Source organism: Artemia sp. Qi Xiang Cuo, chromosome 8 (assembly GCF_049724085.1).
Source record: "Artemia sp. Qi Xiang Cuo chromosome 8, ASM4972408v1, whole genome shotgun sequence".
NCBI classification, from domain to species: Eukaryota; Metazoa; Arthropoda; class Branchiopoda; order Anostraca; family Artemiidae; genus Artemia; species Artemia sp. Qi Xiang Cuo.
In genome coordinates, this window is record NC_142801.1 from 59,362,625 (window position 1) to 59,506,803 (window position 144,179).

At 33.6% G+C, this 144,179-nt stretch overlaps 1 protein-coding gene and 14 non-coding genes across 15 annotated transcripts in view; all 15 read right to left on the minus strand.

Moving 5' to 3' along the window:
- Positions 1–31,888: 31,888 nt before the first annotated feature.
- LOC148949629 (Nuclear RNase P) lies at positions 31,889–32,198 on the minus strand. The gene has a single exon (XR_016142174.1).
- Positions 32,199–34,902: 2,704 nt separating this feature from the next.
- Positions 34,903–35,212, minus strand: LOC148949630 (Nuclear RNase P). Its single transcript, XR_016142163.1, has one exon.
- Positions 35,213–39,332: 4,120 nt separating this feature from the next.
- LOC148949631 (Nuclear RNase P) lies at positions 39,333–39,642 on the minus strand. Its single transcript, XR_016142167.1, has one exon.
- Positions 39,643–48,848: 9,206 nt separating this feature from the next.
- Positions 48,849–49,158, minus strand: LOC148949632 (Nuclear RNase P). Its single transcript, XR_016142176.1, has one exon.
- Positions 49,159–58,690: 9,532 nt separating this feature from the next.
- LOC148949633 (Nuclear RNase P) lies at positions 58,691–59,000 on the minus strand. Its single transcript, XR_016142168.1, has one exon.
- Positions 59,001–62,624: 3,624 nt separating this feature from the next.
- On the minus strand, positions 62,625–62,934 carry LOC148949634 (Nuclear RNase P). The gene has a single exon (XR_016142171.1).
- Positions 62,935–67,170: 4,236 nt separating this feature from the next.
- LOC148949635 (Nuclear RNase P) lies at positions 67,171–67,480 on the minus strand. Its single transcript, XR_016142169.1, has one exon.
- Positions 67,481–71,068: 3,588 nt separating this feature from the next.
- On the minus strand, positions 71,069–71,378 carry LOC148949636 (Nuclear RNase P). Its single transcript, XR_016142172.1, has one exon.
- An 8,033-nt stretch (positions 71,379–79,411) lies between these two features.
- LOC148949637 (Nuclear RNase P) lies at positions 79,412–79,721 on the minus strand. The gene has a single exon (XR_016142165.1).
- Positions 79,722–82,120: 2,399 nt separating this feature from the next.
- Positions 82,121–82,430, minus strand: LOC148949638 (Nuclear RNase P). The gene has a single exon (XR_016142164.1).
- A 3,906-nt stretch (positions 82,431–86,336) lies between these two features.
- On the minus strand, positions 86,337–86,646 carry LOC148949639 (Nuclear RNase P). Its single transcript, XR_016142175.1, has one exon.
- A 14,652-nt stretch (positions 86,647–101,298) lies between these two features.
- LOC148949640 (Nuclear RNase P) lies at positions 101,299–101,608 on the minus strand. The gene has a single exon (XR_016142170.1).
- A 3,786-nt stretch (positions 101,609–105,394) lies between these two features.
- LOC148949641 (Nuclear RNase P) lies at positions 105,395–105,702 on the minus strand. Its single transcript, XR_016142173.1, has one exon.
- A 7,162-nt stretch (positions 105,703–112,864) lies between these two features.
- Positions 112,865–113,174, minus strand: LOC148949642 (Nuclear RNase P). Its single transcript, XR_016142178.1, has one exon.
- A 24,445-nt stretch (positions 113,175–137,619) lies between these two features.
- The window catches only part of LOC148949643 (transmembrane protein 135-like), a 112,614-nt gene continuing 106,054 nt past the window's right edge, over positions 137,620–144,179 (minus strand). The window contains exon 9 of the mRNA XM_089093637.1: positions 137,620–139,302. Within this exon, the coding sequence (XP_088949763.1) occupies positions 139,152–139,302 (151 nt within the window). The 3' untranslated portion in view covers positions 137,620–139,151. The remainder of the gene's footprint in view (positions 139,303–144,179) is intronic.

The following is a 144,179-nucleotide window of genomic DNA, read 5'->3' on the forward strand; positions in this document are numbered from 1 at the left end:
GATAAATAGTACATACCAGCTATTTGCGATCCCTTTTCTGGAATTTCTGGACTTGGGACCTCTCTTGATGGTCCTGGCCCTTCTTTCTGCGATAATTTGGACGGGGGGCCTCGTTCTGCCATCGGCGATATCGGTAGGCCCCCCTTGCACGTTTTTTGGTTTTCCAAAAGATTTTTTCAAATCCGCCACGGATTTAGCTTTAGATGTTGTTTTGGCAATATCTTTGCCAAAAAGATACTCCGTGACTTTGACTTCAGGGGCACATAAAGCTGATGCTACAGTGGGATCTGGGCTCAATTCAAATTTCATTGCATGACGTCTTTTTAAACTTAGATCGTAATTGGTGAGGCCAAGCATGTGAACTGCATATGTAAGGTTTTTGACAACTTTTTCTTTAATATGCTCATTTTCTATCTCAAGAATCGCATTTGCTGCCTCTAAAACACAATAAATGTTGAGTGGGCAATTGTCCGCTGCACTTGAAGGGCCTTAGCATCCCTCTGTTTAGCCTGTGATGAGAGAATAGCCCAGATTTCACTAGTCACCTTTGGTGGAACAATTTTTTCGGTATTCCCAGGTCTAGGGTTGTGCTCAAATAACTCTTTAGTTTCACTATTTCCAAAGGCTCAGAAAAAGCTCTATTTGCAAATTTGGCAAGTTTCTTATGGATCTTAGGACCCTGTTTGGTACCAGAACGTTCTTCAGAAATCTTTTTGAATAGAGCGTTATTTGACGTGTCTTCTTTTAATCTTTTACCTTTGTATTTTTCAGGAGAAGCCTTCCGCTTTGTGTCATGGATTTTTGTGGGGCTCCGAGAGCAAGATTTTTCGTTCCTAGAACTAATTTCAGGGCTCCGAGAGCCATACCGAGCACGAGTTTGAAACTCTGGGCTCCGACAGCCATTTGTTTGATCGCTATCACTCTCACTTGAGAGTACTCTGCGACGCGAATGAGCTTTATATTGCATGCCATGTCTCTCATGATCATAGTATTCATCGACTAAATTGTCCAACAATCCAATCACTAACTCACTATCACTCATTATTTAATTTGGTCTGAATCAAAGCGAATGCTAACATCAACTGGGTTTGTTTTGGTCAATCGAGGCGAGTGCGAACGTCTTTCTCAGTTGAACTCGAAGGCGGAGCTAAGGCGCTCCTTTTGGAGTAGAATCAAAATTAAATTGCATTTACTACTTTTCATTTAAACTTAAAATACGCTAAAAGATGGTCCCCATGAAACTTTTGCAGTTTCTATAAGAATGAACGAATTTCAAAATCAATTTAATTTTTTTCATTAAATACTTTTCATTTAAGCTTAAAATACGCTAAAAGATGGTTCCCGTGAAACTATTGCAGTTGAGATCAATTTGATCAACTACTTGGTGCCCATTAAAAACGAAATTTTTGTGTTAAATAAGTAGTTTTTGTATCTTTTAAAAGAGCTTTAAGGAGTTTGAGAAACTCCGTACGCTAAAAGACAGTTCCCGTGAAACTATTGCAATTTCTGTAAAAATGAACGATTTTCAAAATCAAATTTAATTTTCATTGAATACTATTCATTTAAACTTAAAATACGCTAAAAGATGGTTCCCGTGAAACTATTGCAGTTGAGATCAATTTGATCAACTACTTGGTGCCCATTAAAAACGAAATTTTTGTGTTAAATAAGTAGTTTTTGTATCTTTTAAAAGAGCTTTAAGGAGTTTGAGAGACTCAGTTGGCTGATTCCATGTGGTTTTTCATACGCATTTACATTTATAATTTTCATGTTTTTGATTTTATGTTGATGAAGAATCTAAACACATCTTCAACTAGTTATTTTTTTTGTTCGGCATAGATGAAAGGTCCAATACCTCAGTCAAACTAAGAGGTTACATTTTTACATCGTTTGACAATTTACTGAATTTTAAGGTTTTCTTATGCAAGAGTCGGAAAACACACACAAACACACACAGACATACACACACAAACATACACACATGTTACCAAATTCCACATTATTGCATAGAAATACCAAAATCATAGGTTAGGCTAGCCTATGTAAACCGAAAAGAAATTATAATAAATAATCGAGTCAACCTCAACACGGGGGGGGCTCTGGATTTCCCAGCATTATTTAAAAAGCTACTCAACGAGTTTAGCGAAATAAAATCGTCTATTTGCATTCCACTTCATGCTTCAAATTGTAAGAAGGAACTGAATATACATCATCCCATTTTTAAGGTATTTTATACATTATATCTTGGAAATTAAGTCTCTTCATATCAGTATACATTACATCTTGGAAATTAAGCCTCCTCTTATCATTATTCTGAAATTCAATCACTTAATACCACAAGCATATGCGAGTCAAATTTCACTTTAAAGTGCTGACGTATCTGATGAAATAATTTCAGTCGTATAATCAATTTGGTTTTGTTGAATGGTATGGAAAAATGGTATGTGTTAAATATTCGGGGAACATACGAGTAGAAACAATCCTGCACTACAGATAAGGCTATTGTATTTTTTTTTCTGAACTTTCTGAGGGAGGAGGGCGGGGGTAACTAGGACAACAGTCCAACCGTTGACGTTTTTAGGTATCCATGAATAAAGTCTCAGGCAAGTGACCCTAAACTTGAAAAAGTGGAAATTGGCTCAGATTGCTAAACCGAGCTGAGACAATGAATAGATACTATTGGAAAAGTGATTGGAGACGCCAGGCATCCGTGAACAAGTGCTAAATTGAGAGAGGATTTCTTTCAAAAATCTTTTCCAATGTAACTAAAAGGCATCTGTCTTTTTAATTAGAGAATGCTCTTTAGCGTATTTAAAGTTTAAATGAATAGTATTCAATGAAAATTAAATTTGATTTTGAAAATAGTTCATTTTTATAGAAACTGCAATAGTTTCAGGGGAATCATCTTTTAGCGTATTTTAAGCTTAAATGAAAAGTATTCAATTAAAATTAAATTTGATTTTGAAAATCATTCGTTTTTACAGAAACTGCAATAGTTTCACGGGAACTGTCTTTTAGCGTACTGAGTATCTCAAACTCCTTAAAGCTCTTTTAAAAGATACAAAAACTACTTATTTAACACAAAAATTTCGTTTTTAATGGGCACCAAGTAGTTGAGCAAATTGATCTCAACTGCAATAGTTTCACGGGAACCATCTTTTAGCGTATTTTAAGCTTAAATGAAAAGTATTCAATGAAAAAATTAAATTGATTTTGAAATTCGTTCATTCTTATAGAAACTGCAAAAGTTTCATGGGGACCATCTTTTAGCGTATTTTAAGTTTAAATGAAAAGTAGTAAATGCAATTTAATTTTGATTTTGTAATTCAGTCATTTTTATAGAAATTGCAATAGTTTCATGAGAACCTTCTTTTAGCGTATTTTAAGTTCAAACGAAAAGTATTAAATGCAAATTCATTTCGTTCATTCTGATAGAAACTGCAAAAGTTTCATGGGGACCATCTTTTAGCGTATTTTAAGTTTAAATGAAAAGTAGTAAATGCAATTTAATTTTCATTTTGTAATTCAGTCATTTTTATAGAAATTGCAATAGTTTCATGAGAACCTTCTTTTAGCGTATTTTAAGTTTAAACGAAAAGTATTAAATGCAAATTCGGGCATCGCGCTTGAGTTGCACGGGGTTTCAGTTAAAGGGGATACAGTTACACGGGGGATTTAGTTAAATGGGGTCCAATTGTAGCCTAGGGATTCAGTTGTACTGGGTTTCGGTTATACAAGGGTTCAGCTACATGGGAGGGTTCAGTTAAGGGGGTATAGTTCAGTTGCACGGGGGTTCAGTTACATGCGGGGTTCAGTTACACGGGTTTAATTCAAGAAATTATGAAAAAAACGGGCATCGCGCTTGAGTTGCACGGGGGGTTCAGTTAAAGGGGATACAGTTACACGGGGGTTTAGTTAAATGGGTTAGAATTGCATGAGGGTTCAGTAGCACGAGAGTTCAGTAGCAGAGGGGATTCAGTTGTATGGGGTTTCGGTTATGCAAGGGTTCAGCTAACTTTATTTCATTTTTAAGGTTAATTTACATGAGGTAACCTCATGTAAATTAACCTTAAAAATGAAATAAAGTTAGCTGAACCCTTGTATAACCGAAACCCCGTACAACTGAATCCCCTATGCTACTGAACTCTCGTGCTACTGAACCCTCGTGCAATTAAACCCTATTTAACTAAACCCCCGTGTAACTGTATCCCCTTTAACTGAACCCCCGTGCAACTCAAGCGCGATGCCCGTTTTTTTCATAATTTCTTGAATTAAACCCGTGTAACTGAACCCCGCATGTAAATGAACCCCCGTGCAACTGAGCTATACCCCCTTTAAATGAACCCTCCCATGTAGCTGAACCCTTGTATAACCGAAACCCCGTACAACTGAATCCCTATGCTACAATTCGACCCCATTTAACTAAACCCCCTGTGTAACTGTATCCCCTTTAACTGAACCCCCGTGCAACTCAAGCGCGATGCCCGAATTTGCATTTAATACTTTTCGTTTAAACTTAAAATACGCTAAAAGAAGGTTCTCATGAAACTATTGCAATTTCTATAAGAAATTACTCAATTACAAAATCAAAATTAAATTGCATTTACTACTTTTCATTTAAACTTAAAATACGCTGAAAGATGGTCACAATGAAAATTTTGCAGTTACTATAAGAATGAACGAAATGAATTTGCATTTAATAATTTTCGTTTAAAATTAAAATACGCTAAAAGAAGGTTCTCATGAAACTATTGCAATTTCTATAAAAATTACTGAATTAAAAAATCAAAATTAAATTGCATTTACTACTTTTCATTTAAATTTAAAATACGCTAAAAGATGGTCCCCATGAAACTTTTGCAGTTTCTATAAGAATGAACGAATTTCAAAATCAATTTAATTTTTTTCAATGAATACTTTTCATTTAAGCTTAAAATACGCTAAAAGATGGTTCCCGTGAAACTATTGCAGTTGAGATCAATTTGATCAGCTACTTGGTGCCCATTAAAAACGAAATTTTTGTGTTAAATAAGTAGTTTTTGTATCTTTTAAAAGAGCTTTAAGGAGTTTGAGAGACTCAGTACGCTAAAAGACAGTTCCCGTGAAACTATTGCAGTTTCTGTAAAAATGAATGATTTTCAAAATCAAATTTAATTTTCATTGAATACTTTTCATTTAAGCTTAAAATACGCTAAAAGATGATTCCCCTGAAACTATTGCAGTTTCTATAAAAATGAACTATTTTCAAAATCAAATTTAATTTTCATTGAATACTATTCATTTAAACTTAAAATACTCTAAAGAGCATTTCTCTAATTACAAAGACAGATGCCTTTTAGTTACATTTGAAAAGATTTTTGAAAGAAATCCTCTCTCAATTTAGCACTTGCTCACGGATGCCTGGCGTCTCCAATCACTTTTCCAATAGTATCTATTCATTGTCTCAGCTCGGTTTAGCAATCTGAGCCAATTTCCACTTTTTCAAGTTTAGGTTCACTTGCCTGAGACTTTATTCATGGATACCTAAAACCGTCAACGGTTGGACTATTGCCCTAGTTACCCCCGCCCTCCTCCCTCAGAAAGTTCAGAATAAAAAAACACAATAGCCTTATCTGTAGTGCAGGATTTTTTCTACTCGTATGTTCCCCGAATATTTAACACATACCATTTTTCCATACCATTCAACAAAACCAAATTGATTATGCGACTTAAATTATTTCATCAGATACTTCAGCACTTTAAAGTGAAATTTGACTCGCATATGCTTGGGGTATTAAGCGATTGAATTGCAGAATAATGATAAGAGGAGGTTTAATTTCCAAGATGTAATGTATACTGATATGAAGAGACTTAATTTCCAAGATATAATGTATAAAATACCATAAAAATGGGATGATGTATATTCAGTTCCTTCTTACAATTTGAAGCATGAAGTGGAATGCAAATAGACGATTTTATTTCGCTAAACTTGTTGAGTAGCTTTTTAAATAATGCTGGGAAATTCAGAGCCCCCCCCCCCGTTTTGAGTTTGACTTGATTATTTATTCTAATTTCTTTTCGGTTTACATAGGCTAGCCTAACCTATGATTTTGGTATTTCTATGCAATAATGTGGAATTTGGTAACATGTGTGTATGTTTGTGTGTGTGTGTCTGTGTGTGTTTGTGTGTGTGTTCCGACTCTTGCATAAGAAAACCTTAAAATTTAGTAAATTGTCATACGATGTAAAAATGTAACCTCTTAGTTTAACTGAGGTATTGGACCTTTCATCTATGCCGAACAAAAAAAAAAAACTAGTTGAAGATGTGTTTAAATTCTTCATCAACATAAAATCAAAAACATGAAAATTAAAAATGTAAATGCGTATGAAAAACCACATGGAATCAGGCAACTGAGTCTCTCAAACTCCTTAAAGCTCTTTTAAAAGATACAAAAACTACTTATTTAACACAAAAATTTCGTTTTTAATGGGTACCAAGTACTAGATCAAATTGATCTCAACTGCAATAGTTTCACGGGAACCATCTTTTAGCGTATTTTAAGTTTAAATGAAAAGTAGTAAATGCAATTTAATTTTGATTTTGTAATTCAGTCATTTTTATAGAAATTGCAATAGTTTCATGAGAACCTTCTTTTAGCGTATTTTAAGTTTAAACGAAAAGTATTAAATGCAAATTCATTTTGATTTTGAAATTCAGTCATTTTTAAAGAAACTGCAATAGTTTCACGAGAACCATCTCTTAGCGTATTTTAAGTTTAAATGAATAGTATTCAATGAAAATTTAAATTTGATTTTGAAAATCGGTCATTTATACAGAAATTGCAATAGTTTCACGGGAACTGTCTTTTAGCGTACTGCGTCTCTCAAACTCCTTAAAGCTCTTTTAAAAGATACAAAAACTACTTATTTAACACATAAATTTCGTTTTTAATGGGCACCAAGTAGTTGATCAAATTGATCTCAACTGCAATAGTTTCACGGGAACCATCTTTTAGCGTATTTTAAGCTTAAATAAAAAATATTCAATGAAAATTAAATTGATTTTGAAATTCGTTCATTCTTATAGAAACTGCAAAAGTTTCATGGGGACCATCTTTTAGCGTATTTTAAATTTAAATGAAAAGTAGTAAATGCAATTTAATTTTGATTTTGTAATTCAGTAATTTTTTATAGAAATTGCAATAGTTTCATGAGAACCTTCTTTTAGCGTATTTTAAGTTTAAACGAAAAGTATTAAATGCAAATTCATTTCGTTCATTCTTATAGAAACTGCAAAAGTTTCATGGGGACCATCTTTTAGCGTATTTTAAGTTTAAATAAAAGTAGTAAATGCAATTTAATTTTGATTTTGTAATTCAGTCATTTTTATAGAAACTGCAATAGTTTCACGAGAACCTTCTTTTAGCGTATTTTAAGTTTAAACGAAAAGTATTAAATGCAAATTCATTTTGATTTTGAAATTCAGTCATTTTTAAAGAAACTGCAATAGTTTCACGAGAACCATCTTTTAGCGTATTTTAAGTTTAAATGAATAGTATTCAATGAAAATTAAATTTGATTTTGAAAATAGTTCATTTTTATAGAAACTGCAATAGTTTCAGGGGAATCATCTTTTAGCGTGTTTTAAGCTTAAATGAAAAGTCTTCAATGAAAATTAAATTTGATTTTGAAAATCGTTCATTTTTACAGAAACTGCAATAGTTTCACGGTAACTGTCTTTTAGCGTACTGAGTCTCTCAAACTCCTTAAAGCTCTTTTAAAAGATACAAAAACTACTTATTTAACACAAAAATTTCGTTTTTAATGGGCACCAAGTAGTTGATCAAATTGATCTCAACTGCAATAGTTTCACGGGAACCATCTTTTAGCGTATTTTCAGCTTAAATGAAAAGTATTTAAAGAAAAAAATTAAATTGCTTTTGAAATTTATTCAATCTTATAGAAACTGCAAAAGTTTCATGGGGACCATCTCTTAGCGTATTTTAAGTTTAAATGAAAAGTAGTAAATGCAATTTAATATTGATTTTGTAATTCAGCCATTTTTATAATAACTGCAATAGTTTCATGAGAACCTTCTTTTAGCGTATTTTAAGTTTAAATGAAAAGTATTAAATGCAAATTCATTTTGATTTTGAAATTCAGTCATTTTTAAAGAAACTGCAATAGTTTCTTTCACGGGAACTGTCTTTTAGCGTACTGAGTCTCTCAAACTCCTTAAAGCTCTTTTAAAAGATACAAAAACTACTTATTTAACACAAAAATTTCGTTTTTAATGGGCACCAAGTAGTTGATCAAATTGATCTCAACTGCAATAGTTTCACGGGAACCATCTTTTAGCTTATTTTAAGCTTAAATGAAAAGTATTCAATGAAACAAATTAGATTGATTTTGAAATTCGTTCATTCTTATAGAAACTGCAAAGGTTTCATGGGGACCATCTTTTAGCGTATTTTAAGTTTAAATGCAAAGTAGTAAATGCAATTTAATTTTGATTTTGTAATTCAGTCATTTTTATAGAAAATGCAATAGTTTCATGAGAACCTTCTTTTAGCGTATTTTAAGTTTAAACGAAAAGTATTAAATGCAAATTCATTTCGTTCATTCTTATAGAAACTGCAAAAGTTTCATGGGGACCATCTTTTAGCGTATTTTAAGTTTAAATGAAAAGTAGTAAATGAAATTTAATTTTGATTTTGTAATTCAGTCATTTTTATAGAAATTGCAATAGTTTCATGAGAACCTTCCTTTAGCGTATTTTAAGTTTAAAAGAAAAGTATTAAATGCAAGTTCATTTTGATTTTGAAATTCAGTCATTTTTAAAGAAACTGCAGTTCATTTTGATTTTGAAATTCAGTCATTTTTAAAGAAACTGCAATAGTTTCACGAGAACCATCTTTTAGCGTATTTTAAGTTTAAATGAATAGTATTCAATGAAAATTAAATTTGTTCATTCTTATAGAAACTGCAAAAGTTTCAGGGGAATCATCTTTTAGCGTATTTTAAGCTTAAATGAAAAGTATTCAATGAAAATTAAATTTGATTTTGAAAATCGTTCATTTTTACAGAAACTGCAATAGTTTCACGGGAACTGTTTTTTAGCGTACTGAGTCTCTCAAACTCCTTAAAGCTCTTTTAAAAGATACAAAAACTACTTTTTTAACACAAAAATTTCGTTTTTAATGGGCACCAAGTAGTTGATCAAATTGATCTAAACTGCAATAGTTTCACGGGAACCATCTTTAACCATATTTTCAGATTAAATGAAAAGTATACAATGAAAATTAAATTGGTTTTGAAATTCGTTAATTCTTATAGAAACTGCAATAGTTTCATGGGAACCATCTTTTAGCGTATTTTATGTTTAAATCAAAAGTATTCAATGCAATTTAATTTTGATTTTGTAATTCAGTTATTTTTATAAAAATTGCAATAGTTTCATGAGAACCTTCTTTTAGCGTATTTTAAGTTTAAACGAAAAGTATTAAACACAAATTCAATTCGTTCATTCTTATAGAAACTGCAAAAGTTTCATGGGGACCATCTTTTATCGTATTTTAAGTTTAAATGAAAAGTAGTAAATGCGAATTAATTTTGATTTTGTAATTCCGCTATTTTTATAAAAATTGCAATAGTTTCAAGAGAAACTTCTTTTAGCGTATTTTAAGTTTAAACGAAAAGTATTAAATGCAAATTCATTTTGATTTTGAAATTCATTCATTTTTAAAGAAACTTCAATAGTTTCACGAGAACCATCTTTTAGCGTATTTTAAGTTTAAATGAATAGTATTCAATGAAAATTAAATTTGATTTTGAAAATAGTTCATTTTTATAGAAACTGCAATAGTTTTACGGGAACCAACTGACAAAAAATATCCAAAACTTTTGTTTAATTAGCATAGGAAGCTTTTTAAATAATGCTGGGAAATCCAGAGCCCTCTCCATGGAAAGATCCTCCCACCTATACAAGTTCTATATATTTTAAGCTTTTTAATTTTCATTTTTTTTTTTATCGGGAACCTAAATTGGATGATCATCACTACAAAACGCATGATGGCTATTACGAAATATGGAGATCGCGTAACCATAATTTCTACCGTATATAAAGAAGGAAACTGGGTGAAAGCGAGATAGAGGCGTTAGCACCTGGTCATGGAGTTCCCTCCAATGAGGAAAAATAATAGTCTTTTTTTTGTGCACTATTATACATTGAATAAAGCTGATTTACTTGTTTGAATGAAGTCCTATTCCTACAAGTTAAGTTAAAAGAAAATCAAGAATTTATGCGCAGTTTTAACTAGCTAAGGCTATATTTGTTAAAGATGGGCCATTTTCTTTGATTTTGAAAATCGTTCATTTCTTATAGAAAACTGCAATAGTTTCACGGGAATCATCTTTTAGCGTATTTTTAAACTTAAATGAAAAGTATTCAATGAAAATTAAATTTGATTTTGAAAATCGTTCAGTTTTACAGAAACTGCAATAGTTTCACGGGAACCGTCTGCTAGCGTATTTTAAGTTTAAACGAAAAGTATTCAATGAAAATTAAATTTGATTTTTGAAAATCGTTCATTTTTATAGAAATTGCAATAGCCTCAAACCCCGTAAAGCTATTTTAAAAGGTATAAGAATTATTTATTTAACAGAAATCCACGCTTTTTGAATGACCAATCAATTTGATCAACTTAGAGAAAGTTCAAATAGAATCGTTACAAATATTGATATTAGTGTCTGAGTGTTTTTGGTTTCTCTGAGCCTCTGAGCCTTGACCTTGAGGCAGATCCCATTTATTTTCGATTCTGAGCATTTTTGGTTTTCCCTCCAAAATTGACACATCGGAGAGGTAAAGCTAGGTCAACTCACAATGTCATTCTATCGCCGTTAGCTATTTTCATAGACTGATGTTGTTTCAAATTTATAATAAATTACCTGAGTTAACAACCCCTTCGGGGTTACCTTAACTGTTAATCAGTTTAATCCTTTTTTTTCATCCACCGTCATACAATCCAATCACTAATTAGAATCATTCACACTCCTATTATTCAAAACATTAATCAATATCGTTCATAGTGTCCAATTTGCGAATCCCTTTTTGCAAAAATGTCAAATACTCACTCTCTTTGAAAAACTAATCCAGACTATACCCACCAAACCAGATTATACCCACCAAACCAGTCTTGCTATAGCAGGAAGGAACATAAAGGCCCCAAATCCATAGGTACATGCTCTGGAAAGGTGCCATGGAACGTAAAGGCCCAGAAACTTATAGTTGACCCAGAAACTTGTCTGCTTGGCCCAGAAACATGTCTGGTTGGCCCGGAAACTTGTCTGGTAGGTTTTGTATAATTCCATATTCAATTGACAACAATAGCAATAATCAGTCTGCTAATCTGTCTTGGAAAGCTGCCAGGGAACGTAAAGTGGGAAAATTCAATAGATACTTACTACTTGTATCACATGCACAATTTTCTTTAGAAGTAGCAATTTTGTTTATTATGATAACAACTTTTCTGTCAGAAGTAGCAAGTTTTGCTTAATACTAACAAATCTTCTCTTCAAAGTAAGAACATTCTTCCTTAATACTACCAAAGTTTTACTTAACACACTCAAATTTTTCAGAAATAACATTTCTCGTCAGTGATAACACGTTTTCTGTTATAACTAGCAAGTTTTCCGTCAAAGATACCAAATTTTCCTTAGAAGTAACAATTTTTTGATTGTAATAACAACTTTTCTGTAAGAAGTAGCAAGTTTTGCTTAACACTAACAAATCTTCTCTTCAAAGTAAGAACATTCTTCCATAATACTAACAAACTTTTACTTAACACTAACAGACTTTCTCTTCGAAGCATCAAGTTTTTTCCTTAATACTAACATACTTTTACTTAACACACTCAAAGTTCTCTTAAAAATAACACTTTTTGTCACTGATAACATGTTTTCTGCTTGAACTAGCAAATTTTCTGTCAAAGATACTAATTTTTTTTCTTAGGAGTAACAATTTTGTCGTTATGATAACAACTTATCCGCTAGAAGTAACAAACCATACCAAACATACCCAATTTTTCTTAGAATTAACAATTTTTCATTATGATAACAGATTTTCTGTCAGAAATAGCAAGTTTTGCTTAACAATAAAAAATTTTCCCTTCAAAGAATCAACTTTTTTCCTTAAAACTAACACGCTTTTAGTTAACACACTCAAATTTTTCTTAGAAATAATGTTTTTCGTCAGTGATAACACGTTTTCTGTTCGAACTAGCAAGTTTTCTGTAAAAGATACCAAATTTTTCTTAGAAGAAACAATTTTTCGTTATGATAACAAGTTCTCTGCCAGAAGTAGCAAGTTTTCCTTAACACTTACATATTTTTCCCTTCGAAGTATCAACTTTTTTCTTAAGACTAACACACTTTTACTTAACACTCTCAAATTTCTCTTAGAAATAAGATTTTTCGTCAGTGATAACACGGTCAATATGGAAGAAAATATCTTTAGTTTCACATAAGTAAGTTAATAATTTATTTCAAATAGATTGGTCTTAAGCATATGACTAATAATTGACATTTTTCTTTTTCAGGTTCCCTCTGAGTCAATATGGAAGAAAAGAACTTTAGTTTCAGATAAGTAAGTTATAAAGAGACCTTAAGCCAAAATGGTTTTCCCTCTTTTCTTAAAAAAAAAATCTCTGTTTTTTTTTAGATAGACATAGGCAGCGCAATAGCGCTGCCTAAGTAAAGAACGATGTAGGAACAATGTATTATTTTTTTTTGTGGTCTTAGATCAGGGCACTTCTTATCGAAGGAGTTGCAATAGAAACATCGAAAAGGTCTCATTCAATTGGAAATTGGAGTGGTTAGTGCCCTTTTAAATAGTCGAAAGTGATTGGAGTGCAATTAACCCCCCCCTGCTCATCATTCCCCCAAACACATCCAATCAAAATTTTGATATAGCCATTTTGTTCAGCGTAGTTGATTTCCAGATAGAAAATATGTTTTTGAGGAGAACACTCCCCCACAACCCTCAGGGCAAGGATTTTAAGTTATGCCCTGGGGACATATAAGAAGTATGTTGGCAAAATGTATTATTTATTTATTTTTTCTTTAGAGCAGGGCACTTCCTATCGAAGAAGTTGTCGTAAAAACTTCAAAAAGGACTCATTCAATTGGAAATTGGAGTGGCTTTTGCCCTTTTTAATAGTGGAAAGTGATTGGAAGGCAACTACCACCTCTTCTACACCCACCATTTCCCGAAACACAAGCAGTAAAAATTTTAAAATACACATTTTGTTCAGCGTAGTTGATTTCCAGATAGAAGTTATGTTTTTGAGGAGGACACTCCCCCATAGCCTTCAGGGCAAGGATTGTATGTTAAGCCCTAGGGGTAAATAAGGTTTTTAAAGAAGGCGTTGTCGTAGAAATTTCAAAAAAGGCCCATTCGATTGGAAATTTAGAGGGCTAGTACCCCTTTTAATAGTCGAAAGTGATTGGAGGGCAACTAACCCCCCTCTCACGCCCACTTTTTCCCCAAACATATCCAATCAAAATTTCGAGATAGCCATTTTCTTCAACGCAGTTTGAAGTTCTGGAAATTAGGTCTTTGAGGACGACAACCCCCCACAGCCATCAGGGCAAGGGTTGTAAGCTATGCCCTGGGGCATATAAGGTTTTTATAGAACGTGTTGTCTTTTAATAGTCCAAAGTAACTAGCTAAAATAAAGTAAAGACAATTAACACCCTTTCCACGCCCACTATTTCCTCAAACACATCCAATAAAAAATTTTAGATAGCCATTTTGTTCCACGCAGTTTAAAGTTCAGGAAATTATACCTTTGAGCAGGACACCCCCCCCCCCCAACAGTCTTCAGGGCAAGGGTTATAAGTTTTGCCCTGGGGGCAAATAACCCTTATTGAAATCTTTGTCTTAAAAACTTGGAAAAGGGCTCATTCGATTGGAAATTCAAAGATCTAGTGTCCTTTTTAATAGTCGAAAGAGATTTGAGGGCAACTAACCCCCCTCCCACGTCTACCTTTTCCCCAAACACATCCAATAAAAATTTTGAGATAACCATTTTGTTCAGCGTGGTTGGTTTCCAGATAGAAATTATGTTTTTGAGGAGGACACTCCCCCACAGCCCTCGGGGTAAGGGTTGTTTTTATAGAACGCGTTGTCGTAGAAACTACAAAAAAGGGCTCATTCGATTGGAAATTAAAATGGCTAGTGCTCTTTTTAATAGTCGAAAGTGATTGGAAGGCAACTAACACCCCTTTCACGCCACTATTTCCCCAAACACATCCAATCAAAATTTTGAGATAGAAATTCAGGAAATTAAAGCTTTGAGCAGGACACTCTCTCCACAGTCTTCAGGGCAAGGGTTATAAGTTATGCCCTGGGGTCATATAAGGTTTTTATTGAAATCTTTGTCGTAGAAACTTAAAAAGGGTTCATTTGATTGGAAATTCAAAGGGCTATTGCCCTTTTTAATAGTCGAAAGTGATTTGAGGGCAACTAATCCCCCTCTCACGCCCACATTTTCCCCAAAGACATCCAATCAAAATTTTGAGATAGCCATTTTGTTTCAAGCAGTTAAAAGTTCAGGAAATTATGGCTTTGAGCAGGACACTCCCCCCACAGTCTTCAGGGCAAGGGTTGTAACTTATTCCCTGAGGGCATACAAGTTTTTATTGAAATCTGTGTCGTAGAAACTTGAAAAATAGCTCTTTCGATGGGAAATTCAAATGGCTAGTGCCCTTTTTAATAGCCAAAAGGGATTTGAGGGCAACTAACCCCCTCTCACACCCACCTTTTCACCAAACACATACAATCAAACTTTTTAGATAGCCATTTTATTCAACGTAGTTGAAAGGTTTGGAAATTAGGTCTTTAAGGATGACAACCCCGCCCCCCCCCACCACCCGCAGGGCCCTCAGGATCACAACAACCTCAGGACCACAACCCTCAGGTTGTAAGTTATGCCCTGGGGGCATGTAAGATTTTTATAGAAAGCGATGTTGCAAAAACATCAAAAAGGGCTCATTCAGTTGGAAATTGAAAGGGCTAGTGCCCTTTTAATAGTCGAAAGTGATTGAAGGGCAACTAACCCCCCTCTCACGCCCACTATTTCCCCAAACACATCCAATCAAAATTTAGAGATATCCATTTTGTTCAACGTAGTCGAAAGTTCTGGAAATTGGGTCTTTTAGGATGATAACCCCCTCAGAGTCCTCAGAGCAAAGGTGTCCTGGGGGCATATAAGGTTTATATTAAAAGTTGTTGTAGAAATTTCAAAAAGGGCTCAGTTTGTTGGGAAATTGAAATTGCCCTTTTTAATAGTCAAAATTGACAATGAGAGTGAGAATAGTCGAAAGTGAGTTGAGAGTAATTAACCCCCTTCTCACGCCCACCATTTCCCTAAACACATTCAATCAAACTTTAGAGATAGCCATTTTTTTCAACGTAGTTGAAAGTTCTAGAAATTATGTATTTAAGGATGACAAACCCCCCAGAGCCCCCAGGGCAAAGGTTGTAAGTTATGCCCTGGGGGCATATAAGGCTTTTACAGATAGAATTGTCGTAAAAACTTCAAAAGTGGCTCATTCAGTTGGAAATTGAGAGGGCTAGTGCCCTTTTTAGTAGGCGAAAGTGATTGGATGGTTACTAACCACCCTCTCACGCTCACCATTCCCCCAAACACATCCAATCAAAATTTTCAGATAGTCATTTTGTCCAACGTAGCAGAAAGTTCTGGAAATTAGGGCTTTGAAGATGATAACCCGGCCACCTCTCAGCCCTCAGGGCAAGGGTTGTAGGTTATGCTCTGGGGTCATATAAGGTTTTTATAGAAAGCATTGTCATAGAATTTTCAAAAGGGCTCATTTGATTAGATATTCAAAGGGCTAGTGCCTTTTTTAATACTTGAAAGTGATGGGAGAGGGACATAACTTAAAACGCTTGCCCTGCGACCTGGTAGGGGCGGGGGGGGGGGTGTAATCCTCAAAGCCCTAATTTACAGAACTTTCAACTATGATGGACAAAATGGTTATCTGAAAATTTTGATTGGATGTGTTTGGGGGAATGGTGAGCGTGAGAGGGTGGTTAGTAACCCTCCAATCAATTTCGACTATTAAAAAGGGCACTAGTCCTCTCAATTTCCAACTGAATGAGCCACTTTTGAAGTTTTTACGACAACTCTATTAATAACAACCTTATCTGCCCCCAGGGCATAACTTACAACCTTTGCCATCAGGGCTCTGGGGGGTTTGTCATTCTTAAATACATAATTTCCAGAACTTTCAATTACGTTGAACAAAATGTTTATCTCTAAACTTTGATTGGATGTGTTTGGGGAAACGGTGGGCGTGAGAGGGGGGTCAATTTCTCTCCACTCACTTTCGACTATTCTCACTCTCACTCTCACTTTTGACTATTAAAAAGGGCAATTTTAATAACCAAACAAATTGAGCCCTTTTTGAAATTTCTGCAACAACTTTCTATATAAGCCTTATATACCCTCAGGCATAACTTACAACCCTTGCACTAAGGGCTCTGAGGGTATTATCATCCTAAAAGACCTAATTTCCAGAACTTGCAACTAGGTTGAACATAATGGATATCTCAAAATTTTGATTGGATGTGTCTGGAGAAATGGTGGGCGTGAGAGGGGGGTTAGTTGCCCTTCAATCACTTTTGACTATTAAAAAGGGCACTAGGCCTTTGAATTTCCAATCGAAAGGGCTATTTTTGAGTTTCTACGACAAAGATTTCAATAAAAAACTTGCCCTAAATTCTGTGGGAGGAATGTCCTGCTCAAAAGTATAATTTCCTGAACTTTAAACTGCTTGAAACAAAATGGCTATCTCAAAATTTTGATTGGATGTGTTTGGGGAGAATGTGGGCGTGAGAGGGGGGTTAGTTGCCCTCAAAGGGCACTAGCCCTTTGAATTTCCAATCGAAAGAGCCCTTTTTTGAAGTTTCTACGACAACGAGTTCTATAAAAACAACCCTTGCTCTGAGGGCTTTGGGGGAGTGTCCACCTCAAAAATATAATTTCTATCTGAAAAACAACTACGCTGAACAAAATGGCTGTCTCAAAATTTTGATTGGATGTGTTTGGGGAAAACGTAGACGTGAGATGGGGGGGGGGGGGTTAGTTGCCCTCAAATCGCTTTCGACTATTAAAAAGGACACTAGACCTTTGAATTTCCAATCGAATGAGCCCTTTTTCAGGTTTCTAAGATTTCAATAAAACCTTATATGCCCCCAGGGCATAACTTATAACCCTTGCCCTGAAGACTGTGGGGGAGCGTCCTACTCAAAGGTATAATTTCCTGAACTTTAAACTGCGTGGAACAAACTGGCTATCTCAAAATTTTGATTGGATGTGTTTGAGGAAATGGTGGGCATGGAAGGGGTGTTAGTTGCCTTTAATTTAGTTTAGCTAGTTACTTTCGACTATTAAAGGACAATATGTTCTATAAAAACCTTATATGCCCCCAGGGCACAGCTTAAAACCCTTGCCCTGACGGCTGTGGGGGGGGGGTTGTCATCCTCAAAGACCTAATTTCCAGAACTTAAAACTACGTTGAATAAAAGGGCTATCTCAAAATTTTTATTGGATATGTTTGGGGAAAAGGTGGGTGTGTGAAGGGGGTTAGTTGCCCCCCCCCCCAAATCACTTTCGACTATTAAATAGGGCACTAGCCCTTTGAATTTCCAATCGAATGGACCTCTTTTGAAATTTGTACGATCACGGCTTCTATAAAAACCTTATATTCCCCTAGGGCTTAACTTACAACCCTTGCCCTGAAGGCTTTGGGGGAGTGTCCTCCTCAAAAAAATAACTTCTATCTGGAAATCAACTACGCTGAACAAAATGCCTATTGCAATATTTTGATTGGTTGTGTTTCAGGAAATGGTGGGCGTGGAAGGGGTTTTAGTTGCCTTCCAATCACTTTTAACTATTAAAAAGGGCTAAAGCCACTCCAATTTCCAATTGAATGAGTCTTTTTCGAAGTTTCTACGACAACTTCTTCGATAGGAAGTGCCCTGCTCTAAAGGAAAAACAAAAAAAAAATAACACATTGTGCTAACATAGTTCTTATATGTCCCCAGGGCATAACTTAAAATCCTTGCCCTAAGGGTTGTGGGGGAGTATTTTCCTCAGAAATATATTTTTTATCTGGAAATCAACTACACTGAACAAAATGGCTATCTCAAAATTTGATTGGATGTGATTGGGGTAATGATGGGCGTGGGGGTGGGGCTAATTGCCCTCCAATCACTTTTGACTATTAAAAAGGGCACTAGCCACTCCAATTTCCAATCGAATGAGCCCTTTTCGATGTTTCTACGACAACTCCTTCGATAAGAAGTGCCCTGATCTAAGACCACGAAAAAAAAAAATAATGCATTGTGCCCACATCGTTTTTTACTTAGGCAGCGCTATTGCGCTGCCTATGATTATCTTAAAAAAAAACAGAGATTTTTTTTTGAAGAAAAAAAGGAAAACCAATTTGGCTTAAGATCTCTTCATAACTTACTTACTTGAAAGTTAAGTTTTTTTCTTCCATGTTGAATCACAGGGAGCCTTAAAAAGAATAATGTCAACTATTAGTCAAATGCTTAAGAGCAATCTATTTGAATTAAATTATAACTTACTTATGTGAAACTAAAGTTATTTTCTTCCATGTTGACTCAGGAAACCTTAAAAATACTAAACATTAATCATATGCTTAAGAACAATCTTTTCAAATGATTTATAACTTACTTACGTGAAACTAAAGTTTTTTCTTTCCCATTGACTCAGAGGGAACCTGAAAAAGAAAAATGTCAGACATTAGTCATATCTTTAAGAACAATCTTGTTCAAAAAATTTATTACTTACTTATGTGAAACTGAAGTCTTCCATATTGACTCACAGGGAACCTGAAAAAAGAAAAATATCGAATATTGGTCATATCTTAAGTACAATCTAGTTCAAATAATTTTTAACTTACTTACCTGAAACTAAAGTTGTTTTCTTTCATATTGACTCAGAGGGAACATGAAAAAGAAAAATGTCAAATATTAGTCATATGCTTAAGAACAGTCTTTTTGAAATTACTTATTACCTACTTACGTGAAACTAAAGTAGTTTTCTTCCATGTTGACTCAGAAGGAACCTAAAAAAGAAAAATATCAAATATCAGTCATATGCTTAAGAAGAATATATATTTTTAAATAATTTATTACTTATTCACGTGAAATTGGAGTTGTTTTGTCCCATGTTGACTCAAAGGGAACCTGAAAAAGAAAAAATATCAAATATTAGTTATATGCTTAAGACAAATCTTTTTGAAAAAAAATATAACATACTTAGGTGAAACTAAAGTCGTTTTCTCTCATGTTGACTCGGAGGGAACCTTAAAAAGAAAAATATCAAATATTAGTCAAATACTTAATAACAATCTTTTTCAAATAAATTATAACTTAGTCACGTGAAACTAAAGTTAATTTTTTCCATGTTGACTGAAAAAGAAAAAAAAAAGCTAATATTAGTCATATGGTTAAGATCAATCTTCCTGAAATAATTTATTACCTACTTACGTGAAAGTAAAGTTGTTTTCTTCCTTGTTGACTCAAAGGGAACCTGAAAAAGAAAATATCAAATGTTAGTCAATATGCCTAAAAATTTATAACTTACTTAAGTGAAACTAAAGTTGTTTTCTTCCATGTTGACTCAGAGGTAACTTAGAAAGAAAAACATCAAATGTGAATCCTATAATTAAGAACAATCCTTTTGAAATAATTTACAACTTACTTACGTGAAACTAAAGTTGTTTTATTCCACGTTGTCTGAAAGGTAACATGAAAAAAAAAATATCAAATATTAGTCATATGCTTAAGAGCAATCTTTTTTAAATAATTTATAACTTACTGGCGTGAAAAAAAAGTTGTTTCCTTCACTGTTGACTCACGTGACTCATGTTACTAAATTGAAATCGAAGTGTTTTTCAAAGGGAACCTGAAAAAGAAAAATATCAAATATTAGTTATATGCATAAGAATAATTCCAGTTCAAATAATTTTTAACTTACTTACCTGAAACAAAAGTTCTTTTCTTCCATATTGACTCATAGCGAACCAGAAAAAGAAAAATGTCAAGTTTTAGTCTTATGCTTAAGAACAATCTTTTTGAAATAAATTATAACTTACTAATGTGAAACTAAGTTGTTTTCTTCCATATTGACTCGGAGGGCACCTAAAAAAGAAAAATGTCAAATATTAGTCATGTCTTTAAAAAAAAAAAATTTTTCAAATAATTTATAAAGTACTTAGGTAAAACTAAAGTTTTTTCTTCTATGTTGACGCACAGGGAACCTAAAAAGAAAAAATTCAAATATTAGTCATGAACTTAAGAACATATTATCGACATAACACCTTTAAATTAGGTGTTGTTTTCTTAGACCACACTGCCGTTCTAAGACGAACAAACTTTCAAATGGGGTTAAATCCATTTATTTAGACAGTGAAAAAAACAGGTACAAAAGTCCAGATATTGCGATCACATATATAGCGACCGTCTTCAGTAGAAATACTAAAATAATAACATTGAGACTAGCGTATTTATATACAACAAAATAAATAACTTGTCGGGTCATTTACAAGATAATGAAATTGGTTTGCAATTAGAAGACACGGAAGGCTTTGCCACTTTTATTGGAAATCGGTTTTACATTGGGGTAAGATTAAAGAATAAAATTTACACCAAGAACTTTGAATGAACTTTGTCAATGAACTCTCTCTGAAAATAATCTAGTGAATAATCCGGAAGTTCATTATCTTGTGAATGGCCCGTAAAGTTATTAATTTTGTTGTATATAAATACGCTAGTTTCAATGTTATTATTTTAGTATTTCTACTGAAGACGGTCGCTATATATGTGATTGAAGTATCTGGACTTTTGTACCTGTTTTTTCACTGACTAAATAAATAGATTCAACCCAATTTGGAAGTTTATTTGTTCGTCTTAGAACGGCAGTATGGTTTAAGAAAACAATACCTAATTTAAAGGTGATATGTTAAAAAAACGTCGTATATATGGGGAAATGAGACAAACCCAGTAAATATCTATAAACTCAATATTTGGTTTGCAATTGGAAGACGCGAAAGGCTTTGCCACTTCATTGGAAATTTGTTTTACATTGGGGCAAGACTAAATAAGAAAATTTACATCAAGAACTTAGAATGAGCTTTAAAACTCTCTCTAAAAATAATCTAATGAATAATCCGGAAGTTCATTATCTAGCGAATGACCCGAAAAGTTATTTATTTTGTTGTATATAAATACGCTAGTTTCAATTTTATTATCTTAGTATTTCTACTGAAGACGGTCGCTGTATATGTGATCGAAATATCTGGACTTTTGTACCTGCTTTTTCCTGTCTAAATAAATGGATTCAACCCCATTTGGAAGTTTAATTTGTCGTCTTAGAACGGCAGTGTGGTTTAAGAGAACAACACCTAATTTAAAGGTGATATTTCGAAAATACGTCGTATATATGGGAAATGAGACCAACCCAGTAAACATCTATAAACTCAATATTTGGTTTGCAATTGGAAGACACGGAAGGATTTGCCACTTTTATTGGAAATCGGTTTTACATTGGGGCAAGATTAAAGAATAAAATTTACATCAAGAAATTTGAATGAACTTTTTCAATGAACTCTCTCTAAAAATAATCTAATGAATAATCCGGAAGTTCATTATCTTGTGAGTGACCCGTAAAGTTATTAATTTTGTTGTATATAAATACGCTAGTTTCAATGTTATTATTTTAGCATTTCTACTGAAGACGGTCGCTATATATGTGATTGAAGTATCTGGACTTTTGTACCTATTTTTTTTTTTCACTGTCTAAATAAATGGATTCAACCCAATTTGGAAGTTTATTTGTTCGTCTTAGAACGGCAGTGTGGTTTAAGAAAACAATACCTAATTTAAAGATGATATGTGAAAAAACGTCGTATTTTTGGGGAAATGAGACAAACCCAGTAAACATCTATAAACTCAATATTTGGTTTGCAATTGGAAGACGCGAAAGGCTTTGCCACTTTCATAGGAAATATGTTTTACATTGAGGCAAGACTAAAGAAGAAAATTTACATCAAGAACTTTGAATGAACTTTAAAACTCTCAAAAATAATCTAATGAATAATCCGGAAGTTTATTATCTTGTGAATGACCCGAAAAGTTATTTATTTTGTTGTATATAAATACGCTAGTTTCAATTTTATTATTTTAGTATTTCTACTGAAGAAGGTCGCTGTATATGTGATCGAAATATCTGGACTTTTGCACCTGTTTTTTCACTGTCTAAATAAATGGATTTAACCCCATTTGAAAGTTTATTTGTTCAGCTTAAGAACAATTATTTTCGAATAATTAATGACTTACTTACGTGAAAATAAAGTTGTTCTCTTCCATGTTGACTCAAAGGGAACCTGAAAAAATTTCAAATATTAGTCTTATCTTAAGAACAGTCTAGTTCAAATAACTTTTAACTTACTTATCTGAAACTAAAGCTGTTCTCTTCCATATTGACACAGAGAGAGTCTGGAAAAGAAAAATGTTAAATATTAGTCATATGCTTAAGAACAACCTTTTTCAAATAATTTTTTACTTACCGACCTGAAACTAAATTTGTTTTGTTTCATATTGACCCAGAGGGAACCTGAAATAGAAAATGCCAAATATTAGTTATATGCTTAGGAGCAATCTTTTTGAAACAATTTATAGCCTACTTGAAAGAGGCTAATGTTGTTTTCTTCCCTGTTGACTCAAAGGGAATTTTAAAAAGAAGAATATCAAATATTATTCATATGCTTAAGAACAGTCTTTTTCGAATAATTTATACCTTACTTACGTGAAACTGGAGTTATTCTCTTCCATGTTGACTATAGGAATTCTGAAAAAATATAAAAAAATTAGTCATATGCTTAAGAAGAATATTTTTAAAATAATTTATTACTTACTTACGTGAAACTAAAATCTTTGTCTTCTATGTTGTCTCAGAGGGAACCTGAAAAAGAAAATTATCAAATGTTAATCATATGATTAAGAATAATCTTTTTAAATAAGTTATAACTTACTTACGGGAAACTAAAGTTGTTTTGTTCCTTGTTGTCTCAAAGATAATCTGAAAAAAATATCACATATTATTCATATGTTTAATGAAAATTTTCCTGGTATAATGTATAACTATTTTACGTGAAAGTAAAGTTGTTTTTCTTAGTTCTGACTCAGAGACAAACTGAAAAAGAAAAATATAAAATATTAGTCATATGCTTAAAAATAATCTTTTTCAAATCATTTATAACTTAATTACGTGATATTAAAGTTGTTTTCTTCAATATTGACTCATAGGGAAGCTGAAAAAGAAAAATATCAAATATAAGTCATATGCATAAGAAGAATACTTTTGAATTAATTTATTACTTATTAACGTGAAATTGAAGCGTTTTTCTTCCATGTTGACTCAAAGGGAACCTGAAACAACTCAAATATTAATCATATGCTTAAGAACAATCTTTTTCAAACAATTTATACTTACGCGAAATTAAAGTTGTTTTCTTACATCTTGACTTAGAGGGAACCAGAAAAAGAGAAATATAAAATATCAGTCATAGGCTTAAGAAGAATATTTTTCAATTAATCTATTACATACTAAAGCGAAATTAAAGTTGTTTTCTTCCACGTTGACTCAAAGGAAACCTGAAAAGAAAATATGAAATATTAATCATATGCCTAAGAACAATCTTTTTCAAATAATTTATAACTTTGTTTCGTGAAACTAAAAGTGTTTTCTTCCATATTGACTCAGAGGTAACCTGAAAAAGTAAAACGTCATATATTAATCTTATCTTTAAGAACAATCTTTTTCAAATAATTTATAACTTACTTACGTCAATCTAAAGTTGTTTCCTTCCATTTCTACTCACAGAGAACCTAAAAAAGGTCCCCTGTGATATGTTTAATATGTTTAAGAACAATATATTTTAAATAATATATATAACCTACTTATGTGAAACTAAAGTTATTTTCTTCAATATTGACTCAGAGGGAACCTGAGATACAAAATATCATATACTGGTCAAACGCCCAAGAGAAATACTTTTCAAATAATTTTTAACTTTCTTCCGTGAAACTAAAAGTGTTTTCTTCCATATTGACACAGAGGTAACCTGAAAAACTAAAATTTCAATTATTAATCTTATCTTCAAGAACAGTCTTTGTCAAATAATTTTTAACTTACTTCCAAAAAACTAAAGTTGTTTCCTTCCATACTGACTCAGAGGGAAGCTGAAAAAGAAAAATGTCAAATATTAATCATGTTTGAGAAAAATCTGTTTAAAATAATTTATAACTTAATTATTTGAAATTAAAGTTGTTTTCTCCCATATTGACTCAGAGGGAACCTTAAAAAGAAAAATGTTAAATATTAGGCATATGCTTAAGAACAATCTTTTTCAAACTATTTATAATTTATTTACGTGAAATTCGGTTTTTTTATGTTGACTCAGAGGGAACCTAAAAAAGATTAATATCAAATATTATTCGTATACTTGAGAACAATATTTTTCAAATAATTTATAGCTTACTTACGTACAGCTAAAGTTGTTTTCTTTCATGTTGAGTCAGAGGGAACCTGAAAAAGAAAAATGTCAAATAATAGTCATATTCTTAAGAACGATATTTTTCAAATAATTTATAATTTACTTGCGTGAAACTAAAGTTGTTCTCTACCATATTGACTCAGAGGGATTTCATAATTTATTTACGTGAAACTGAAGTTGTTTTCTTCCATGTTAATTCAAAGGGAACCTAAGAAAGTAAATTTCAAATATTATGTTTAAAAATAATCTTTTTGAAATAATTTATAACTTTCTTGAAATTGAAGTCTGTTTTCTCCCATATTGACTCAGAGGGAGCCTAAAAAAGAAAACTTTCGAATATTAGTCATATGCTTAAGAGCAATCTTTTTCAATTAATTTATAACTTGCTTACATGAAATTAAAGTTGTTTTCTTCCATATTTAATCACAGGGATCTGAACAAGAAAAATATCAAATATTAGTCATGTGCTTAAGAATAATCTTTTTTAAATATTTTATAGCTTACTTACGTGAAATTGAAGTTGTAGTTTCCATGTTAACTCAGGAACCTAAAACAGCAAATTTCAAATATTAGTCATATGTTTAACAATAATCTCCATGAAATAATTTATAATTTTCTTGAAATTGAAGTTGGTTTCTCCCATATTGACTCAGAGGGAACTTAAAAGAAAAAGTTTCGAATATTAGTCATATGCTTAAGAACCTTTTTCAAATAATTTATAACATACTTACGTGAAACTGAAGTTGTTTTTTCCATGTTGACTCAAAGGAAACCTGAAAAAGAAAAATGTCAAATATTAGTCATGTGCTTAAGAACAATTTTTTCAAATCATTTATAACTTACTTACGTGAAACTAAAGATGTTTTCTTTCATATTGACTGAAAGGGAACCTGAAAAAAATATCAAATATTAGTCAAATGCTTAAGGATAATCTTTTTGAAATAATTTATAACTTATTTACGTGAAATAAGAGTTGTCTAAGTCCACGTTGACTCGCAGGGAACCTGAAAATAAAAATATCAAATATTAGTGATATGCTTAAGAAAAATTTTTATGAAATAATGTATAACTTACTTACGTGAAACTAAAATTTTTTCTTTACGTGTTGAATCAGAGAGAACCTGAAAAAGAAAAATATCAAACATTAGTCATATGCTTAAGGTCACTCATTTTCAAATAATTTATAACTTATTTTGATTTTGAGATAGCCATTTTGCTCATCATAGTTGAAAATCCCAGTGGCTATGCCTTTGGATATAATTCGAACCTCCCAAAGCCCCAGGGGAAAGGTCTTTAAGTTATAAAATTTACCCATTGTCTACGGATTGTATTTTTATTGAGAAGTATGCATACTTTGTAGGGTGGGGGGGGGGGAATTTCTGCTGGGGATTTTTCAATGGGAGATATTTCCATAAGGTGGGAAGTGTCCTGGGGGTGAACTTGTCAGGGGAAATTATGCACTGGGAGAATTCGGAAGAATTTCTATATAAAGTTCTTTTATGTCTTGCTTTCTCTTTTCCGTCTCAACTTTAGGTGTAGAGTTGTTAAGGGTAATTGTCCTGGGTAAATTGTCACCAGGATTGATTTGCCTAGAGGATATTTCCTCGGTGAAAATATTTCCGCTTGAAGGTTGGCCAGATTTCTTGGGATTCATTAAAAAACGATCAAAAATTAAAAATTTACCTACATTTAAGTTAGATTCATTTAACTTAGGTTAGCATGATCGATAATGCTAACCTAAGTTGAATGAACCTAACTTAAATGTAGTGAACCTTATGTAGTTAACTGAAGATACACATCAGTTCTGAATTTTTCAAAGAATAAAAAGTTCCATTTCTCTTCTAAATTTATGAATGAAGAGAAAAATTAAAAGTTCTATTCAGAATTTTTCTAAAGAGGAGAGAAATCAAATTACAGTTTAGTTCGGAGTTTTCTTAAAGAGGAAGAAGTTCCAGTTATGTTCGGAATTTTCTCAAGGAAGAGAGAAAAAAAGTTCAAGTTCTCTTCCGAATTTTATCAAGGAATAGAAAAAAAAGTTACATTTCGATCACAAATTTTTTCTAAATTATAGAAATAGTTCCAGTTCAATTCTGAATTTTCTCAATGAAGCGAAAAAAGTCTCAATTCACTCCTGAATCTTCGGTAGAAGATAGACAAAGCTATATTTCGATTCTGAATTATTTCCAAAGAAGAGAGAAAGTTTCACTTTAATTCTGAGTTTTCTCAAAGAAGTGAAGAAAAGTTCAAGTTCTCTTCTGAATATTTCCATTGAAGAGAAAAATACCAGTGTTCTCTTGTGAATTTTTCCAAAGAAAAGAAATAGTTCCAGCTCAATTTGGTATTTTCTAAACGATGATAAAAAAATTTCAAACTCTCTTCTGAATTTTCTCAGTGAAGAGAGAGAAGTCTCACTTCTGAATTTTCGGTAGAAGATGGACAAAGTTAATCTTCGATTCTGAATTTTTATTCCCATGATGAGAGAAATTGCCACTTTAATTCCGAGTTTCCTCAAGGAAATAAAGAAAAGTTCAAGTTCTCTTCTGAATTTCCATAGAAGTGAAAATATTAATTTTCAATTGTGAATTCTGTCCACAGAAGAGATAAAATTCCATTTTAATTCTGAGTTTTTTCCAAGAAGTGAAGAAATGTTCAAGTTCTTTTCTAAATTTTTCTATTGAAGAGAAAAAAGTTACACTTCAATTCTGATTTTTTTCAAAGATATACTCCTGTTCTGAGATTCATCAAAGAAGAGAAAAAAGTTCCAGTTCTCTTCAGAATTTTTCAAATGAAGAGAAAGAAAGCTACACATCAGTTCTGAGCTTCACCCGAAGAAAAAAAAAAGTTCCACTCAATTTTTGAATTTTCTCGATGAAGAGACAAATTTCAAGTTTTGTTCTGAATTTTTTCGTTGAAGATAGAAAGAGTTATACCTCGATTCTGGATTTGTTTCCAAGAAATTGTGAAAGTTCCACTTTAATTCTTTGTTTTCTCAAAGAAGTGATGAAAAGTTCAAGTTTTATTCTAAATTTTTCCGTAGAAGAGAAAAAAAAATTACAATTCGATTCTGAATTTTTCCAAAGAAGAGAGAAAGTTACACTTTAATTCTGAGTTTCCCCAAAGAAGAAAAAAGTTCCGCTTAAGTTCTGAATTTTCTACAAAATGAGAAACGTTTCAAAAGATGAAAAATCAATGTACAAGTTTCACGAAGAGAAAATCAAAGTGAAACCAAATCCACGAAACTAAAATTGGCACGCAATTAGTTCCTTGAACAAAACCTGCTTCACGATAAGAACAATCATTGTATAAGTTTTGCAAGGAAAGAAAAAAAGTTCCACGAACATAAAATCTGCCCTCAGCCAGTTCCAAAACCTAAAATCATCATGCAACCAGTTTCATAAGCAAATTCAGTTTCGCGACGAGAAAGAGAAACTATATACAAGTTTAACAATGAGAAAAAAGAACATGCTAAAACGTTTATGAAGAATAATAAGCATGCAATGAGTTCCTACTATTGACAGAGAACTTGCTATTATAAGAAAAATTTGTTATTATTAAGAAAAAACCTGTAACTTCTAAGAAAAATTTTTTTACTTTTAAGAAGAACATGTTACTTCTACCAAAAATTTTGTAAGTATTACGTAAAACTTTTGTTAATATTAAGAAAAACTTGTTACTTCTAAGAAAAAATTGTTAATGTTAAGAAAAACTTACTACTTCTAACAAGTTGCTAACTTGTTACCATTAACAGAAAGCTTGTTACTTCTGAGAAAAATTTGTTACCTTTGACATAAAACTTGATACTACTAGAAAAAATGGCTCGTATAAAGAATATAAGTTTTAGCCTTCCTTTACCTCCACAAAAAACGCGATTATGCTTTATCGTCAATAGACATAGTAAAGCCAAGAAAGGCTGGCGTTCCAGGAGAAATACTAATTCGTGACATTTTAACAAAGCAAGAAGAGACAAAGCCGAGTCATGTACAGAATGTAAATTTTAGTCTTCCTTTACCTTCACAAAAACGTGATTATGCCTTATCGACAAGAAATATTAAAGCAAAGAAAGGCTGGCGTTCCAAGAAAAATCATAAATTTCTGACATTTTTACAAAGCAAGAAGAGAGAAAGGCGACTCGTGTACAAAATATAGGTTTCGTTTTCTTTTAGCACCACAAACGCGATTATTAAAATTAAAACAAGAAAAATTTAAATTGAAAAGGTTTGCGTTTCAAGAGATATCATAATTCGTGAAGTTTGCAAAGCAAGAAGAGATTAAACCGAGTCATGTACAGAATATAAGCTTTAGTCTTTCTTTACCCCCACAAAGCGCCAGTATGCCTTATCACCAAGAAATATTAAAGCATAGGAAGGCAGGCATTTCAAGAAAAATAATAATTCCTGACGTTTTTACAAAGTAAGAAGAGACAAACCCAACTCGTGTACAGAGTATAAGTTTCAGTCTTCCTTTATCTCCACAAAACGCGATTACACCTTATCGCCAAGAAATATTAAAGCAAAGTAAGAATGGCGTTCCAGGAAAAATCATAATTCCTAACGTTTTACAAAGCAAGATGAGACAAAGCCAACTCGTTTACAGAGTATAAGCTATAGTCTTCCTTTACCTCCACAAAAACGCGATTATACCTCATCGCCAAGAATCATTAAGGCGAAGAAAGGCTAGAGTTCTAGAAAAATTATAATCCCTGACGCTTTAGCAAAGCAAGAAGAGACATGCAAAGCATATAAGTTTTAGTCTTGTTTTACTTCCACAAAACGCGATTATGCCTTATCGCCGAAAAATAATAAGGCCATGAAAGGCTGGCCTTCCAAGAAAAATCATAATTCCTGACGTTTCTTACAAAGCAAGATGATAGTAAATCAACTCGTGTACAGAATATAAGTTCTAGTCTTCTTTTACCTCCACAAAATGTGATTTTGCCTTATCGCCAAGAAATATTACAGCCAAGGAAGGCTTGCGTTCCAGGAAAAGTAGTAATTCCTGATGTTTTTACAAAGCAAGAACAGAGACAGCAGAGAAAGCCGACCCGTGTACAGAATATAAGTTTTAGTCTTCCTTTATCTGCACAAAAAGTGATTATGCCTTACTACCTAGAAATATTTAAGCCGAGAAAGGCTGGCGTCCTAAAAAAAGTCATAATCCCTGACGTTTTTACAAAGCAAGAAGAGACAAAGCTGACTCATTTGAAGAATATAAGTCTTGTTTTACCTCCACCAAACGCGATTATGCCTTGTCGCCAAGAAATATTAAACCTAACAAAGGCTGGTGTTCTAGGAAAAATCATAATTCTTTACAAAGCAAGAAGAGACAAAGCCGATCCGTGTACAGAATATAAGTTAAATTGTTCCTTTACCTCCAAAAAATGCGATTATGCATTATCAATTAGATAAAACGTTTTAATCAATATTTTGCTGCAAGAATATACGAAATTGCTTCGAGGGAAAACAATGTCAATTGTAGGGGGAACACCTAAACGTCATCCAGGGAAATCAATCCTTCCCACTTTGGATAGAATTATCCCTCTCGGTAGTCTTAGTTTCACTAAAAAAAAAATATACAAGAGAAACTATAGCCATTCAAAGAACGCCACTCATATCCAAACCAAGAATCATATCCAAACCACTCATAAAAGCCACTCATATCTGAACCAACAATCATATCCAAACCAACAATCAAATTCAAACCAAAAATCATATCCAAACTAATAATCATATCGAAGCCACTCATAAAAAACACTCATATCCAAACCAACAATCATATCCAACCGCTCGTAAAAGCCAGTCATATCCAAACCGACAATCATATCCAAAGCACTCCTAAAAGCCACTCATATCCAAACCAAGAATTATATCCGAACTAAGAATCATATCCAACCACTCATAAAAGCCACTCATATCTAAACCAACAATCATATACAAACCAGCATTCATATCCAAAGCAGCAATCATATCCAAACCACTCATAAAAGACACTCACATCTAAACCAACACTCATATCCAAACCAACAATCCTCTCCCAACCATTCATAAGTACTACTCATATCCAAACCAACAATCATATCCAAACCCTTCGTAAAAGCCACTCCTATCCAAACCAAAAAATTATATCCAAACCAACAATCGTATCCAAACCAATAATCATATCCCAACCCCTCATAATAGCCACTCATATCCAAACCAACAACCATATCCAAACCAACAATCATATCCAAAGTAATCATAATAACCACTCATATCCAAACCAACAATCATATCCAAACCACTCATAAAAGCCACTCATATCCAAACCATCAATCATATCCAAACCTACAATAATATCCAAACCAGCAATCAAGTCCAAACCTATAATCATATCCAAACCATTAATCATATCCAAACCAACAATCATATCCAGACCAATAATCATTTCCATACCACTGATAAAAGCCACTTCCAAAGAAAAATTCATATCAAAACCACCAATCATATACAAACCAACAATCATATCCAAACCACTTATAAACGCGACTCATATCAAACCAAGGATCATGTCCAAACCAATCATAATAGCCACTCATATCCAAACCAACAATCATATCCAAACCACTTATAATAGCCACTCATATCCAAACCAACAATCATGTCCAAACCAACAATACTATCCAAACCACTCATAATAGCCACTCATATCAAAACCAACAATCATATCCAAACCAACAATCATATCCAAACCAACAATCATATCCAAACCATTCATAAAAGCCACTCATATCCAAATCAACAATCATGAGATTAAACTGTTAAAATATATTAATATACAAGAATTAACGAAGATCTCACACACTCAACTTTTAACACTGAATCCCAAATTTTGAATTCCAAAGTTACAATAACACTAATATATGAAAACCTCAGCGTCACGCAAAAACCTTATGACCCGAGAAGTGAAACCTTAAACCCCGAATTCAAGAACTTATAATCAATATAATTTCATATTCTATATAATTTCATATAATTATACATTGATATATATAATCAATTAATTATAATCAATTAACCAATCATTATATTTCGATCCCAATTCATTTACAAGTAATGATAACTATACAAGTAATAATAACTAAAGCAAAATTTAGGCAAAAACTTCTAATTCAAAACAAATACTGTAGATACGCGCTGTAAGGATGAAACATTAATCTTCATTAGCTTTGTCTTTGCTTAGCAGCCCTCAGGTGGGCAACTTATTGATCTGCACAGACTAGTCTGAATCGAGTTACGCCTTTTAAAGGAGCCTCGCAAATTCAACTTACTTTGATAGTCACAGAAGATTCACAAACAATTACTGCCGCGTAGCCTCCCATGGATCCCACGATCGTGGGCAAGCAACAGCAATCATACCTTTCTATTCTTCTGCACCCCTTTTTCAGAGGTCGACCTGATAGGAGCGTAAGACTCTCGGAAGAATATTGGATGACTTTTGACTCAGACCTTCCCGCGGGCATAAGTGAGTAATGAGGAATACTCGTAAGTGGCCGGCTCATGCGAGATTGTACATACCAAAAACTATACCCCTTTTCATCATTGAACATACATTTGTATAAACATAGACTAATGAAATTCATTATTTTTGCCGTAACTGTGGGGACGAAGATATGGGAATATTTGTTTATAGGTGGAACACTTTAGGCTTCGTAGAAAAATTGTGACTGGGACGATTGGGACTGAAAGTAAAAGAAGAAATTTGGAAAGGGCCCCCTCCTAGGTACTCTGCCACCCAAAAAAGCAGCAAGATTTACATCAGAGAGCAATAGAATATTGCAAGAGGAGTGATTTTGATTACTTACAAGTTATGAACAAAAATGAAGCATTTTAGCGTGTAGAAAATAATTAAAATTACGGTATTTTATTCACTGATTTCTATTTAATACAGTTAAATCTAAAAATTTTACTGTTTACATCAAATAAACAATCCCTTCCATTTTCGCTGCAGTGTAAAAAAAACACAAAATTTTTTAAGGTATTAAGCTCGAATTTTCAGGGCTACTTCTATTACTACTTCCGCTCTTAATATTTTACCAAATCAAAAGAGTGTAATTGCATCCAGGCTGTTAAAGAGCATAGATATAATTTTTTGGGAATGGTATTAAACGTTATTTATTAGGTCAACTAGGAATATGACTAAATTAAATACTACTATTTGTGTCATGGTTTTCAAAAGGGATTATGTTGTTAAAAATTACTGAAAAAGTCTCTTCAGCATACGAATAGCCAAACTATAAATCCTTAAAGAAAAACCAGAAATATTCAAACTATTATTTTATTTTTGTCTGAAAAAGACTGTACCATGAGTAAAATGCGATGTATTTAAAAGACCAAAATAAAGTTCCTTCTTTCTAAAGATAATTCCGACTTCCTCCAATTAAGCTAAATCTAGTTTCAAAAAATGAAAAGTCTTTAATCAGCAATGAGAAAAAATTACAGTCAGTCTCAGAACGGCGTTAATCAAGCTTTGGATTTCGCTAAGATAGTGGTAATAAAAAAGGTGCCACGCACAATATTTCTAAGGAAGTTTAAACTATAAGAGCCGTGTGAACGTTTGAATCAGCAGAAATAATTAAAACAATTCATTGGACGAAGGGTACACATCCTTGGTCCACTTGGGCCAATGGTGAGCCAGTTCTTACAGCGCAGGACTGAAGAATTATGTTTGATAGTGGGTTAGAAGTGCTTTTTAAGATTATTCGTAAATCAGAGTCATAACCACTCAGACAAACTTCTTATATTCTTCCATCGTTGTCACCGTTCACCGTTATTGTCATATGAAGTGACCCATTGCTGTGCACCTAAGTATGTAAGTTCAATAAATCTATTGCCCTTTTTTATCTGTGTTTATTTCATTTTATATGTCTGCATCTAGTCTAATAATAGGTAGTTAGTTCGCATGTCTCCAAGGTAAACGCTCCCAGGGAATCGGATCCCCAGATAGCTCGAGAAAAAAGAGGCCACATTTATATGTCTACATATTCAATTTTCTCCCATTAATTGAGGGCGGCGCTAGCCTAGTTGACACAATCTTTAGCGCTATAAGCGGCGCTGTTGGAGTACCTTTAAAGTGTAATTTCACAGTTTAAGGTATAATTTTAGACTTGACGCGATCAATCTTCATTACCGCTATCAGGACGGCCAGAAAGCTTTTTATTGCTACAAGCAAAATTTCTATTGCTACAAGACTATGTCAATGTAAAACGATCAGAAATTAATTAAAAAAAACTTTTTCCGCAAAATAAGTTCTTCAAAAGACAGTAAAGAACTCCATTTAATCAAAAATGAATAAAACAGAATCAAATAGTCTACCAAGCATACAACTACCATATATCAGCATCAATAAATAAATGAAACCCAAAACGAACAGAAATTGCAATAAATAACCGGGTCAAACTCAAAATGAGCAGAAATTAACAAGAGTAGGGTTCAAAACCCCTATGCTTTCTAAGAGCCAGAATATAATTTGTACTTTACTGAAAAAATTCTTTTAATTGTTTTCACTTTTATTACTTTAAGAAATCAAACATAAATTAAGATTTTAAGGAATAAATATCAGCATATGTATATCAAACTGAAAAAGCACATTCACTTCAATTTTTTCAGTAAACTGCAAATATATAATTATATAAGTTTTGTTATGCAAGCGTATTTCCTGCTTTCGTTGTTTTGTATTTTTGTTGTATTTGAACTGTAGGTTTAAATCTTTTTTAAGTATCTTTTCTTTCTTATTAAAAACTGATTCTTGGATTTGAGATTAAACTGTTAATATATATTAATATACAAGAATTAACGAAGATCTCACACAACAACTCTTAACATTGAATCCCAAATCTAACATTTATCAACACTAATATATGAAAAACTCAGCGTCACGCAAAAACCTTAAAACCCGAGAAGTGAAACCTTAAACCCCGAATTCAAGAACTTATACTCAATATAATTTCACATTCTATATAATTTCATATAATTATACATAAAAATATATAATCAATAGATTATAATAAAGTAATCAATCATTATATTTCGATTCCAATTCATTTAAGCAGTCTCAAAAATAGTAATTTTGTAATACTATACAAGTATTAATAACTAAAGCAAAACTTAGGCAAAAACGTCTAATTCCAAACAAATACTGCAGATTCGCGTTGTATAGATAGAACATTAAACTTAACCAGTTTCGTCTTTGCCTAGCAGCTCTCAGGTGGGCAACTTCTTGATCTGCACAGACTAGTCTGAATCGAGTTACGCCTTTTAAAGGAGCCTCGCAAATTCAACTTACTTTGCTAGTCACAGAAGATTCACAAACAATTACTGCCGAGTAGCCTCCCATGGATCCCACGATCGTGGGCAAGCAACAGCAATAATACCTTTCTATTCTTCTGCACCCCTTTTTCAGAGGTCGACCTGATAGGATCGTAAGACTCTCGGAAGAATCTTGGATGACTTTTGACTCAGACCTTCCCGCGGGCATAAATGAGTAATGAGGAATACTCGTAAGTGACCCGCTCATGCGAGATTGTACAGACCAAAACCTATACCCCTTTTCATCATTGAACATACATTTGCCTAAACATAGACTAATGAAATTCATTATTTTTGCCGTAAGTGTGGGAACGAAAATATGGGAATATTTGTTTAAGGGTGGAACACTTTAGGCTTCGTAGAGAAACTGTAACTGGGAAGATTGGGACTGAAAATGAACGAAGAAATTAGGGAAGGAACCCCCTCTCCTGTACTCTGCCACCCAAAAAAGCAGCAAGATTTACACCAGAAAGCAATAGAATATTGGATGGGGAGTGATTTTGATTGCTTCCAAGTTATGAAGAAAAATGAAGCATTTTAGAGTATATAAAATAATTACATTTACTGAGTTTTATTCACTGATTTCTATTTAATACACTAAAATCTAATATTTTACGGTTTACAGCAAAAAAATAATCCCTTCAATTCTCGCTGCAGTGTAAAAATAATTTTTTTTATCACATTTTTTTTTCTATTAGAGCTTTTGTTGGCCCTGACTGGGCCGCAAGAGTTTTTTTTGTTTTGTTTTTGGCATAAATCCAGTAGTTTTTCGATGAAAACTGCAGAAATAACTTGTATTGCTTGAAGAGTGCGGTGGGATTTTTACTTTCTGTTTGAATAAGCCCTCTTCCGATATTTGATAAAAACTACTTCGATTTGATCAACCATGAAAAAATAAAATACTCCCACGATGCAATTCATTATATTCGAGCTAAAAATCTCTGGCCCTTTGCATCACACTTTTGTTTAAACATTTAATAATGGATTTTTTTTTACCTAGCTTACACCTAACTTAGTACATTAAAATCTTAGTGTTTTAAAAAGACTTAAAATCAAACAAAATTTATACCAACGAGATTACAGTTTAAACCCCAAAGTGAAAAATCTTTTACTTAAGACAATAAAAGGCAATCACTATCCATAGAACTCCCAGTTCGAGTTCCATTTCAAAAGCATTATCCTTGACATAGAAAAACCTAACCTTAATACCAAAAACTAAGCCCAATGCAAAAGAAAAACTGAAAGACCTCATAAAATGTTTACTCAACATACTCATGATCAAAGTACAGAAATAACAGCCCCGATAAGAAATTTTGGATAAAAACGAAACTAAAAATCCAAAATCACAATAACCTGAAGCCACGCAAACACAGACAAACTCAGAACATGTGTTTTATGAATGCTACAACTACGGGAGGACATTTCCCCTTGAAGGTGGGCCAGATTTCACGGGACTCTTTAAAAAAAGATCAAAAATTAAATAAAAACAAATTCTTTTCAACTGAAAGTAAGTAGAAACATTAAAACTTAAAGCAAACAAAAATTATTACGCATTAAAAAGGTGGTTGCCTGCTCCTCGACACCTCGCTATTTACGCTAAAGTTGGAATTTTGTCCCAATTCCTTAAAAACGACTCCTGAATCACAAAGGTCATTTAATTAGAACAATAAGATTTTTTTTTTTATTAGCGTAAAGAGTGATTTTGACATCAATATATATATAAAATGAATCGGCTTCTTGCACTGATTTCAAAAAGACAAGTTTCATTAATTTTAGTCTTACCCATCAACGGCAATGAGCCTGAGAAAACTTAACTGATTTTCGCAAAAGGGGAAATTATCCCGTAAGAGTCATAGAATATTAATGAAAATCACACCAGCAGATTCAGTGTATCATAAAACACAGCTGTAGAGTTTTCAAGCTCCTATCTGCAAAAAAGTGGAATTTTGTATTTTTTTTCCAAGAAGAAAGATCACAGACGCGTGTCTATATGTTTTGTTTTTTCCAGAGGTGATCGTATTGTCCAATGTTCCTACAAATTCGTGAGAGGGCTCATTCGAACGGAAATTAAAAGTTATAACGCCGTTTTTAAGCATCAGAAGAAATTGGAGGGCAACTATGCCCCTTCCCCGCCCCTTTCTCACAAAATCGTTCAATAAAAATTTTGAGATAACCATTTTGCTCATTAGAGTTGAAAAACCTAATAACTATGCCTTTGAATATAAATCGAAGCTCCCAAAGTCCCAGGGGAAAGGTTTTTTAAGTTATAAAATTTGCCCATTGTCTATGCATAGTATTTGTTATTTGGAGGTATTCATACTTTTAGGGTGGGGTGGGGGGATTATCTGCTGGGGGGTTTTCTGCGGGGGGTGTTTCCATGCGGTGGGAAATTTCCTGGGATGAACTTGTATGGGGAAACTATATACTGGAGGAATTTGAAAGGATTCATACATAAAATCCTTTTTTATGTCTTGGTTTCTATTTTCCGTCCCAACTTTATTTGTGGAGTTATTAAGGGTAACTGTCCTGAGTAAAGTTTCACCAGAATTGAGTTTTCTAAAGGATTTTTCCACGGGGAGAATATTTTCCCCTGGAGGTTGGCCAGATTTCCTGGGATTATTTAAAAAAAAAAGACCCAAAATTAAATAAAAAAAACAAGTTTTCAACTGAAAGTAAGGAGCAACATTAAAAATTAAAATAAACAGAAACTATTACATATGTGAAGGGGGTTGCCTCCTCCTCAGCACATTGCTGTTTACGTTTAAGTTTGAATTTTGTCCCAATTCTTTAAGAACGACTCCTGAACCACAAAGGTCCTTTAATTAGAACAATAAGAAGCTTTTTTAATATAAAAAAATATTATAAAGAGTGAGGTGTTGAGGAGGAGGAAACCCCCTCCATATACGTAATAATTTCTTTTCGTTTTATGTTTTAATGCTGCTCCTTACTTTCAGTTGGAAAAACTTGTTTTTTAAATTTAATATCAACGAGAGGCAATAACTTTGCCTCTTCAAATTAAGCACATTGCTGTTTACGCGTAAGGCAATAATTTGCAGATCTATAAAAACCACTCATATCCAAACCAACAATCATATCCAAACCAACAATTATGTCCAAACCAGCAATCCTATCCAACCGCTCGTAAAAGCCAATCATATCCTAACCAACAATCATATCCAAACCGAAAATCATATCCAAAGCACTCCTAAAAGCCACTCATATCCAAAACCAAGAATTATATCCGAACCAAGAATCATATCCAAACAACTCATAAAAGCCACTCATATCTAAACCAACAATCATATACAAACCAGCATTCATATCCAAACCAGCAATCATATCCAAACCACTTATAAAAGACACTCATGTCTAAAACAACACTCATATCCAAACCAACAATCCTCTCCAAACCATTCATAAAAAAACACTCATATCCAAACCAACAATCATATCCAAACCCTTCGTAAAAGCCACTCATATCCAAACCAACAATAATATCCAAAACCAACAATCATATCCAAACCAACAATCGTATCCAAACCAACAATCATATCCCAACCAATCATATTACCCAATTATATACAAAACAAAAGCCTTATCCAAATCAACAATCATATCCAAAGTATTCAGAATAGCCACTCATATCCAATCCAAAAATGATACACAAACCACCAATAATAGCCACTCGTGTCGAAACCATCAACCTCATCCAAACCACTCATATTCATACCATTAATCATATCCAAACCAACAATCATATCAAAACCAACAATCATGTCCAAACCAATAATCATATCCAGACCAACAATCATATCCAAACCACTCATAAAAGCCACTCATATCCAAACCAACAATCATATCCAAACCACTTATAAAAGCGACTCATATCAAACCAAGGATTTGATGATTCTAGGATTTGAGATTGAACTGTTCAAATATATTAATATACAAAAATTAACGAAGATCTCACAAACTCAACTTTTAACCTTGGATTCTAAATTTACCATTTATCATTACAATAATATTAATATATGAAAACCTCAGGTTCACGTAAAAAACCTTAATAATTTTATTCTATATACTTTCATATAATGTCACATTGATAAACATATAATCAATAAATTATAATCAATTAATCAATAATTATAATTTCAATTCCAATTCATTTAAACAGACTCAGTAACAGTAATTTTAAAATATTACACAAATAATAATAACTAAAGCAAAATTTAGGCAAAAACGTCTAATTCCAAACAAATACTGCAGATTCGCGTTGTATAGATAGAACATTAAACTTCATCAGTTTTGTCTTTGCCTAGCAGCTCTCAGGTGGGCAACTTCTTGATCTGCACAGACTAGCCTGAATCGAGTTACGCCTTCTAAAGGAGCCTCGCAAATTCAACTTACTTTGCTAGTCACAGAAGATTCACAAAAAATTACCGCCGCGTAGCCTCCCATGGATCCCATGATCGTGGGCAAGCAACAGCAATCATACCTTTCTATTCTTCTGCACCCCTTTTTCAGAGGTCGACCTGATAGGAGCGTAAGACTCTCGGAAGAATCTTGGATGACTTTTGACTCAGACCTTCCCGCGGGCATAAATGAGTAATGAGGAATACTCGTTAGTGGCCCGCTCATGCGAGATTGTACAGACACAAAACTATACCCCTTTTCATCATCGAAAATACATTTGCATAAACATAGACTAATGAAATTCATTATTTTTGCCGTAACTGTGGGAACGAAGATATGGGAATATTTTTTTATAGGTGGAACACTTTAGGCTTCGTAGAAAAATTGTGACTGGGACGATTGGGACTGAAATTAAAAGAAGAAATTAGGAAAGGGCCCCCTCCCAGGTACTCTGCCACCCAAAAAAGCAACAAGATTTTCACTAGAGAGCAATAGAATATTGAAAGGGGAGTGATTTTGATTACTTCCAAGTTATGAACAAAAATGAAGCATTTTAGAGTGTAGAAAATAATTAAATTTACGGTATTTTATTCACTGATATTTTATTCTATTTAATACAGTTAAATCTAAAAATTTTACTGTTTACAGCAAATAAACAATCCCTTCCATTTTCGCTGCAGTGTAAAAAAAACACAAAATTTTTTAAGGTATTAAGCTCAAATTTTCAGGGCTACTTCTATTACTACTTCCGCTTTTAATATTTTACCAAATCAACAGAGTGTAATTGCATCCAGGCTGTTAAAGAGCATAGATATAATTTTTTGGGAATGGTATTAAATGTTATTTATCAGGTCAACTAGGAATATGACTAAATTAAATACTACTATTTGTGTCATGGTTTTCAAAAGGGATTATGTTGTTAAAAATTGCTGAAAAAGTCTCTTCAGCATACAAATAGCCAAACTATAAATCCTTAAAGAAAAACCAGAAATATTCAAACTATTATTTTATTTTTGTCTGAAAAAGACTATGTCAATGTAAAACGATCAGAAATTAATTAAAAAAAACTTTTTCCGCAAAATAAGTTCTTCAAAAGACAGTAAAGAACTCCACTTAATCAAAAATGAATAAAACAGAATCAAATAGTCTACCAAGCATACAACTACCACATATCAGCATCAATAAATAAATGAAACCCAAAATGAACAGAAATTGCAATAAATAACCGGGTCAAACTCAAAATGAGCAGAAATTAACAAGAGTAGGGTTAAAAACCCCTATGCTTTCTAAAAGTCAGAATATAATTTGTACTTTACTGATAAAAATTCTTTTAAATATTTTCACTTTTATAACTTTAAGAAATCAAAAATTAATTAAGATTTTAAGGAATAAATATCAGCATATGTATATTAAGCTGACAAGGCACATTCACTTTAATATTTTCAGTAAACTGCAAATATATAATTATATAAGTTTTGTTATGCAAGGGTATTTCCTGCTTTCGTTGTTTTGTATTTTTGTTGTATTTGAACTGTAGTTTTAAATCTTTTTTAAGTATCATTTCTTTCTTATTAAAAAATGATTCTAGGATTTGAGATTAAACTGTTAATATATTAAGAATTAACGAATATCAGAGGCAACGCTGTAGCGTTGCCTATAGTAAAGGCCATACGGCTCCAATGTTTTATTATTTATTATTATTTTTTTTCCCAGAGGCACTTCATAAGGAAGGGGTTGTCCTAGAAACTTCAAAGGGGGCTCATTCGATTGGAAATCGAGAGTTCTAGTGCCCTTTTTATTAGTCGAAAATGATTGGAGCGAAACTAGCCCCCCCCACGCCCATCATTCCCCCAAACACATCCAATCAAAATTTTGAGATAGCCGTTTTGTTCAGCGTAGTTGATTTCCAGATAGAAAATATGTTTTTGAGGAGGATACCCCCCCCCCACAACCCTCAGGGCAAGGGTTTTAAGATATGCCCTGGGGGCATATAAGGTTTTTATATAAGGCGTTGTCGTAGAAACTTCAAAACAGGCTCATTCAATTGGAAATTAAAGAGCTAGTACCCTTTTTAATAGTCGAAAGTGATTGGAGTGTAACTAGCCCCCCTCCCCCCCCCCACGCCCATCATTTCCCCAAACACATCCAATCAAAATTTTGAGATAGCCATTTTGTTCAGCGTAGTTGATTTCCTGGTAGAAAATATATTTTTGAGGAGGATACCCCCCCCCACAACCCTCAGGGCAAGGGTTTTAAGTTAAGCCCTGGGGGCATATAAGGTCTTTATAGAAGGCGTTGTCGTAGAAACTTCAAAAGAGGCTCATTCAATTGGAAATTGAAGAGCTAGTGCCCTTTTTAATAGTCGAAAGTGTTTGGAGTGTACCTAGCACCCCTCCCCCCCCCCCACGCCCATCATTTCCCCAAACACATCCAATCAAAATTTTCAGATAGCCATTTTGTTCAGCGTAGTTGATTTCCAGATAGAAAATATATTTTTGAGGTGGACACTCCCCCACAACCCTCAGGGCATGGGTTTTAAGTTATGCCCTGGGGGCATATAAGGTTTTATAGAAGAGGTTTTCGTAGAAACTTCAAAACTGGCTCATTCAATTGGAAATTAAAGGGCTATTGCCCTTTTTAATTGTCCAAATTGATTGTAGGGCAACTAGCCCCCCCCCCCAAGCCCATCATTACCCCAAACACATCCAATCAAAATTTTGAGATAGCAATTTTGTTCAGCGTAGTTGATTCCCAGGTAGAAAATATATTTTTAAGGAGGATACTCCCCCAAAACCCTCAAGGCAAGGGTTTTAAGTTATGCCCTGGGGACATATAAGGTTTTTATAGAAGGCGTTGTCGTAGAAACTTCAAAATATGTTCATTCGACTAGAAATTAAAGGGCTAGTGCCCTTTTTAATAGTCAAAAGTGATTGGACTGTAACTAGCCCCCTTCCCCCCCACGCCCATCATTTCCCCAAACACATTCAATAAAAATTTGGAGATAGCCATTTTGTTCAGCCTATTTGATTTCCAGTTAGAAAATATATTTTTTAGGAGGACACTCCGCCAAAACCGTCAGGGCAAGGGTTTTAAGGTATGCCCTGGGGCAAAGAAGGTTTTTATAGAAGGTGTTGTCGTAGAAACTTCAAAACATGCTCATTCAATTAGAAATTAAAAGTCTAGTGCCCTTTTTAATAGTCGAAAGTGATTGGAGTGCAACTAGCCTCCTCCCCACGCCCTTCATTTCCCAAAACACATCCAATCAAAATTCTGAGATAGCCATTTTGTTCAGCGTAGTTGATATCCAGATAGAAAATATGTTTTTGAGGAGGACAGTCCCCCAGAGCCATCAGTGCAAGGGTTTTAAGATATGCCCTGGGGGCATATAAGGTTTTATAGAAGGTGTTGTCGTAGAAACTTCAAAAAGGTTCATTCGATTGGAAATTCAAAGGGATAGTGCCCTTTTTAATAGTCAAAAGTGATTGGAGGGCAATTAGCCCCCTACCCCCCCTTACGACCATCATTCTCCTAAACACATCCAATCAAACTTTTGAGAAAGCCATTTTGTTCAGTGTAGCTGATTTCCAGATAGAAAATATGTTTTTGAGGAAGACACTCCCCCACAACCCTCGGCAAGAGTTTTAAGTTATGCCCTGGAGGAATATAAGGTTTTTATAGAAGGCGTTGTCGTAGAAACTTCAAAACAGGCACATTCAATTGGAAATTCAAAGGGCTAGTGGCCTTTTTAATAGTCGAAAGTGATTTGAGGGCAACTAGCCCCCCCCCATGCCCATCATTCCCCCAAACACATCCAATTAAAATTTTGAGATAGCCATTTTGTTCAGCGTAGTGGATTTCCAGATAGAAAATATATTTTTGAGGAGGACAATCCCCCACCACCGTCAGGGCTAGGGTTTTTATTTATGCCCTAGGGGCATATAAGGTTTTTATAGAAGGCGGTGTCGTAGAAACTTCAAAAAAGGCTCATTCGATTGGAAATTCTGAGGGATAGTGCCCTTTGTAATAGTCGAAAGTGATTTCAGGGCAACTAACCCCCCGCTCACTCCCACCTTTTCCCCAAATACATCCAATCAAAATTTTTAAGACAGCCATTTTATTAAACGTAGTTTTAAACTCTGAAAATTAGGTCTTTGAGGATTACAACTCCCCCAAAGCCCTCAGGGCAAGGGTTGTAATTTAAGGATTCTCCGAATCCTTCATATTATTTCTCATAAAGAAAGAAAAACGAGCAAAAATGGGGTTTTTATAGGCCAAATGAATATTCGCTTTGTTTTTTCAGTATCTTCATTTGGCCTATAAAAACCCCATTTTTGCTCGTTTTTCTTTCTTTATGTGATGTCAGGCCAATGTGGTTTTAAGAAATTATCTTCTTCATATTATTTCTTATGGAAGGATGCTCGTATAAGCTTTAGAGAGGGCTCGTTTGATTGGAAATTGAAAGTTCTTGTTCACTTTTTAAGAGTCAAAAGAGATTGAAGGGCAACTAGCCCCTCTCCCTCCTACACGCCCTCAATGTATCGGATAAAAATTTTGAGATAGACATTTTGTTAAGATAGTTCAAAGTTCTGATAACAAAAACTCCGGTGTCGACACAGCCCACCAGGGCCCAGGGGTAGGCGTTGTAAGTTATGCCCTGGGGTATAACTTATTAAGGGGGGTTTATAACTTATGGGAAGGGGTTTTGTATGGGAAGAACACATAGGAAATCTAATATAATTACTCAATTATAAGGTTAAAATACATACTGTGTGATAGATGTAAAATTGCTTTGGCACACAAAATCCTCTTAAGGTCAATTCCAAACAGTCGTGATCCCTTTGTGTCAGCAAGTGAAATGGTCTAAGCTCTCTTATTGGAGCTATTTTTTCAATACATTCATTGTTGTACATCGCTGTCCACAAGTTATGCAAACTGTCTATTGTTCATTTATAAGGTTTTGATCAAAGAGGTAATCGTATAGACTTTGATAAAAGCCTCATTCAATTTAAATTGAATGTTCATGATCCATTTTTTAAAGTCAAGAATAATCGGACAGTAAGCACCCCCCCATGCCAAAAAAACTCGAAACTTCCTGCAATCAAAAACGAAAAAAAATTAATTAAAAAAACTTTCCGAAAAATAATTTTTTCAAATAAAAGTAAAGACCGTTTTAAAATTAAGCTCAGGAGATACAAATACCTATTAAAATTCAAACTCAAAACGACCAGAAATTACTATTAAAGAATAGATGAAACCCAAAACGAAGAGAATTAGATAAACAATCATAGCAAAAAACATACAACAAGTAATAATATAAATGAATAAATAGATCTTAAAGTGAGGAATGCTTAGATTGAATATGAAAATCAAGATTAAAAAGAAAAAAAATATTTTGCTATTAAATTATAAATGAAACTTAAAACGAACAGAAATTAAATAAACAATCAATCCGAACAAAACATACAATATATATTAATTTAAATGAATAAATAGATCTTAAAACGAGTGAAACTTAAATTGAATATGCAAATCAAGTTTGAATGAAATAAAAACAACTAAAAACAAAAGTTTGGGTATCGTCTCACTGCAAAAGCCTAAAACCTACTGCGACATTGGCACTTTAATGAAAACGAATTATATTACAAATGTTTTCTTTTGTACTTAATATTGAAAATAAATATTAAAATTACAGTAAAATTTTGAACTGATGAGCTTTTAGCAATTAATATCATTATGCATCAAATAGTCAGTTTAATTTATTATTTCTTTTCAAGTTTGGTCAAGACAAATATAGTTTCACTACAAGCAAAATTTAGATACCGCCCCCTACTTTAACTGTAAAAACCTAAAGCCTTCTGCGTCATTGGTGCTCACTGAAAACAAATTACTCGTATATTACAAATTTATTATTTTCCAGTTCTTACAGCATTGAAAATGAAAATAAAAATTAAAGTGAAAAAAAAACTTGAACTGAGATCTTTCAACAATTAATATCATTATATATCTAATATTACATTTGATTTTGTTTATACTTTCCAAGACTGTTCAAGACTCATAAAGTTTTGCCTTTTTTTTTAACAGTGCCATTTTTTTTAACTAATCGTTTTAGTTTGTTATGAAAACATTCTATGGCTTCTAGGCATTTCTATTTGAGCAGAAAACTGCACCACAAACTTTGTGGAACATGTATTTTCTTGCATGAAACACCAAAATATAATAAAATGTCAAATTTCAGAGAGTTCCACCACTCGCAAGCAAGTGCCATTGGTATTTTTGAATCCGTATGGTCAATTTAGGGGGTGAAGGGTAGGCTAATTCTCGTAGCAGCCCCATTCCGTCGTGGTATGGTTCAAATTTTAAACACCTGGCATCCAGACTATGATATAATCTGCCAAGCATACAACTACCCCAAATCAGTATCAATAAATAAATGAAACCCAATACAAACACATACTAAAATAAATATTAGAGTCAAACTCAAAACGAGCATAAATTAATGTGAGTAGGGTTCAAAACCCCTATGCTTTCTAAGAGCCAGAATATAATTTATACTTTACTGAAAAAAAATTCAAATGAGTTTACTGAAATAAAATGTACATTGCCAATTTAATATACATATGCTGATATTTATTCCCTAAAATCTTAATTAATTTTCGATTTCTTAAAGTTACAAAGGTGAAAATATTTCAAAGAATTGTTTTCAGTAAAGCACCAATGACGCAGTAGGTTTTAGGCATCTGCAGTGAGAAGATACCCAAACTCTTGTTCGTAGTTATTTTTATTCGATTCAAACTTGATTTGCATATTCAATTTAAGTTTCACTCGTTTTAAGCTTTATTTATTCATTTACATTAATATATATTGTATGTTTTGTTCGCATTGATTGTTTATTTAATTTCTGTTCGTTTTAAGTTTCATTTATACTTTAATAGCAAATATTTGTTTTCGTTTTAAGCTAGATTTTCAAATTCAATCTAAGCATTACTCGCTTTAAGATCTATTTATTCATTTATATTATTACTTGTTGTATGTTTTTCGCTATGATTGTTTATTTAATTCTGTTCGTTTTGGGTTTTATTTATTCTTTAATAGTAATTTCTGGTCGTTTTGAGTTTGAATTTTAACAGGTATTTCTATCTCCTGAAGTTAAGTTTAAAATGGCCTTTACTTTTCTTTGAAAAACTTATTTTTCAGAAATTTTTTTTTAATTAATCTCACACAACAACTCTTAACATTGAATCCCAAATCTAACATTTATCAACACTAATATATGCAAAACTCAGCGTCACGCAAAAACCTTAAAACCCGAGAATTGAAACCTTAAACCCCGAATTCAAGAACTTATACTCAATATAATTTCATATTCTATATAATTTCATATAATTATACATAGAAATATATAATTAATAGATTATAATCAAGTAATCAATCATTATATTTCGATTCCAATTCATTTAAACAGTCTCAAAAATAGTAATTTTGTAATGCTATACAAGTAATAATAACTAAAGCAACATTTAGGCAAAAACGTCTAATTCCAAACAAATACTGCAGATTCGCGTTGAATAGATAGAACATTAAACTTAATCAGTTTTGTCTTTGCCTAGCAGCTCTCAGGTGAGCAACTTCTTGATCTGCACAGACTAGTCTGAATCGAGTTACGCCTTCTAAAGGAGCCTTCTAAAGGAACATTCTAAGTTACGCCTTCTAAAGGAACATTAAAAATCATATATAATTATATACAATCATGGAAATCATATCCAAACCATTCATAAAATACACTCATATCCAAGCCAAAAATCATATCCAAACCAATTATCATATCGAAGCCACTCATAATAACCACTCATGTCCAAACCAACAATTATATCCAAACCAACAATTATGTCCAGACCAGCAATCATATCCAACCGCTCGTAAAAGCCAGTCATATCGTAACCAACAATCATATCCAAACCGACAATAATATCCAAAGCACTCCTAAAAGCCACTCATATCCAAACCAAGAATTATATCCGAACCAATAATCATATCCAAACCACTCATAAAAGCCACTCATATCTAAACCAACAATCATATACAAACCAGCATTCATATCCAAACCAGCAATCATATCAAAACCACTTATAAAAGACACTCACACCTAAAACAACACTCATATCCAAACCAACAATCCTCTCCAAACCCTTCATAAAAACAACTCATATCCAAACCAATAATCATATCCAAACCCTTCGTAAAAGCCACTCATATCCAAACCAACAATAATATCCAAAACAAACAATCATATCCAAACCAAAAAATCATATCCAACCAAGCATCGTATCCAAACCAACAATCATATCCCATCCACTCATATTAGCCACTCATATCCAAAACAACAGCCATATCCAAACCAATAATCATATCCAAAGTATTCATGATAGCCACTCATATCCAAACCAACAAACATATCCAAACCACTCATAAAAGCCACTCACATGCAAACCATCAATCATATCCAAACCAACAATCATATCCATACCAACAATCGAATCCAAACCTAAAATCATATCCAAACCAACAATCATATCCAAACCAACAATCATATCAAGACCAACAATCATATCCAAACCACTCATAAAAGCCACTCATATCCAAAGCAACATTCATATTCAAACCAACAATCATATCCAAACCATTTATAAAAGCGACTCATATCAAACCAAGGATCATATAAAACCAAGCGACTCATATCAAACCAACAATCATATCCAAACCGCTCATAAAAGCCATTCATATCCAAACCAACAATCATATCCAAACAAACAAAACTATCCAAACCGCTCATAAAAGCCACTCATATTTAAACCGACAATCATATCCAAACCAACAATCATATTCCAATCGCTCAAAAAAGCCAGTCATATCCAAACCAACAATCTTATCCAAACTAACAATCATGTCCAAACCAACAATCATATCCTAACCATTAACAAAAGCCACTCACATCCAAATCAACAATCATGAGATTAAACTGTTAAAATATATTAATATACAAGAATTAACGAAAATCTCACACACTCAACTTTTAACACTGAATCCCAAATTTTGAATTCCAAAGTTACAATAACACTAATATATGAAAACCTCAGCGTCACGAAAAAACTTTAAGACCCGAGAAATGAAACCTTAAACCCCGAATTCAAGAACTTATAATCAATATAATTTCATATTCTATATAATTTCATATAATTATACATTGATATATATAATCAATCAATTATAATCAATTAACCAATCATTATATTTCGATTCCATTTCATTTACAAGTAATAATAACTAAAGCAAAATTTAGGCAAAACTTCTAATTCAAAACAAATACTGTAGATCTGCGGTGTAAGGATGAAACAAAAAACTTCATTAGCTTTGTCTTTGCCTAACAGCCCTCAGGTGGGCAACTTATTGATCTGCACAGACTAGCCTGAATCGAGTTACGCCTCTTAATGGAGCCTTGCAAATTCAACTTACTTTGCTAGTCACAGAAGATTAACAAACAATTACTGCCACGTAGCCTCCCATGGATCCCATGATCGTGGGCAAGCAACAGCAATCATACCTTTCTATTCTTCTGCACCCCTTTTTCAGAGGTCGACCTGATAGGATCGTAAGACTCTCGGAAGAGTCTTGGATGACTTTTGACTCAGACCATCCCGCGGGCATATATGAGTAATGAGGAATACTCGTAAGTGGCCCGCTCATGCAATATTGTACAGACCAAAAACTATACCTCTTTTCATCATTTGATTAAATAAACATAACAAAAAACATATACCCCCAACAGAGAGCAAAGCTCGTAAAATTGGGTTTTAATAAAAAAAAAAAAAAAAAAAAAAAAAAAAAACATTTCCTCATCATAACAAAAGAGAGAAAGAGAAAAAAAAACCTGGTTAAAGAAAAAAAAAACATAACAAACATAAAGAAAAAAAGCGCTGGACAAGTGGGGCATGGAAGGCTATCCCAACATGGGTAACAAATATAAACAAAAAAAAATAATAATAATAATAAAAAAAAATTCTATTCCACCATCACAGGTCAATACATAATTTTAATATTTTCTTCCTTAGAACTGATATTTGCCGAAATGACTCAATTTGAATTCTATCTTTCAGCCTATATTTATTTGAAATAAATGGTATTTGGTATCTAATTGAAAATCTAGATCTTTCACAATTAACAAAGGGAATTCGATATGTTCCAGAACACCTAAGAGCCGAAGGAGGGGGCAGAATCAACAGAGATTTTTCATAAAAATAACTACTAGGATCATGTATTTTAAAATGCCATATTGATATATAAGTTCTCTTATATGTTTCAGATCTAATAAATTCAAGAAAAGAAATAATGTTTCAGTTTCCGATGCATCTCTAAGTTTTGATGGACGATGTAAAAAATTTCCAAGTATTCTCACTGCTTTATTCTGAAGGATCTGTAGGGGTTTTATATGCGTCCAAAAAGTATTTAAATAAATAATTGTGCAATAATTTAAATAAGGAGCAATCAAAGAATGATAAATTATTTTTAAAATTGAAAATGGAAAAACATGTTGCAAACGATACATAGACCCAATATTTTGCGAAAGTTTCACCCTTAAATGATCAATATGAGTTTGAAATGACAAAAGGGGATCAATAAAAACTCCTAAATAACGATATGATTGAACTCTACGTATTTTATGCTCACCAACTTGAAGCTCCTGACATGAAATTTTTTTAGTAGCACGTTTTGAATGACCAAAAACCATAAATTCAGTCTTCTTAAAATTCGGTACTAAATAATTAGAAACAAACCATCGATTAACTGAACTAACAGTGTTAAACAAATTTTGAATTAATGTAGATGAATCCTTCCCTTTAACAGAAACAGCTGTGTCATCTGCAAATAAAATTGCAAGACCATTATTTCCCTGCAAACATCGTGGAAGATCATTAATATACATCAAAAATAAAAGCGGACCTGATACCGATCCTTGTGGGACACCAATATCTTCAAGATCATTTAAACTAGATAAATGACCATCAACATCTACCATGATTTTACGTCCATAAAGGTATGATCTTATTATTTCTAGTCCTTTCCCTCTTATACCGGAATTTTCCATTTTATCAAAAAGAATTTCATGGTTTAAAGTGTCAAATGCTTTTTTAACATCATAAAAAACAGTAGATACATGATAATTACTATCTAAGCAGTCATTTATTTCTAATACAAGAGCTGCAACTGCTTGTTCCGTCGAATGACCTGCCCTAAATCCAAACTGATATTTGGTAAAAAAATTTATTTTATCTAGATAATTAGTAATCCTTCCTTTTAAAATTTTGTCCAATACTTTAGACAATGGTGATAAAATTGCAATAGGACGATAATTATTTGTATCAGATTTATCTCCTTTTTTATGCAATGGTATTACACGAGCAATTTTCCATCTTTTAGGAAATGTACCTGAGAAAATACATAAATTTAAAATATGAAGCAATGGTTCAAAAATTACACCTGCAATATTTTTTAGCAAATTAGTTGAAAGTTCATCATATCCCAATGAATTACCATTTTTTAAATTCTTAATGACCTTTTGAAATTCTGCAAAAGTAACCGGGGCCATAAATATGCTCGTATCTTCAGTGGGCGGTAGATATTTTTTATGCGACCTTGGGGAAGAAAGGTCAACTTCTCCTGAAACAACAGATGATCCAATACTAGCAAAATATTCACTAAACTTCTTAGCAACAGCTTGTGGTCCTCTAAATTCTTTACCATTAATATCAAATAACACTTCAGGGTGTAACAACTTTTTATTTCTTCCAATTTTAGCTTTAATCAAACTCCAAGCTTTTCTAGGGGAATCTGAATTTAGAAAACATTTTTCATAATACAGTTTATCACTTACTCTAAGGATCCTTAGCAGCATATTCTTATAATTGTTAAAACGCGTTATATTTACTTCCGTGGGATATTTTATTCTAATTTTATATAAACGATTTTTCTCATTAATAGATCTCAAAAGTGATTCATTTATCCAAGGTTTTTTTGGGGTAAGTTTTTTTCCTCTCGGGCTCTTATATGGGCAAAAAAGATCAAGCTTTTCATTCATAATATAATAAAATTTATCTAATGATTGGTTCGGATCCTTCTCATCAATTACAGGACTCCAATCAACATCACCAAGCCCTTCTGTTAACCTTAACACATTTTTATGTGAAAAATCTCTACGCTTGGTTTGATTTTTTTTATTATGCGGAAAATTTATAAGAAAATCAGACATAATTATACAGTGGTCAGATGAATCATCAGGAATAACAAATGTATTAACAGCACTATAAGGTGAAAAAATATTATCAATAAGTGAAAATGATGTATCAGCTATTCTAGAGGGCACAAAACATACGGGGTTTAGTCCATAAGATAGTGGGCCCTCCAAAAACTGCAAAATATTTCTATCTATTCTATTCTGATCTGCAGATAGGAGTTTCATTAAATCAATATTAAAATCACCCATAACTAAATAAGGAGTATTAAGACTAGCTAATTTATCCAACATACTTTCAAAATGATTTTTAAATTCCATCTGGCTGGATGACGGAGTACGGTAAATAACTGCAATTAAAAACCTCCGATTATTTTGAAAAGAGCATTCCACTACACAAGATTCAAAAATCATTTCAATATTCATTGGCAAAAAATCAATCCTTATACGTGCTGGTATGCAATTTTTAATCAAAACACCTAGACCCCCTTGTTTTTGTCTTTTCCGACCGATGTGAAAAAATTGGTAATCTTTTACATGTATATTTTCAATTGAAAAATCATCTAAAAAAGTTTCACATAAGCCTAATATATCTGTATCTGAATCCGACAAAAACGTTTCAATCACATCCTGCGCAGTCCTCCAACCCCGGCAATTCCAAAACGACATCCTACTTGTATTTACATTTTTTCTTACCAGCTCATTCATAAATATATATTGATTTTTTGGGATATCAAAATTACTAGAAGTATCATCATCATCACCAGCTACAATAGTTTGAAAAATTGACTGAAATGAAAGAGAATTCCGCTCAAATTCTTTTAACCTTGATGATGTAATTTCACGATTATCTCTATCCATTATCAAATATTAATCCCACGTTAAGAGAAACCACACCATGCCCCAAAAGACCAGCAAAAAAAAAAAAGAAACATAAATATCTTCATAAAAACCAAAAAACACTACTACTGTTTCCAGGCCTAGTATCACTGAAAGCCAAGACCAATCCATAAGAACTCCAATCACAACCCGGTACGCTCCGCACCGCGATATACATTATACACCACTAATACTTTTTCTCATTTTGTTTTTTTTACTTTATTCCATCCACAACATCTTTTTTAAAAAAAGAAGATAAAAAAACACGAGACAACATTACTTCATACCAATATACTATCACAAAAAAAAACAAAGAAGTAAAAAACACAACAAAATAATAACTCAAAACTATATTAAACTAAAATAATTAATATAAATATGACAAACCTCCTAGCATTGCATAGGCCCACCTCGAGGATGTATCGGCACTGATAATTCAGAAATCACGTCATTCACGGAGAAAGAAACACGCAGGCCATTTGGCCGATCAAAACAAAAGAGAGGTGGAACCAATTTTGTTACCCATGCTTGAATACCACAATCAGCAAGCTTTGATCTTTTTTCAATCAGCCGTTTTCTAATATCTCTCACTGCCGTCGGAGCATCATCACTAAGATAAATATCTTTATGACCGCAAACAGTCTTTCCTTTAAGTTTTTTACTCTGTTTCAGAATCGTTATTTTTTATTATTTATACCGAACACTAAATTTAAAATATCTACGCTCTTTTTTTACTTCTGTAACAGCAAATTATGGGGTCTCGTTTAAACATAGTCCTTCTTCACAAACAGTTTTGAAAATCGCTTTAGCTTCCTCTTTATCATCGCAAGGTACATTCCAAACCCCTATATTTTTCTCATTCATTCTATACTCGCAATGCATTAACCGATTTTTCAACTGATTATTTTCTTCACAGAGAAACACTGACTCAGCTGTAACAACACTAATCTGTGATTTTACATTTATTATTTCATTCTCAGTAGCCGCCACATGGGTCTGGATTGTCGAAAATTGCTGCGATTGGCCAGATAGCGCTTCCTCAAGCGATTTGACCCGGGTTTCCAGAGATTTGAACTGGTCCGTGATACCGTCAAGCTTTTTTCCATTGTCTTTCACTATAGTTAGAATTTCAGAAAAGCTCCGAGCCAGCGTCGAAATTGACAAAGTCTCTCCATTCTTAGGTGAAGATGACGAATAATCATTTTGATCCTTTTCGAATGAGACTTCTTTACGGTTTCTTTTATTTCGCCCCATGAATAAGCAGCAATTAAAAAATGGACAAATAGTCTTACCTCAGCCGGCAACGATTGTTTATCCACGATGTTGCTAGCGTGCAGTGCTTTTAGCCGTTTGGCACGGCAAACAACTTTTCCAACGTCGGTAATCAAAGGCTCTGTTTATAATGACTAAAATCCAATCCTCTTTTACTCCATGCAATTCTTCAGTTCAAAGCAATAATCACACACCAAAAAATTTTCTTTCATCAATTCAAAACATTAATCTCACAAGCTATTTCACTCTTCAGCCAAAACTACCGCAGGCACGGAGCGCCTAAGGTGTTACTCGTTCGGGGAATGAATCATGACTGAATCATCGAACATACATTTGCCTAAACATAGATTAATGAAATTCATTATTTTTGTCGTAAGTGTGGGAACGAAAATATGGGAATATTTTTTTAAGGGTGGAACACTTTAGGCTTCGTAGAGAAATTGTGACTGGGACGATTGGGACAGAAAATAAACGAAGATATTAGGGCTGGAACCCCCTCTCCTTTACTCTTCCACCCAAAAAAGCAGCAAGATTTACACCAAAAAGCAATAGAATATTGGAAGGGGAGTAATTTTGATTACTTCCAAGTTATGAAGAAAAATGAAGCATTTTAGAGTATATAAAATAATTAAATTTGCGGAGTTTTATTCACTGATTTCTATTTAATACATTTAAATCTAATATTTTACGGTTTACAGCAAAAAGATAATCCCTTCAATTCTCGCTGCAGTGTAAAAATAATTTTTTTATCACATTTTTTTTTTATTAGAGCTTTTGTTGGCCCTGCCTGGGCCACAAGAGTTTTTTTGTTTTGTTTTTGGCATAAATCCAGTAGTTTTTCGATGAAAACTGCAGAAATAACTTGTATTGCTTGAAGAGTGCGGTGGGATTTTTACTTTCCGTTTGAATAAGCCCTCTTCCGATATTTGATAAAAACCACTTCGATTTCATAAACCATGAAAAAATAAAATACTCCCACGGTGCAATTCATTATATTCGAGCTTAAAAGCTCTGGCCCTTTGCATCACACTTTTGTTTAAACATTAAATAATGGATTTTTTTTTACCTAACTTACACCTAACTTAGTACATTAAAATCTTTGTGTTTTAAAAAGACTTAAAATCAAACAAAATTTATACCAACGAGATTACAGTTTACACCCCAAAGTGAAAAACCTTTTACTTAAGACAATAAAAAGCAAGCACTATCCATAGAACTCCCAGTTCGAGTCCAATTTCAAAAGCATAGCCTTGACATAGAAAAACCTAGCCTTAATACCAAAAACTAAGCCCAATGCAAAAGAAAAACTCAAACACCTCATAAAATGTGTACTCAACATCCTCATGATCTAAGTACAGAAATAACAGCCCCGATAAGAAATTTTGGATAAAAAGGAAACTAAAAATCCAAAAACACAGTAACCTGAAGCCACGCAAACACAGAAAAACTCAGAACATGTTCTTTATGAATGCTACAACTACGGGAGGACATTTCCCCTTGAAGATGGGCCAGATGAAAATCACACCATCAGATTCAATGTATCATAAAACACAACTGTAGAGTTTTCAAGTTCCTATCTGCAAAAAAGTGGAATTTTGTATTTTTTCCCAGAAGAAAGATCACAGACGCGTGTCTATTTGTTTTGTTTTTTCCAGGGGTGATCGTATTGTCCAATGGTCCTACAAATTCGTGAGAGGGCTCATTCAAATGGAAATTAAAAGTTCTAACGCTGTTTTTAAGCATCAGAAGAAATTGGGGGGCAACTAAGCCCCTTCCCTACCCCTTTCTCACAAAATCGTTCAATCAAAATCTTGAGATAACCATTTTGCTCATTAGAGTTGAAAAACCTAATAACTATGCCTTTGAATATAAATCGAAGCTCCCAAAGTCCCAGGGGAAAGGTTTTTTAAGTTATAAAATTTGCCCATTGTCTATGCATAGTATTTGTTATTTGGAAGTATGCATACTTTTAGGATGGGGTGGGGGGGATTATCTGCTGGGGGTTTTTCTGCGGGGGGTGTTTCCATGCGGTGGGAAATTTCCTGGGATGAACTTGTCAGGGGAAACTATATACTGGAGGAATTTGGAAGGATTCATATATAAAATTCTTTTTATATGTCTTGGTTTCTATTTTCCGTCTCAAATTTATTTGTGGAGTTATTAAGGGTAACTGTCCTGAGTGAAGTTTCACAAGAATTGAGTTTTCTAAAGGATTTTTCCTCGGGGAGGATATTTTCCCCTGGAGGTTGGCCAGATTTCCTGGGATTATTTAAAAAAAAGACCCAAAATTAAATAAAAAACAAGTTTTCAACTGAAAGTAAGGAGCAACATTGAAAATTAAAATAAACACAAACTATTACGTATGTGAAGGGGGTTGCCTCCTCCTCAGCACATTGCTGTTTACGCTTAAGTTTGAATTTTGTCCCAATTCTTTAAGAACGACTCCTGAACCACAAAGGTCCTTTAATTAGAACAATAAGAAGCTTTTTTAATAAAAAAAAATTCTAAAGAGTGAGGTGTTGAGGAGGAGGAAACCCCCTCCATATACGTAATAATTCCTTTTAGTTTTATGTTTTAATGCTGCTCCTTACTTTCAGTTGGAAAAACTTTGTTTTTTTTAATTTGATATCAACGAGAGGCAATAAATTTGCCTCTGCAAATTAAGCACATTGCTATTTACGCTTAAGGCAATAATTTGCAGATCTATAAAAACCACTCATATCAAAACCAACAATCATATCCAAACCAACAATTATGTCCAAACCAGCAATCCTATCCAACCGCTCGTAAAAGCCAGTCATATCCTAACCAACAATCATATCAAAACCGACAATCATATCCAAAGCACTCCTAAAAGCCACTCATCCAAACCAAGAATTATATCCGAACCAAGAATCATATCCAAACCACTCATAAAAGCCACTCATATCTAAACCAACGATCATATACAAACCATCATTCATATCCCAACCAGCAATCATATCCAAACCACTTATAAACGACACTCACATCTAAAACAACACTCATATCCAAACCAACAATCCTCTCCAAACCATTCATAAAAACCACTCATATCCAAACCAACAATCATATACAAACCCTTCGTAAAAGACAATCATATCCAAAACACCAATAATATCCAAAACCAACAATCATATCCAAACCAAAAAATCATATCCAAACCAACAATCGTATCCAAACCAACAGTCATATCCCAACCACTCATATTACCCAATTATATACAAAACAAAAGCCATATCCAAATCAACAATCATATCCAAAGTATTCATAATAGCCACTCATATCCAAACCATTAATCATGTCCAAAACAATCATATCCAAACCACTCATAAAAGCCACTCATATCCAAACCAACAATCTTATCCAAACCAACAATCATATCCAAACCAACAATACTATCCAAACCATTCATAAAATCCACTCATATCCAAATCAACAATCATGAGATTAAACTGTTAAAATATATTAATATACAAGAATTAACGAAGATCTCAAACACTCAACTTTTAACACTGAATCCCAAATTTTTAATTCCAAAGTTACAATAACACTAATATATGAAAAACTCAGCGTCATGCAAAAACTTTAAGACCCGAGAAGTGAAACCTTAAACCCCGAATTCAAGAACTTATAATCAATATAATATCATATTCTATATAATTTCATATAATTATACATTGATATATATAATCAATCAATTATAATCAATTAACCAATCATTATATTTCGATTCCATTTCATTTACAAGTAATAATAACTATACAAGTAATAATAACTAAAGCAAAATTTAGGCAAAACTTCTAATTCAAAACAAATACTGTAGATTTGCGGTGTAAGGATGCTTGCCCATGATCATGGGTTCCATGGGAGGCTACGCGGCGGTAATTGTTTGTGAATCTTCTGTGACTAGCTAAGTAAGTTGAATTTGCGAGGCTCCTTTAGAAGGCGTAACTTGATTCAGACTAGTGTGTGCATATCAAGCAGTTGCCCACCTGAGAGCTGCTAGGCAAAGACAACACTGATGAAGTTGGATGTTCTATCTATACAACGCGAATTCTAAGCCATTCTAGAACTAGTGTTAAACCAATTCTTGGTTAAACCGTCCTAGTTAAACACCAAAACATAAACGGCCCGTAGGAAACCGATTGTTTTTGCTGAAGCCCACCTCGTACAGTACAGCCCCTTAAAGCAGCTGGATCAGAAAACTCTTTGCTAGATTTTAGTGTTGTGGAAGCTTGTTTTTCTTTGTATTTGAACTGTATTTGACTTTATTTTTTTTTGTATTTGAACTGTAGTTTTTAATCTTTTTTAAGTATATTTTCTTTCCTGTAAAAAAATGATTCCAGGATTTGAGATTGAACTGTTCAAATATATTAATATACACAAATTAACGAAGATCTCACAAACTCAACTTTTAATCTTGGATCCCAAATTTACCATTTATCATTACAATAATATTAATATATGAAAACCTCAGGGTTACGTAAAAAACCTTAATAATTTTATACTGATTATTGAGATTACACTAATATTTGGGAACCTCAGCGTCAAGTAATTTCATATTCTATATGCTTTCATATAATTTCACATTGATAAACATATAATCAATAAATTATAATCAATTAATCAATCATTATAATTTCAATTCCAATTCATTTAAAGAGACTCAGAAACAGTAACTTTAAAATATTATACAAGTAATAATAAGTAAAGCACAATTTAGGCAAAAACGTCTAATTCCAAACAAATACTGCAGATTCGCGTTGTATAGATAGAATATTAAACTTCATCAGTTTTGTCTTTGCCTAGCAGCTCTCAGGTGGGTAACTTCTTGATCTGCACAGACTAGTCTGAATTGAGTTACGCCTTCTGAAGGAGCCTCGCAAATTCAACTTACTTTGCTAATCACAGAAGATTTACAAACAATTACCGCCGCGTAGCCTCCCATGGATCCCATGATCGTGGGCAAGCAACAGCAATCATACCTTTCTATTCTTCTGCACCCCTTTTTCAGAGGTCGACCTGATAGGAGCGTAAGACTCTCGGAAGAATCTTGGATGACTTTTGATTCAGACCTTCCCGCGGGCATAAATGAGTAATGAGGAATACTCGTAAGTGGCCCGCTAATGCGAGATTGTACAGACCAAAAACTATACCCCTTTTCATCATCGAACATACATTTGCATAAACATAGACTAATGAAATTCATTATTTTTGCCCTAACTGTGGGAACGAAGATATGGGAATATTTTTTTTATAGGTGGAGCACTTTAGGATTCGTAGAAAAATTGTGACTGGGACGATTGGGACTGAAATTAAAAGAAGAAATTAGGAAAGGGCCCCCTCCCAGGTACTCTGCCACCCAAAAAAGCAGCAAGATTTACACTAGAGAGCAATAGAATATTGAAAGAGGAGTAATTTTGATTACTTCCAAGTTATGAACAAAAATTAAAGCATTTTAGAGTGTAGAAAATAATTAAATTTACGGTATTTTATTCACTGATTTCTATTTAATACAGTTAAATCTAAAAATTTTACTGTTTACAGCAAATAAACAATCCCTTCCATTTTCGCTGCAGTGTAAAAAAAACACAAAATTTTTTAAAGTATTAAGCTCGAATTTTCAGGGCTACTTCTATTACTACTTCCGCTCTTAATATTTTACCAAATCAAAAGAGTGTAATTGCGTCCAGGCTGTTAAAGAGCATAGATATAATTTTTTGGGAATGGTATTAAATGTTATTTATCAGGTCCACTAGGAATATGACTAAATTAAATACTACTGTTTGTGTCATGGATTTCAAAAGGGATTATGTTGTTAAAAATTGCTGAAAAAGTCTCTTCAGCATACAAATAGCCAAACTATAAATCCTTAAAGAAAAACCAGAAATATTCAAACTATTATTTTATTTTTGTCTGAAAAAGACTATGTCAATGTAAAACGATCAGGAATTAATTAAAAAAATAAGTTCTTCAAAAGACAGTAAAGAACTCCATTTAATCAGAAATGAATAAAACAGAATCAAATAGTCTACCAAGCATACAACTACCACATATCAGCATCAATAAATAAATGAAACCCAAAACGAACAGAAATTGCAATAAATAATCGGGTCAAACTCAAAATGAGCAGAAATTAATATGAGTAGTGTACTAAACCCATATGCTTTCTAAAAGCCAGAATATAATTTGTACTTTACTGAAAAAATTCTTTGAAATGTTTTCATTTTTGTTACTTTAAGATATCAAACATTAACTAAGGTTATAAGGAATAAGCATCTGCATTTGTACATTAAACTGACAATGCACATTCACTTTAATTTTTTCAGTAAACTGCAAATATATAATTATATAAGTTTTGTTGTGCAAGGGTATTTGCTGCTTTCGTTGTTTTGTATTTTTGTTGTATTTGAACTGTAGTTTTAAATCTTTTTTAAGTATCTTTTCTTTCTTATTAAAAAATGATTCTAGGATTTGAGATGAAACTGTTAATATATATTAATATACAAGAATTAATGAAGATCTCGAACAACAACTCTTAACATTGAATCCCAAATCTAACATTTATCAACACTAATATATGACAAACTCAGCGTCACGCAAAAACCTCAAAACCCGAGAAGTGAAACCTTAGACCCCGAATTCAAGAACTTATACTCAATATAATTTCATATTCTATGTAATTTCATATAATTATACATAGAAATATATAATCAATAGATTATAATCACGTAATCAATCATTATATTTCGATTCCAATTCATTTAAACAGTCTCAAAAATAGTAATTTTGTAATACTATACGAGTAGTAATAACTAAAGCAAAATTTAGGCAAAAACGTCTAATTCCAAACAAATACTGCAGATTCGCGTTGTATAGATAGAACATTAAACTTAATCAGTTTTGTCTTTGCCTAGCAGCTCTCAGGTGGGCAACTTCTTGATCTGCACAGACTAGTCTGAATCGGGTTACGCCTTCTAAAGGAGCCTTCTAAAGGAACATTCTAAGTTACGCCTTCTAAAGGAAAATTAAAAATCATATATAATCATATACAATCATAGAAATCATATCCAAACCATTCATAAAATACACTCATATCCAAACCAAAAATCATATCCAAACCAATAATCATATCGAAGCCACTCATAAAAACCACTCATATCCAAACCAACAATCATATCCAAACCAACAATTATGTCCAAACCAGCAATAATATCCAACTGCTCGTAAAAGCCAGTCATATCCTAACCAACAATCATATCCAAACCGACAATCATATCCAAAGCACTCCTAAAAGCCAATCATATCCAAACCAAGAATTTTATCCGAACCAAGAATCATATCCAAACCACTCATAAAAGCCACTCATATCTAAACCAGCAATCATATACAAACCAGCATTCATATCCAAACCAGCAATCATATCAAAACCACTTTTAAAAGACACTCACATCTAAAACAACACTCATATCCAAACCAACACTCCTCTCCAAACCATTCATAAAAACCACTCATATCCAAACAAACAATCATATCCAAACCCTTAGTAAAAGCACCTCATATCCAAACCAACAATAATATCCAAAACCAACAATCATATCCAAACCAAAAAATCATATCCAAACCAACGATCGTATCCAAACCAACAATCATATCCCAACCACTACTATTAGCCACTCATATACAAAACAACAGCCATATCCAAACCAACAATCATATCCAAAGTATTCATAATAGCCACTCATATCCAAACCAACAATAATATTCAAACAACTAATAAAATCCACTCATATCCAAACTATCAATCATATCCAAACCAACAATCATATCCATACCAAAAATCAAATCAAAACCTAAAATCATATCCAAACCAACAATCATATCCAAACCAACAATCATATCCAGACCAGCAATCAAATCCAAACCACTCATAAAAGCCACTCATATCCAAAGAAGCATTCATATCCAAACCAACAATAATATCCAAACAACTTATAAACGCGACTCATATCAAACCAAGGATCATGTCCAAACCACTCCAAATAGCCACTAATATCAAAACCAAAAATCATATCCAAACCGCTCATAAAAGCCACTCATATCCAAACCAACAATCATATCCAAACAAAGAAAAATATCCAAACCACCCAAAAAAGCCACTCATATAAAAACCAACAATCATATCCAAACCAACAATCATATTCCAACCGCTCATAAAAGCCACTCTTATCCAAACCAACAATCTTATCCAAACCAACAATCATATCCAAACCATTCATAAAAGCCACTCATATCCAAATCAACAATCATGAGATTAAACTGTTAAAATATATTAATATACAAGAATTAACGAAGATTTCACACACTCAACTTTTAACACTGAATCCCAAATTTTGAATTCCAAAGTTACAATAACACTAATATATGAAAACCTCAGCGTCACGCAAAAACTTTAAGACCCGAGAAGCGAAACCTTAAACCCCGAATTCAAGAACTTATAATCAATATAATTTCATATTCTATATAATTTCATATAATTATAAATTGATATATATAATCAATCAATTATAATCAATTAACCAATCATTATATTTCGATTCCATTTCATTTACTGGTAATAATAACTATACAAGTAATAATAACTAAAGCTAAATTTAGGCAAAACTTCTAATTCAAAACAAATACTGTAGATTTGCGGTGTAAGGATGAAACATTAAACTTCATTAGCTTTGTCTTTGCCTAGCAGAACTCAGGTGTGCAACTTATTGATCTGCACAGACTAGTCTGAATCGAGTTACGCCTTTTAAAGGAGCCTCGCAAATTCAGCTTACTTTGCTAGTCACAGAAGATTCACAAACAATTACTGCCACGTAGCCTCCCGTGGATCTCATAATCGTGGGTAAGCAACAGCAATCATACCTTTCTATTCTTCTGCACCCCTTTTTCAGAGGTCGACCTGATAGGATCGTAAGACTCTCGGAAGAATCTTGGATGACTTTTGACTCAGACCTTCCCGCGGGCATAAATAAGTAATAAGGAATACTCGTAAGTGGCCCGCTCATGCAAGATTGTAAAGACCAAAAACTATGCCCCTTTTCATCATCGAACATACATTTGCCTAAACATAGACTAATGAAATTCATTATTTTTGTCGTAAGTGTGGGAACGAAAATATGGGAATATTTTCTTAAGGGTGGAACACTTTAGGCTTCGTAGAGAAATTGTGACTTTGACGATTGGGACTGAAAATAAACGAAGATATTAGGGAAGGAACCCCTCTCCTGTACTCTGCCACCCAAAAAAGCAGCAAGATTTACACCGGAAAGCAAGGTTAGAAAAACCTAACCTTAATACCAAAAACTAAGCCCAATGCAAAAGAAAACTCAAAGACCTCATAAAATGTGTACTCAACATCCTCATGATCTAAGTACAGAAATAGCATAGAGCAACCTCCTCCTCAACACCTCACTCTTTAAAAAAATTTTTATTAAAAAAGCTTCTTATTGTTCTAATTAAAGGACCTTTGTGGTTCAGGAGTCGTTCTTAAAGAATTGGTACAAAATTAAAACTTAAACGTAAACAGCATTGTGCTGTGGAGGAGGCAACCCCCTTGACATACGTAATAGTTTCTGTTTATTTTAATTTTTAATGTTGCTCTGTACTTAGGGGCAACTTCTTGATCTGCACAGACTAGTCTGAATCGAGTTACGCCTTCTAAAGGAGCCTTCTAAAGGAACATTCTAAGTTACGCCTTCTAAAGCAAAATTAAAAATCATATATAATCATATACAATCATAGAAATCATATCCAAACCATTCATAAAATACACTCATATCCAAACCAAAAATCATATCCAAACCAATAATCATATCGAAGCCACTCACAAAAACCACTCATATCCAAACCAACAATCATATCCAAACCAACAATTATGTCCAAACCAGCAGTCATATCCAACCGCTCGTAAAAGCCAGTCATATCCTAACCAACAATCATATCCAAACCGACAATCATATCCAAAGCAATCCTAAAAGCCACTCATATCCAAACCAAGAATTACATCCGAACCAAGAATCATATCCAAACCACTCATAAAAGAAACCAGCATTCATATCCAAACCAGCAATCATATCCAAACCACTTATAAAAGACACTCACATCTAAAACAACACTCATATCCAAACCAACAATCCTCTCCAAACCATTCATAAAAGCCACTCATATCCAAACCAACAATAATATCCAAAACCAACAATAATAAACAAACCAAAAAAACAAATCAAAACCAACAAACGTATCCAAACCAACAATCATATCCCAACCACTCATATTACCCAATTATATACAAAACAACAGCCATATCCAAATCAACAATCATGTCCAAAGTACTCATAATAGCCACTCATATCCAAACCAACAATCACATCAAAAACACTTATAAAAGCCACTCTTAGCAGAACCACCAATCTTGTCCAAACCAACCAATAATCATATCCAAAGTAATAAGCATGTCCAAGCCAACACTCTTATCAAAACCAATACTCATACTCAACCTAAATATCACATCCGGACTAAAAGTCAAATGCACACCACTCATAATAGTCCGGTATATTAAAACAACTAATCATGCTAAACTAAACAATCATAACCAAACAACTTAAAAAAGCGACTCATATCAAACCAAGGATCATGTCCAAACCACTCCAAATAGCCACTCATATCCAAACCAACAATCATATCCAAACCACTCATAAAAGCCACTCATATCCAAACCAACAATCATATCCAAACAAACAAAACTATCCAAACCGCTCATGAAAGCCACTCATATTAAAACCAACAATCATATCCAAACCAAAAATCATATCCCAAACACTCATAAAAGCCACTCATATCCAAACCAACAATCTTATCCAAGCCAACAATCATATCCCAACCAACAATCATGTCGAAACCATTCATAAAATCCACTCATATCCAAATCAACAATCATGAGATTAAACTGTTAAAATATATTAATATACAAGAAATAACGATAATCCCACACACTCAACTCTTAACACTGAATCCCAAATTTTGAATTCCAAAATTACAATAACACTAATATATGAAAACCTCAGCGTCGCGCAAAAACTTTAAGACCCGAGAAGTGAAACCTTAAACCCCAAATTCAAGAACTTATAATCAATATAATTTCATATTCTATATAATTTCACATAATTATACATTGATATATATAATCAATCAATTATAATCAATTAACCAATCATTATATTTCGATTCCATTTCATTTACGAGTAATAATAACTATACAAGTAATAATAACTAAAGCAAAATTTAGGCAAAAACGTCTAATTCCAAACAAATACTTCAGATTCGCGTTGAATAGATAGAACATTAAACTTAATCAGTTTTGTCTTTGCCTAGCAGCTCTCAGGTGAGCAACTTCTTGATCTGCACAGACTAGTCTGAATCGAGTTACGCCTTCTAAAGGAGCCTTCTAAAGGAACATTCTAAGTTACGCCTTTTAAAGGAACATTAAAAATCATATATAATTATATACAATCATGGAAATCATATCCAAACCATTCATAAAATACACTCATATCCAAGCCAAAAATCATATCCAAACCAATTATCATATCGAAGCCACTCATAATAACCACTCATATCCAAACCAACAATTATATCCAAACCAACAATTATGTCCAGACCAGCAATCATATCCAACCGCTCGTAAAAGCCAGTCATATCATAACCAACAATCATATCCAAACCTAAAATCAAATCCAAAGCACTCCTAAAAGCCACTCATATCCAAAACCAAGAATTATATCCGAACCAAGAATCATATCCAAACAACTCATAAAAGCCACTCATATCTAAACCAACAATCATATACAAACCAGCATTCATATCCAAACCAGCAATCATATCCAAACCACTTATAAAAGACACTCACACCTAAAACAACACTCATATCCAAACCAACAATCCTCTCCAAACCCTTCATAAAAACAACTCATATCCAAACCAATAATCATATCCAAACCCTTCTTAAAAGCCACTCATATCCAAACCAACAATAATATCCAAAACCAACAATCATATCCAAACCAAAAAATCATATCCAACCAAGCATCGTATCCAAACCAACAATCATATCCCATCCACTCATATTAGCCACTCATATCCAAAACAACAGCCATATCCAAACCAATAATCATATCCAAAGTATTCATAATAGCCACTCATATCCAAACCAACAAACATATCCAAACCACTCATAAAAGCTACTCACATGCAAACCATCAATCATATCCAAACCAACAATCATATCCATACCAACAATCGAATCCAAACCTAAAATCATATCCAAACCAACAAACATATCCAAACCAACAATCATATCAAGACCAACAATCATATCCAGACCAGCAATCATATCCAAACCACTCATAAAAGCCACTCATATCCAAAGAAGAATTCATATCAAAACCAAAAATAATATCCAAACCACTTATAAAAGCGACTCATATCAAACCACGGATCATGTCCAAACCACTCCAAATAGCCACTCATATCCAAACCAACAATCATATCCAAACCGCTCATAAAAGCCACTCATATCCAAACCAACAATCATATCCAAACAAACAAAACTATCCAAACCGATCATAAAAGCCACTCATATTAAAACCAACAATCATATCCAAACCAACAATGATATTCCAACCGCTCATAAAAGCCACTCATATCCAAACCAACAATCTTGTCCAAACCAACAATCATATCTAAATCATCAATCATATCCAAACCATTCATAAGAGCCACTCATATCCAAATCAACAATCATGAGATTAAACTGTTAAAATATATTAATATACAAGAATTAACGAAGATTTCACACACTCAACTTTTAACACTGAATCCCAAATTTTGAATTCCAAAGTTACAATAACACTAATATATGAAAACCTCAGCGTCACGCAAAAACTTTAAGACCCGAGAAGCGAAACCTTAAACCCCGAATTCAAGAACTTATAATCAATATAATTTCATATTCTATATAATTTCATATAATTATAAATTGATATATATAATCAATCAATTATAATCAATTAACCAATCATTATATTTCGATTCCATTTCATTTACTGGTAATAATAACTATACAAGTAATAATAACTAAAGCTAAATTTAGGCAAAACTTCTAATTCAAAACAAATACTGTAGATTTGCGGTGTAAGGATGAAACATTAAACTTAATTAGCTTTGTCTTTGCCTAGCAGAACTCAGGTGTGCAACTTATTGATCTGCACAGACTAGTCTGAATCGAGTTACGCCTTTTAAAGGAGCCTCTCAAATTCAGCTTACTTTGCTAGTCACAGAAGATTCACAAACCATTACTGCCACGTAGCCTCCCGTGGATCTCATGATCGTGGGCAAGCAACAGCAATCATACCTTTCTATTCTTCTGCACCCCTTTTTCAGAGGTCGACCTGATAGGATCGTAAGACTCTCGGAAGAATCTTGGATGACTTTTGACTCAGACCTTCCCGCGGGCATAAATGAGTAATGAGGAATACTCGTAAGTGGCCCGCTCATGCAAGATTGTACAGACCAAAAACTATACCCCTTTTCATCATCGAACATACATTTGCCTAAACATAGACTAATGAAATTCATTATTTTTGTCGTAAGTGTGGGAACGAAAATATGGGAATATTTTCTTAAGGGTGGAACACTTTAGGCTTCGTAGAGAAATTGTGACTTTGACGATTGGGACTGAAAATAAACGAAGATATTAGGGAAGGAACCCCCTCTCCTGTACTCTGCCACCCAAAAAAGCAGCAAGATTTACACCGGAAAGCAAGGTTAGAAAAACCTAACCTTAATACCAAAAACTAAGCCCAATGCAAAAGAAAACTCAAAGACCTCATAAAATGTGTACTCAACATCCTCATGATCTAAGTACAGAAATAGCATAGAGCAACCTCCGAACCAAGAATCATATCCAAACCACTCATAAAAGCCACTCATATCTAAACCAACAATCATATACAAACCAGCATTCATATCCAAACCAGCAATCATATCCAAACCACTTATAAAAGACACTCACATCTAAAACAACACTCATATCCAAACCAACAATCCTCTCCAAACCATTCATAAAAGCCACTCATATCCAAACCAACAATAATATCCAAAACCAACAATCATAACCAAACCAAAAAATCATATCCAAACCAACAAACATATCCCAACCACTCATATTACCCAATCATATACAAAACAACAACCATATACAAATCAAAAATAATATACAAATTATTCATAAAAGACAATCATATCAAAATCAGAAATTACTTACAAACCACTCATAATAGTCACTTTAAGCTAAACAATCAATCTAATACAAGAAAAAAATCAAATCCAAACAATCAATCGTATCCAAAAAAACAATCTTATCCAAACAAACAATCATAACAAAACAAATAATCATATCAAGAAAAGCAATAATATCCAAACAACTCATAAAAGCCAATCATATCAAAACAAGAAATCAAATTCAAACCAACAATCATATCCAAACCACTAATAAAAGCGACTCATATCAAACCAAGGATCATGTCCAAACCACTCCAAATAGCCACTCATATCCAAACAAAAAATCATATCCAAACCGATCATAAAAGCCACTCATATCCAAACCAACAATCATATCCAAACAAAGAAAACTATCCAAACCACTCATAAAAGCTACTCATATTAAAACCAACAATCATATCCAAATCAACAATCACATCCCAATCACTCATAAAAGTCACTCATATCCAAACCAACAATCTTATCCAAGCCAACAATCATATACCAACCAACAATCATGTCCAAATCATTCATAAAATCCACTCATATCCAAATCAACAATCATGAGATTAAACTGTTAAAATATATTAATATACAAGAATTAACGAAAATCTCACACACTCAACTTTTAACACTGAATCCCAAATTTTGAATTCCAAAATTACAATAACACTAATATATGAAAACCTCAGCGTCACGCAAAAACTTTAAGACCCGAGAAGTGAAACCTTAAACCCCAAATTCAAGAACTTATAATCAATATAATTTCATATTCTATATAATTTCACATAATTATACATTGATATATATAATCAATCAATTATAATCAATTAACCAATCATTATATTTCGATTCCATTTCATTTACGAGTAATAATAACTATACAAGTAATAATAACTAAAGCAAAATTTAGGCAAAAACGTCTAATTCCAAACAAATACTGCAGATTCGCGTTGAATAGATAGAACATTAAACTTAATCAGTTTTGTCTTTGCCTAGCAGCTCTCAGGTGAGCAACTTCTTGATCTGCACAGACTAGTCTGAATCGAGTTACGCCTTCTAAAGGAGCCTTCTAAAGGAACATTCTAAGTTACGCCTTCTAAAGGAACATTAAAAATCATATATAATTATATACAATCATGGAAATCATATCCAAACCATTCATAAAATACACTCATATCCAAGCCAAAAATCATATCCAAACCAATTATCATATCGAAGCCACTCATAATAACCACTCATATCCAAACCAACAATTATATCCAAACCAACAATTATGTCCAGACCAGCAATCATATCCAACCGCTCGTAAAAGCCAGTCATATCCTAACCAACAATCATATCCAAACCGACAATCAAATCCAAAGCACTCCTAAAAGCCACTCATATCCAAACCAAGAATTATATCCGAACCAATAATCATATCCAAACCACTCATAAAAGCCACTCATATCAAAACCAACAATCATATACAAACCAGCATTCATATCCAAACCAGCAATCATATCCAAACCACTTATAAAAGACACTCACACCTAAAACAACACTCATATCCAAACCAACAATCCTCTCCAAACCCTTCATAAAAACAACTCATATCCAAACCAATAATCATATCCAAACCCTTCGTAAAAGCCACTCATATCCAAACCAACAATAATATCCAAAAACAACAATCATATCCAAACCAAAAAATCATATCCAACAAAGCATCGTATCCAAACCAACAATCATATCCCATCCACTCATATTAGCCACTCATATCCAAAACAACAGCCATATCCAAACCAATAATCATATCCAAAGTATTCATAATAGCCACTCATATCCAAACCAATAAACATATCCAAACCACTCATAAAAGCTACTCACATGCAAACCATCAATCATATCCAAACCAACAATCATATCCATACCAACAATCGAATCAAAACCTAAAATCATATCCAAACCAACAATCATATCCAAACCAATAATCATATCAAGACCAACAATCATATCCAAACCACTCATAAAAGCCACTCATATCCAAAGCAACATTCATATCAAAACCAACAATAATAACAAAACAACTTATAAACGCGACTCATATCAAACCATGTATAATATAAAACCAAGCGACTCATATCAAACCAACAATCATATCCAAACCGCTCATAAAAGCCATTCATATCCAAACCAACAATCATATCCAAACAAACAAAACTATCCAAACCGCTCATAAAAGCCACTCATATTTAAACCGACAATCATATCCAAACCAACAATCATATTCCAACCGCTCAAAAAAGCCAGTCATATCCAAACCAACAATCTTATCCAAACTAACAATCATGTCCAAACCAACAATCATATCCAAACCATTAACAAAAGCCACTCACATCCAAATCAACAATCATGAGATTAAACTGTTAAAATATATTAATATACAAGAATTAACGAAAATCTCACACACTCAACTTTTAACACTGAATCCCAAATTTTGAATTCCAAAGTTACAATAACACTAATATATGAAAACCTCAGCGTCACGCAAAAACTTTAAGACCCGAGAAATGAAACCTTAAACCCCGAATTCAAGAACTTATAATCAATATAATTTCATATTCTATATAATTTCATATAATTATACATTGATATATATAATCAATCAATTATAATCAATTAACCAATCATTATATTTCGATTCCATTTCATTTACAAGTAATAATAACTAAAGCAAAATTTAGGCAAAACTTCTAATTCAAAACAAATACTGTAGATCTGCGGTGTAAGGATGAAACAAAAAACTTCATAAGCTTTGTCTTTGCCTAACAGCCCTCAGGTGGGAAACTTATTGATCTGCACAGACTAGTCTGAATCGAGTTACGCCTCTTAATGGAGCCTCGCAAATTCAACTTACTTTGCTAGTCACAGAAGATTAACAAACAATTACTGCCACGTAGCCTCCCATGGATCCCATGATCGTGGGCAAGCAACAGCAATCATACCTTTCTATTCTTCTGCACCCCTTTTTCAGAGGTCGACCTGATAGGATCGTAAGACTCTCGGAAGAATCTTGGATGACTTTTGACTCAGACCTTCCCGCGGGCATATATGAGTAATGAGGAATACTCGTAAGTAGCCCGCTCATGCAATATTGTACAGACCAAAAACTATACCTCTTTTCATCATCGAACATACATTTGCCTAAACATAGACTAATGAAATTCATTATTTTTGTCGTAAGTGTGGGAACAAAAATATGGGAATATTTTTTTAAGGGTGGAACACTTTAGGCTTCGTAGAGAAATTGTGACTGGGACGATTGGGACAGAAAATAAACGAAGATATTAGGGAAGGAACCCCCTCTCCTGTACTCTTCCACCCAAAAAAGCAGCAAGATTTACACCAAAAAGCAATAGAATATTGGAAGGGGAGTAATTTTGATTACTTCCAAGTTATGAAGAAAAATGAAGCATTTTAGAGTATATAAAATAATTAAATTTACGGAGTTTTATTCACTGATTTCTATTTAATACATTTAAATCTAATATTTTACGGTTTACAGCAAAAAAGATAATCCCTTCAATTCTCGCTGCAGTGTAAAAATAATTTTTTTATCACATTTTTTTTATTAGAGCTTTTGTTGGCCCTGCCTGGGCCACAAGAGCTTTTTTGTTTTGTTTTTGGCATAAATCCAGTAGTTTTTCGATGAAAACTGCAGAAATAACTTGTATTGCTTGAAGAGTGCGGTGGGATTTTTACTTTCCGTTTGAATAAGCCCTCTTCCGATATTTGATAAAAACCACTTCGATTTCATAAACCATGAAAAAATAAAATACTCCCACGGTGCAATTCATTATATTCGAGCTTAAAAGCTCTGGCCCTTTGCATCACACTTTTGTTTAAACATTAAATAATGGATTTTTTTTTACCCAACTTACACCTAACTTAGTACATTAAAATCTTTGTGTTTTAAAAAGACTTAAAATCAAACAAAATTTATACCAACGAGATTACAGTTTACACCCCAAAGTGAAAAACCTTTTACTTAAGACAATAAAAAGCAAGCACTATCCATAGAACTCCCAGTTCGAGTCCAATTTCAAAAGCATAGCCTTGACATAGAAAAACCTAGCCTTAATACCAAAAACTAGGCCCAATGCAAAAGAAAAACTCAAACACCTCATAAAATGTGTACTCAACATCCTCATGATCTAAGTACAGAAATAACAGCCCCGATAAGAAATTTTGGATAAAAAGGAAACTAAAAATCCAAAAACACAGTAACCTGAAGCCACGCAAACACAGAAAAACTCAGAACATGTCCTTTATGAATGCTACAACTACGGGAGGACATTTCCCCTTGAAGGTGGGCCAGATGAAAATCACACCATCAGATTCAATGTATCATAAAACACAACTGTAGAGTTTTCAAGTTCCTATCTGCAAAAAAGTGGAATTTTGTATTTTTTCCCAGAAGAAAGATCACAGACGCGTGTCTATTTGTTTTGTTTTTTCCAGGGGTGATCGTATTGTCCAATGGTCCTACAAATTCGTGAGAGGGCTCATTCAAACTGAAATTAAAAGTTCTAACGCCGTTTTTAAGCATCAGAAGAAATTGGGGGGCAACTAAGCCCCTTCCCCACCCCTTTCTCACAAAATCGTTCAATCAAAATCTTGAGATAACCATTTTGCTCATTAGAGTTGAAAAACCTAATAACTATGCCTTTGAATATAAATCGAAGCTCCCAAAGTCCCAGGGGAAAGGTTTTTAAGTTATAAAATTTGCCCATTGTCTATGCATAGTATTTGTTATTTGGAAGTATGCATACTTTTAGGGTGGGGTGGGGGGGATTATCTGCTGGGGGTTTTTCTGCGGGGGGTGTTTCCATGCGGTGGGAAATTTCCTGGGATGAACTTGTCAGGGGAAACTATATACTGGAGGAATTTGGAAGGATTCATATATAAAATTCTTTTTATATGTCTTGGTTTCTATTTTCCGTCTCAAATTTATTTGTGGAGTTATTAAGGGTAACTGTCCTGAGTGAAGTTTCACCAGAATTGAGTTTTCTAAAGGATTTTTCCTCGGGGAGGATATTTTCCCCTGGAGGTTGGCCAGATTTCCTGGGATTATTTAAAAAAAAGACCCAAAATTAAATAAAAAACAAGTTTTCAACTGAAAGTAAGGAGCAACATTGAAAATTAAAATAAACACAAACTATTACGTATGTGAAGGGGGTTGCCTCCTCCTCAGCACATTGCTGTTTACGCTTAAGTTTGAATTTTGTCCCAATTCTTTAAGAACGACTCCTGAACCACAAAGGTCCTTTAATTAGAACAATAAGAAGCTTTTTTAATAAAAAAAAATTCTAAAGAGTGAGGTGTTGAGGAGGAGGAAACCCCCTCCATATACGTAATAATTCCTTTTAGTTTTATGTTTTAATGCTGCTCCTTACTTTCAGTTGGAAAAACTTTTGTTTTTAAATTTGATATCAACGAGAGGCAATAAATTTGCCTCTGCAAATTAAGCACATTGCTATTTACGCTTAAGGCAATAATTTGCAGATCTATAAAAACCACTCATATCCAAACCAACAATCATATCCAAACCAACAATTATGTCCAAACCAGCAATCCTATCCAACCGCTCGTAAAAGCCAGTCATATCCTAACCAACAATCATATCAAAACCGACAATCATATCCAAAGCACTCCTAAAAGCCACTCATCCAAACCAAGAATTATATCCGAACCAAGAATCATATCCAAACCACTCATAAAAGCCACTCATATCTAAACCAACGATCATATACAAACCATCATTCATATCCAAACCAGCAATCATATCCAAACCACTTATAAAAGACACTCACATCTAAAACAACACTCATATCCAAACCAACAATCCTCTCCAAACCATTCATAAAAACCACTCATATCCAAACCAACAATCAGATCCAAACCCTTCGTAAAAGCCACTCATATCCAAAACACCAATAATATCCAAAACCAACAATCATATCCAAACCAAAAAATCATATCCAAACCAACAATCGTATCCAAACCAACAGTCATATCCCAACCACTCATATTACCAAATTATATACAAAACAAAAGCCATATCCAAATCAACAATCATATCCAAAGCACTCACAATAGCCGCTCATATCCAAACCAACAATCATATCCAAACCACTCATAAAAGCCACTCATATCCAAACCAACAATCTTATCCAACCCAACAATCATATCCAAATCAACAGTACTATCTAAATCACTCATAAAAGCCACTCATATCCAAACCAACAATCATGAGATTAAACTGTTAAAATATATTAATATACAAGAATTAACGAAGATCTCAAACACTCAACTTTTAACACTGAATCCCAAATTTTTAATTCCAAAGTTACAATAACACTAATATATGAAAAACTCAGCGTCATGCAAAAACTTTAAGACCCGAGAAGTGAAACCTTAAACCCCGAATTCAAGAACTTATAATCAATATAATTTCATATTCTATATAATTTCATATAATTATACATTGATATATATAATCAATCAATTATAATCAATTAACCAATCATTATATTTCGATTCCATTTCATTTACAAGTAATAATAACTATACAAGTAATAATAACTAAAGCAAAATTTAGGCAAAACTTCTAATTCAAAACAAATACTGTAGATTTGCGGTGTAAGGATGCTTGCCCATGATCATGGGTTCCATGGGAGGCTACGCGGCGGTAATTGTTTGTGAATCTTCTGTGACTAGCTAAGTAAGTTGAATTTGCGAGGCTCCTTTAGAAGGCGTAACTTGATTCAGACTAGTGTGTGCATATCAAGAAGTTGCCCACCTGAGAGCTGCTAGGCAAAGACAAAACTGATGAAGTTGAATGTTCTATCTATACAACGCGAATTCTAAGCCATTCTAGAACTAGTGTTAAACCAATTCATGGTTAAACCGTCCTAGTTAAACACCAAAACATAAACGGCCCGTAGGAAACCGATTGTTTTTGCTGAAGCCCACCTCGTACAGTACAGCCCCTTAAAGCAGCTCGATCAGAAAACTCTTTGCTAGATTTTAGTGTTGTGGAAGCTTGTTTTTCTTTGTATTTGAACTGTATTTGACTTTATTTTTTTTGTATTTGAACTGTAGTTTTTAATCTTTTTTAAGTATATTTTCTTTCCTGTAAAAAAATGATTCCAGGATTTGAGATTGAACTGTTCAAATATATTAATATACACAAATTAACGAAGATCTCACAAACTCAACTTTTAATCTTGGATCCCAAATTTACCATTTATAATTACAATAATATTAATTTATGAAAACCTCAGGGTTACGTAAAAAACCTTAATAATTTTATACTGATTATTGAGATTACACTAATATTTGGGAACCTCAGCGTCAAGTAATTTCATATTCTATATGCTTTCATATAATTTCACATTGATAAACATATAATCAATCAATTATAATCAATTAATCAATCATTATAATTTCAATTCCAATTCATTTAAAGAGACTCAGAAACAGTAACTTTAAAATATTATACAAGTAATAATAAGTAAAGCACAATTTAGGCAAAAACGTCTAATTCCAAACAAATACTGCAGATTCGCGTTGTATAGATAGAATATTAAACTTCATCAGTTTTGTCTTTGCCTAGCAGCTCTCAGGTGGGCAAAATTGTGACTGGGACGATTGGGACTGAAATTAAAAGAAGAAATTAGGAAAGGGCCCCCTCCCAGGTACTCTGCCACCCAAAAAAGCAGCAAGATTTACACTAGAGAGCAATAGAATATTGAAAGAGGAGTAATTTTGATTACTTCCAAGTTATGAACAAAAATTAAGCATTTTAGAGTGTAGAAAATAATTAAATTTACGGTATTTTATTCACTGATTTCTATTTAATACAGTTAAATCTAAAAATTTTACTGTTTACAGCAAATAAACAATCCCTTCCATTTTCGCTGCAGTGTAAAAAAAACACAAAATTTTTTAAGTTATTAAGCTCGAATTTTCAGGGCTACTTCTATTACTACTTCCGCTCTTAATATTTTACCAAATCAAAAGAGTGTAATTGCGTCCAGGCTGTTAAAGAGCATAGATATAATTTTTTGGGAATGGTATTAAATGTTATTTATCAGGTCCACTAGGAATATGACTAAATTAAATACTACTATTTGTGTCATTGATTTCAAAAGGGATTATGTTGTTAAAAATTGCTGAAAAAGTCTCTTCAGCATACAAATAGCCAAACTATAAATCCTTAAAGAAAAACCAGAAATATTCAAACTATTATTTTATTTTTGTCTGAAAAAGACTATGTCAATGTAAAACGATCAGAAATTAATTAAAAAAAAATAAGTTCTTCAAAAGACAGTAAAGAACTCCATTTAATCAGAAATGAATAAAACAGAATCAAATAGTCTACCAAGCATACAACTACCACATATCAGCATCAATAAATAAATGAAACCCAAAACGAACAGAAATTGCAATAAATAATCGGGTCAAACTCAAAACGAGCAGAAATTAATATGAGTAGGGTACTAAACCCATATGCTTTCTAAAAGCCAGAATATAATTTGTACTTTACTGAAAAAATTCTTTGAAATGTTTTCATTTTTGTAACTTTAAGATATCAAAAATTAATTAAGGTTTTAAGGAATAAGTATCTGCATTTGTACATTAAACTGACAAAGCACATTCACTTTAATTTTTTCAGTAAACTGCAAATATATAATTATATAAGTTTTGTTGTGCAAGGGTATTTGCTGCTTTCGTTGTTTTGTATTTTTGTTGTATTTGAACTGTAGTTTTAAATCTTTTTTAAGTATCTTTTCTTTCTTATTAAAAAATGATTCTAGGATTTGAGATGAAACTGTTAATATATATTAATATACAAGAATTAATGAAGATCTCGAACAACACCTCTTAACATTGAATCCCAAATCTAACATTTATCAACACTAATATATGACAAACTCAGCGTCACGCAAAAACCTCAAAACCCGAGAAGTGAAACCTTAGACCCCCAATTCAAGAACTTATACTCAATATAATTTCATATTCTATGTAATTTCATATAATTATACATAGAAATATATAATCAATAGATTATAATCACGTAATCAATCATTATATTTCGATTCCAATTCATTTAAACAGTCTCAAAAATAGTAATTTTGTAATACTATACGAGTAGTAATAACTAATTCAAAATTTAGGCAAAAACGTCTAATTCCAAACAAATACTGCAGATTCGCGTTGTATAGATAGAACATTAAACTTAATCAGTTTTGTCTTTGCCTAGCAGCTCTCAGGTGGGCAACTTCTTGATCTGCACAGACTAGTCTGAATCGAGTTACGCCTTCTAAAGGAGCCTTCTAAAGGAACATTCTAAGTTACGCCTTCTAAAGGAAAATTAAAAATCATATATAATCATATACAATCATAGAAATCATATCCAAACCATTCATAAAATACACTCATATCCAAACCAAAAATCATATCCAAACCAATAATCATATCGAAGCCACTCATAAAAACCACTCATATCCAAACCAACAATCATATCCAAACCAACAATTATGTCCAAACCAGCAATCATATCCAACTGCTCGTAAAAGCCAGTCATATCCTAACCAACAATCATATCCAAACCGACAATCATATCCAAAGCACTCCTAAAAGCCACTCATATCCAAACCAAGAATTTTATCCGAACCAAGAATCATATCCAAACCACTCATAAAAGCCACTCATATCTAAACCAGCAATCATATACAAACCAGCATTCATATCCAAACCAGCAATCATATCCAAACCACTTTTAAAAGACACTCACATCTAAAACAACACTCATATCCAAACCAACAATCCTCTCCAAACCATTCATAAAAACCACTCATATCCAAACCAACAATCATATCCAAACCCTTTGTAAAAGCCACTCATATCCAAACCAACAATAATATCCAAAACCAACAATCATATCCAAACCAAAAAATCATATCCAAACCAACGATCGTATCCAAACCAACAATCATATCCAAACCACTACTATTAGCCACTCATATACAAAACAACAGCCATATCCAAACCAACAATCATATCCAAAGTATTCATAATAGCCACTCATATCCAAACAAACAATCATATTCAAACCACTAATAAAATCCACTCATATCCAAACTATCAATCATATCCAAACCAACAATCATATCCATACCAAAAATCAAATCAAAACATAAAATCATATCCAAACCAACAATAATATCCAAACAAACAATAATATCCAGACCACCAATAATATCCAAACCACTCATAAAAGCCACTCATATCAAAATAAACATTAATATCCAAACCAAAAATCATATAAAAACCAATTATAAAAGCGACTCATATCAAACCAAGGATAATGTCCAAACCACTCCAAATAGCCACTCATATCCAAACCAACAATCATATCCAAACCGCTCATAAGAGCCACTCATATCCAAACCAACAATCATATCCAAACAAACAAAACTATCCAAACCGCTCATAAAAGCCACTCATATTAAAACCAACAATCATATCCAAACCAACAATGATATTCCAACCGCTCATAAAAGCCACTCATATCCAAACCAACAATATTGTCCAAACCAACAATCATATCTAAATCAACAATCATATCCAAACCACTCATAAAAGCCACTCATATCCCAACCAACAATCATGAGATTAAACTGTTAAAATATATTAATATACAAGAATTAACGAAGATCTCACACACTCAACTTTTAACACTGAATCCCAAATTTTGAATTCCAAAGTTACAATAACACTAATATATGAAAACCTCAGCGTCACGCAAAAACTTTAAGACCCGAGAAGCGAAACCTTAAACCCCGAATTCAAGAACTTATAATCAATATAATTTCATATTCTATATAATTTCATATAATTATAAATTGATATATATAATCAATCAATTATAATCAATTAACCAATCATTATATTTCGATTCCATTTCATTTACTGGTAATAATAACTATACAAGTAATAATAACTAAAGCTAAATTTAGGCAAAACTTCTAATTCAAAACAAATACTGTAGATTTGCGGTGTAAGGATGAAACATTAAACTTCATTAGCTTTGTCTTTGCCTAGCAGAACTCAGGTGTGCAACTTATTGATCTGCACAGACTAGTCTGAATCGAGTTACGCCTTTTAAAGGAGCCTCGCAAATTCAGCTTACTTTGCTAGTCACAGAAGATTCACAAACAATTACTGCCACGTAGCCTCCCGTGGATCTCATGATCGTGGGCAAGCAACAGCAATCATACCTTTCTATTCTTCTGCACCCCTTTTTCAGAGGTCGACCTGATAGGATCGTAAGACTCTCGGAAGAATCTTGGATGACTTTTGACTCAGACCTTCCCGCGGGCATAAATGAGTAATGAGGAATACTCGTAAGTGGCCCGCTCATGCAAGATTGTACAGACCAAAAACTATACCCCTTTTCATCATCGAACATACATTTGCCTAAACATAGACTAATGAAATTCATTATTTTTGTCGTAAGTGTGGGAACGAAAATATGGGAATATTTTCTTAAGGGTGGAACACTTTAGGCTTCGTAGAGAAATTGTGACTTTGACGATTGGGACTGAAAATAAACGAAGATATTAGGGAAGGAACCCCCTCTCCTGTACTCTGCCACCCAAAAAGCAGCAAGATTTACACCGGAATGCAAGGTTAGAAAAACCTAACCTTAATACCAAAAACTAAGCCCAATGCAAAAGAAAACTCAAAGACCTCTTAAAATGTGTACTCAACATCCTCATGATCTAAGTACAGAAATAGCATAGAGCAACCTCCTCCTCAACACCTCACTCTTTAAATTTTTTTTTATTAAAAAAGCTTCTTATTGTTCTAATTAAAGGACCTTTGTGGTTCAGGAGTCGTTCTTAAAGAATTGGGACAAAATTCAAACTTAAACGTAAACAGCATTGTGCTGTGGAGGAGGTAACCCCCTTGACATACGTAATAGTTTCTGTTTATTTTAATTTTTAATGTTGCTCTGTACTTAGGGGCAACTTCTTGATCTGCACAGACTAGTCTGAATCGAGTTACGCCTTCTAAAGGAGCCTTCTAAAGGAACATTCTAAGTTACGCCTTCTAAAGCAAAATTAAAAATCATATATAATCATATACAATCATAGAAATCATATCCAAACCATTCATAAAATACACTCATATCCAAACCAAAAATCATATCCAAACCAATAATCATATCGAAGCCACTCACAAAAACCACTCATATCCAAACCAACAATCATATCCAAACCAACAATTATGTCCAAACCAGCAGTCATATCCAACCGCTCGTAAAAGCCAGTCATATCCTAACCAACAATCATATCCAAACCGACAATCATATCCAAAGCACTCCTAAAAGCCACTCATATCCAAACCAAGAATTATATCCGAACCAAGAATCATATCCAAACAACTCATAAAAGCCACTCATATCTAAACCAACAATCATATACAAACCAGCATTCATATCCAAACCAGAAATCATATCCAAACCACTTATAAAAGACACTCACATCTAAAACAACACTCATATCCAAACCAACAATCCTCTCCAAACCATTCATAAAAGCCACTCATATCCAAACCAACAATAATATCCAAAACCAACAATCATATCCAAACCAAAAAATCATATCCAAACCAACAATCGTATCCAAACCAACAGTCATATCCCAACCACTCATATTAGCCACTCATATACAAAACAACAGCCATATCCAAATCAACAATCATATCCAAAGTATTCATAATAGCCACTCATATCCAAACCAACAATCATTTCCAAACCACTCATAAAAGCCACTCATATCTAAACCATCAATCATATCCAAACCAACAATAATATCCATACCAACAATCAAATCCAAACCTAAAATCATATCCAAACCAACAATCATATCCAAACCAACAATCATATCAATACCAGAAATAATATCCAAACCACTAATAAACCTAACTTATATCAAAACAAAAATTAATATTCAACCCAAAAATCATATCCAACCCAATAATAAAAGCGACTCATATCAAACCAAGGATCATGTCCAAACCACTCCAAATAGCCACTCATATCAAAACAAACAATCCTATCCAATCCGCTCATAAGAGCCACTCATATCAAGAACAACAATCATATCCAAACAAACAAAACTCTCCAAACCAATCAGGAACGCCAATCATATTAAAACCAACAAACATATCCAAACAAAAACTTATATTCAAACCGATAATAAAAGACACTCATATCCAAACCAACAATCTTATCAAAACCAACAATCATATCCAAACCAACAATCATATCCAAACCATTCATAAAAGCCACTCATATCCAAATCAACAATCATGAGATTAAACTGTTAAAATATATTAATATATAAGGAATAACGAAAATCTCACACACTCAACTTTTAACACTGAATCCCAAATTTTGAATTCCAAAATTACAATAACACTAATATATGAAAACCTCAGCGTCACGCAAAAACTTTAAGACCCGAGAAGTGAAACCTTAAACCCCAAATTCAAGAACTTATAATCAATATAATTTCATATTCTATATAATTTCACATAATTATACATTGATATATATAATCAATCAATTATAATCAATTAACCAATCATTATATTTCGATTCCATTTCATTTACGAGTAATAATAACTATACAAGTAATAATAACTAAAGCAAAATTTAGGCAAAACTTCAAATTCAAAACAAATACTGTAGATTTGCGGTGTAAGGATGAAACATTAAACTTCATTAGCTTTGTCTTTGCCTAGCAGCCCTCAGGTGGGCAACTTATTGATCTGCACAGACTAGTCTGAATCGAGTTACGCCTTTTAAAGGAGCCTCGCAAATTCAACTTACTTCGCTAGTCACAGAAGATTCACAAACAATTACTGCCGCGTAGCCTCCCATGGATCCCATGATCGTGGGCAAGCAAAAGCAATCATACCTTTCTATTCTTCTGCACCCCTTTTTCAGAGGTCGACCTGATAGGATCGTAAGACTCTCGGAAGAATCGTGGATGACTTTTGACTCAGACCTTCCCGCGGGTAAAAATGAGTAATGAGGAATACTCGTAAGTGGCCCGCTCATGCGAGATTGTACAGACCAAAAACTATACCCCTTTTCATCATCGAACATACATTTGCCTAAACATAGACTAATGAAATTCATTATTTTTGTCGCAAGTGTGGGAACAAAATATGGGAATATTTTTTTAAGGGTGGAACACTTTAGGCTTCGTAGAGAAATTGTGACTGGGACGATTGGGACTGAAAACAAACAAAGATATTAAGGAAGGAACCCCCTCTCCTGTACTCTGCCACCCAAAAACGCAGCAAGATTTACACCAGAAAGCAATAGAATATTGGAAGGGGAGTGATTTTGATTACTTCCAAGTTATGAAGAAAAATGAAGCATTTTAGAGTATATAAAATAATTACATTTACGGAGTTTTATTCACTGATTTCTATTTAATACACTTAAATCTAATATTTTACGGTTTACAGCAAAAAGATAATCGCTTCAATTCTCGCTGCAGTGTAAAAATGATTTTTTTTATCACATTTTTTTTCTATTAGAGCTTTTTTTGGCCCTGACTGGGCCGCAAGAGTTTTTTTTGTTTTGTTATTGGCATAAATCCAGTAGTTATTCGATGAAAACTGCAGAAATAACTTGTATTGCTTGAAGAGTGTGGTGGGATTTTTACTTTCCGTTTGATTAAGCCCTCTTCCGATATTTGATAAAAACTACTTCGATTTGATAAACCATGAAAAAATAAAATATTCCCACGGTGCAATTCATTTTATTCGAGCTAAAAAGCTCTGGCCCTTTGCATCACACTTTTGTTTAAACATTTAATAATGGATTTTTTTACCTAACTTACACCTAACTTAGTACATTAAAATCTTAGTGTTTTAAAAAGACTTAAAATCAAACAAAATTTATACCAACGAGATTACAGTAAAAACCCCAAAGTGAAAAATCTTTTACTTAAGACAATACAAATCAAGCACCTTAATACCAAAAACTAAGCCCAATGCAAAAGAAAAACTGAAAGACCTCATAAAATATGCGCTCAACATCCTCATGATCTAAGTACAGAAATAACAGCCCCGATAAGAAATTTTGGATAAAAAGGAAACTCAAAATCCAAAAACACAGTAACCTGAAGCCACGCAAACACAGACAAACTCAGGAACATGTTTTTTATGAATGCTACAACTACGGGAGGACATTTCCCCTTGAAGGTGGGCCAGATTTCTCGGGACTCTTTAAAAAAAGATCAAAAATTAAATAAAAACAAATTCTTTTCAACTGAAAGTAAGTAGCAACATTAAAACTTAAAGCAAACAGAAATTAAGATGCATTAAAAAGGAGGTTGCCTCCTCCGCGACACCTCGCTCTTTACGCTAAAGTTTGAATTTTGTCCCAATTCCTTAAAAACGACTCCTGAATCACAAAGGTCGTTTAATTAGAACAATAAGAAGTTTTTTTTTTAATTAGCGTAAAGAGTGATTTTGACATCAATATATATATATATATAAAATGAATCGGCTTCTTGCGCTGATTTCAAAAATATAAGTTTCATTAAGTTTAGTCTTACCCATCTATGTCAATGAGCCTGAGAAAACTTAACTGATTTCCGCAAAAGGGGAAATTATCCCCTAAGAGTCATAGAATATTAATGAAAATCACACCATCAGATTCAGTGCATCATAAAACCCAACTGTAGAGTTTTCAAGCTCCTATCGGCAAAAAAGTGGAATTTTTTATTTTTTCCCAGAAAAAAGATCACAGACACGTGTCTATTTGTTTTGTTTTTTCCAGGGGTGATCGTATTGTCAAATGGTCCTACAAAATCGTGAGAGGGCTCATTCGAACGGAAATTAAAAGTTCTAACGCTGTTTTTAAGCATCAGAAAAAATTGAAGGGCAACTAGGCCCCTTCCCCGCCCCTTTCTCACAGAATCGTTCAATCAAATTTTGAGATAACCATTTTGCTCATTAGAGTTGAAAAACCTAATAACTATGCCTTTGAACATAAATCGAAGATCCCAAAGTCCCAGGGAAAAGGTTTTTTAAGTTATAAAATTTGCCCATTGTCTATGCATAGTATTTATTATTCGGAAGTATGCATACTTTTAGGGTGGGATGGGGGGATTATCTGCTGGGGGTTTTTCTGCGGGGGATGTTTCCATGCGGTGGGAAATTTCCTGGGGATGAACTTTTCAGGGGAAACTATATACTGGGGGAATTTGGAAGGATTCATATACAAAATTCTTTTTATATGTCTTGGTTTCTATTTTCCGTCTCAACTTTATTTGTGGAGTTATTAAGGGTAACTGTCCTGAGTAAATTTTCACCAGAATTGAGTTTTCTAAAGGATTTTTCCTCGGGGAGGATATTTTCCCCTGGAGGTGGGCCAGATTTCCTGGGATTATTTAAAAAAAAGACCAAAAATTAAATAAAAAAACAAGTTTTCAACTGAAAGTAAGGAGCAACATTAAAAATTAAAATAAACAGACAATATTGCGTATGTGAAGGAGGTTGCCTCCTCCTCAGCATATTGCTCTTTACGCTTAAGTTTGAATTTTGTCCCAATTCTTCAAGAACGACTCCTGAACCACAAGAGTCCTTTAATTAGAACAATAAGAAGCTTTTTAAATAAAAAAAAATTCTAAAGAGTGACATGTTGAGGAGGAGGAAACCCCCTCCATATACGTAATAATTTCTCTTCGTTTTATGTTTTAATGCTGCTCCTTACTTTCAGTTGGAAAAACTTGTTTTTTAAATTTAATATCAACGAGAGGCAATAAATTTGCTATGTTTTCAAAACCGAGATTAAGTTCTATCCATCTGCAAATAAAGAAAAGCAGGTTGAATCTAAATAAAGTAGTGGAGCAAAAAACGGAAAAAAAAACATTTACCAATACAAAAATCAAAATATTTTGGCTCCACGTCCGAGAGCTTTTCTCAATGGAAAACATTTTTTTTAAAAGAAAATAAACACTTTTTTTTAAACAAAACCATCTTAAACGATCCATAACCATGCGAAACCATCTAAACCATCTAATGTTTATTTGTCATAAACCATGACAAAATAAACACATGGGAAATAAAAAGAAAAAAGAACTACTTAGAAGCGAAATAAATAAATACAACTCACATTCTAAGCACTTCCAGAACTAGTGTTAAACCAATTCTTGGTTAAACCGTCCTAGTTAAACACCAAAACGTAAACGGCACGTAGGAAACCGCTTGTTTTTGCTATAGCCCACCTCGTACAGTACAGCCACTTAAAGCAGCTCGTTCAGAAAACTCTTTTCTAGATTTTAGTGTTGTAGAAGCTTGTTTTTCTTTGTATTTGAACTGTATTTGACTTTATATTTTTTTTTGTATTTGAACTGTAGTTATTAATCTTTTTTAAGTATATTTTCTTTCCTGTAAAAAAATGATTCTAGGATTTGAGATTGAACTGTTAAAATATATTAATATACAAAAATTAACGAAGATCTCACAAACTCAACTTTTAACCTTGGATCCCAAATTTACCATTTATCATTACAATAACATTAATATATAAAAACCACAGGGTCACGTAAAAAATCTTAATAATTTTATACATATTATTGAGATTACACTAATATTTGGGAACCTCAGCGTCAAGTAAAACAACTTAAGGCCCGAGAAGCGAAACCTTGAAACCCAAATCCAAGAAATTATAATCAATATAATTTCATATTCTATATGTTTTCATATAATTTCACATTGATAAACATATAATCAATCAATTATAATCAATTAATCAATCATTATAATTTCAATTCCAATTCATTTAAACAGACTCAGAAACAGTAACTTTAAAATATTATACGAGTAATAATAACTAAAGGAAAATTTAGGCAAAAACGTCTACTTCCAAACAAATACTGCAGATTCGCGTTGTATAGATAGAACATTAAACTTCATCAGTTTTGTCTTTGCCTAGCAGCTCTCAGGGGGGCAACTTCTTGATATGCACAGACTAGTCTGAATCGAGTTACGCCTTCTAAAGGAGCCTCGCAAGTTCAACTTACTTTGCTAGTCACAGAAGATTCACAAACAATTACCGCCGCTTAGCCTCCCATGGATCCCATGATCGTGGGCAAGCAACAGCAATCATACCTTTCTATTCTTCTGCACCCCTTTTTTAGAGGTTGGCCTGATAGGAGCGTAAGACTCTCGGAAGAGTCTTGGATGACTTTTGACTCAGACCTTCCCGCGGGCATAAATGAGTAATGAGGAATACTCGTAAGTGGCCCGCTCATGCGAGATTGTACAGACCAAAAACTATACCCCTTTTCATCATCGAACATACATTTGCATAAACATGGACTAATGAAATTCATTATTTTTGCCGTAACTGTGAGAACGAAGATATGGGAATATTTTTTTATAGGTGGAAGACTTTAGGCTTCGTAGAAAAATTGTGACTGGGACGATTAGGACTGAAATTAAAAGAAGAAATTAGGAAAGGGCCCCCTCCCAGGTTCTCTGCCACCCAAAAAAGCAGCAAGATTTACACCAGAGAGCAATAGAATATTGAAAGAGGAGTGATTTTGATTACTTCCAGGTTATGAACAAAAATGAAGCATTTTAGAGTGTAGAAAATAATTAAATTTACGGTATTTTATTCACTGATTTCTTTTTAGTACAGTTATATTTAAAAATTTTACTGCTAACAGCAAATAAACAATCCCTTCCATTTTCGCTGCAGTGAAGAAAAAACACAAAATTTTTTAAGGTATTAAGCTCGAATTTTCAGGGCTACTTCTATTACTACTTCCGCTCTTAATATTTTACCAAATCAAAAGACTGTAATTGCATCCAGGCTGTTAAAGAGCATAGATATAATTTTTTGGGAATGCTATTAAATATTATTTATCAGGTCAACTAGGAATATGACTAAATTAAATACTACTATTTGTGTTATGGTTTTCAAAAGGGATTATGTTGTTAAAAATTGCTGAAAAATTCTCTTCAGCATACAAATAGCCAAACTATAAATCCTTAAAGAAAAACCAGAAATATTCAAACTATTATTTTATTTTGGTCTAAAAAAGACTATGTCAATGTAAAACGATCAGAGATTAATTAAAAAAAACTTTTTCCACAAAATAAGTTCTTCAAAAGACAGTAAAGAACTCCATTTAATCAAAAATGAATAAAACAGAATCAAATAGTCTACCAAGCATACAACTACCACATATCAGCATCAATAAATAAATGAAACCCAAAACGAACAGAAATTGCAATAAATAACCGGGTCAAACTCAAAATGAGCGGAAATTAACAAGAGTAGGGTTCAAAACCCCTATGCTTTCTAAAAGCCAGAATATAATTTGTACTTTACTGAAAAAATTCTTTTAAATGTTTTCACTTTTATTACTTTAAGAAATCAAACATAAATTAAGATTTTAAGGAATAAATATCATCATATGTATATCAAACCGACAAAGCACATTGACTTTAATTTTTTCAGTAAACTGCAAATATATAATTATATAAGTTTTGTTATGCAAGGGTATTTCCTGCTTTCGTTGTTTTGTATTTTTGTTGTATTTGAACTGTAGTTTTAAATCTTTTTTAAGTATCTTTTCTTTCTTATTAAAAAATGATTCTAGTATTTGAGATTAAATTGTTAATATATATTAATATACAAGAATTAACGAAGATCTCACACAACAACTCTTAACATTGAATCCCAAATCTAACATTTATCAACACTAATATATGAAAAACTCAGCGTCACGCAAAAACCTTAAAACCCGAGAAGTGAAACCTTAAATTCCGAATTCAAGAACTTATACTCAATATAATTTCATATTCTATATAATTTCATATAATTATACATAGAAATATATAATCAATAGATTATAATCAAGTAATCAATCATTATATTTCGATTCCAATTCATTTAAACAGTCTCAAAAATAGTAATTTTGTAATACTATAGAAGTAATAATAACTAAAGCAAAATTTAGGCAAAAACATCTAATTCCAAACAAATACTGCAGATTCGCGTTGTATAGATACAACATTAAACTTAATCAGTTTTGTCTTTGCCTTGCAGCTCTCAGGTGGGCAACTTCTTGATCTGCACAGACTAGTCTGAATCGAGTTACGCCTTCTAAAGGAGCCTTCTAAAGGAACATTCTAAGCTACGCCTTCTAAAGGAACATTAAAAATCATATATAATCATATTCAATCATAGAAATCATATCCAAACCATTCATAAAATACACTCATATCCAAACCAAAAATCATATCCAAACCAATAATCATATCGAAGCCACTCATAAAAACCACTCATATCCAAACCAACAATCATATCCAAACCAACAATTATATCCAAACCAGCAGTCATATCCAACCACTCGTAAAAGCCAGTCATATCCTAACCAACAATCATATCCAAACCGAAAATCATATCCAAAGCACTCCTAAAAGCCAATCATATCCAAAACCAAGAATTATATCCGAACCAAGAATAATATCCAAACAACTCATAAAAGCCACTCATATCTAAACCAACAATCATATACAAACCAGCATTCATATCCAAACCAGCAATCATATCCAAAACCACTTATAAAAGACACTCACATCTAAAACAACACTCATATCCAAACCAACAATCCTCTCCAAACCATTCATAAAAACCACTCATATCTAAACCAACAATCATATCCAAACCCATCGTAAAAGCCACTCATATCCAAACCAACAATAATATCCAAAACCAGCAATCATATCCAAAACAACAATCGTATCCAAACCAACAATCATATCCCAACCACTCATATTAGCCACTCATATCAAAAACAACAGCCTTATCCAAACCAACAATCATATCCAAAGTATTCATAATAGCCACTCATATCAAAACCAAAAATCATATCCAAACAAATCATAAAAGCCACTCATATCAAAACCATCAATCATATCCAAACCAACAATCATATCCATACCAACAATCAAATCCAAACCTACAATCATATCCAAACCAACAATCATATCCAAATCAACAATCATATCCAGACCAACAATCATATCCAAACCACTCGTAAAAGCCACTCATATCCAAAGCAACATTCATATCCAAACCAACAATCATATCCAAACCACTTATATAAGCGACTCATATCAAACCATGGATCATGTCCAAACCACTCCAAATAGCCACTCATATCCAAACCAACAATTGTGGTAAAGCTTTCTAATTTAGTTAATTATTAATTTAGTAAACATATATAAGACGCAAATATGAAGTTTTGAAATACGACTTTTTGTTAAGATAAGGAACATATCCTGCCAAGTTCTATTTAACGGGAAATTGAGAATTTACCACTTCCTAGCGATTACGTGGGAAGGTGTGGGTGATCAAAATGCATAAAAGATAAATTTTATCGGAAGGGGAGATCTGATACTAACTTTATGCCGGACTGACCTCTGGTCCGTTGTTTTTAGAAATACCTTGGAATTTTGTCTTATCATTGTAAGTGTCTGTATCTTTTTATCTATTATTGTAGTTTCTGTGACTTGTGGTCTACTTGGGACAGCCAGTCCCAGTAGAAAGTTTATATCAGATTATATTATATGTTAAATGAATAAAAGTATTGTATTTTAGACAACCTCACTACGATCTACCTTTAGCCCCTCGAACATACCCAATCGGTACGCCTCATTAGTTCGGTCATAGCCTATGGCACGCTACCAAAGTTAAATTACCTTAGGGCTAGAGTTTATCTCCCCTATAAAGGGAGAATAAAGGCATTTACGACTACAAGAAAAACTGAGTCAAGAAGGCTAGATAAAAATAGTAGATTGAAATAAAATGGCTTTACCAGAGGAAAAAATGACTTCCCTAACAACAGTACTTGAAATTGCAAAAATTATAGCAGAATACGCGGGAAATTCAGATGTAGATGAGTTTATCGAAAAATTAAAAAATTTTTACGAACTAACTGAATCGTTTGAGGATAAGGTCAAAGAGCAATGCGTGGCAGCCAGATTAAAGGGAAGCGCCCTTAAACATTTTGAGGCAAATAAGGAAAGAGCCCAAGAACATCAGTACTCTTAATTGAATCTTTTAAAACAAGATTCATTGAGACAAGCATCTCCGAGAGGTTAAGAACAGAGGTAGTCACATTTAATACCTCAACTAGTATCAGGGAATATCCCGACAACATTTGTAGATCCGTTTGTTTACAATTAGAAAAAGGTGGAAATTACTAGACAGTACAGAAAGTATAACTACATACTTTTACGCAAGGGTTACCAAAAAAAGTTATTAAGACCAATACTATCGCGAAAACCTGAAAATTTAGAGCAGTCTATAATACTACTCGATACAGAGGTAAAAATTGACGAGGCAATGAAAAAGTTTGATCAGATATCAATAAATAACACAGGAGCCCAAGAAAGTATAAAATATAAAAGGGGACAGATAAGGCTGAGCATCGAGGAGCCAAATCGTGAACCAAAAAGGCGCGACTGAGGCCGAGGGTCGCCGTCTAGGAAAATAGCCGACAGATTCCACAACCTTGAGAGATTAGCAGCTAATAACTATAGAAAATATGGGCACCCTCCCCCACCAGAGACAGATAGTTGGGGAACCAACAAGGACAGATCAAAAATACTTAGAAATAACCAGGAAACAAACAAACAATTTAAGAGAAAATTTTATTGCTATTATTGTAGGAAACCAAACCACTATGCAGCAGATTGGTGGCATAGAATACGCAAAGAAGGCCAGACGTACAAGACAAGACACCAATTCAGAACGCAGGAAGACAGAAATTTAGGAAGGCAGGGAACAAATAATAATTGGAAAACACCTAATAATATTCCTGAATTTAGGCCTAGGAGGCAAACGGTTAACAATACCCAGGGTCAAAGTAGCAGCGCTGAAGAAAACTGGGATAGTCCCAGAAACCTTTGGCCAAACAGTTGGCATTAATACGGAGAAGCAAGTCTGTAAGGGTCGACACAGCAGTTTTCTTACAAAGACCCCTATATAGTTTAGAACGTTGTGATACAAATACAAATAATAATAGTTTACCGGTTTCGCGTTTTTTCAAAATTGAATGTTTTAAAAATTTACTATTTTTGATAGATACTGGCGCATCTAAATCATTAATTCAAGAGAAAGTTTTTAAGAGGTTTCCTCCTAGTGTCAAAAATCGTGTAAGCAGCTGCCTGAATACCCTGACATCAGTGACAGGGCACAAGCTGACAATTTTTGGAGAATGTCCACTGAAATTTAGTGCAGGGGATAAAGAAATAACAGTAACAGTAATAATATGCAAGCAGCTACCATTTCCTTGTATTTTAGGAGTAGATGCCATCAAAAAATATGGGATTGTATGGGAACCCATATCCGATACAATAACCATAAGCCAGGCAAATAAAAATAATAGGCAAATTTGCGTAACAATACATAAAGAAATTGAAGATTCGAGTTATAACCAAAAAATAAGCAGAAAAATCGCCAAAGAAAGGGGGAACGACAGCTAAAGTTCTAGTGACATTAAGTGCGAAAGTAGGAAAGGTTAAAACAATGGATGACTGATAGGACGGTACACCATAAGAGAACACCCGATGGTTTTTGAGGAAAATCAAGTTATAAAAATTGAAAATGGTATAACATATTTAAAACTATCAAATCTGAGTAATAATAAAATAAAACTGAACCAGGTAGAGCTTGGATCAGTATAAAACATTTCAAATTCGGAAAGAAAGTCTATAAACAGTCCAGAATTAAGCGTAAACTTCACTAGCCACGAAAATGTATACTCATTAAAGCCACAAAGGCAAGAAAAGTAAGGAATGTCGAAAACGGATTTTTTTCAACAATTTGATTTAAAACATTTGCCGGAAAATGTAAAAACTCAGGTGGAAAATATTATTTGGGATTCTAAAGGTACTTTTGCAAGACACAAAGCGGATTACGGATTAACTCACTTAATCACGCACAAGATATCAACAGAGGGCCCTCCAATCAAAAAATCACTGTATAAAACACCTTATCATTTAAAGCCATGGCTAGAAAGCCAAATAAAAGAAATAGAAGATCAGGGAATAATTAAAGAAGGTGTTAGCGATTGGTGTTTTCCACTAGTAATAGTCAGGAAAAAAGATAACACCTGGAGATTAGGTATAGACTTTAGATCACTAAATGCCGTCACGGTTAAGGACGTGATGAAATTACCAATAATTGATACGATTTTAGATTCGTTAGGGGATTCAAAATATTACACTAGTTTTGATTTAATAGAAAGATATTAGCAAATTGCTTTAAATGCATAAAACAAGCACACAGCAATAGTAATCTTAGTCGATTAGGGAACATTCCTATTTGAACGTATGGTTTTTGGCCTATCATTTAGTCCAAATTGTGTTAGTTGACTAATGAATTTCGTGTTAAAAGATAACGAACCAGGAAGAAAAAAAGATACCTTGCCTTATTTAGATGATGTAATTTTGTTTAATGAAAACCTGGAAGACCATTTGGTCGGACTTAGAAAAATACTGGAAAAGTTTGAAAAAGCAGGCTTAAAATTAAAACCAGAAAAGTTGAAAATAGTAGTACCAAAATTTGTTTTTCTTGGACACCTGATAAACCAAAGTACTATTTCACCAAATCCAGAAAAAATTACAGTCATAGAAAATCTACAGCCTCCTAAAGATAAAAAGAGCTGCAGATCAGTTCGTGGTTAGTTAAGTTATTTCATACGATATATTAAGAATTATGCCACAACAGCACAACCTTTGACAAACATTTTGAAAAATTCAGGTAAATTCGAATGTCCAGCGGACGCAAAACAAGCGCTAAAACTACCAGATTTGTCACAAGACTTCTGTTTGCAAATAGATGCTTCGGGGTACGGTATCGGGGCCATATTATTAAACATAAATTCTGAAAGAGTAGAATCAATAGTCCAATACGCGAGCAGGTCACTGTCGGAGGCAGAAAAAAAATACTCGACAGTTGAAAGGGAGTGTTTAGCAGTTGTAGTGTTTACAGAATATTTTCGACAATTTTTACTTGGAAAAAATTTATTTTACGAGTAGACCAAAAATCATTAGCTTGGCTACATACGATACAAAATACTTCAGCCCGGCTGACACGGTGGATACTACGTCTGCAAGCATATTCATATACCCCAATATATATAATGGGCCGTACAAATACTTTACCAGACTATTTGTCACGAAATCCAGATACGGAAGGAAATTTGATAACAACCATCCAGAACGAACTGGGAGGGCTAGAAATACTGTCTAATGAAAATATTTCGAATCATCAAGATAAAGACGATTTTTGTTTTGTGATGAAATCCTTATTATCAAAAGGAACGGAACTGCCAGAGCACTTTAAACATTTTTGAAAGGACTTAGATAATTTCGATCTTGAAGAAAGTAAAAATCTTTTGGTAAGATATCAGAGACCATCGCAAGAATATAGAAAAACTGACTTTAAAATTATTCCAGTAATTCCAAAATCTCTGGAAGGAGAAATTTTACAGATGGCACATGCAACAATTGGCTGTCACATGGGAGAAGCAAAAACTATTGGGAGACTGAAAGGAAATTTTTATTTTCCAAAAATGTACTCAAAAGTAAAAGCATTCATACAAAGCTGCCAAGAGTGTGCCAAACAAAAATCGCCACCAAAGACCCCTAGGGCTGAATTAGGTCAATACCCCACCCCTTTAGGGGTAGGAGAATTAATGTCAATAGACATTTGGGGAACAGGAGGAAGTTTACCAGTTTCCAGGAAAGGAAACAGGTGAGTACTAACCATAGTCGACCATTTTAACTCATATTTATACGCTTTTCCAATTAAAGATGAAAAGACAAAAACCATTGCGAAGGTTTTGGTCAATCGCCTGTTTCTGGAACACGGGATTTTCCCTAGAGTTTTACTTAGCGACTATGGGCCATGTTTTAGAGCCAAATAATTAGACGAAATTACAGAATATCTGGATGTTAGACGATGGTTTACCTCGTCTTACATGGCAGCAGCTAATGGGAAGGTTCAACGTAAGCATAGGGAATTAGCTTACATGCTGGGAATACATGCAAGAGAGGAAAATGAAAGTTGGGGTGAACATTTATCATTCGTAGGCTTTGCAATAAATATGGCTTTTTCACGTTCCTTAAAAGAAATGCCATTTTTTTGCAACATATAAGAGATCGTAGAATTTGTTTGGATGAAATACAAAATGACAGAATATTTTAAAACCTAGACCAATATAAGCAAGAGATGGTGATGCGAATGAAAAAAAGCTATGGAACAAGTTAAAGACAATCTGGAAGATGCGAAAACAGAACAAAAAGAAAAATATGACAGAACAAGCAAAAATAAAGTTACTGTTTAGGAGATTTGGTTTAGGTTTACAAAACTAATCTGGAAGGAACAAAAAAGTTAAAACCGAAATGGGATGGATCCTACAGGATTATAAAAATTCTACCAAATAACTTAAAATATGTTCTAAAGCATCAGTATAAGGAGAAGGAAGAAGTAGTGCACCATAATAGAATGAAAAAGGGATAATTTTCAAAATAGTGGAAAACAGAGCCTATTCTTTCCGAAGAAGAAATAGAAGATACGATCTCATAAGTGTGTATAAGAAGACCATATGAATTTTATGACCTTTTAAATGACCACAAACGTTGGGAAGAATGTAAGGAGTATTTAGCCCAGTCTTGGCTACAAAATCTACACAACAAACAAGGGAAAAGAAGTAATATTTTCTGCTCCTCGGGTAATAGTGATGAAGAAAACCAAACACAACATAAGGGTTTAAAATGTGATAAAACCAAGGGTAAAATTCACAGAGGAAGAAAAATTGGAAGGAACCAATGAATTATCTGATTTTCATACATTAGACTCACCTACAGTCTTAACGCAAAAATGGCTTTTGGAACAAACGCCATCTACCTGACGCGAGCTAACAGAATGTAACACTGAAAATTCTTCTAGAGAAACCGATATAACTAAACCTGGGCCATCGTCAAGAAAAGCCTCTTTAAGAGAAAAATTATGGAGAACAGTAAAGAAACCAAAGGGGCAGCAATAAGTTCCTTTGTCAGCAGCACAAGTAGCTAAAACACTTATGAAAAAGGCCAAACATCAAGAGAAACAAAGATTAAAGATATTTGACGAGGCAACAAAACAGCACTCGGACTCAGAGCATTGTAAACCACAGTATAGAGACCACGTAAAAACTTGCAAATATTATAAAGAACAAAAGCCAAATTTTGGGATCCAAAACTCGGACCATGAAACGGAGAAAGGCAGAACAAGAGTAGCCCCCAGCAGATTAATATTTGAATAAAACGATTGTAACGAAAAAAAAATAATAAATAAAAATAAAACGAGTAATAAGCCTCTAAAGAAATATCTATATTTTATTTTTTAATCGGTATATAAAAAAACATCAAGTTTTCCTTCAAATATATATCGCCAGCAAAAAAAATTATTACCGTCACGTTCTAACGCTAAATTATTAGCTCCGATATGAAGTGACATCATAGGTTCCCGCAAAAATTTTGTTTCCGAGACGAGATATAACTTCGCGAACGGTGTAATGACAAGACTTGTAAAAACGAATTAGGCTTCGTTTCATAAAATTAATAAGGCCGCGTAACTAATTAAATTATACATAGTTAGAATCAGCATTAAAAGGCAATTCTTTTGAAATGTATATTGGAAAAATATATTTTAGGGGGATAATTAAAAAAAAACGAAGGACATTAGTTTACTGAAATACGGTCATTGGAAGCTAGCAAATTTGGAGTGAGCTCAATCACTGCTGGTCTCTCGTTGTTAAGTACATGCAATGCATCTACTGACCTTTGACTCTCTGAGGTGACACTTTCAGTCGAATTTGAAAAAAAATGTTTTGAAGAAATTTAAAAATAATTATAATGGGAAAGGCAGCAAGAGTTTACATTAGATGGCCTTTACATGTACAAGCTAGCTGTAATCTTGTTATAAATAGTAGAAGATATGATAAATTAAACACTTACCTATAAGGACGGTGTATATAAACAAGAAACCGTAGATAAAATGGGTCACAATTTAAAAAGTATAGCACCGTGTAAAACAAAGTTTTCTCGGGTAAAATTAATTTCACATATTAAATAAATTCACGACGCACCATTAACAGAAATAACCAGGACGAAGATATTGCAGGTGAAAAACACCAATGACAGAACAATTTGCATTTAAAAACGAAACTACTAAACGTCTTGTCATTGGGGGGGATCCACCAAGCTAACCAAATGTATATCAGGAATAAAAGTCAAACTTGGGAGGATATTTGAGCTGAATGTTCTGGAAGGGTCCTATGTCCTAGAAAAAAATAAATAAATAGCTCGTAGTCACGCTTCAAGGGCACAAAAACCCATAAACTTGTAGAACGGGGTAATAGTCAAAATATCACGAAAGGGACAAATTACACTCAGTGACTGTATAAAACGAAGGCGCAAATTAAACTGAGGATAATACCAGACGCGAATAACATAAAAATTTATAGGGAAACCGCAATAGGTACTGATAACCCCTATCTCTACACAACTTTTGGCATGAAATAGGCACTAATTTTTGGTAAAATACTACAGACAAGGAATATGTGTCTGTGATGAAAACCACACAATTTTGTGGGAATCACGATATCGTAAAAACGTACATTTTTATGAATAAATGAGAACTAGCAATTTCGGGGCAAAACTTAATTAAAAGTATTCTAAAAATCAGCTGAAAAAATACTGTACTTTTCTAACACGAACACTTTCGGATGAAGAAATTTAAATAATTTCAAAAAAAATACAGGGTGCAGCAATAGACAAACCCCCAACTCTTAAAATATGGAGATAATGAAATTTACCACAGAAGGGCAATCAGCATAAAAACTTGTTAAGGTTATTGGAAAAAAACATGAAACATAAAAATATTGAATTTAAAAAAAAGACCTATTTTACTGAAAAAGTGGAAAAAGACTTAAAAAAAATTACTAGCATAGCATAGAAAATTGAAAGTAAGGCACAAAAACTTGAAGTTGAAACCTAAGACAAGACCACTAAAAGTTGGAAGTTAAAGTGGAAATAGTCATTGTCACTTATATGTCGAAAACTAAATTACTATGTGCCATAAAGGCCAGGTATTTTCTGCAGAAGGGCTACTTTTTTGAAAAAAGAATAGCCCAAGAGAAAATTGTGGCAACAAATCAAAAAGTGTGACAATAATATAAATAAATAATTATAGTGTGTGCAGGTTCATAATAGTCCTTTTAGCTGTAGCCATGACAAGAGGACCTGGAAACGTTATAAGGAGCTACCAGAAGGCAGTCATGGTAAGCGAACCTTCAGAGCACAGGCAAAGTCATTTGATAATGGCATAACAGGTATAAGGTGAACAGAATTTTTTTTTTAGCTTATCAGATATAAGCTGTAAATAAAACCTTAAACCAAAAGGAAATTAAAGCTGAAAAAAAAGAGAGATTACAGACAAAAACGTTATAAAACTGTCTCAAGTACCAAAAAAAAATCGAAAAGAATTAGAAAGCTTAAAAGTCTGTATAAACAAACAGGCTTATAAGCTAATGACAGTTAATGACACAAGCGGGTTCGAAATAGAACCAAAGTTTTAAAACAAAATGTATATAGTCGTATATGGGAAAAGTTATGTGGTTGTAACAAATGTAATTGAGAAAATATCAAATGTTATAAATATATTTTGAAAACCTTTTATAAACAGAGAATTGTATTAAAAAAAATTTATAGAAATGTAAATAGAAAAGTTATGTTATATGAAATATTGCCAAGCCCTTATATAGAGGCTAATCACAGTTATCAGTTATAGTGCATAAATCTATTTGTTGGAGTTGTTTTTTTTTCTTAAGTATTTTAATTAAAGTTATGAAGTATAATAAAAAATTATTTAAGGACTTGTTTAAAAGTTTTACAAAGAAAAAAAATTTCAGTTATTAAATAAATTATTAAAGTAAATAATTATTACTTGTTTTTAACTATTAAGTTATGTATCAACATAACTTTTGTTAATATATATATATATATATATATATATATATATATATATATATATATATATATATATATATATATATATATATATATATATATATATATATATATATATATATATATATATATATATATATATATATATATATATATATATATATCCTAAACTATCCATGTAAATATAGTAAATTAAATGTTGAGTATTTGTGTTTTTTTATTTTTATATCATTCAAGAAGTATTCTACATTATTACTTCATAAATAATTAAACAATTAACAAAACAATAATTGGAATTAATTCCAATGCTTATTTATACCATGCATTATTTTTTTAATGCTTTAAGTTTTAAACAGTAGTTAAATATCCTATCCAGTTTTGCGAATTAAAAAAAAAATACTTATGTAAGCTATTACACAATGCTTATATATATACTATGTTTTTATCAACTTTAAGTTTTAACTAGGGATTTAATGTTATATGTAAATGTTTGACCTCGAGTCAACGTATTAATAATTTTTTTTGTAAAATAATCTGTTTAGTATTAAGTTTGAAAGAATAATCCAGCAAGAACCATAATGCTTCGCCTTAAAGAGGAGAGTATTTTTGTGGTAATTAAAAGAGAGAAAAGTAAATAAAGTAATTAAACCTTACAAAATTGAGTGTTTCTTTCTACTATGTATATAACACTTTAAACTTTATATGTATTCTAATGTGAATATTTATTTTACATACAGCCTTAGCTATTATTTTGGAAATTAAATTTTTAATAACATCCTTTTGGAGCCATTTCTCAATCATTTCTTTGACGCATTTTTGGAAAGTATCAAATTTCAAAGCCAGTTCAAATATATCCTGATACTATCATCTCATACCATTAGAAAACAAACCATACTTGATCAACTGATATTTGGAAACTAGAGCAGAAATACAGACTTTACTACAAGCTCATCAAAAGTGAGACAAAATCAGAACTTATTTTAGGCCTAGATATTGTGCTACATAGCCAAAATGGCTTATGTTATTGAAGTATGTGAAAATGCTTTGTGCTGGAAAAATATGTGAAATTTAAAAATCAATAATGTTATATGTAATTTACCCAAGGCATTTCTAAAACGAAAAAAAATCGGTATATCAACCACATCACATAGATAAATTAAATTATTAATGGGGATTAAATTTAAACTCAAATAATTCATAAACTTTTCTAATATAACTTGAAACCTAATTTAAGCGAAGCCACTAATATTATGTTTAAGCCGCTTGGGGTGAAGTTAAAACAAAAGATGCATATGAAGAGGGTAAAAGAGTAATTGTCAGTCCTAGAGACAGAGAAAAAGAGAAACAATGATGAATTTCAAATTGAAATCCTTCGAAAAAAAAAACGAATATGGGCTATATTGGACCAGAAGCACAACCCTAAAGAAACCCATTCAGGGTAGATGCACATAATGACCCAAAGATGGCAGCATAATGGCTGTAAATGAAATAAAGTTATTTTAAAAGTAAAATATTGAGAATTGGGACAATTCTTTTTTAAACCGGGAGTATTGTGGTAAAGCTTTCTAATTTAGTTAATTATTAATTTAGTAAAAATATATAAGACGCAAATATGAAGTTTTGAAATACCACTTTTTGTTAAGATAAGGAACATATCCTGCCAAGTTCTGTTTAACGGGAAATTGAGAAATTACCACTTCCTAGCGATTACGTGGGAAGGTGTGGTTGATAAAAATGTATAAAAGATACATTTTATCGGAAGGGGAGATCTGATACTAACTTTATGCCGGACTGACCTCTGGTTCGTTGTTTCTGGAAATACCTTGGAACTTTGTCTTATCCTCGTAAGTGTATGTATCTTATCATATATTATTGTAGTTTCTGAGACTTTTAGTCTACTTGGGACAGCCAGTCCCAGTAGAAATAATTTATCTGATTATATTATACGTTAAATGAATAAAAGTTTTATATTTTAGACAACCTTACTACAATCTACCTTTAGTCCCTCAAACAAACCCAATCAGTACCCCTCATTAGTTCAGTCATAGCCTATGGCACGCTACCAAAGTTAAATTAACTTAGGGCCAGAGTTTATCTCCCCTATAATGCGAGAATAAAGGCATTTACGACTACAACACTCAAATACCATAATAATGCACGTCACAACAACTTCACAACACAATCATATCCAAACCGCTCATAAAAGCCACTCATATCCAAACCAACAATCATATCCAAACAAACAAAACTATCCAAACCGCCCAAAAAAGCCACTCATATTAAAACCAACAATCATATCCAAACCAACAATCATATTCCAACCGCTCATAAAAGCCACTCATATCCAAACCAAAAATCTTATCCAAACCAACAATCATATCCATACCAACAATCATATTCAGACCATTCATAAAAGCCACTCATATACAAATCAACAATCATGATATTAAACTGTTACTATACAAGAATTAACGAAGATCTCACATACTCAACTTTTAACACTGAATCCCATATTTTGAATTCCAAAGTTACAATAACACTAATATATGAAAACCTCAGCGTCACGCAAAAACTTTAAGACCCGAGAAGTGAAACCTTAAACCCCGAATTCAAGAAATTATAATCAATATAATTTCATATTCTATATAATTTAATATAATTATACATTGATATATATAATCAATCAATTATAATCAATTAACCAATCATTATATTTCGACTCCATTTCATTTACAAGTAATAATAACTATACAAGTAATAATAACTAAAGCAAAATTTAGGAAAAACTTCTAATTCAAAACAAATACTGTAGATTTAAGGATGAAACATTAAACTTCATTAGCTTTGTCTTTGCCTAGCAGCCCTCAGGTGGGCAACTTATTGATCTGCACAGACTAGTCTGAATCGAGTTACGCCTTTTAAAGGAGCCTCGCAAATTCAACTTACTTTGCTAGTCACAGAAGATTCACAAACAATTACTGCCGCGTAGCCTCCCATGGATCCCATGATCGTGGGCAAGCAACAGCAATCATACCTTTCTATTCTTCTGCACCCTTTTTTCAGAGGTCGACCTGATAGGATCGTAATACTCTCGGAAGAATCTTGGATGACTTTTGACTCAGACCTTCCCGCGGGCATAAATGAGCAATGAGGAATACTCGTAAGTGGCCCGCTCATGCGAGATTGTACAGACCAAAAACTATACCCCTTTTCATCATCGAACATACATTTGCATAAACATAGACTAATGAAATTCATTATTTTTGTCGTAAGTGTGGGAAGGAAAATATGGGAATATTTTTTTATGGGTGGAACACTTTAGGCTTCGTAGAGAAATTGTGACTGGGACGATTGGGACTGAAAATAAACGAAGATATTAGGGAAGGAACCCCCTCACCTGTACTCTGCCACCAAAAAAAGCAGCAAGATTTACACCAGAAAGCAATAGAACATTGAAAGGGGAGTGATTTTGATTACTTCCAAGTTATGAAGAAAAATGAAGCATTTTAGAGTGTATAAAATAATTAAATTTACGGAGTTTTATTCACTGATTTCTATTTAATACACTTAAATATAATATTTTACGGTTTACAGCAAAAAAATGATTGCTTCAATTCTCACTGCAGTGTAAAAATATTTTTTTTAATCACATTTTTTTCTATTAGAGCTTTTGTTGGCCCTGACTGGGCCGCAAGAGTTTTTTTTGTTTTGTTTTTGGCATAAATCCAGTAGTTTTTCGACGAAAACTGCAGAAATAACTTGTATTGCTTGAAGAGTGCGGTGGGATTTTTACTTTCTGTTTGAATAAGCCCTCTTCCGATATTTGATAAAAACTACTTCGATTTGATCAACCATGAAAAAATAAAATACTCCCACGGTGCAATTCATTATATTCGAGCTAAAAATCTCTGGCCCTTTGCATCACACTTTTGTTTAAACATTTAATAATGGATTTTTTTTTACCTAACTTACACCTAACTTAGTACATTAAAATCTTAGTGTTTTAAAAAGACTTAAAATCAAACAAAATTTATACCAACGAGATTACAGTTTAAACCCCAAAGTGAAAAATCTTTTACTTAAGACAATAAAAAGCAAGCACTATCCATAGAACTCCCAGTTCGAGTCCAATTTCAAAAGCATAGCCTTGACATAGAAAAACCTAGCCTTAATACCAAAAACTAAGCCCAATGCAAACTCAGAACATGTGTTTTATGAATGCTACAACTACGGGAGGACATTTCCCCTTGAAGGTGGGCCAGATTTCACGGGACTCTTTAAAAAAAGATCAAAAATTAAATAAAAACAAATTCTTTTCAACTGAAAGTAAGTAGCAACATTAAAACTTAAAGCAAACAAAAATTATTACGAATTAAAAAGGAGGTTGCCTGCTCCTCGACACCTCGCTCTTTACGCTAAAGTTGGAATTTTGTCCCAATTCCTTAAAAACGACTCCTGAATCACAAAGGTCATTTAATTAGAACAATAAGATTTTTTTTTTTATTAGCGTAAAGAGTGATTTTGACATCAATATATATATATAAAATGAATCGGCTTCTTGCGATGATTTCAAAAAGACAAGTTTCATTAAGATTAGTCTTACCCATCAACGGCAATGAGCCTGAGAAAATTTAACTGATTTTCGCAAAAGGGGAAATTATTCCCTAAGAGTCATAGAATATTAATGAAAATCACACCATCAGATTCAGTGTATCATAAAACACAACTGTTGAGTTTTCAAGCTCCTATCTGCAAAAAAGTGGAATTTTGTATTTTTTCCCAGAAAAAAGATCACAGACGCGTGTCTATTTGTTTTGTTTTTTCCAGGGGTGATCGTATTGTCCAATGGTCCTACAAAATCGTGAGAGGGCGCATTCGAACGGAAATTAAAAGTTCTAACGCCGTTTTTAAGCATCAGAAGAAATTGGAGGGCAACTAGGCCCCTTCCCCGCCCCTTTCTCACAAAATCGTTCAATCAAAATTTTGAGATAACCATTTTGCTCATTAGAGTTGAAAAACCTAATAACTATGTCTTTGAATATAAATCGAAGCTCCCAAAGTCCCAGGGGAAAGGTTTTTTAAGTTATAAAATTTGCCCATTGTCTATGCATAGTATTTGTTATTCGGAAGTATGCATACTTTTAGGGTGGGGTGGGGGGGGATTATCTGCTGGGGGTTTTTCTGCGGGGGGTGTTCCCATGCGGTGGGAAATTTCCTGGGATGAACTTGTCAGGGGAAACTATATACTGGAGGAATTTGGAAGGATTCATATATAAAATTGTTTTTATATGTCTTGGTTTCTATTTTCCGTCTCAACTTTATTTGTGGAGTTATTAAGGGTAACTGTCCTGAGTAAAGTTTCACCAGAATTGAGTTTTCTAAAGGATTTTTCCTCGGGGAGGATATTTTCCCCTGGAGGTTGGCCAGATTTCGTGGGATTATTTAAAAAAAAGACCCAAAATTAAATAAAAAAACAAGTTTTCAACTGAAAGTAAGGAGCAACATTAAAAATTAAAATAAACAGAAACTATTACGTATGTGAAGGGGGTTGCCTCCTCCTCAGCACATTGCTGTTTACGTTTAAGTTTAAATTTTGTCCCAATTCTTTAAGAACGACTCCTGAACCACAAAGGGCTTTAATTAGAACAATAAGAAGCTTTTTTAATATAAAACAAATTCTAAAGAGTGAGGTATTGAGGAGGAGGAAACCCCCTCCATATACGTAATTACTTCTCTTCGTTTTATGTTTTAATGCTTCTCCTTACTTTCAGTTGGAAAAACTTGTTTTTTAAATTTAATATCAACGAGAGGCAATAAATTTGCCTCTGCAAATTAAGCACATTGCTGTTTACGCTTAAGGCAATAATTTGCAGATCTATCCATCTGCAAATTAAGAGAGAAAAGGAGGTTGAATCTAAATAAAGTAGTGGAACCAAAAAACGAAAAAAAAACATTTACCAATACAAAAATCAAAATATTTTGGCTCCACGTCCGAGAGCCTTTCTCAATGGAAAATATTTTTTTTTTTTAAATAAACAGTTTCTTTTTAAACAAAACCACCTAAAACCATCCATAACCATACAAAACCATCTAAACCATTTAATGTTTATTTGTCATAAACCATGACAAAATAAACACATGGGAAATAAAAAGAAAAAAGAACTACTTAGAAACGAAATAAATAAATACAACTCACATTCTAAGCACTTCCAGAACTAGTGTTAAACCAATTCTTGGTTAAACCATCCTAGTTAAACACCAAAACATAAACGGCACGTAGGAAACCGCTTGTTTTTGCTATAGCCCACCTCGTACAGTACAGCCACTTAAAGCAGCTCGTTCAGAAAACTCTTTTCTAGATTTTAGTGTTGTGGAAGCTTGTTTTTCTTTGTATTTGAACTGTATTTGACTTTATATTTTTTTTGTATTTGAACTGTAGTTATTAATCTTTTTTAAGTATATTTTCTTTCCTGTAAAAAAATGATTCTAGGATTTGAGATTGAACTGTTAAAATATATTAATATACAAAAATTAACGAAGATCTCACAAACTCAACTTTTAACCTTGGATCCCAAATTTACCATTTATCATTACAATAATATTAATATATGAAAACCTCAGGGTCACGTAAAAAACCTTAATAATTTTATACTGATTATTGAGATTACACTAATATTTGGGAACCTCAGCGTCAAGTAAAACAACTTAAGACCCGAGAAGTGAAACCCTGAAACCCAAATCCAAGAAATTATAATCAATATAATTTCATATTCTATATGCTTTTATATAAATTCACATTGATAAACATATAATCAGTAATACAAGTAATAATAACTATACAAGTAATAATAACTAAAGCAAAATTTAGGCAAAAACGTCTAATTCCAAACAAATACTGCAGATTCGCGTTGTATAGATAGAACATTAAACTTCATCAGTTTTGTCTTTGCCTAGCAGCTCTCAAGTGGGCAACTTCTTGATCTGCACAGACTAGTCTGAATCGAGTTACGCCTTCTAAAGGAGCCTCGCAAATTCAACTTACTTTGCTAGTCAGAGAAGATTCGCAAACAATTACCGCCGCGTAGCCTCCCATGGATCCCATGATCGTGGGCAAGCAACAGCAATCATACCTTTCTATTCTTCTGCACCCCTTTTTCAGAGGTCGACCTGATAGGAGCGTAAGACTCGGAAGAATCTTGGATGACTTTTGACTCAGACCTTCCCGCGGACATAAATGAGTAATGAGGAATACTCGTAAGTGGCCCGCTCATGCAAGATTGTACAGACCAAAAACTATACCCCTTTTCATCATCGAACATACATTTGCATAAACATAGACTAATGAAATTCATTATTTTTTCCGTAACTGTGGGAACGAAGATATGGGAATATTTTTTTTATAGGTGGAACACTTTAGGCTTCTTAGAAAAATTGTGACTGGGACGATTGGGACTGAAAGTAATAGAAGAAATTAGGAAAGGGCCCCTCCCAGGTACTCTGCCACCCAAAAAAGCAGCAAGATTTATGAACAAAAATCAACCATTTTAGAGTGTAGAAAATAATTAAATTTACGGTATTTTATTCACTGATTTCTATTTAATACAGTTAAATCTAAAAATTTTACTGTTTACAGCAAATAAACAATCCCTTCCATTTTCGCTGCAGTGTAAAAAAAAAAAAAAAAAATTTATCACATTGGTCTTCTATTAGAGCTTTTGTTAGCCCTGTCTGGGTCGCAGAAGTTTGTGTTTTGTTGTTTGTGTTGGCATAAATCCATTAGTTCTTCGATGAAAACTGCAGAAATAACTTATATTGCTTTAAGAGTACAGTAGGACTTTTGCTTTCCGTTTGAATAAGCCCTCGTCCGATATTTGATAAAAACTACTTCGATTTGATCAACCATGAAAAAATAAAATACTCCCACGGTACAATTCAATATATTCGAGCTAAAAAGCTCTGGCCCTTTGCATCACATTTTGTTTAATCATTTAATAATGGATTTGTTTTTACCTAACTTACACCTAACAAACAAAAATGTTAACAACACAGAGTATTTTTAGTCGACACACACGAAATCAAAAACAATCCAACACAATCCAATCCAACAAACAGGCAAGTTTTTTAACTGAAAATAAGGAAAACATTAATACTTAAAACTAATAGAAATTATTCATACGAGGGGGCTTATGTTTCCTCTCCTCCTTACTCTTTAAATTAAAGTTTGACTTTTTGTATCAATTCTTTAAGAACGACTGCCAAAACCCAGCGGCCATTGAACTGGAATGCGCGGAATGAGCGTGCGATTTAAAACAATAAATTTTTTTGTGTAATTGAGTACCTTAAAATCTTAGTTTTTTTCAAAAGACATATATCAAACAAATTTATGCCAAAAGAAAAACTGAAAAACCTCATAAAATGTGTACTCAACAGACTCAAGATCTAAGTTCAGAAATAACAGCCCCGATAAGAAATTTTCAGATCAAAAAGGAAATTGAAAATCCAAAGGCACAGTATCCTGAAGCCACACAAACACAGAAAAACTCACAAAATGTTCTTTATTTATGCTACAACTACCATACACTCCCCTAGTAAATACACTCTCCTCCCATTACAAAAGTTTAACTACATAGATAAACTAAAACCGCATGCACACGTCAATAAATTTACAAGTACCTATAAGTAAACAAAATACAATATTGGTCCGAATTCCGAAGAATGTGTTGTCTATAAACAAAAAAATTCGTGCTTACATGAATCCGAAAACTATAAAACATATTCGCCGATGGGTATGCCTAAAATAAAATTTAAAGAGCAAAAGCACTCTCTTACCTGAAATCAATCCTTTGTTTACTGAAGTTTGAATCCAAAGATCTCCTTCTATGGTAATAAAACTCAACACTTTGCTTGTGAAAGCTCTCCAAAAACTAAAATCATCTGCATATTGCATATTTATATATACTTCATATGACGTCATATTTTTTTATAATGACATCATCAAAGAAAATGTTACGAAGTCAGTATATTTTCATAATGTTTATTTGGATTTATGTCTTTATATATACTTCAAATGATGTCATTTTATTTTTCATTATGATATTATCAAAGAAAATGCTACGAAATCAGTAGATTTTCATAATGTTTATTTTGATTTGTACCGTTCTAGTTATTTCATCATTTAATGACTTCCACACTAATATTTCAGATAAGCCACTTTTTCCATTTGCTTCTAAACTCTTTGTTTCCTGTGTACAGTTTCCTCAAAATTAAGCCAATTTTAAATAAAAATTTTAATTTATTCTATGTTTTAGGCCGCCAATTAAAAAGAAATATTCAATCCAATATACAAAATTCTATACAAAAGATTTAAACTTTAAATCAGCGATGTACCGAAATCTAATGAAGCAGACAAAAAATTCCATTCCAAATACAAAAGTCAAACATCAAATACAAAAAAAAATAAACTCCACATAAAAAAGTATATAAATAAATATCTTAAAAGCAATATAATAGTACCAATAATAACAAGTTCCACACATAAATATTAAGCATAATAGGCAGAGCAATAGCACTGCCTAAGTAAAGAACGATGTTGGCACAATGTGTTTTTTTTTTTTTTTTGTTTAGAATAGGGCACTTCTTATCGAAGGGGTTGTCGTAGAAACTTCAAAAAAGGCTCATACAATTGGAAACTGAAAGGGCTAGTGCCCTTTTTACTAGTCAAAATGGCTGGAGGGTAACTAAACCCCTCCCACGCCCACCCATTCCCCAAACACATTCAATCAAAATTTTCAGTTTGCCATTTTGTTCAACATAGTGGAAAGATCCGGAAATTATGTATTTGAGGATGACAACCCTCCCCCACAGCTCTCAGGGCGAGAGTTGTAAGTTATAACCCAAAGGCATACCAGGTTGTTAAAGTAGGTGTTGTCGTAAAAACTTCAAAAAGGGCTCATTCGATTGGAAATTGAAAGGGCTTGGAGGGCGACTAACCCCTATCTAACGCCGACCATTTCCACAAACACATCCAATCATAATTTCAAGATAGCCATTTTGTTAAACGTAGTTGAAAGGTCAGAAAATTATATCTTCGAGGAAGAAACCCCCCATTATTGTCGTAGGAATTTCAAAAGGGCTCATTCGATTGGAAATTGAGAGGGTTTGTGCCCTTAATAATAGTCGAAGGTGATCGGAGGGTGAATTCCCCCTCCTCGCTACGCCCATCAATTCCCCAAACATTTTGACATAACCATTTTGTTTACCGTAGCTGAAAGGTCTGGTAATTATTTCTTTTAGGATGATATCCTTCAAGGCCCTCAGTACAAGGGTTGTAAGTTAGATATTTCAAAAAGTGCTCATCCGATTGGAAATTGAAAGGGCAAGTGCCCTTTTCAATAGTCGAAAATGAATGGAGAGTAACTAGCCCCCCTCCCCCGCCCACCCTTTCCCCAAACACATCCAATAACAATTTTGAGATAGCTATTTTGTTGAACTTGCTTGAAAGGTCCGGAAATTTCGTCTTTGAGGATGCCACCCCCCTCTTCCCAGAGCCGACCGCCCTCAGGACAAGGGTAGTAAGTTATGCCCTAGGGCCCATCTTATAGAAAGCGTCGTCATAGAAACTATAAAAAGGACTCATTTGACTGGAAATTGAAAGGGTTAGTGCCCTTTTCAATAGTTGAAAGTGATTGGAGAGCAACCAACCTTCCTCCTATGCCCACTATTTCCAAAACACATCCAATCAAAATTTTGAGATAGATTTTTTTAAACGTAGTAGAAAGCTCCCGAAATCATTTCTTTAAGGATAACACCCCCCCCCCCCTTCCTACTGTCTACAAGAGCAAAACTTGTAATTTATGCCCTGGGGGCATATAAGGATTTTCTAGAAAGTTTGTCGTGAAAACTTCAAAAAGGGCTCATTTAATTGAAAATTGAGAGGGCTAGGGCCTTAATTAATAGCCGACGGTGATCTGACGGAAAATGCAACCCCCCCCCCATTCCCACGTCGATCATTTCCCCAAACATTTCTGATCAACATTTTGATATAGCCATTTTGTTTAAGGTAGTTGAAAGGTCTGGAAATTTTGTCTTTTATGATGAACTCACCTCCCCCCACAGCCCCCAGGCCAAGGGTTGTAAGATATGCCCTTGGGGTATACAAGGTTCTTTATAGAAAGCGTTGTCGTAGAAACTTCAAAAAGGGTTCATTCGATTGGAAATTGAAAGGGCTAGTGCCCTTTTCAATAGTCAAAAGTGATTGGAGAGCAACTAAATCCCTTTCCACGCCCACCATTTCCCTAAACACTTCCAATCAAAATTTTTAAATAGCCATTTCGTTCAACATATTTGAAAGGTCTGGAAATTATGCCTTTGAGGATAACAAATCCCCCTAGTCCTCAGGGCAATGGTTGTAAGTTATACCCTTGGGGTATATAAGGTTTTTATAGAAAGTGTGGTCATATAAACTTCGCAGGGGGCTCATTGGATTGGTAATAAGAAGTTCTAGTGCTCCTTTTAAGAGTCAAAGTGATCGGAGGGCAGAGGCGTCCCCCCCCCCCACACACACACGTCGTATTGTCCCGAAATGCATGTAATGTAAATTTTGAGATACCTATTTCATTCAAAACAGTCTAAATATAATATAACTAGGCTTCTGGGGTTAAAACAAACCCCAGAGCCTAGGGGCAAGGGTAGTAATTTATGCCCAGGTTTGTTTTAAGGTTTTTATGGAAGGGATGGTTCTATAAGCTGTAGAGGAGGCTCATTTGTGTAAAAATTGGATTCTCTAGTTCCCTTTTAAGAGTCAAAAGTAATGAAGGGTAGCTAGCGTGTTACAGCCTTCCGACAACCCTTCTTCACCGAACGAATCTGGTTAAAATTGTGAGATAGCGATTTTCCTCAAAATCGTCCAAAGAACTAAAACAATGCCTTTACGGTTGACGCAACCCTCGTGCCCTGGGGATAGGTTTGTCAGTCATGGCCTGGGGTCATACACGGCTTTTATGGAATGGGTGGTCGCATAAACTTTAGATGAGGCTCTTTTGATTTGAAATTGAAAGTTACAATGCCCTCTTTAAGAGTCAAAGTGATTTGAGAGCAACCCCCCCCCCCCACGCTTATCATTTTACCAAAGACATCCGATCAAAATTTGGAGATTGAAATTTTGTTCATTGTAGTTGGAGAGATCGGAAATTACGTCATTCACGAAGACACCCCCGCCCCCACAACTCTCAAAACAAGGGTTGGAAATTATGTCCCGGAGGCATTTAAGGTTTTTTATAGAAAGGGTGATTGTATATTGGATTGGTAATCATAATTTCTAATAACCTTTTTAAGACTCTAAGTCATGAAAAGGCAGTTACAACGCCTCCCCCTCCCTCCCTTCCCAAAACGTCATGTCTTCCCGAAATACATCGAATAAAAAATTTTGAGACAGTCATTTTATTCAAAATAGTCCAAAGATCATATAACAAGGCTTATGTGGTTGATAGAAACCACCAGAGTCTAGAGGCGATGGTTCTAAGTTTACCGCGGGGCATTTAAGGTTTTTATTGAAGGGAGGGTTTTTATCTTTAAATAGGCTCATTTGGTTGAAAATTGGAAATTCTAGTTCCCTTTTAAGCATCAAAAGTGATGGAGGGCATTTAGCCCCCCCCCCCGCCGGGTAACCCCTCTTTTTACTAAACACATCTGATTGAAACTAAATCTTATAATTGGGTTCTCCCCCACTCCTATAATTTCTCATAACAAACATCCAAGCAAAGTTTTGAGACATAAATTTTTTTTTTCAACATTTCAACATGCCTGTCACTAAAAAAATAGAAACAGAGTATTTGAAAGAAAAAGGATGGCCCCAGATGGAGATACGGATTGCTCTTGCCCCAGATGTAATCTAGGTATATGGGCCGAGGATGTGGCCCATATTCTCGCCGAGTGTCGACAAATTTCTCTATTAAGGGGAAAGTATTTTGAAGGTGGTAACTTGGAGTTCCCGAACTAAATGTTGCTTTAAAATTAAATCAAAACGCACTATTTGTATGCTGGTGTCCAATAAGACATCTCAGTAATATACCAAGAAACTGAGGGTATTAAGCTTGAACTTTCAGGGCTACTTCTATTACTACTTCCGCTCTTAATATTTTACCGAATCAAAAGAGTGTAATTGCATCCATGCTGTTAAAGAGCATAGATATAATTTTTTGCGAATGGTATTAAATGCTATTTATCAGGTCAACTAAAGCATGAATATGACTAAATTAAACGCTACTATTTATGACATGGTTTTCAAAAGAGTTTATGTTGTTCAAAATTGCTGAAAAAGTTTCGGCAGTACACAAACAGCCTGCCAAACTATAATTCCTTAAAGAAAAACCAGAAATATTCAAACTATTATTTTTGTTTGGCCTAAAAAAAAATATTTCAATGTAAAACGAACAGAAAACAATTAAAAAAAAATTTTCCACAAAATAAGTTCTTCAAAAAACAGTAAAGAACTCCATTAAATCAAAAATGAATAAAAAATAATCAAATAGTCTACCTAGCATACAACTACCACAAATCAGGATCAATAAATAAATGAAACCCAAAACGAACAGAAATTGCAATAAATAACCGGGTCAAACTAAAAATGAGCAGAAATTAACATCAATAGGGTTCAAAACCCCTAGGCTTTCTAAAAGCCAGAATATAATTTATACTTTACTGAAAAAATTCTTTTAAATGTTTTCACTTTTATAACTTTAAGAAATAAAAATTAAATTAATATTTTAAGCAATAAATATCAGCATATTTATATTAAACTGACAAAGCACATTTATTTGAATATTTTTCAGCAAAGTGCAAACATATAATTATATAAGTTTGGTTATTCTAGGGTATTTCCTTCTTTCGTTGTTTTGTATTTTTGTTGTATTTGAACTGTGGTTTTAAATCTTTTTAAGTATATTTTCTTTCCTATTAAAAAATAATTCTAGGATTTGAGATTAAACTGTTAAAATATAATAATATACAAGAATTAACGAAGATCTCACAAACTCAACTTTTATCATTGAATCCCAAATTTGACATTTATCATTACAATAACACTAATATATTAAAACCTCAGCGACACGCAAAAACCTTAAGACCCCAGAAGTGAAACCTTAACCCCAAATTAAAGAGCTTGTAATCAATATAATTTCATATTCCATAGAATTTCATATAATTATACATAGATATATATAATCAATCAATTATAATCAATTAATCAATCATTATATTTCGATTCCAATTCATTTAAACAGTCTCAAAAATAGTAATTTGGTAATAATATACAAGTAATAACAACTAAAGCAAAATTTAGGCAAAAACGTCTAATTCAAAACAAATACTGTAGATTAGCGTTGTAAAGATAAAACACTATACTTCATCAGCTTTTTCTTTGCCTAGCAGCACTCAGGTGGGTAACTTCTTGATCTGCATAGACTAGTCTGAATCGAGTTACGTCTTTTAAAGGAGCCTCGAAAATTCAACTTATTTTGCTAGTCACAGAAGATTCACAAACAATTACTGTCGCGTAGCCTCCCATGGATCCCATGATCGTGGGCAAGCAACAGCAATCATACCTTTCTATTTTTCTGCACCTCTTTTTCAGAGGTCGACCAGCTAGGAGCGTAAGACTCTTGGAAGAATCTTGGATGACTCTTGACTCAGACCTTCCCGCGGCCATAAATGAGTAATAAAGAACACTTATATGTGACCCGCTCATGCGAGATTGTACAGACCAAAAACTATACCCCTTTTCATCATCGGACAAACATTTGCATAAACATAGATTAATGAAATTCATAAATTTTCCCGTAACTGTGGGAACGAAGATATGGGAATATTTTTTTATATGTGGAACACTTTAGGCTTCGTAGAAACATTCTGACTGGGACGATTGGGACTGAAAGTAAAAGAAGATATTAGGGAAGGACCCCCTTCCCCCATACTCTGCCACCCAAAAAAGCAGCAAGATTTACACCAGAAAGCAATAGAACATTGGAAGGGGAATGATTTTGATTACTGCCAAGTTAAGAAGAGAAATGAAGCATTTTAGAGTGTATAAAATAATCAAACTCATTGTGTCTTAATCTATGATTTCTATTTAATGCTCTTAAATCTAAAATTTTACGGTTTACAGCAAATAAACAGTCCCTTCCATTTTCGCTGCAGCGTAAAAAAAATCAACTTTTTATCACATTGCTCTTCTATTAGAGCTTATGTTGGCCCTGCCTGGGCCGCAAGAATTTGGTTTTTGGTTCATTTTTGGCATAAATCCAGTAGTTTTCGATGAAAACTGCAGAAATAACTTTTATTGCTTGAAGAATGTGGTAGGACTTTTACTTTCTGTTTTAATAAGCCCTCTCCTGGTATTTGATAAAAACTACTTCGATTTGATTAACCCTGAAAAAATTAATACTCCCAAGGTACAATTCATTATATTTGAGCTTAAAAGCTTTGCATCACACTTTTGTTAAAACATTTAATAATCGGTTTTTATTTTTTTACCTAACTTACACCTAATAAACAAAAAAGTGAACCCCACAGGGAATTTTAAGTCAACATACACAAAATCAAAAAATAATCCAACACGATCCAATTCAACAAACAGGCAAGTTACATTAATGCTTTAAACTGATAGAAATTATTCATATGAGGGGGGCTTTTCTCTCCACTTTCCTTCACCCTTTAAACTAAAGTTTGACTTTTTTGTCTCAATTCTTTAAGAATGACTGCCAAAACCCAACGGCCATTGAACTGGAATAGCGTGCTATTTAAAACAATAAAATAATTTAGCTCTAGTAACTACTTAAAATCGTAGTGTTTTTAAAAAGACCTAAATCAAACAAAATTTAAACCAAAGAGATTACAGTTTAAACCCCAAATGCAAAAGCTTTTACTCAAGACAATAAAAAGCAAGCACTATCCATAGAACTCTCAATTTAAGTCAATTTTCAAAAGCATAGCTGGACATAGAAAAACCTAACCTTAATACGAAAATCAAACCCAATGCAAAAGAAAAAACTGAAAAACCTCATAAAACGTGTACTCAATATACTCATGATCTAAGTAGAGAAATAACAGTCCCAATAAGAAATTTTTAGATAAAAAAGGAAACTAAAAATCCAAAACCACAGTAACCTGAAGCCACGCAAATACAGACAAACTTAGAAAATGTTCTTTATGAATGCTATAGCTACCATAAAGTAAATACACTCTCCTCCTATTACAAAAGTTTAACTACAGACAAAACTAAAACCACAAACACACGTCAATAATATTACAAGTAACTGCAAATAAACAATATACAATATTGGTCCGAATTCTCAAGAATGTGTTATCTATAAACAAAAAATTCGTGCTTGTAACCCTCCGAAAACTATAAGTCTTATTCGCCTATGGATATGCCTAAAATAAAATTTAAACAGCAAAAACACTCTCTTACCTAAAATCAATCCTTTGTTTACTGCACTTTGAATCCAAAGATCTCCTTCTAGAGTAATGAAACTCAACACTTTGCTTTAAACGCTCTCCAGAAACTAAAATCATCTGCATATTGCATCTGTATATATACTTCATATGACGTCATTTTATTTTTTACAATGACATCATCAAAGAAAATGTTACGAAATCAGTAGATTTTCATAATGTTTATTTGGATTTTTGTCTTTATGTATACTTTATATGATGTCATTTCATTTTTCATTATGACATCATCAAGGAAAATGCTACGAGATCAGTAGACTTTCATAATGTTTATTTTGATTTGTACCGTTCTAGGTTATTTTATTATTTAATGACTACGACACTAATATTTCAGATAAGCCACTTTTTCATTTTCTTTTAAACTCTTTGTTTCCTGTGAACGGTTTCCACAAAATTAAACCAATTTAAATCAATATTTGAATTTATTCTACGTTTCAGGCCCCTAAGATAAGGCGACACGAGGTTATAGCTTGAAGGCTTAGTCTGTGTGAGGCAGTAAGATCAAAAATTGATATCTGTCTGTTGAATCATCGAAACCAGCATCAAGTTAGCGTTTGCCCATACAGCAGTTTGATAGGTATCTAACCGTCAAGCCAAATTTAGATATGAAAAACAATAGGTCTAGCCTGCTCAGGCAAACTGTAGTTGCTCTTTATTTGTGCCCAGATTGAAGTTGTTCTCTTTATAATCTTAGGTAAAAGAACTTTGTATAGCAATTGAACTCTGAATATGGACTTATTTTGCATGATTGAAAGCCAACAGAAGGTTAAAAAAATGACACTGGGGCTGCAAAAGCTCATAAACGAAGGATTAAAGACTTCCTAAGAAAACATAGACTCCACGTGTATCATGTACCAACCCACATTCTTACCTTACAAAAGAGAAATAAACCTCCAATATCAAAACCTTTACCCTAGGCGCCAATCCAAGACAGAAAACACAAGAAACAAAAATGTTATGCTCTGACAACAAAAAATTCGATCTAGATACATAAATTAAACTTCCAAACAAAAAAAAAATCAGCCCAGCACAGACAGAGTTAAGTCGTTAGATAAGGTCACAACGGACATAAACAATCAAAAACTTGCTAATAAAGAAGCTTAAATGCAAAACAAAAAATTTAAGCCCTTTAGAAGAAACGCCAAGCACTAAAAAACTTTAAATCCAAATACAAAATCGTTAATTCCCGATAAAAACAAAAATCTAACAAATGAAAACTTTAACCGAACAGAAAAAAAACAGAAAAAAAACAAACCAAAAAAACCGTTGGTGCTAAAACTTACTGTAAAACCATAAACCCAACAAACAATAGCTGGGCTTCGTATATAAACTCGAGCTTTAAGCACTAAACCTAATCTAAAAAACTAAAACCTCATAATATATATGTCTAAACCCTAAGAACATAAACCAAAACCCATAATAAAAAATATAAAAACATTATACAAAGACTAAAACCATTAAAAAGAAATAATCAATCCAATATACAAAATACTATACAGAGGATTTAAACATTAAATCGCCGATGTACCGAAATCTAATGCAGCAGACAAAAATTTCCTTTCCAAATACAAAAGTCAAACATCAAATACAAAAAACTCCACATAAAAAGTATATAAATAAATAACTTAAAGATAATATAACAGTACCAATGATAAAAAGTTTCACATACAAAATATTAAGCATTACCTACAAAAAGCTAAAATTTAAACATCAAAACCGCGTGTAGGAAACCGCTTGTTTTTTCTATAGGCCACCTTGTATAGTGTAGTCACTTAAAAGCAGCTCATTCAGAAAACTCTTTTCTAGATCTTTGTGCCATGGAAGTTTGGTTATGTAAGGGTATTTTCTTCTTTCGTTGTATTGCATTTTGTTGTATTTGAACTGTAGTGTTAAATCTTTCTTTTAAGTATATTTTCTTTCCTATTAAAAATTGATTCTTGGATTTGAGATTGAACTGTAAAAATGTATTGATATTGAGAATTAACGAAGATCTCATGTAATCAACTTTTAACCTTAAATCCCAAATTTCACATTTATCATTATAAAAACACTGATATATGGAAACTTCAGCGCCACGCTAAAAACTCAGTAGTTTAATATTGATTATTAAGATAACACTAATATGTGGAAACCTCAGTATCACGCCAATAAACTTAAGACCCAAGAAGTGAAACCTTGAACCCCGAATCCAATAACTTGTAATAAATGTAATTTTATATTCTATGTAAAGAAATAAAAGCCCCGATAAGAACTTTTTAGATAAAAAAGAAAACTAAAAACCCAAAGACACAGTAACCTTAAACTACGTACACAAAGACAAACTCAGAACATGTCCTTTATGAATGCTACAACTACCATAATGTTAATACACTCTCCTCCTATTAGAAAAGTTTAACTACACAGATAAAACTAAAACCGCATACACACGTCAATAAATTTAAAAGTAAATACAAGTAAACAAAATACAATATTGGTCCGAATTCCCAAGAATGTGTTGTCTATAAACAAAAAAAAATCGTGCTTATAACCCTCCGAAAACTATAAATCTTGCTCGCCAATGGTTATGCCTAAACTAAAACTTAAAGAGCAAAAACACTCTCTTACCTGAAATCAATCCTTTGTTTACTGCAGTTTGAATCCAAATATCTCCTTCTAGAGTAATAAAACTCGACACTTTGCTTGTGAAAGCATATTGCGTCTTTATATATACTTAATATGACGTCATTTAATATTTTCATAATGACATCATCAAAGGGAATGTCATTCAAATTTTTGAGATTTTCAACATAGTTGAAAGTTCTGGAAATTATGTCTTTGAGGAGGACAAACCCCCTACAGCCCTCAAGCCAAGGGTTTTCAGTTATGCCCTGGGGGCATATAAGGCTTTTATACAAAGCGATGTAGTAGGAACTTCAAAAAGAGATCATTCGATTGGAAATTGAAAGGGCTGGGAATCTTTTTAATAGTCGAAATTGATTAAAGGGCAACTAACCGCCTCTCGGGCCCACCATTTCCTCAAACACATCCAGTCAAAATTTTGAGATATCCATTTTGTTCAACGTAGTTGAAAGTTCTGAAAATTAAGTCTTAGAAGATGATAACAACCCTCTCAGAGCCCTCAGGGCAATGGTTGTAAGTTATGCCCTGGGGGCATATAAAGCTTTTATAGAAAGTTTTGTCGTAAAAACTTCGAAAACGGTTCATTCGATTGGAAATTGTAAGGGCTAGTGCCCTTTTTAATAGCTGAAAGTGATTGGAAGGTAACTAACACGCCTTCTAACTAACCGCCCCCCTCTCACACCCACTGTTTCTCCGAACATATTCAATCAAAATTTTGAGATAGCCATTTTGTTCAACGTAGTTGAAGCTTCTTGAAATCATGTATTTGAGGATAACAAACCCCACAGAGCCCCCAGGGCAAAAGTTATAAGTTATACTCTGAGAAAGTTTTTATAGATAGCGTATCCGCAAAAACTTCAAAAGGGACTCATTCAATTGGAAATTGAAAGGCCTACTGCCCTTTTTAATAGTCGAAAGTTAATGGAGATCAACTGACCCCCCTCCCATGCCCACTTTTTCTCCAAACATATTCAATCAATATTTTTAGATAACCATTTTGTTCAACGTAGTTGAAACTTCTGGAAATTATGTATTTGAGGATAACAAACCCCAGAGCCCCCAGGGCAAAGGTTGTAAGTTATACCCTGGGGGCATATATGGTATTTATAGATAGTGTTGTCGTAGAAACTTCAAAAGAGGGTAATTCAATTGGAAATTGAGAGGGGTAGTGCCCTTTTTAATATTCGAAATTGACTGGAGGGTAACTAACCCCCCTCTAACGCCCACCATTTCCCCAAACAAATCCAATGAAAATTTTCAGATAGCCATTTTTTCAACGTAGTTGAAAATTTTAGAAATTAGGTCTTTGAGGATGACAACCCCCCCCCCCACAGCCCTCAGGGCAAGGGTTGTAAGTTATGCCCTGGGGGACATATAAGGATTTTATAGAAAGGGTTATCGTAAACTTCAAAAAGGGCTCATTTGATAAGAAATTGAAAGGGCTAGTGCCCTTTTTATTAGTTGAAAATGATTGGAGGGCAACTAACCCCCTTTCACTCCCACCATTTCCCCAAACACATACAATCAAAAGTTTGAAATAGCCATTTTTTTCAACGTAATTGAAAGTTCTGGAAATTATGTCTTTGAGTATGATAACCCCCTCACAGCCCTCAGGGCAAGGGTTGTAAGTTATGCCCTGAGGGCATATAAGGTTTTTATAGAAAGCGATGTTGTAGAAACCTCAAAAAAGGCTCATTCGATTAGCCATTTTGTTCAGCGTATCAGAACGGCCTAGAAATCATGTATTTGAGGACGACACCCCCCCCCCCCCACTGCCCTCAGGGCAAGGGTTGTAAGTTATGCCCTTGGGTCATATAAGGTTTTATTAGAAAGTGTTGTCGTAGAAACTTTAAAAAGGGTTCATTCTATTGGAAATTGAAATGGCTAGTGTCCTTTTTAATAGTTCAAAATGACTTGAGGGCAACTAACCCCCTCTCACGCCCACCATTTCCCCAAACACATACAATCAAAAGTGTGAGATAGCCATTTTTTTGAACGTAGTTAAAAGTTATGGAAATTATGTCTTTGAGGATGACAACTCCCCCCCCCTACAGCCCTCAGGGCAAGGGTTGTAAGTTATGCCCTAAGGGCATACAAGGTTTTATAGAAAGCGATGTTGTAGAAACTTCAAAGGCTCATTCGATTGGAAATTGAAAGGCCTAGTGCCCTTTCTAATAGTCGAATGTGATTGAAGGGCAACTAACCCCCCTGTCCAACCCACCATTTCCCCAAACACATCGAATGAAAATTTTGAGATAGTTATTTTGTACAATGTAGTTGAAAGTTCTGGAAATTAGGTCTTTGAGGATGATGACCCCCTCAGAGCCCTCAAGACAAGGGTTGTAAGTTATGCCCTGGGGGCATATAAGGTTTTTATAGAAAGTTTTGTAAAGAAACTTCAAAAATAGCTCATTTGACTGGAAATTGAAAAGACTAGTGCCCTTTTTAATAGTCGAAAGTGAATGGAGAGCAACTAACCCCCCTCTAACTCCCACCATTTCTCCAAACACATCCAATAAAAATTTTGAGGTAACCATTTTGTTGAACGTAGTTGAAATTTCCGGAAATTAGGTCTTTGAGGATAACACCCCCCCCCCCACAGCCCTCAGGGCTAAGGTTGTAAGTTACGCCCTGGGGGCAAACAATGTGTTTATATAAAGCGTCGTCGAAAAAAATTCAAAAAGGGCTCATTCTATTGGGAATTGAAAAGTCTATTGCCCTTTTTAATAGTCTAAAGTATTCGGAAGGAGAATTCCCCCTACACCCATCATTTCCCCAAACTTTTCCAATCAACATTTTGATATGGCCATTTTGTTCAACGTAGTTGAAAAGTCGGCAAAATATGTCTTTGGTGATGACAATCCTCCCGCATAGCCCTAAGGACAAGGTTTGTAAGTTATGCCCTTGGGGAATAAAAGGTCTTTATAGGAAATTTGTCGTAGAAGCTTCAAAAAGGGCTCAATTGATTGGAAATTGAGAAGACTAGTTTTTATTCGTAGAAAGTGATCAAAGGGCAAAAGGCCATCGAAATTTGGTTCTGCGTATCAAAAATTCTTTTCAATGTTATCACTTTTCTAACTTTAAGAAATCAAAGATAAATTAAGATTTGAAGGAATAAATATCAGCATATGTATATTACATTTACAAGGCAGATTTTTTCAGTAAGTTCATTTGAATTTTTTCCAGTGAAGTACAAATTATTTCCTGGCTTTTAGAAAGGATGGGTTTTATAGCCTTAGTCATATTAATTTCTGATCGTTTTGAGTTTGACTCTTATTTATTGTAATTTCTGTTTGTTTTGAGTTTCATTTATTTATTGATACTGATTTGTGGTAGTTTCACGCTTGGTAGATTATTTGATTTTATTTTTGCTCATTTTTTGTTTAATGGAGTTCTTTACTTTTCTTTGAAAAACTTATTTTGTGGAAAAACGTTTTTTAATTAATCTATATAACGGCCATTGAACTGGAATAGCGTGTGATTTAAAATAATAGACAATTTCGCGTAGCTTTAAAATCTCAGTATTTTTAAAAAAACTCGAATCGCACAAAATTTAAACCAAAGAGATTAAAGCTTAAACCCCAAATGCAAAAACTTTTACTCCAGACAATAAAAAGCAAGCACTATCCATAGAACTCCCAATTCGCCATGCAAACACAGACAAACTCAGAACATGTCCTTTATGGATGCTACAACTACCATAATGTAAATAGACTCTCCTCCAATTACAAAAACTTAACTAAAAAAATAAAACTAAAACTAAATACACACATCAATAAATTTACAAGTACCTATAAGTAAACAAAATACAATATTGGTCCGAATTCCCAGAAATGTTTTGTCTGTAAAAAAAAAAAAAAAAAATTCTTGATTGTAACCCTCCGAAAACTATAAATCTTATTTTCCTATGGGTATACCTACAATAAAATTTAAAGGCCAAAAAATCTCTCTTACCTTACATCAATCCTTTGTTTACTGCACTTTGAATCCAAAGATCTCCTTCTATGGTAATAATACTCAACACTTTGCTTGTGAAAGCTCTCCAGAAACTAAAATCATCTGCATATTGTGTCTTAATATATACTTCATATGACGTCATTTTATTTTTTATAATGGCATCATAAAAAAAATGATACGAAATCAGTAGATTTTCATAATGTTTATTTGAATTTGTACCGTTCTAGTTGTTTCATCATTTAATGACTGTCACACGAATATTTCATACAAGCCACTTTTTCCACTTGCTTTTAAACTCTTTGTTTCCTGTTAACGGTTTCCACAAAAATAAACCAGTTTTAAATCAATATTTGGACTTATTCCACGTTTCATGGCGCTAAAATAATGCGACATGAGGTCATGAGGTCAAAAAATGAAATCTGACTGTTGAATCATCAAAATCAGCATCAAGTTAGAGCTTTCCAATATGACAGTTTGACAAGTATATCTAGCCATCAAATCAAATTTAAATATGAAAAACACTAAACCTAACCGGCTCGGGCAAAGTGTAGTTGCTCTTTATTTGTGCCCAGATTGACGTTGTTCTCGTTATAATCTTAGGTAAAATATCTTTGTATAATATTTGGAGTGTGAATATGGGCTTATTTTGCATGATTGAGAGCCAGCAGAATATTAAAATAATGACACTAGAAGCAAAGGCATCAATCACTATTAAAAATCACTAGCGGCCAAGAAACAAAATGAATTGAACGCAAAAATAGACATGTTTCCCCTTGGTTGATCAGAAATTATACGAGAATTATAAAAGAAATGCAATGACAAGGTATTTCCAAGCAGAAAAATAGGTGTCTTGCACCTGTTTTGAACAGAAAATATGCAAGAACTATAAATTTCCTTGCAATAAGAAGACATTTCTAAACTGAACACTAACTCGGTAACTAGACGAGTTCTGGATATAAGAACAAGTTATGTTGTAAAGTTGCCCCTACTTATCAGGGCTAAAAATTTGGTAGCATTTTATAACTGAGGCTTGGGTAAGCATCGGTACTCAGAATCCAGTGACAGTTGATTTTTATTATAAAAGGTAATAAAAGGAACAATATTCTAATTCTAATTATTTTGAATACTTCTAAACCTCTTCTAGGTCTGTTGTTCAATCTACGAATGTTTACCAAAAAAGGATTAAGCTTATTCTAGGCTATCAGATACTTCTAACTGAAATAGCTGCAGTTGAATAGTCAGACAAGACTTTGGTACTAGTGTAATTAAAATTATTTGCATCAAATTATTGTTTCTTGGAAACAAGGAATAACCTTTTATCAGATCCCATATTAGTTGTATAAACTAAATCAAGTTTTAGGTTTATATCCTGAAAGGGAAATTAGAGTTCTTTGGAACTTTGATAAACTTCAACTTTTCTAGAGAAAATTGGATCTTGGGACAAAAGAGATTGGAATTCTTAGTCTAGAAATGTAATTCCTCCTTTCTTCCCTAGCCATTCTGTAAAACATTAGGGCCGCCTCTATACAATATTAGCACGGGTTGAGAAATGCAAAGGTGGCTAAAAAGAGGGAATCGAGCCCCTCTTTCGTATAACGTCAGAGAATTCCCTAGGGGAGGAATATTGTGTTGTCCTTTAGTTCCAATCTTATTATATATATGAGATTTTAATAAATGCTAGGTAAGTTCCAAAGGTCCCTAATCTGGAAGGAGGAGGCAAAAAGCTCTTTAATTTATTCTTTAAGGTTAAGGGGTTTATCTTGTACTTAAACCTAGGTTATTCACAAGTTCCAGTTTCTAATACGAAACTAATTTTATTTCTATTTTAATCCTTAAAATTTCTATACTTTGTCTAGAGTATCCAAGTCTTGGTTAATTTATATACTCTAACCAAATCATAAACCCAAATCACCAAATATAATAAAATGTCGTGCTTTGACTCCAGCACTAACTTATGTCTCCTATATAAGTATTAAATCTATTAACTCAACTCAGCATAAGACCTGAGTTCAACACAGGCGACAAAAATCTCATTGAAGCTTATTATCTTATTTCAGTGGTTTTCAAAGGAAATTTATGCAGGCTAGTAGTAGCTTTTTATCCTAATTTATAAGGAAAACTCTTACTCATATTCCTCGGGTCCGAGGCAAAACTACCCCGGTTTGTCTCTCATCTGTAAGTTACATTAATTTTGCTACTTGATCCGATTAACGACCTCCCCTGCTCTTTTAGCCAATCAACAACTTTTTGTTAGAAAAAAAAGATTTCCGGTGTTTCAAGGCCTTGCATTCCTTTTTTTTATACCCAAAACTGGTCTAAATTAGGTCTTCCAATATTTATCACGGGTTCAAAAGTCGTTCTATTCATGAAAAAAGAAGTGTCATTACGAGATTTATGACTAGTTACGCAAAGTAAAGTTGTTTTCAAATTCAAGCTAATTTGAAATTCTCATTTTATTTCTGTTCTATTGAAACAAAGGGAATTCCAAATTTTATTGAAATTGAGTTATCAAATTTACACTAAAATAAGGCCTCCTTTCAATCTCCCCCACTTAAAATCTTAGCATAATTTTTTTTTTTTTAAGGAATAAACGAAAAGAAACACAAATTTACTAAGATCCATTGTAACTCAATTTCTCCTTATACTACTTCTAAATGGAACCCCTGAGACCCTTGGTCAAGATAATTTGTCTATAATTTTCTTAACTTTTTGAACACCAATCCTACTGAAAGAAATCCTATTATATATATAAAGAGTGTAAAAAGGTTATACATGGATGTCCAATATGTTGTTGCATCTTTTCCTTTTTCTTCTTGCAAGGAAATTCGTGTTTGCCTCACAGACCAATGGTTGAACTAAACCTATTCTAAAAGTAAATAAAAAGTAAATATTCAATTTAGTCTTCCTAATGTAGTAGAACTTATGCGAAGTTCTCAGCCAGAATCCTTATGAGTTCAATCAGATATTTTTAATCTACGGTTTTTTTTTTGTCGTTTCGCGGCATCCGAAACGCGGCAAACCCCTGCTCTTGTGTTGCTAAGCACAGATAAATCAACTCTTTGACTACTTTATGTTTAAAATTGAGCACATCTTTAATAAAAGGAAGATATATGAATTGACCTTAACGAACAGCTGAATTTTATTTTCTTATTTGGGCCTTTTCACACTTTATGATAACAAGTCCCAAATACAAAATATTAAGCATTACCTACAAAAATTTAAAATTTAAATACAAACGTAAACCACATGTAGGAAACCGGCTGTTTTTGCTGTAGGCCACCTTGTATAGCGTAGCCACTTAAAGCAGCTTATTCAGAAAACTCTTTTATAGATCTTCTTGCCATGGAAGTTTCGTTATGCAAGGGTATTTTCGTCTTTTGTTGTACTGTATTTTTGTTGCACTTGAAAAGTAGTTTTTAATCCTTTTTTTAGTGTTTTTTCTTTCTTATTAGAAAATTGTTCTAGGATTTGAGATCGAAGTGTTAAAAATATATTTGTATACAAGAATTAACGAAGATCTCACACACTCAACTTTTAACCTTGAATCCCGAATTTAACATTTATCATTACAATAAAACTAATATGTGGAAACCTCAGCGTCACGCAAAAAAAAACTTAAGACCAGAGAAAGGATCCACCTACGAGCAATCCTCCATGTGAATACCCCCCTCTAAAAGAGTTGCCCCTAGAATATTCCCTCACTTGTAAAATTTAGCTGCCAAAGGGAAAGTTAGAAAAATAGAAAGAGTGAAGAATCAATCAATCAATCAATCAATTTATTAATACTTAAAACAAAACAATTACAAACGTAAAGTTTATACACGCCCAAGAAGCTCAGCTTGTAAAGGGCCAAAAAAACAAAATAAGACACTATTATAAAGCACATAAAAAAAAAAAAAAACTGGATCAAGAGACATTTATGAAAATAGGAGAATTAACAGGAAACTGCACATATAACTGAAAAAAATATTTAAACAAAGAAAAGAGATTGGAAATAATGATTGAAAAAAAAAATTTAAATCAGAAAAATATATTGAATGAAAAGAAAGAGATATATATTTGGATGGAATACAAAAAAAAAGGAAAAAAGGGGGAAAAATTACTATGCTGGAAAACCCGATGATAAACTGCCTTTCAAGAAAGAGATAGAGGGACATCAGGAGGGATGGAATTCCATAGTAAAATAGATTGATAAACAGAAGACCTGTGACCTGCTGTTGATGATCGTTTAGGTAAAATGAATCTGCGATAAGAGCTACGTAAAAAAGAAGAGTACCTACCTGAGCCTGACAGAAAGAAAAACTGCTGCAGAGATGGTGGAAGTGTACCTAGAATAGCAGAATATGCTAAATAAAGGTAACTTTTACCCACAATACGATCCAGCGGAGCTATTCCAGTATCATTATAAAGATCAGAGGAAGGGTAAAAACGAGGTATAAGAAAAGTAGCCTTCACTACCCTATTTTTGGCTCTTTGAAGTGAGCAGAGAAGAGATTTATTAATACTACCCCAGACAGAACAGTAATAAGAAAGGTAAGAAAAAATAAAAGCATAATAAAGAGAAAGCATAACATCTGGGGGAAGAAATGAGTTAACCCTGTATAACATTGAAGATTGGCGGAGGACAAGGGAACGGGTATGAGTTGTATGGGGCTTAAAAGAAAGAAAACAGTCAAGATACACCAGGAAATTTCACTATAGTAGCTTGCAGTATAATATCATTCCCATAATTCAGGACGGTTGGCTTCCTTACGTCTCTCATACGATAAGGGGTCCTGAAGTGTACAATGGCACCTTTTTTGGCTGTTGAGAGTCATACTATTTGACCAGCACCAATCTTTAACTTTATCATGAATACCTTGAGCTAGGGAAGGGGCAGATGGCAGGTCCACTGCAGCAATGAAAAAGTTACTCTCATCAGCAAAAAGAATAGGGTGCAAAAGGGGATGAAGACCATCAACAAGATCATTAATATAGATTAAAAACAAAAGTGGTCCTAGCACAGAGCCCTGTGGGACACCTCTCAAAATAGGCAAGGAAGAGGAAGAAGTACCATTAACCGAAACATACTGAGATCTCCCTGAGAGGTAAGACCTAAACCATTCAAGTGAGACTCCATGCACTCCAAATGAAGATAGTTTAGACAAAAGAACAGAGTGAACGACCATATATCAAATGCCCTTGAAAAGTCAAGAAATAGACCCAAAACATACAAGCGTTTGTCAAGATTAACACGCACAAACTCTGTTGAATGTGAAAGTGCATGCAAGGTAGAAAAACTGGGACGAAAGCCATACTGATGGTTAGTTATGAGAGAATTTCCTGCAGTCGTATTAGTACTAAATACAAATGAAGAGAGTCTACAATACACTACTTTTTCAACGACCTTAGAGGTTACAGGAAGGAGAGAAATAGGTCTATAGTTTGAAATTAGAGATGAATCACCTTTTTTAAACGAAAGCACAACATTAGCAACCTTAAATAAAGGAGGAAAAACACCAGCAGAAAGAGAGAGGTTAGTTATGTGTGAAATGGGGTTAGAAACAAACTAACCAATTTTTTTTTAGAACATTACAGCTCAAACCAAAGCCATCAACTGAACGGCTACTTGAAAGCTGAAAAATAATATTAGAAATTTCGGTATCACTGCATGGGAAAAGAAAAAATGACTTTTCTGCTAAGAGAAAACTACTTACTCTGATGTAGGGTGGATTAGGAACTGAAGAAAGTGAGGTGAAATACGAATTGACGGCGCTTGCTGAAGAATTTTTGTCCACGAAAGATCCAACAGCTTTCCGGAAACGACAGGGGGGGGGGACTGTTGGAGTTTCTTGCCGGAAAGAGCTTCATTAACTACAGTCCAAACCTTTCGCAAATTCACCTTACACACATCAATTCGACGGGAAAAATAGAGCTTTTTGGCTGCACGTACTGAAGAAGTAAGCACATTTTATAAAGTTTATACTTCAAAAGATCATCCTGTGTCTTACTTTTACATGCAGCCTTGAATAGAGACGCCTTCATATGTGTAGCATTGATCAGACCTCTAGACATCCATGGACATTTGGGTATGGAATTCCTTGGCCTCTTTCTAAGAGGAAAATGCTTATCCAGCGGAGCTCCCATACGACACAAAAATAAATTCGTTGCACAATCAACATCATTAGCGTCAAGAACACTAGACCAATCATTACCCTGAAGACTATGTATTAAATTCGAAATTTCTTTATGTGTGGAAGTTCTAAAAGAAGACTCATCCCGCTCATCCACAGCAATCTCAGTTTGATGCACAAAAAGTTAAACATAAATAGGGAAGTGATCAGAAAGATCAGTGAAAACAAGACCAGAAGTAAACTTCAAATTAGAAGAATGAGAAATGAAAATAGTGTCTATTAAAATGGCAGAATTTCTAGTAGGGTCAACACGAGAAGGAAAAAAAATTGAAGGAAGTAGACTAGAAGAAGAAAACATAAAAGAGATGGTCACATTCATCACTTGATCCAATATTTAACATATTACAATTAAAATCTCACAAAACACAAATACGTTTTTTAGAGAAAGACCCCACACAAGAAAGTCGATCAAGCAAATCGCAGAACAAATGTGTTGGAAAAGGAGGGGGCTTATAAAACAAACAAACAGTATAACATGCAAACTAGCTTTTCAGATCAATAACAGGAGAATAAACTGTCCAACTATTTGACACTACTGATGTAAACAAGGATTCAAGGTCAGACCTTCTACTAACCTCACTATGAGGTTTTATAAATAAAAAAATATCCGATGAACACTATGTTATCATTCTAGGGTTATGGATAGCAACATAACCATGCATATCATACGCTGTAATATTCTCACCATCAGATCACCATGTTTCTATTAAACCTATTATACCAAAAGGGCAAGAATTATCAGACCACAAACACGATTTCAGGCTATCACACTTATCTCTTATCCCACGCTCGTTCAAACAAAATACATTGAAGCTACTATTTGAAGACAGTGAGGGTATAATTTTATCACAATAATCAATGGTAGTGTGATAATTGCAGCTAGAATTAACCATAGATTCAAGGAGAGGGTCAAGCGTGTGAGCCTCTTGTATGCCACCCCTACTTGGTTGATCAAATATAACTGAATTAAGAATAGAAGAATTCAACAAAAAAGAGAAATCACCCATAATTATCACACACAATAAATCCACACATAGAAATATCTGTGGGATAGCACAAAGTATTGGACCAAAGTATAATGTGACACCAGTTGCTATTACAGGAGCTGCAGGTGTGCTGGACTAACAAACAAATAATAGAAATTAGGCTACATGAAGGTGAGAGGATCACAAACAAGCATAAAGAGATATCAGATATAGAATGGCTCATTTTATTTAAAGTATTGGCCCAATTTATAATGAGGGACCAGTATAAATTATGTAAGGTGTAAGTATGCTGACATGAAAAAAATATAATAGTAGTCAGCCTACCTGAAGGTGATAGGATCACAGACAAATATAAATAAATATCAATGGAATGACACATATTGTTCCAAATATTAGCCCAAAGTATAATATGGGTAGTAAGAAATTATGTGAGCTGCATATATACTGACATGACAAAAATATGATAGAATTCAGGGTACACAAGGGTGATAGGATCACAAACAAAGATAAAGAAATATCAATGAGATGGCATATATTATTCAAAATATTGGACCAAGGTATAATATGGGACCAGTCAAAATTATGTGAGTTGCATATGTGCTGCGTGAGAAAAATATGATAGAATTCAGGCTACAGGAAGGCGATAGGATCACTAACCTAGAGAAGGAAATAATAGTGGCATGGCACATATTCATCAAAATATTGGCCCCCAGTATAATGTGGAGCCAGTCAAGATTATATGAGCTGCAATTATGCTGAAATGACAAAAATATGAAAGAAATCAGCCTGCATAAGGGTGATAGGATCAGAAACAAACATAAATAAATAAATAAATAAATAACAGTTGGATAGCATATATGATTCATAATATTTGCCCAAAATGCAATATGGGACCAGTGAAAATTATGTGAGCTGCAAGTGTGCCGACATGACAAAAACATTATAGAAGAAAAGCTAAATGATGGTGACAGGACCATAAACAAACATAAAGAAAAATCAGTGGGAAGGCACATATTATTATAAGCATTGGCACAAACTATAATGTGTGACCAGTTAACATTATGGGGGTTACAAGTATATTGCCATGACAACAATATATTGTAAATCGGGCAACATGCAGGTGACAGAATCACAAACAAACATAAAGAAGTATTAGTTGGAGGGGACATATCATCCAAACTATTGGCCCAAAGTGTAATATGGTACCAGTCCAAATTATGTGAAGACAGTAAAGAATAATAGAGGAATATTTTAAGAACAGCAAGTAAATTCCTACAGAAACAATGCAATATATTATAACAAAATATATCTAAATCCATCACTTTAATTTTCTGCATTTGCAGCACATAAATCAATTTCATTCTGATTATTAAACTTAACCACTCTTCCAGATTGGGTTTTATACAGGATATCACCTATACTGGACCAAACATTACGTAAGCCAAGATTTGACTTGGCATATGAAAGTAGTTGCAAGCGTGGTTTTGTAAGCGTCTCAGAAAATAGAATCCCTTATCCTTTCAAATCCTTCTTTTGTTTAAGGTCTATCGTGGATGACACTAAAGTAGCCAAAGAAGATTCAACAGAAAATATGCGTCTGTTATAGCTTTCAAGGGTTTTATCCACTAGATTACTAAGATCTTGGTTGAGGCCAGCATAAACCTCCTGCTTGATTGCATCCAGCTTATCTGAAGAGATAGTGACATTATGTTGCATGAATGTCTGTTCCTCTTTCATTTTAACCACTGCCTCATCTACCTGGGAAGAGATCTTAGCCAATATAAGGTCATCAAGTAACCCTTTCACTGAAGATTTAAGGTTGTCAGGTTGCAGTGAATCTGCTAGCATTTTATATTTGATTTTTATGCTATTTATGTGGTTAGTGAGCATGAATAAGTGAGCATGAAGAAAAGAAGGGATTTTGGAATATTCTACCTATATTCTAAAATACAGATAGAACTTATGGTGTAGAATATCCTGTAATTGGCTATTTATTTATAAATGATTATTTCTTTAAATTATTTTATTCACATTTTTTGGCTTCATGGAAGATTTGTCACAGAGGGATAAAATAAAGGTTAAAGAAAACAATTGGCTTACTGATTTGAAATAAGAAGTTTTGTCTTTTGAAAATTTATTTGGTTCCCAATTGGAATTTGAATCTATGTTGTTTAAATTACATATTAAAAAAGGAAGCCCTTAAAGGTATTTTGGACAAAAAAGATACTTCTGATGTGCCTATGGTAGTATTCGACCTTGAATGCAAGCGACCTTTTACAACCTTGAATACGACCTTGGATGCACACCTAATTGGCACGTTCTACATCAAAAGGGCTGAACCAGTATCGTGTACAACAAACATCAGTGCCAGAGCAAGTCCCCAAGAAGTAATTACATGTACTTCTTAGTCCCAGCCAGTATTGTGCACTTTCATTATGGGACAATCCTTCCACAGTTTTCCTTTAATTTTATATTTTCATTTTTTTTGCCTTTATGTTACCCAGTTATGATAATTCATCCCCCTAAAATGCAAAAAAAGTTTAAGTACATAAAAGTGTAAAAATAAATACTATAGGTCACTCTACACCATATATTCTACATGCATTTTGGAATATAGGTAGGATTTTAAAAGTAAGGGGAATTTTCCAAGGGGTAATTGCTTGCGAGAGGTTATTTTGCCATGGGGGAATGGCCCTATGGGAAGGGCAATAACCAAAGGTAAAAACTACGAGGGATTATGTAGCAACAACACAAGATACTCATATCATTTGATTAATTAGTCCCAAATCTAACTTTTACCGAGCCAGAATTTATGATACTAATTAAGCTTTTTCTTACTACTTAGACCTTTTCTTGGTGAAGACTTTTCCTAGACTTGCTTTAAAAAAGCAAAATCGTTTTTCTTCAAGGATTTTCAACCAATCAAATTTATTTAATCTAAAATAATTTAATTGAATTAAATTTAATTAAACCAAAATTTTCAAAATTTTATTCGGAGGATCAAAGAACTCCCGTTTGGCTGCTCAAATTTGCATGTGGGATTTTTTCCAGGGGAATTACAGACAGGATGGAGATTTTATGGAGGGAATCAGCCCAGAAAAAAATGTTTCCAAGGAATGTAAAGGACACCCTAGACGGTCAATCATTTTGATCAAAAGCTTCCGTCAATTAATTGATTAAAGCATGATTGACCGTCTAAGAACCGACTGAGTAATTCAAACTTTCTAGCAATTACCCTTAACGCTTGACTCGAGCGTCAAACAGGTTCCTAAATGGTCAATCATGCTTTAATCAATTGATTGACAGAAGCTTTTGATCAAAAAGATTGACCGTCTAGGGTGTCCTTAAATGCTACGAGTATTTAAATAGGAATATTTCTTGGTTTCTTCTTTTGATAATTGTTAATGTCTTTTGTATTCCAGGGGAGAACTCCTTGTGACGAAGAGTAGGAAATGCATGACCGCATTAATGGCCTTTTGAAAAGAGATTATAAATTTTAACATGGGAAGAGAGGGGCAAAAACTAAGATTATTCACCTGCAAGCTCCATAACGTTCAAATGAAATTTCATTTCTTCAGACTGGGAAAACCTTCTTCAAGGTAGTTTCCAAAAACCCAATGAAAACTAAGTAAACTAATGCCTTAAAGCACTCTTGTTCTGCATTTGATAAAAAAAAACTCCAAGAACTTATACATGATAAAATAAAAAATAGAAAAAATTTCATACATTCAAGGTAGCAAATACCACATTTAATGCAAATGTCTGTTTTGAAGAATTTTTTTACCCATGCTATATGGAACTTCCAAGTGTATGTGCCAACGGCCAGCGCCATCCCAACTGCCAAGTGTCTGTTTTCTTCAGTATTTCCAGTCACCCCTCTTTTTTAAAAGAAAAAAAACACCCTCTAGGCTTGTCCCCAAGATTAAATTAAAATACCCAGACTAAGAATGATTCGTGTCCGAAGATATGATCTTTTGGTACCGTGTCCTCCCCCTGAGAGACTTGTAGTTTTAGAACTTGTTTTTAGGGAGAGGGTGGCATCAAAATTTTCCTACTAGAACTTTTTCAAACTTGGGAAATTTGGTTTTATTTTGACATTTGCTTGCGTTTCAAAACTAACTTTGAATTAAATCCGAGCTAACAATCAAAATTATTTGTTTTACATAATTTCATCAGAAAATATTACCCACACTTTAACGGGGTTGTCCATTTTTATCTGTTAATAACAAACAAATTATCCCCACGCTAAAATTGAAATAATGAGACTGAAAATTATAATTTATATTAAATTACTTATCAATCACATTTCTGCTGCACATTCCTGTTCTTAGTGAACAAGAGAACAAGTTTTGAGTTGAACTTCTGGTGTTACAGACAAAAAAAAAAAAAAAAAAAAAAAAAAAAAAAAAAAAAAAACTCCAAGTAAAATCTTGGCACTCTTGGCAAAGATGTTGGTCGAACTAAGTATTGTTTTCGTATTTTCGTTTTATAATTGGCTCTTGTTAAGTGCCGGTAATACGTGCAAGAAAAGTGAATGCAGTGTCGTCAAGATGCAAAAAAAATTATTGACGGAAGGGGAACAAGATGTCAAAAATTATTTTTTGGCAAGTAGGAGCAAATTTGTCAATAAAAAATTATAATACAGCAAAGAATTTTTCAATGAAAATACGCTAAAATAAATTATTAGAGGGTGTTAAAAATTTGAAGCTTTATATTTGGTGGATAAATAAATTGACATTTAAATATTTAGCGTTTATCATTAACTCAGAAGAGCACATAATTACCATGTGATTGCATTAACAATTAGATCAGTGGTTCCCAAGTGAATTTGTTTATGGGTTTCTTGAGTTGATTAAGATGGTTATTAAACTTATCAATAGACAATAAATAAATACTATTTACTTTACTGATGACGGGTCTCAGATATAGACCCCGTATATTCACTTAGCAAAATTTCATACTCCTAAAATAACTCCTGGTTTTTGTAGCCTTTTTACACCCCCCCCCCCCTCACAGTCAATTCTCCCGTGGAAATTATCTCACGCTCGCGAATAATTACTCCCTGAAAAGTTCCATTCACTTGTAAAGTTGAGCATGCAAAGGGAAAGTGAAAAAAAAATAAGCAAAAAGGGATTTCGGAATATTTTACTAACATTCCGAAAATACAGGTAAAATATATGAAGATTATCACATAGTCTACTATTTATTTTAAAATTATTATTTCTTTTAATTATTTTTTTCGTGTTTTTGGGGATTTGAGTTTGGTTTGCCTAGAAGGGTAAGATAAAGGTTAAAGAAAATAATTTGTTCGCTTATTTGAAATAAGATTATTTTGTCCATTTTAAACTTCCTTGGTTCCGAATCGGAGAAGAAAACACTTCTGATATACGCATACTAACAAATCTTGATCGAAAGGGGTGAACTGGGATCATATACTATAGATGTCGGTATTAGACCATGACGACGGGAAGTAATTACTCGTACTTCTTAGTCCCAGCCTATTATCTCTGAGTACTTTCATCAAAGGGCAAGCCTTCTACATTTGTCTCTAATTTAACATTTTCAGATTATTTAATTTAATCTTTATGTTTCTCTGCTATGCTAACTTAACCCCCCCAAATAACATGAAAAAAAGAGAATTCAGAAAAATGAAAATCGAAAATAGGTACTATAGGATACTCTACATCATATATTATACTTAGATATTAAATCCGGGTGGAATATTTGAAAATTCCGTCTTTGCTTCATGCTTTTATTTGTCTTACTTTCCCTTTGACTGTTTAATCTTCTACACGGAGTTATTTTCTAAATGCTACTTATTGAAGGGAAAGAGAGAAGTTCAAACTAGATAATATACGGCTTACCTACTGATATTAATCCGAATCAATCCCTTGAAGGTCGTGTGAACAACCTACTTAATACTCACCTGAATATTGCGTCATCTGTGTCACTTAACAAATGATATCGCTTAGGAGGAAAAACTGACAATATCACGAATAGATGCCGTAATCAAAGTCAGTCACGTATACCGGCGGTTAATCCAGAGCTAATTAGTCTTGGGAACGAAGCTGAAGCTTATCTAGTTATGCTAGCCAAGCATTTATAGTTACCACAGCATAGTGACTATGAGACTCTTTTTGGAATACCTTATGGTATATTGCTCTGAGCCTAGACAGCAAAGTGAGATTTTGGGTTCACGTCTTGTGCTGGTACATTGTTAGCCGAAGCAGCACAGCTGGGAGAGGAATAGACTGAAGGTCTGTGGGTCCCAGGTTCGAGTCCTGGTTTCGGCCACGACTGGTTAAATAAAGTAAAATTTCTAATTTTTCAAAGAAAATACAAAAAAAATGCCATTCTCAAACCCCAATTGGCAACATTCCAGTAAATTCAAACCTTCATATGTAGCCTACTAATATTTTCCCTAAATTCTAGTAATTCTCTTTCATCAGAATAATATTCAATATGTTAAACAAAAATATATATTTCTACAAAATAAGGCATTATTACAAGACTTAAACAACATTTAAAAATACAAAAGGTACGCCAAATCACAATGCCTCACAAGAATCTAAAGGTTTAATCGACTTTATCTACAATTCCCCTACCTCCAACAGTTTTCTCAATACAAGTCAACAAATTCTTACAACAAATTCCTACTTATGCACAAGTTACCATTTTACCAAAAAATCCCGGTAACATTACAAACTGACGATACACTTTCCTGGCATTTCCACTATACTATATTACGACCACTATTCCAAGAGTGGAAAGAGAAGCTGGATAAGGGGCCCAATTGCGAAAAAAAAAACTTTCTGGTCAAAGAAGCTATTCAACCTTTGACTATCCCGCCCTTTCCCGAGGCTCTGGAGGGAATCCTTCTGCTACCGATGGGTCGGGTCATGCCCATACTTCTCAGCATACCCTGAGTTACAGTGATATCATGTTCATACTGCTGTTAAGAACCAATCAAGGACCTTAAATTACACAACAGTGCGCACAAATTACGTAATAGTGCTATAAATAGTGCGCCCAAATTACGCAATAGTGCTATAAGATGGACATTACAATTGAAAATAATTCAATTCTACTAGAAGTATATCATTACTCTTATAGTTTCGCTCAGTGAGTGATTAATGTCTGTTTAGCATTTAAAATTTTATTTTTAGTTGGTTTCATTTGCAAATCTTCTTTAGGTTCATTCACAGATAGGTTTTACTAAAACTGGGAATTAGCTAGCTCTAATTTGAACCAATCACAATTTTTTACAAAAATTCCTCAGCCAATCAGAAAATCCTATGAAAAATCTGATTTGCGCAAATCAGAACTAGCTAAATTTCGATATTATGAAAATCTCATAGGATCCTCCTATCTAGGCTACAAAGTAACTTTATCAGAACACTTGTAAAATCGGAAAAATTTAAATTCAAAGAAAAAGAAAATGGATTAACATATGGAAATTCAAAGATTCTGTACATAAAATTCGAACCACAGTTTTTTCATTCAAAGGGAGGGGGGAGTAAAAATCGGAGAAATGTACATTTTTCAACCAATACGTTTTCTTTTTCATGGGCGACTCCCATTGAAGGTTACATCTTTTTAAATTTTAACCATTTCTCTAGATCCGTGATTCCCAACGTGGGGCAGAGGCCCCACCAGTGTGGCATGGCAATATTTTGGTGGGTCGGGAGCAGGACGTGCACCCTTTGATTGAATGTACTTTACAGCCTTAATTGCGAAAAAAATTCATATGAGTTAAGTTAAAATGCATTTAAAGTGCGAAAAAGATACACGATAGTATTGCAATGATGTTATATGTTGTATAAGAGGTTTTGTATCCAGACAATATTATTTGTTAGCATTAAATATGCCTAGAGGTGAATACGCGTAAAATTCTGAATAACAATAAAATTTAAATCTCACGAGGGGGGCATGAAAATTTCAGAAATGCCCAGGTGCAGCATACACCAAAACAGGTTGGGAACCACTGCTCTAAACTATAAAAACTAGTCAGTTGGAATGACAGTTTAACAAATCCTATCCAGGTTTCAAAGAAATTTATGAAAATCATTTCAAAGAAAATCATTATAATCCTTCAATATTTTGATTCGATTTTTCATTGAGTGAAATGTTCATTCTCTGAACACTCTAGACGAAGTTCTACAATTTCCCAGCCGATCCTAAAAACACAATCTGCTAGCGGATCGAGCCCCCCTGCGCTAGCTTAAATGTTGGTACAAATGATTAGTTGGCATTGAAGTTTCAAACCACCCATCTAACCTGCAAAGTAGTTTTATGATAAACATTCTAGAAACATGGAATCTTGTGATCTTTTCTTCTATAAACACTCACAAGTCTGACCAAATACAACTATATCATAAAAACCTCCACAAGAATGATAAAAGATGACATACATTAGTTATTGGTTCCATACTATGGTACTTAAATAGACTTGTAACATAAAAATATTTAACAATAAAAGAAACATCTCACTATTCAGTAGATTCTAAATTAAGAAAGACATTAACCCAAAACATACTAACAAAATTTGTGTTAAAACTTAACATGAATTAAAATGTAACTAAACTTTTGAGTGTAGAACAATAATTTGATTTTGTAGTGAAATAATTACAAACCCAGGGAATATTCAAAATAGTCCCACCGAATTTTGTTTCAACAATTTGGAGTTATTCCCCAAAGGCAGAAGGAGCACTTAAAAAACTGATATTGTAACTGATACTACTTAAACTAAGACCCAAATCTATATTTTGGAAGACTTGGGTCAGTATTAACTTAAATTCCGAACCCTTATAGGGTTGTTGACGCCCGAGGGAAGATCAATTACAGCGCCCTCTTCTGACTTAAATATAAACAAAAAAAAGCCGAATCAAAGTGAAAATTTTGATCAAGTGAGCACTCCCCCCCCCCTCCCCAGCTGTGGCAATCAGGGCAGCTGACTTTTCTTCCCCCCCCCCCCCGCCACCTTTGAACGACTCTGCTTGAACTATAACAGTATCAGCAGCGAACCAGCATTGAGTTTAAGTGATTCAGTATTGAAAATACCCAGTATTTATCAGACTTGAGATCAGTATCTATCTCATAGAGTAAAGGTGTGTGTGTTTTATCCACCGTGTTTTTATCACAGCCTGGTACATAAACCTGACTACATGTAACTGCTCGATTATTACAGCGTATACCCTAATTTTTATGTGGCTTAAACTAGGTTAACCGTAGGTCAGGTTATTTTGTCATTCACTCGATTTTGACCAAACCGGTGGACGGCTAAATAATTAACTGACATCGCTCGATTTGCATGTCTTACATCACAATTTCGGATTAGGCTAAGCTAGGTTTTCCTTAAGTTAGTTTTTTTTTTATTCCCAGCATTTGGATCAAAACCGGTGGAAAACGAAATGATTAACTGACATTACTCATTTTACTTCTTACATCTCGATTTTGCGTTGTGTTAGCTTAAGGTGGGTTGTTTTATCATTCACAGGATTTTGACCAAAAATCCTTGGTCAGAAAGTTCAAAAATTTCTGCCAGATTATCTCAAATTAGGTTATTTTTGTCATTGACCAGATTTTGATCAAAACTGGTGGATGACCAAATAAACAGCTGGCATTAATCGATTTTTATATCTTACATCTCGGCTTTGCGCCAGGTTAGCACAATCTGGGTTTCTTGTCATTTACGGGATTTTGATGAATACCGGTGGATGATGAAATGATTAACTGACATTACTCGTTTTTTAAACTTTACATCTTGATTTTGCGTTAGGTTAGCTCAACTTTGCGTTAGGTTTGCGTTAGGTTACTTTGTCATTCACCAGATTTGATTGAAACAGATAGACAATAAAAAAAAATAACTGACATTACTCGATTTTTTACACCTTATATCTTGATTTTGCGTTAGGCTAGCACAAGGTAAGTTTTTTGGTCATTCGCCGAATTTTTTAGCAAAACTGATGAATGAGGAAACAATTAACTGACGTTACTCGATTAGTATATCTTACATCTCGACTTGGGGTCAGGTTAGGTTATTTTGTCATTCACCAGAATTTAATCAAAGCCGAGGGACGGTAAATGACTGACTGACATTACTTAATTTTCACATCTTACACCTCAATTTTGGGTTAAATTAGCTTTATCATGATTACACAAAAGTTATGTTATTTTATAATTTATCTGATTTTGATAAAAACCAGTGGATGATGACATAATTAAAAGCATTTTTTTTCAATTTTTACATTAAATCCCTCTGGAGGGGGTTAGCCCTAGTCAGGTTATCCCTAAGTTAGGTCTTTCCCATTCTCAGATATTTCGATTAAAGCCCAATGTTCTTAATCAAATTACTGGTTTGATCATTTTACTACGACATAAATGTTAACAAGTTAACAATTACATTACGGATACTATTTTGAATACTAGTAGTAATCCCCATAAACAAAAACAACGAACTTGAAACAAAACTGATACTTTAGCAAAAAAGCTCTTGCTAGGATGCCATCGAAAAATGAGGATTTAAACCAAACATGGATCTTAATTCCTGGGACACGTGGTCAGCTTCATATTTAGGCCAAAAAGGGACACTACTGGAGGCTTTTGGTAAAATTAGATCCAAAACTTGCCGGTTCATTTGAGCAAATCTAAAAAAGAGAAAAAAAAATTCAGGAGAAAGTCTTCTGACATTCAATTCAACAACCTGAATTTCCAATAAAGATAATCCAAGATCACAATCGTGAAAACCTAAGTGAAGTTTATAAGCAATTAATTACGCTGACCTAAACTTAATACAAATCGACGATTTTAATTTTACGAAACTCGAAAACAAAATTGGGCTAAAAATGTTAAATTTGTACAGGCCATGGGTATCTATGCGGTCTCGTGTACAACAAGAGATGTCTTTCCACAGAAGTTTGTTGTCACACCATAGACCTAGATTTTTTGATTTTTTTTAAGAAAAGAATATATTTAAGTATGTATGTATATATTTCCAAAAAAAGCCATCGGGCCCTAGGAAAAAAAACACAAATAAATTAAAAAGTAAAATCGTACTTATATATTAATCTTCACGAAAATATTTATAAAGAGATACATCTTTCACGATGCATCAGCCCTTCTTCAACATACTTAGCCAAATTCTATTCAAAGCATGAAAGTAGGCCAGTGGCATCTCTGATGTGGTCTGATCGATAAAACGTGGTATTTTTTATTATTATTTATTCATTTATACGTTCAGCGTTATGCAGACTGCCGTGTGGCAGAATAATACTTAGTTATTACTTTGTTGATGGTCTACGCATCCTTTTACTAAATGGTACACTCTCTTATATGGAGCTATATAATCCTATGGCCTTATTCGTATCCTCTTGGCAGGTTATTCCACGATATTAAATAATGACGAGGGGGTACGTTCGTGTTAAAGTGTAAATGAGTTTGACGAGTTAAATGAGGCACATGAGGTGTCTAATCTTAAATATTGTAGTTAAAATGAAAGAGGCATCCCTTTCCCTAATATTTTTCTAAAATTAAAATTGCGTGGCTGTTTATATTTTACATTTTCATTTTTTCATTCTCCAGCATTTCTTTTTATTTTCATTTCATTTTTGCCTGATCCTGACAATTACCTACCATAAAGTGTAAAAAGTAACAGACCCTGAATAAAGCAGTAAAATGTTTATGCAAAATGTAGCAGACCCTGAAATAAAACTACTCGTCTAACAAAAAGTTGAAACACGGGAAGGGGTTTGAAAAACGAACCGTCGTGTTAAATACCTATGGATACATATTGGGAGCTATGTAAAGCATTTAAAATTAAATTCTAAACTTCATTATTTTTTTAAACTTATTTAAACTTATTTATTATTTAACCTTGTTTAATCCCCTTATTTAACCCAATTATTTCTTAGTCCATTTATTTAACCCTCTCAATCACCAATCAAGGCCCCCTCCTTTCTATCTATGATCATATTTAAATGGCAGCTGAAAATAATGCCCTTGCTCATGATAATTTTTCAAATAAAAACCTCAACTAAAAAAAAAATCGTGACTGAAAAGATTTATACAAATTTTATTTCATTTATGGTAAATATTAGAAATACAATGAGTAACACACTAAGAATGACCCTAGTGAAGACCATAATTTCTTGAATATCCCAAGCTCAAAATTTGTGACAGAACTTATTTAGATAGATTTAACACAAACGTAATTTCAGTTAGATTAAAAGTCTTTGGAGTGTGCTCGCTGTCCAGAATTGAAAGTTTTTCTTCAAGAAAGATCCTGACAAGGCCCTGAGAGCACATCAACGGTCATATCAGATTCCTTAGAAAATCATACACAATCCAAGGATACAGGATGCAGATATTAAGCGAAAACAAACTCTGATTCGACACAAAGTGGAAGAAGGCTATCACAGAAAAGCAGAAGGAAAACAAACCCTGGTTTCTGTCACAGAACGACGACGATCGAGTACGATTCGTGAAAGCAAGTATTGACGCGGTCCGCGTGATTCACCCATGATATATAGAAGAACTAGAAGATTTTTGTCACTAAACTCCAAAATGCTTCAGCACGAAGTTGGTGAAAAATAATTAAAAGGCGATACCACTGTCAAAAGGAACATCTCTTCACACTAACGAGACTATGATTCAAGATGCTCAAGCAAAGACTGAAGTTCTTGCTAGAGTCTTTGCTCAGTTCTCAAGTCTTAGTGACGACGGCTAGATAGCTCCTGATTAGAGGGACTAGATGGCCACTCATCGCATAGATACCAGACCGCGTCAGACACTTTGTTCCGAAAGTTCAGCGGGATCTACAGTGTCTTAAAGTAGCCAAATCACCTGGTTCATATATGAAAAAAGAATATGGCATTGGATTTTATAGTCCCAATTGGCGGTGCTGATCTCTGTTTCTTGGCCCTTCAGCCAGGAAGTGAAATGGGGGGGGGGGGGGTTGGAGGCCAACAACCCTGTGCTTTCGGAAACCCTTCTGTTTACCTGCCCCAGATTTCTCCAGGTACCCATTTAGAGCTGGGTCGACTCTGGCTGAGCTTACAGAGTCATGCCAATGACCCCCATCCCAGACATACCAAATTCAGTCCTCAAGCACTGAGGTACCGAAATAGCTGACCCTTTTCATCACTCTCCAGGCTCTGCTTTCGCTCTAGTTCCTTTCGAAAGGTTTGGAAGACCGCCAATGTCACCCTTTTCTCGAGCCAGAAAGCAACTCCACCCATATTGGCTCAACGGGCCAGCCTCCTTTCTAGCATTGGTAAGGTCTTTAAGGGTATTTCAAATCCTTCTACATATTCCTCGACCCAAATACCTACATTAGCGATAAGCATTATGGTTTCTATCGAAAAGGCTCGAAACTTGACTGCCTGAACATCCAGAATCAGGAGTAGGTTGAATTTCTGACCTAAGGGCATGTTGAAAAAACTCGAAGTATATGGAATTTCCGATCGTCTATTTGTGGTTTAGGAGAGTTTTATAAGAAATCATAATCTCCGTCTAGTTCTCGGAGGGTTTATATCAAGAGGATGTCTAGTAAAGGCTGGGATTCCTCAGAGGAGCATCCTTGGACCCACGCTTTTTCTGTTATATGCTAATGACATAGGAAATAATTTCATAAGCCTTTGACACCATTTAGCTGACAATATCGCAGTCCATGCAACTGTTAACAACAGAATGACCATGTACAAACTTTCCTATACCTACAATCCGGATCTTCTGGAGATAGAAAAATGTCCCGATGCTCGGACGGTCAATACCCGTGCATCGAAGACCAAAGAGCTACTAATCTATTGACTGAAGGTCTTGCGTCAAGATCCTTTAGATGATCTCGAGAGGAGGAAATCCTCTCTTGGGACTTGACCTCTACATAGACGTCTCTTAGGAGGCAAAACCTGATAGGGTTCGGTCCTCCAGCGCAAAAAAGCTCCGTATGATTCTTCGTCATAAGAAAAAGTTACCATCCAGCTTGATTATCCTTCTAATAACATTAATAATGATATTTTATTACCCGTCAAAATCAAACAAAAGAGACGGAGTAAATAAAAATACAAGAAAAAGATAAACAAGACAAATACAAAATACATAAAAATACAACATTTAGACACAATGTAATACTCACTAGCAAGAAAAGACTGGTTAAACCATAGAAAAAAACAAAAACACACCGAGTTCTACTGGCGGAGGATTTCAAACCACGGATGGCTTTTAAAATTATTATTGAACTTTGAGATCTGATTAAGGATGGCTGAAGTTGGGTCTGCTATATTATAATCATAGGCAGCGCAATCGCGCTGCCTAAGTAAAGAACGATGTTGGCAAAATGTATTGATTTTTTTTCCATACCGGGGCACTTCGCATCGAAGGAGTTGTCGTAGAAACTTCGAAAAGGGCACATTCGGTTGGAAATTGGAGTGGCTAGTGCCCTTTTTAATAGTCGAAAGTGATTGGAGGGCAACTAGCCCCCCCCCCCCCGCCGATCATTCCCCAAACACATACAATCAAAATTTTGAGATACCCATTTTGTTCAGCGTAGTTGATTTCCAGATAGAAAATGCATTGTTGAGGAGGAAACTCCCCCACAACTTTCAGGTCAAGGGTTTTAAGTTATGCTCGGGGGGTATGCAAAAACGGTGTTGGCACAATGTATTATTTATTATTTTTTTTCCTTTAGACCAGGGCACTTCGTATCGAAGAAGTTGTCGTAGAAACTCCAAAAAGGGCTCATTCAATTGGAAATTGAAGTGGCTTGTGTCCTTTTTAGTAGTCAGAAATGATTAGATGGCAACTAACACCCCTTCCACGCCACCATATCCCGAAACACATACAATCGAAATTCTGATATAGCAATTTTGTTCAGCGTAGTTGATTACCAGATAGAAATTATGTTTTTGAGGAGGACACTCCCCCACAGCCCTCAGGGCAAGGGTTGTAAGTTATGCCCTGGGGGCATATAAGGTTTTTATAGAACGCATTATCGTAGAAACTTCAAAAAGGGCTCATTCGATTGGAAATTGAAATGGCTAGTGCCCTTTTTAATATTCGAAAGTGATTGAAAGGCAACTAACACCACTTCCGCGCCCACCATTTCCCCAAACACATCCCAAATCCCCAAAAACATTTCCCCATTACTCAAATAGCAAGGTAGTAATCCTCCGAATCCAAAAGGTCAGAGCTTAGGTTTGATCGAACGTACACTACTAAACCACCTGAAGGACGACCACAATATTTTGTGTGCTTCGCAGAAACAGAATATACATTATGAAAAGGTGAAAGATTCAAAACGTTTATGCCCTGCTCCATAGTAAAATGCTCTTGCAGGCTTATTATGTCGCACTCACGAAGAAAATCACGTACGAAAGTCGTCGGTTTATAAAGTTCCCATTGATATTCAAAGATATCAGACTATGTGATGTCGGGGGTTGTTCGGTCATGGCCTAGCAGAGGTCGGCTTCTGTTTAGCAACTGGAAAATTTGCGCTGTAGCATGTGTGACCGTTTTTCTTACATACTAC